The 144,179-nt window shown below is 39.1% G+C and overlaps 4 protein-coding genes across 13 annotated transcripts; 2 read left to right on the forward strand and 2 right to left on the reverse strand.

Annotated features, from left to right (window-relative positions):
• Positions 1–8,028: 8,028 nt before the first annotated feature.
• On the reverse strand, positions 8,029–30,730 carry copz2 (COPI coat complex subunit zeta 2). 5 transcript variants are annotated; one of them, XR_005706405.1, is made up of 10 exons: positions 30,635–30,730; positions 21,256–21,324; positions 19,492–19,576; positions 18,573–18,664; positions 16,394–16,449; positions 14,151–14,228; positions 13,806–13,857; positions 13,446–13,554; positions 12,847–12,885; positions 8,029–9,090 (listed from the first exon to the last, which is right to left on the reverse strand). XR_005706405.1 is itself a non-coding variant. In XM_040117647.1 (10 exons), the coding sequence occupies exons 1-10, from the start codon at positions 30,650–30,652 to the stop codon at positions 9,043–9,045; spliced, it is 570 nt and encodes a 189-aa protein (XP_039973581.1). In that variant the 5' UTR covers positions 30,653–30,730; the 3' UTR covers positions 8,029–9,042. The 5 variants fall into 5 exon arrangements, 3 of the variants coding, with proteins under 3 accessions (XP_039973581.1, XP_039973605.1, XP_039973596.1); XM_040117647.1 differs by lacking the exon at positions 13,446–13,554 and adding an exon at positions 11,676–11,708; XR_005706406.1 differs by lacking the exon at positions 8,029–9,090 and adding an exon at positions 11,676–11,708.
• Positions 30,731–37,242: 6,512 nt separating this feature from the next.
• On the forward strand, positions 37,243–72,388 carry praf2 (PRA1 domain family, member 2). 5 transcript variants are annotated; one of them, XR_005709567.1, is made up of 7 exons: positions 37,243–37,441; positions 39,779–39,996; positions 52,096–52,257; positions 58,717–58,808; positions 59,361–59,450; positions 60,607–60,681; positions 72,308–72,388. XR_005709567.1 is itself a non-coding variant. In XM_040155872.1 (4 exons), exons 1-3 carry the CDS (start codon positions 37,263–37,265, stop codon positions 52,233–52,235), a joined length of 537 nt encoding a protein of 178 aa, XP_040011806.1. In that variant the 5' UTR covers positions 37,243–37,262; the 3' UTR covers positions 52,236–52,257; positions 54,612–55,007. The 5 variants fall into 5 exon arrangements, 4 of the variants coding, with proteins under 4 accessions (XP_040011806.1, XP_040011797.1, XP_040011825.1 ...); XM_040155872.1 differs by lacking the exons at positions 58,717–58,808; positions 59,361–59,450; positions 60,607–60,681; positions 72,308–72,388 and adding an exon at positions 54,612–55,007; XM_040155863.1 differs by lacking the exons at positions 58,717–58,808; positions 59,361–59,450; positions 60,607–60,681; positions 72,308–72,388 and having other exon boundaries at positions 52,096–55,007.
• A 69-nt stretch (positions 72,389–72,457) lies between these two features.
• On the forward strand, positions 72,458–96,521 carry nfe2l1a (nuclear factor, erythroid 2-like 1a). 2 transcript variants are annotated; one of them, XM_040155839.1, is made up of 8 exons: positions 72,458–72,784; positions 74,109–74,300; positions 87,494–87,679; positions 91,232–91,300; positions 91,395–91,541; positions 91,656–91,827; positions 92,472–93,149; positions 93,311–96,521. In XM_040155839.1, exons 1-8 carry the CDS (start codon positions 72,479–72,481, stop codon positions 94,318–94,320), a joined length of 2,760 nt encoding a protein of 919 aa, XP_040011773.1. In that variant the 5' UTR covers positions 72,458–72,478; the 3' UTR covers positions 94,321–96,521. The 2 variants fall into 2 exon arrangements, with proteins under 2 accessions (XP_040011773.1, XP_040011782.1); XM_040155848.1 differs by having other exon boundaries at positions 91,250–91,300.
• A 419-nt stretch (positions 96,522–96,940) lies between these two features.
• Positions 96,941–116,083, reverse strand: cbx1a (chromobox homolog 1a (HP1 beta homolog Drosophila)). Its single transcript, XM_040116586.1, has 6 exons — positions 116,018–116,083; positions 115,628–115,832; positions 106,805–107,057; positions 106,316–106,487; positions 106,096–106,190; positions 96,941–101,406 (listed from the first exon to the last, which is right to left on the reverse strand). Exons 1-6 carry the CDS (start codon positions 116,081–116,083, stop codon positions 101,256–101,258), a joined length of 942 nt encoding a protein of 313 aa, XP_039972520.1. The 3' UTR covers positions 96,941–101,255.
• Between the last annotated feature and the right edge of the window lie 28,096 nt (positions 116,084–144,179).

Below are 144,179 nucleotides of genomic sequence, written 5' to 3' on the forward strand. Positions count from 1 at the left end.
ACAAATAAGATTGATTAGATATGTTAACTAGAAAGGGCAAATGTTCTGTAAAAAAAAAAAAAAAAAAAAACATTTTTAAAGTTGTACCTGAAGTGGCAGTAGAAATACAAATAGTGAAAGAAGCTGGAATGGCTGTTAAAATGGTGATGATGAAAGAACTCAAGCACTGAATGTAGTCAAAGTTTTGATTAAAGTGTAAATGCTGAGTGAAGTGTACGTATCAGTTTAAATGAAAGTGCTGAAAGGAGTTGAAATGTCTGTAAATGTGTAGGTGATAAACTAGGTGCAAGTGTCAGTTCAGGTGGGTCTTGAAAACAATCAGAGCTAATTTAAGTGCATAAACTGATGGATTATATCAGTTAAACTGAAAGCAGTTGAAGTAAGCCTTGTAGGAAGGGAGTTGGAAGAGCTGAATGTGTTTTTGTCGTTGTTGTTCAAAGTTGAAGCCCTGAGACCTGAAAGGGTTAGAAGTTTCACACAAAGTGTAAACACTGAAAGGAAAGCAGAAGAACAATGCAGCTGAAATATCAGTTGATGAGTAACTGGTAAAAGTACTTGGAATTGCATTAGAAGGGGCTGGACTAAAGGCAGTGCAAGTGTGCTGTCAGCAGTAGAAATGTCAGCTGAAGTGTAAGTTGTGAAAGTAGTTCAACTGTCAGTTGAAGAATACAAATAACGTGAAGTATTTCTTTACATCAACTTAAAGCAGCTAGGAGTTTCAAAAGAGAATGAAATTAAGTTTTGATGCTTGTCTAAAATATTGAATCTAACTATGGTGGAAAGTCTTAATAGTTTCTTTGTTACACTGTCTAGTGTGAGCTGCAGAGCAACAACAGCTCAACACACAAACAAAAACCAGACTCTACTGTGACGCAGTTTGGTTCCCACACACCCCGCCCAGCTGCCATCACATGTCAGTCAAAGTCTGCCATATCCAATCAGAGAGGCCTGTCACTCCCCCTTTGTCCTGGACACCCTTTGGTCATTTTAGACAAGCGGAACGGACAGCCATTCAGACCACTGTGTGTGTATGTGTGTATGTGTGTAAGTCCATGACAGTCAGTGAGAAACATTTGAAAGCCTGTGTCCCTGTGTGCGTGTGAAAATAAAAAAGTGCGTGGATGCCACTGTGACAATCGCTGAGGAGCATTGACAACAAGCCTATGCATTCGTGTGTGTGTGTGTGTGTGTGTGTGACAGAGCAGTCACCCTTTGATCAAAGCTGATCAAGGCGCCATGGTTGTCTCAACAACACATAGCAATGGTAACAACATTGCATTGATGAATTTTACCAATTTTCCTTAAACCGCTCCCCTTCCCTTAACACATTCACTTATGTACTCTCTCTCACATACACACACACACATGATGCTGTCCAAATCTTATGTATCATATTGGCTTTTACACACAAATTTCACTCTTCTTTTTATTCATTTATTCATTGCTGTACAGTGGTTATGAGGTGCATTCCTCCATGCTGAAACAACTACAACCTTGCAAATACAACAGTCCATTTTAAATAAATGTATTCTGAACATCCTGACAATGCACTGAGATTAAACTGTTTTAGTGGAAAGACTAAACAAAGAATGATCAAAGTATAAGCAGCAGAAGCTGAATTTTTTTGGCTTTTACTCCATAGTGATCTCATCAGGCTTATTCAAAAGACCCGTCCAGAGCCACGGAGGACATTATACAACTGTGTGTGTGTGTGTGTGTGTGTGTGTATGTGTGTGTGTGTGTGCATTTGTAGCAAAAGAGGCTTCAAATCACTTGCTGCTAGTTGTTAAGCTTGGTTCTTATTTATCATAATAATCATAATAATAATTTATTATTATTATTATTATTATTATTATTATTATTATTATTATTATTATTATTATTATTATTATTATTATTATTATAAACCAAAAGAGATTAAAAGGGATTTTGTAAGTAAATCATTATGAAACTATAAAAGTGTAGGGGACAAAAACAGGATTTTGAAAAGTGATAGGGACATCATTTTTGGAGGAAGATGCTAGAATTGAACATTAATCAAAGATAAAGCAGTATAACACAGGGCTCTCCGTATTAAAGATGAAAATCGGATACAGCATTGATAATCAGAAAGTATCAGGTCACTAGCAAGAAAACAAAGTGTGATTTTTACTGATTTTTATTTGCACAGCCTAACGTTTCCATTTTTTTTTCTTAAACTACAATTCTTCTGAAATTATTATTGTGAAAGCGTTCACCTTTTCAAGTAGGGGATGTATTTTAGGACCCTCTCCAAACAAACCTATGCCCTTGTGTAAAACATGATATGAACTCAGCATACAGACTTCTTTAAAGAATGTTATATTACTAGGGGCTAAATTTTAGCATTCTTAATGTGGCCTATACTACTGTGTCTATTGGCCGGTGCTATGCAGTATGCATCTATATGTTTTTGTATAGGACATATGACTTCATACAGGCCATAACAGAAACCCTGTAATACAGTGTTATTGAGACACATACACCGAGAATAGTGACTATTGTCCTTGGCTGTAAACTGGCTTTTTGTCTCGCCTAGTGGTCAAAAGGCAAAAGTGCATAAATGGCAAAAAAGACAGTTGCTACCCTATTAATAACTCATTTGTAAATACATTAAATACAATGTAACATTGTAGATCAGCAGAAATATTAAATCAACTCTTAACGTTCAAACTGTACATCAGACTACATACAGTGAACTGCTGATTTTATTTGTGATGAAGTGATTAAAATAATTGAAAAAATGAACTACAAAATATGATTTCAATTAATAAAATAAGACTTTCATTTAATAATCACCAAAAAGCAAAGAAAAATATAATTCTCAATCCCCAAGAATTGATTTCCTGACCTGAAAAGTGTTTCAAATCTGAAAATGGACTCTTTATCATTTCATAGCATTCATGACCGTAGTTTTTTGTTTATATCAATGCTAATCACAAGCCAAAACCTTTGAATTTACAGGAAAAGTTGGGTATAGTCCTCTTATTTGCTTTTGTACAGCATTGCTGTAGGTAGTGGAAGATTTAAAAAGTGACAGAGTTAATCTGAGGCACGCCCCCACCCCATCCTCCTTTCCCTCTATTTTCATTAACTTGTCTCTACATGTTTACCTTCACACTGGGATAAATGGTTTTGCTGTTGCTAATTGTAGCTGCGTGTTTTTTCTGTTGGGTGGTTTTGTGTTTCTCCAATCAGAGCTCTGAGATCCTGCATGGAACCCGTTTGTTTTTTCAAGCACAGGGGCATCATTTATAACCGTGTGTGTGTGTGTGTGTGTGTGTGTGTGTGTGTGTGTGTGTGTGTGTGCGTGTGTGTGTGTGTGTGTGTGTGTGTTCATATATGTGCGTGTGTAACCCATTTTTGCTGTCTCATGGGTATAAAATTTCCCATGAAGTACAGCAGATCAAATTATAAATTATGACTATTTTTCTACAACTCATATGTACATTTTAAAGTTCGAATTACTTTTAAATTTAGGCTTACGGTAGAGATTCCATTTTGAGGGATAAGATGATTAAACTCTTTAACCCCGATTTTACCCTAAACATTGTCATAAGCACTTTAAAGTTAGGGATGAAAATTTTACACCATAGACTTGTGTACTGTATGTATGGTGTGTAGCTGTATGAGGTTGAGGAGGGATATGTGTGTGTGCTTCATGGGAAAGTGAGATGATTCACCGATGATCTTCAGCCAGATGGTGGCATGAGGCCCCCTCAGTTTGCTCCAGCCAAGACCTGGGTTATATTTATTCAGTTTCTATTTATTTGAAAAGGAACCATGCGGCTGAGCAGTATAAAGGCCGTGTGTTGTGTTTCTCTTTTCACTGCTGAATGAGGAATGATTGAGTTTGGCGATGACGCCCAATTTTAGGCCACTTGAGCACACCGACAGAGCTTTGGGGTGTTGATAAAACCTCACCGTGGCTGTAAGGGTGAACAAACCATCTAGAATCTGGTTTAACTTTAGACGAGCCAGGGAGATCTGATCTGATACCATAAGTGAGTGTAAAACCAGCCCATCTCTAGAGGTGTCAGACAGTAGAACACAGAGATCTCTTGAATTCTGTGGAGGTCTCTTGAGATTTTCAAAGGTTTCCAGACGTGTATGGAGTTTTCTGTTTCTGCCTTTTGAACAGGTTTCTGTAGGTTGTTAGAGGTTTCTCACGGTTTCTAGATCTGTCAGACCTTTGTGAAAGTCACTGGAGCTGAAAGTTTCGTTAGATTCTGGACTTCCAAAAAAGGTCTTCCACAAGCAGTTCTGGAAATATGAAATATGGAAATATTAAAGTTTTATTAAGGTTTCCACAAGTTTCCCAAGAGTTACAGATGTTTCAAGAAGTTTCTGGAGGCCTCTGAATATTTTAAAGGTTTCTGGACAGAAGTTTCTTATCTTTATGGTGGTCATTGGAGTTCAAGAATTTGGATTTGGATTTTGAGATTCCAATAAGGTACCCAGATTTAAGTAAGTTTTAAGAAATTTCTGAATGTCTCTGAATTTTTTCAGAGCTTTAATTTAAGGAAAAGTTAGACATTTTGGGAGATACGCTTTTTCGATGTGTTGCAGAGAGTTACATGAAGATGAAGACTGATTGAAGCTGGCTATCTGCTGGATCCAGCTAAATATTTACTGTAAAGACATGAGAAGGCTGTCTATCTTCTCTTTTGATTCTCAGCAAGAAAATGAATATTTTACAAAAGCCTAACTATTCCTTTAAGGAGCATTGTAGTGGGTCCTCCTGGGGGTCTCTAGGGGTTTCAGATTTTCCTGGGATCTCTCAGTCTCTGGAGATTTCTGGAGGTTTCTGGAGGCTGTGGTGTCTGGCTGTTGTTGGCAGCAACTCTTGACTCCTTATGGTGTCAGAGGCTTGGCGTTTTGAAGGTGCTAATTAGTTTCTACAGCCAGGCTTCCAGCTGGTCCCTGCAGCAGAAAAAGAACATAATTACATTTCCACATCAGATTGAAGGTGATGGTTTGCAGGCAGAACATTTGGCCATGCAGAGACAAGCCTAATAGAAGGCTGAAACGCCACGTGAACATTTAGTCAGAGAGAGGCCAAATGGAAAGTTAAAACGTTTCCTCAGTTTATGGACAAAGTATAGCTAGTAACAGTTATGGTTTTTATCCTTTCTCTGACATTCAATCAATGTTTTAAAGTTTCTCTCTCTCACACACACACACACACACACACACACACACACACGCTCACACACATCTCCTTGCCTCTCTCTCTCTCACACACTCTCTCTCTCTCTCTCTCTCTCTTGCCCTGCCCCTCTCCTTCTCTCCCATGTTAGTGCTGGGTATAATTTTATCCCGCCCACTATATCTCTCTCGCACACACACTCTATGCCTCTCTCTCTTCCATATTCTCTCGCTCTCTCTCTCTCTCTCCCTCTGTCTCTTTTTTGCCTGTCTCTCTTCCCTTCTCTGGCCCAATCCGCATTCACTGACATCACATTTTAACTACCCAATCAGAGGCAGGCCAATTTGTCATTGTCAAAACCCTGGCCAATCGACCACTGTATGATAATTCTCTCCGGCCAGTGGCAGTGAAAGTGGCTCAGTTAGTGGGGTATATAAACCAGGCTAGCAGTGGAAAAGGCACATATACATATTAGGATAGTGAGAAGGAATTTCTGATAGCCTTATGTCCTTTGTAAATAAGAGAGAGACGACAGCAGTGGACAGAAATCCCTGCCTATGCTGTTTGATGGGTTGTCTCTGGGGGAGGCAGGGCAAGATGAAGATGAGGTAGAGGCACAAAAAGAGAGAAAGCAAAAGTATCAAATCATTTCCTTCTCTGTGCTGTGGTAATGACTCCTCAATGAAAGAACTTCACCACATGGTCCCCCCAACTCACACAAACACACGCGCATACACGCGCGCACACACACACACACGAACCCCAGTATTGACTGCCAAATCAAACAGGGTGAGTAATTTGAAACATGACACACCAGCTCTCCTATAAAAGGCAGAGTTCCCTGTACATACTACATACACCTGCTCTGCTGAAAACCAAACCATCTGAGAGAGATGATGATGATGATGGTGATGATGATGATGATGATGATGATGATGATTTCTTTCCATTGAGTCAGCACCACGTCAAAAGCCAATCATTGCTCTACAGTCCTCCCACCCCTGCTCATTTTCTCTCTGAACATACTGTATAATTTCCATCTGTCTGTATTACTGCAGGACTATGTCTTTCATCTCAGTCTTGGATTGAACAAAACCTGCTCTATAGAGCAAGACAGCACAATAAAATATAATAGCCAATAAACAAAACCACACGGAGAAACATTTGTATTTTCAGACTGCTATAAAGTGTATATAAAGGTAAGCAAGTTTTCATTTTTTATCACTTGAAAATATTGATCAGAGAGTTCATGTGGCTTCTTTGACACTGATCAACAGAAAGAGACAATGCCGTCACCACTGGCACCACTAATTAGTTTCACATAATTTGGTGACTGTAGTATAAGTGCAGCTGTATCTGTTTTGTCAATACATCTGTATCTGTGAATAAACACAGCTGTAACTGTTGTGTAAATACAGGAGAAAATACAAGGAGACTAGACACCCACACACAACCCTGTCGCAAATTCTCAAACACACAGTGAGAAGACAGCTGCACACTGGCCAGACAACAGGACAGACATCCATCAACAGAGCAGAAATGATTTGATCCTAAAATTCATAATTTAGCTCTTCCCCCGAGGCAGTAAGTAGCTTATCCTAAGTAAATTACACAATTTGAATCGATCCCAGTTATCATACAGTCATCATGCAATAATGTAGCAAACCCTACATGCCACTGCCTCTAACCAATGATGTGTTCAAAATATTCAACTGCTGTGCGTAAAATCGTTTGAAGGGCTGACTAGGATAATCAGTTTATTTATTTTTTATAATTATGACTATTTAATTATCCAAAAATTAAAAAATTAAACCACTAAAAATATTTTTGAAAACGATGACTGAAGTCACATCGGGAAGGGAGTACTTTAATTTTAAAATTATTACCTCAGTCACACTGACTAAATAATATTTTTGTTTACTCCTAAATCAAATTCATATCCTAATATTTAGTACATATTGGTCATTTGAAAGCTTTGATAAAAAAACGAACAAATCTTGCGTGCAGCCACTGGTTTCACTTCACACAGTCTAGTGGCACCTTTAACTCAAATTTATAAACAATGTTCGTGTTTAATCCGGGGCACGTTCAGTCTGAAAACGGTGTGGAACATTTTGCCACGGTTTCCGGGTTGAATGACATGTTTCTCAAAACGGTGCGCGATAGGCCTTGTGGTACGCTTTGAATCAGCCAATCAGCAACGACATATATAAACCTGTCACACACATATATATATATATATATATATATATAAATATAAAATATATATATATATATAAAATATATATATACATTTATAATATATATATATAAATATACATATATATATATTAAAAAACATATATATATATATATAAAAAAACAAACAGAAAAAGCAATGGCTGGGGGAGCGCAGCCCCGACTACACGTAGCAAATCGTTGATTTAAACAGAAACGGTGGTGCATTGAACGCCCTGTTGTGTTACGCATGCGCACTGCCGGGGTTTATATACACTGCTGCTGATTGGGTTACACGATTGAAAACGTACCTCAAAGCCCGTAGCACAGCGTTGCACAGCGTTCCGAGGAAACACGTCATTCAACCTGGAAACCGTAGCAAAACGGTGCACGCTGTTTTCTGATTGTGCGGGTCCCTGGCCTGGCTCGGCCTGACCACACCCACGGTTCTGAGGTTTCTTTTATGGAGGTCCTCGGTGTCCCTTAGGGACGTGGATTTTGAACAAACCAATACCTTTGACACTGTGACTCTGTTTGTCACATTTTTGCACAAAATTTCCCTTGTCTTGTGTAATATAGAATAAAAAACAAACAAAAAGAAAAAAGAAAAAGACAAAGACTTGAAACAAGGACAAATACCGTATACAGTTTTATTATCAGTCACACAAATAGTGGACAGACAGCATGACAGCTTGTTTCAATACTATCCAAAATAAACAAAATCATTAGTTTGTCTTTGGCTTTTTTCTTTTTTTTAAACTAAAATATTTAATATCTATTGAAACCTTTAACTCATTACATACCAATAAAATAGACATTCTTTATAATTCTGGCCACAAAATCCTGCACGCCATTTTATATTCTTTAAGGTTCCTTTGATTATAAAATCAATTATATGTACAGATATTAATTTACCTTCATGAGGGAATTCCATTTTAAGGAAAAACAAGAGTTTTAATAAAAGTCCTAACAGTGCAACAGTAACATACTGGTAATATTTGTTTAGCGTCATAAAGTATCATTACATTCATTTACAGTCTTTAAATAATCTTTACAAAACACATTAATGTTTAAGGAGATTACACACAGTCAGAACAACACAGACTTTATTCAACTGAGCAGTTTAGTGCACAAATGATGTCAGAGTGTGTGAATTGAACAGCACTCTTGTGGTGTGTTGATTCTTATTTCCCAGATTATCCTTGTGGATTTTAATGTTTAGGTTAAATACTGACTCACAAATAGTAACAGTTTACAGGATGCAGCCTTGTTCCACCAAAGCAGAAGAAATAAAAAACTGATCACTACTAAGGCCGCCCAGTATTTCCACTGATTCATTTAGCATTTGATAACTGCCCAGTTTTATACAGAAGCCCGGATGGACTCTTCAGTATTTACTTTTGAATAGAGCGCCTGGTGTTATTTGGCCTATATGAGCATAGGCTAACATCACTCGCAAACCAACTAAATTAATTACACTGACACACAATGTAACAAAATTCCAATGCACAGAGAAACAAAACCCCATTTCTGACTGGTTAATTTCTATATAAAGCAGCCTACAGGCTTCCTTTTAGTCTGTTACTATAAAAATAGCTTTGGGACTAGAAATATTCTCTAGAGCTGTTCTTGAGAATCCTAAATTTGTCTGGTCGGCGTCATTTCAGTATGGACCATTTGATCTGGTCCTTGGCCGACTGCAGAACCTGGAAACACAAAGAAAGAACAAAAATATGTACTATATGTAATATGATGCAATACAATAGTTAAATGCAAAACATTAAATTGACATAAACATAAACCCCAATAAAAATGAAATATAATACGGTAAAATATAAACTAGTGAAGCATTTCCTGAAGAAAATGTGTGTGACTGCTGTGTGTTGATGCTGATTGGCACGATTTTGTAGCTGAATTATCAGGCGAAAACTCATTGATCTTAATGTATTAGTTTAGTTGTGGATACAGTGGGACTGAATGGAGCTTTAAAACACTTCAGCATTAGGTTTTGATACATTACAGAATGCAAAGCATTAACTGTACATGTAAATGTCATTTTAATGAGCTTATTGACAGGTGACCAATACGGACTACTGTTTTTGAAATTTGAATATTTTGTACTGTATACAGGTATGATAATATATGTATAATAATAATGTGCAGTACAATGGGACTGAATGTGCCTCCAGAGACTTTAATGCAATATATGATTCATAATAACTCATTAAATGTACTTGCTTTCATAATGAACTCATGTAAAAGTAACGTATAAAAACCTGGTTCGTGGTTTTAAGCAATTTAATGCTCAGCTCAAGTGAAAGAAAAACTGCTATACCACTGTGTGTTTGTCTACTTGTTGTTTTTGTTTGCAGTATTCATGCTGAAGATAAAATACGTTTGGAGTCAGTGCAGTAATTTCTATGTAGTAAACCTTGAGGAGAAAGACACTTGTACTGCGCTGTAGTACCACTGTTCAACCACTAGAGGTCACACAACTGAGCAACCATATAGAGTTTAATGCCACCATGTTGGAGGAGCACAATGTGAACAGCTGCGTTTACCACCTGTTGTTCCATAACACACGAAGAAAATGTTTCACTTTCATTACACGATACATAAAGAAAATGCATAATGTATCAAATACCTTAAAACACGGGCCTAGACGTGCTGTAGTTCATTACTATTAAACTGCAGTCACTTTCCAGCAACAGAATACTTTCTATTATTACTGCTATACTTGAATCAATTCATTTTACTAGAGTAGAAAGTGTATTAAGGGTGAATTAATTGTCAGCAGAAGACTGTCAACATTCAGTATTTGACAAGAACTGACTATTACAGTAAATATTGGCCACATTGAAATGTTTTTGTTGTCATCCTCAGTTTATGTGATCCCAGAGTCATTTTTATGGCCTTTAACCGAATGAATCGTCCAACTTTTCATTTCTTAGACACTTTTCAGGAGTGTACGCAGTCAGTTGGCCTGTTCAGTAACACATCTATGTGTGAGGACCAACAACATGTCAAACCAAATTAATTAATTATATTTTACACAAAATTGCAGGGAGAAAGAAAATTTCTATTAGTAAGAGTGAATTTTTAAACTTTTTAAACAGCTAAATTCTGTCATCTGAATGTCTTAAATTCCCCAATAAATTTTGATGTAACTTTAGGTGGGCTGCATGATTGAGAGGTATAACAGTGAAGCAGAAGGGATCTCCCCTCCTCTCCTGTCTGTCTTTTGCACGACCAACACTACGTTTGATCAACCTAAACGAAGACTTCATTTCAGCAGGAAGGTTGTTGTTCCTCCCTCTTTCTGTCAGCAGGGGGCACTAGGAGCTCAGGCAACATTCACTGCAGGACGGAATCCTCCGAAACGCAGTCGTATCAGGCCCACACAGACTTGTACTGCTGCTTTGATCTGTTTAGTGCTTCTTACTGCGTAACAGATGTATGCAGTGCTGTAGTCTACAGCATTGCCTGCTAGTTCTGGGGGCTTTTTTGTTACAACTTAATGAGATTTGTTAGGTAATGTTTATTTTCCAGACTGTCCAGCACTTTTACTTTTGATACATTTTACTTATATTAATAATAATACTTATGTAATTTTCCTAGAGTGATATTTTCAATGCAAAACTTGTAGTAGAATATTACAATTAAATATTAAGTAAAATATATGAATACCTCCTCCACCACTGATCAAGACACAACCCTTGTAACCCATGTAACACGATAAATGCCTCCTTCAGCATCTTAGTGTGTACACTTCATTTTTGCAGTTGTGCGTGTCAGATTTGCTATGAAGGTTGTGTGGTACAGAACAACAGCGAGAAAGAGATATTTGTTCCTAAAGTTTGTCCTTAAGACAGCGCCTCTGTCAGGGCTCGAGATATTTCAGGGGTTCTGTACTGTATGATGCCTGAGAGGAGGTACTGCCTTAAAGACTAAAGTCAGGGAGCAAAATACCTACCAAAGATGACATGAAAGACTGTAACGTGAATGACTGCAGCCTTGTTCTGCGAAGTATGTATTGATACATATCTATGCCTACTTTTAGGTGGGTAATATGTAAATCATCCTGCCCAGTGGTGAGTATAGAGCAGAAACGTGCATATACACACCACTACACCTCTGAAACTGGCATTATGACATATATTATGATATGATATGACAGACTTCATCATCTCTGTCATCATCATCAACCTTTAAAAGCTTCTGACAGGCAGTGTAGTGGTCCAGTATTGACTACATACTTTTATGCTTGTGCTACGGAGACTGAGAGACTTACGTTAGAGGTCAGGGCCAGTTTTTCCGTTATATGCTGTGAGGGTTAGAGCAACAGATAAAGAGAAGCATGAGTACAAGGACACACACACACACACACACACTCACACAAACATTTTTTTCGGACCCCATGAATTTGGCAAAACAAGCCTCCCACTCCCCCCCAACACACACACACACACACACACACGCACAAACATGACCATGCACACATTCACATGTTCATTCCTGCATGCAAGTAGGGAAGACATCCAATCAAAGAAATGACTGCAAAGAGAAGCTACAAGAGCACTTCTGCTTAAGTGATGGAACAATATTCAAATAAATAAAATTGTTATGGCAGAAGAGGTCTCAGTGATCAGTGAAGCAGTTTTATATGAGTTTTATATTCACTCTTACAAATATCTGCTATATCTGTCTGGCGGACAGAGAGCTACTGTGCTTTAGAGGATAGTTAATCCAACTATCCGTTTATTAACCCAATGATCCATTCATTCGAAGTTGGGCATATTAGTGCTGTACAGTGCTTTGGAAAGGAAGCCAGGCTAGCTGCTACCCTAATATGCATGGTGAGCTAAAGCGTTAGCATGCAGTAACTGCTACTAATTATTCTGTCAGATAACAGCCAGTTTTCTGCCACTGAGCTGGTGTGTTTCTGTGACTTATTGGGATGTGTAAGAGTTATGACCATGTGACCTCCTCAGGAATGTGGAGACCTCCATAGTAGGGTGGATAAAAAGTAGTCAGCTCCACAATTAGCTAATTGTTGACTTACGCAGCTGATTCTTGATTTCCAAAACTGTAATTTTTCTAATTGGTAATGCATCATCCTCCACTGACCATCTCATTTGTGGTGTGTCACACGGCTCCGTTTAGCTCCACTGCTTTTTGCCATTTAAATGCTTCCACTTGGGGAGATCATTTGCAAATATATGTGTAATGTTAACTTCATTTTTATAGTGACGACCAATAACCACCTGTGCCAATAAGACCTGGCAATAAAAGCAGTCTTCCCATTTTTATCATCTGATGTTTGAATTGTTGGATGTCAAAGAATTCCCTGTAGCTAAATGACAAAACTCCCCAACTCCCCAAAACTCCATTTAGCTCCATTTAGAGTGTGTGCGACTCTAGTGTGACTATAAGTGTCATTCGCGTGTGTTTATGTGTGTTACCTGGGCCACGCTTTGTTCAGATAATGGGTTCTCATCTGCCTGTAAAACACAATAACATTATTAGGTGCACGAGGGAAAAATTCAAAGCCATATAAAATACTATACACACACACAAACACACACACATACACACACACACAGACACACACACACATACACACACACACACAGACACACACACACACACACACACACATGCAAGCAGTGCAGTGCAAACACCATTAGATCAGAATGAACAGCATTATGTGCTGTAAATCAGTGACATTCAAAGTGCATTGGTTAAAAACCTGGCCAATCACAACTCAGATTAGAATCTTAAAGCATGCTAGAAGTGACGATGTTTAGTGGTGTGGTGGAACTTTGTTGTTCCGTGACTTTTCCTCTAGCACCAGCAGCTGGTAAAAGATATGAAATATAGATAACCACCGCCGAGCTCCTTTTTTACACCCCTCTGTTAGTCTTCATGCTCTCTCACCATGCATTTACCTCATCTGTCTCGCCTCTCCCCCCTCAGTCCCTCCACTGTCTGCATCACACTCTCATTCATGCATTCTCTCGCTCCACTTCACTATATTTCTCTTTGACTCTCTCCCTCTCACCCTCTGTCTGTCTGTCTGTCTACAGCAGCTGGCCCTTGTCTGTCTGTCCCTCTAGGTTACCAGTGATGTAATCAAACAGGACGAAGCCATAGGCTGGTTCTGACATTAGCTGACACCAATCAGAAGACGAGACACAGGGAGAAGGAGAGAGAGAAAGGTAAAGCAAGTAAGAGGAGGCAACAAGCCAATGATAAAAGCTGAGACAAGCTACAACTTAAGTCTTAACGTAGTCATTATGAACAGGCCTAACAGCAGCTCTGACGTTTTAGAATGTAACAATTATTCTTTTCATTTGATTGATTCAAATCAATAAATAAATTGCTACGACTGATAGTTGGGAATAACTGACAGTCATCTTACCCTGTAGCTGACCTTCTGTAGGACCTGCTGGGGGTCACTCTCCAGAATCACCCTGGTAACAGGATTAAGCAATCAATCAGACTCAGAGTACAGCACAGGCGGTATTAAGAGTTATTTTCTGACATTTTATAGACTAAACAATTAATCAAAAAAAGATCAACACATTGATTGATGCTTAAAATAATTCTAAATTGCAGGATTAGCTCATATTTGGCTAGTTTGAATCTACACAGTGGATTGAGTTTTTGTAGAGTGTATGTGTTGCAGTTGGTATTATAAATATTTAAATATATTTTTCTATACCTCTAATCTGCTGTCAACCTGTCAATACTATTTTTCTCTTACCCTCCATCAATGATTTCATCCACAACCAGGAACACTCCTTCCATGTTATCCAGTAAACACCTCCGCTCCACATTTTTCCTGCAGAAAAAATGCAACAGTTGGCTACATCCAGTCCATAATAATCTGGATCCCCTTGAATATCACTACAGTTTCAAGGCCAGTTCATTATTCTTCTTAAATTGCAATTTCACATGTGTTTATGTTTACTTAAAGGAACAGTTTGACATTTTGGGCAATGCTGTTATTCACCCTTTTGCCAGTTTATTAGGCACACCTAGCTAAACCTAATGCAGCTTCATACAACAGTCCTGCAATAAGGCCTACCTTCATGAAGGTTATAATGATCAGCTTTTTACTTTCACCAAGGGGGTTATGTCTTTGCCGGTGTCTGTTTGTCAGTTATTTTGTTGGATTTTTTGTCAGCAGGGTTACGCAAAAAGTACCAAAACGATTTGCACTGAACTTGGTGGAGGGATGAGGTATGGGCCAAGGAAGAACCCTTTAAATTTTGGAACAGATCCGGATCATTCACTATGAATTAGATTTTGTTCTTTCTCTGAAGTCTGGTGTATGTTGTTTGACACTGGCCTAGTTAAGGTATGTGTTCTACTGAGGGCCGTTCTAGTGCTGAAACTGTTTTAGAGAGTCACTGATTCAACTTTATGATCATTTAGGAGGCTGGTGCTGTTGAACTGTATTCCATTATAAAGAGAGGTGCTTCTGTTATGTAGCCTACCGTCATTGATATAAATAGCGTGGACAAAATAATAAATTACTCAGCAGCAAAAGTAATGCTCATTACTTTACTTTTGTTACTCAGCTCTCAGCTCCATCAAGGGGTGCCTTTAAAGAGTTCCAAATCCTACGCGCACGCACACACACACACTCACGTTTTCTTTGGTATCCAACACATGTAGAAATAGAAAACATGACGATGCAGTTTAAAAAGCCGGCAGCTATACAATGACTGACCATCCTGCAGCGAGCTTAGCCTTAAAGACTGCACACAGCTCTCCAGAGGTTCCGACCTCAGAAGCACAGTTTCACACCCTCCAACTCTAAAAAAGTCGTGGCTGAATGGACACGTATCTGTGGCTAACATTTGCCAAATATACACAGAATTTAAACAAGACAACAACAGAATTACCTGGGGTTGCATTTCTCCTGTTTTGGCAGAGGCTACCTCACATCTCAACCATATCCCGGACCAATCTGCCCATTGAACACAGAGAGACCAAACTGATATCAACCCTCCATCAAACTCCAAGTAAGACATCGAACAAGCCAATGGAGTGTTAGTTGGATTAGTAACTGTAATGTAATTACTGAATTTCAAATTGTAACCACTTACACGACTTATTACTGAGTAGTAATGACATTAATGTAGTGCGTAATAAGTAATTTGTTACTGCGCAACACTGTCCCCAAAATGCCAAATTGTTCCGTAAATACTGCAGTCCATCCATCATGTCCTCCATGGACTAAATTCAAATTGAAATTTAGATTCAAATTCAACAGGTCTAATTTGCAGGACACAACATGATGTGTTTCCTAAGAATTTGTAAAGAATACACCATCTGGTAACCCATGGCCAAACATTACTGAACAGGCATATAGAGAACATTTACTATTGAAGTTTAAAATAAAACCAGGAGACCATTCAGCAGCTTCATGGATTTTATACTGTGACGCTTACATCTGGACAATTACATACTGCACAAGACAACTTAGAATAGTCGGTAATCGTTCATACTGTATAATAATCTCTGTCAATGTCTCAATCGCTCACACTATGCATTACCACTGCATCGGTTCCCATAGCAACCGCATCAGTCGATGTTTGGCTCTTAATGTTGCAGTCAACAGTGAGGGAGCCTGGTGTTGAATTTTACATCAGTTTCAACATGGAGACTCATTATCTCTCGGAGAGGCTCTGGTAGAGGAGTGTCAGTGTGGAGAAGTGTGTGGATTACCATTAGCACTGATGGTGCTGCACGCATGACAAAAGCTCTAATGTCACAATGACGCATGTGCACGGAGGAGCATTGTGTCATGTATGTTTTTGCTTCAATACGATACATTTAGAAGCATTCGGGAACGAACCATTATGTATTTCTGTGTTGGGTCTATCCTAAGTTTGTCCTTTTTGTATTTCTTAGATGCAAAATATCATTAATGTGTCATTTAATTCATTCAGGCTTCCACCCATGTAACTTTCTTTAAGGTCTGGTGAGCGAACATACCTGAGGATCTGACTGAGGGAGTCAAATAGGCAGTTCAGTACTGACATCAGCATCAGCTAGAGAGAGAAATAATAAAAACAGGAGACAAGAGGACAATTCTGAGATAATAACATTTGATTTTAAAGTTGCATTAATCACTTTTTTATGGCCACTTTGGGGCAAAATTCAACAAAGTAATAAAATAGTTTGCTAGCATATTGTTTGCCTTTTTAGACAACCAGCAGACACAGAGCAACATTAGCATTCATTTGGAGTCATGTTTCTTTATTTTTTGGCCATTTGGGGCTCAGCAGAACAAACTGAAAATACAACACTGACATGTTACTTACTTTGGAAAAGTTGTCTAAAACTTGCCTATGTACACATCAAGTCATGTTTGTGTCCACCTAGTGAATGTCAAATATTCCCTCTCCTTTCAATCTCTGGCTCTTTAGCCGCTAAATGCTCCACTATGTTCACCATCCAGTCGCTAACTTTGTCGGTCTGCCATGGTGCTGGGCAAGTAGTGTACAGTGGGTTATCAGAGCTTTTCTGCTAAAAACAGCTGTCTTCAAAACTTTCTTAAAGAATAAATGTGAAGCTTTTAGCCATACTGTATATAGCATCAGAGTCAGGCTACTTAAATCCACATTTTCAGCCCCCCTAATCTCATGTGGAGAGAACGCCATTTTTAGAGGATCACGGAGGTCTGGAGAAAATCTCTCAGAAAAATCCTCGGAAAATGGCACATCAAAAATCCTCAGGCTGCCTTTTGATTGCATGCAAGTCTATAAATGCCAACTGCCACTTGTAGTTGTTTTTTGGAAGGGTATTGGTTTGAACTATTCTGACCAACTTTTAAGCTTAAATATGTCCAGACAGCACAGTGTCCATTAAAATACCTTGATTATTCCTTAATGTACACCTGAAAAGACACCAAACATCGTAATCTAAATCAGGATGTTTGGTATGGTAGCTACAAGTTTCCTTAATTTGTCAATTCTTTTAAAACGCTTACACTTATACCCCTTAAAAACACCTTAATTTCATAAGCTCATGACAAAATTACATTATAGATACTGCTTAATTTGGACCTTAAAAAGGACCAACATTTTTAAAATAAGGGAAGATTTCATTTCATTGGGTCAATTTTAAGGGCTGTTTTACCCTTAAAACCTTAGTGTTCAAATTGAGACAAAAGACAGCTGCATTTAGATGAACCATAGGACAGCTTTATCATGCCATCAAGAAAATGAAGAAGGCAGACCCTGAAAATGGGGAGCAAATGGAAGGATAAGGCTGGTGAAGATCCATTTTTTTCTTCTTGCCCAAAAACTATTAATGAGACCAAGAGTCTCTAGCCATGCTAGCAACTCTGTGAGGCTGTACTTAGGCACAGGAGTGCTTTGAGCTAAATGCTAATGGCAGCATGCTAACATGCTCTGTACCAAATTTCATGTCAATCCATTCAACAATTGTTGAGGTATTCCAGTCTGGACCAGAGTGCTGGACCAGCTGACAAGACCAAGATGGCCATCCAATGAGCCACACTAAAAACACATCAGTGAGCGACACAGATGCACTGGGTTACATGGTCCTTCGTTACCATAAATCCACACAATATAGTTTACCTCGACTCAGTCCCACATACTATATGTGTATTAATTTGCCACTGAAATTGGTCCCAGGCAAATGCACTATTTTCTCCTGTTTGAGTAATGTCTACTAAAAACTACAGTGACCACGTTTTTTAGGGAAATTACTGCACCTTTTTAAAAAACTTAAATAGATATTTGGTTAAAGGATTTCATTTAAATATTACCATCCTCAGTAGGAACCAATGGGCTTGGGGCTGAGAGCCACAGGCAGGGTAGTTAGGAAGTATTGAGAGCTGGACTAACATGCTTCCATAGCTGGTTTTTGGTCTTTTATTTGTTTACAATAAAAAATATATTGAATAAGATTCGATCTTTGCATGGGATTTGTCAATTAAAAAATATGTAGAATAACACCAGACGCATCTTTTTCTCCACATTACTAAAGGTTCAGCTCTAGAGGGCACTATTCTGTAGATGAACATGACATACAACCTCCCTGCAAAACATGAGGGTTACGCAAATCGTTTTAATCTTCATTTTATTTTTTTCTGAGAACAGAAAAAACTGCATTGTTTTGTCAGAGAGAGCTTAATTCACCCTACCTCATTCTCCTGAGCACTCCCCACCACATAGAAGAAGAGATCTATATTGCCTTTATAGACAATAGTCATCCCCTCCAGGAAAGCTATTTCATCTAGAGAGAGAAGGAGAGAAGGATGGGTTAGGGATGATAGGTAAGACAGACAAACTTCTCTTTTATTGAGGAAGTAGATACAAGTGAGAAGAAAGAAAAGTGGGTATGAGATGAAATGAAAAGATGTTTTAGAATGATGAAGGAGAGAGGGAAGGAGATGAGGAAGGGTGATAGAAGCAGGGATTGAAGAAATGCATTAGGAAACAGAAGAGCAGGACAAAGGGAGGATAAGGCGGGAAGGAAGGAGAGGGGATATAGCATGACAAGTGCAGAAGAGAGAGAAAAAGGAAGAGGAGAAAAGGGGGAATGAAAGGGGAGTTTTGAACAAAAGGAAGAATACACTGGGTGAGTAATAAAGAGGCCAGAGTAGGGATTCAGATATCAGCTTTGTGAAACTTAGAATCCCACATTCCCTGAAAATGAAACTTATCCTGCAGTACCACCAAAAGCATCAGAAAGTGCTACGTCTGAACAATCAAATGAATGTTTGTTTGTTTTTTTTCGGTTTAAAAGTTACAGTATATAAAGAAAAGTTATAGAGTTATATAGAAAATCCTTAGGTCACTTTTTCTGTAGTTTTTCAGCGGTCAGACCAGCTTCCCAATCATGAATAGGACATGACCAATTATGGTTTGACTCTTTAGTGGAAAATAGGCTCTGTGAAAAGTGCTTTAGGCTGGTATCATGTACAAGTGTTCAGCTACTAGATAGTTGAATGAGTAACAGATGACACTGGAGACGAGTGTGAGCGCAAGTGTTAAGTACAATACACAGGGATGGTTGTATCCATCAGACACCAGAACAGAAACACATAAAATGGAGCTTACTGTCTGCTTTGTGTGTCTTGTTGAAAACGTTCCTCTCAAAGTTCTTCTGCTCCTTCATGGAGGGGTAAAGCTCAGGGTCATAGTACTGAAACCAAAACATATGTGACACAGTGAATTAGCTGAATTAACAAGGGTTTCATTCCCTTTGTTGCTATTCCTACTAACCATGGAAGAACTGATGGCCCTGTAGGGAAGCTTGAATAAGTATCCTCTAAATGTACTTTTTTATCCTCTAAATGTGATTTTCATAAAATCAAACCCTGTTTTGATACTATTTATGTACTGCATTTTTCCAACATTAGCTATTCAATGTATTTACATTTAGTAATTACAGCTGTACTCTATATAGTAGGTTTTATTGTTATCTGCAGTCTGCCATTCCCATGCTAGATTCAAATTGCCTTCACATGCGTGAGGGATTCACAGGACATGATGCAGCACGTAATCCAGTGTTACTCTTTGTAATTGATCTCATTGGATATGAGCCTCTCTGTTTACTGTTCACTCTCCTACAGCCGTATCAGAGCTGTGTTAAAAGAGTACGCCACCAATTCTACACATCAAAGTTTCTTTGCAGGGGTTTGGGGGTACTACTGTATAAGTGAATAACCATGTATGGAGCCTTTTGTGTCTCCAGAGGGAGCCGTGTGAATTCCGATAATTTGTTTCAAGTGATGTCACCCGAGTCGGTTGAGGCTGAAGACTATAAATTTGTGAATGAAAAAAATCTGAGGTGTGGAGTTAGAAAGAGGGGAGCTTACCGGGCCTCTAGCCCGCTCCTCAGCTCTGCATGAGGGTAGTGACTCTGAACTAAATCAGCAGCTACTAGCATAATACACCCACATCTCCAACAGAACCGCCGCTGGTTGTGTTGCACTCTGGGTAATGTACTGTAGGTGCCAAGTTTTAACAAGGAAGAAAAATGTGGGGAATAAAAAAGACAACATTTCTGGTTCCGTTGAATTGATTTTGATCCTTTTTTTAAAAACCTGCCCATCATGAGTCTGACAATGTTATAGCAGTCCAGTGCAAAATTGGCAGAGTACTCATTTAGGTTACTGCTAATACTAACCCAACATTTCATACTGCTAATGCTTCATATTAAAAGAATTCAACTGTTAAAAAAGGGGCTGGCTTTTTTTATGAAGCAGTGAAAGGAAACTCATATTTTGTTACCTCTGGCTTGCTATTTTGTTTTGTTTCCCCTGTTCATTGGGGTTTTACAATTTGAAATCCCTATGGGGAAAAAGCATTGAAGTCTGTTACCTATTGAGTACTTTGTGGTTTTAGGTATACCAACATATTTTACTCTGACAAAATAAAAAAAATAAAAAAGGAAAAATGTGTCAACTGTGATGGATTACTCAACTCAAATAAGTTTCTGGTCAGTACAGATGAATTTTCACAATGAAATGAAACTTGTGCTTTGCATATTAATAAGGGATAATACCCAACAAGTTGTACATTCCATGATTGTAATGGATGACGTGGGAGCTAAGAACCACCTGACTCAAAGTGGAGGTTGGTTTGCCTCTGTGGAGGCCATATATAATCAATCTATAATGTTGGTAATACTGGCTCATGAATTTAGAATGGCAAAGAAACCCCCACTGTATGTCATAGGTATCTGGTTACTAAAAGTTAATCCACACTTCTCAACCAATCAGAATCCAGAACTTTCAGTGGCCACAGTATAAGGTTTAGGTCATTTGCAGTTAACGGGTTAAAGCATGGAAGATCACTGGTATGGTCCTCTTACCCTACCTTTGACAGAAGTCTGTTGCCATCATTGTCAAGAATGAAAACAGCTTTCACTGTGTAGAGGGAAGGTTCCTGCAACAATAAACAGAAAGAACATCTTAAATATTTCAGCTTTGCTGAGTCACCTCAGGGAGAGATCTAGGACATAATGCCACACCTACAGTCAGACAGTCCCCCCACACCTTGCAGCTGTGTTGTATCAATCTTACTGTTTTGCATTGACTCTGGACCACACATTAAAACACACAATCTGCCCAGTTCAACCAGTTTCTACACTTGACACCGGGCTGCATTGGGTTTCTGTCATATTTGCAAGCTTTAGTTCTGTGTTTTGTTTCAGGCTTGTTTAACATTTTTCCAGATGTGGAAATGACCAAAGAGAGTTTCCATTGTCCTGCACACACTTCACTTATCCTTCAATCCATCCATCTGTCCATCCTTGCGATGAGTTTTCAGACCCGGGACAAAGTTCTGTTATGCACTGACTAGCATAGATTCACAGTCAGAGTGTATCACAGAACTTAGACCAGGAACTTACAACATCCACTGTCCAATATTAAAATATAACTGCTTTTATATTTAAATATAAAATCAGTTATATTGGCTGAGCTTGAAGGGATGATGTATTTTGGAACCGTGTTAAAGTAAGTATAAAATAATTTTTTATGATACAGACATAATTATTTTGTGATTTTTTTACCAAGTGAACATTACTACATTATGCGTCTAGAATCCATTCCATTCCATTCCTTTCTCTGCCATTATCCAGGGCAGATTCGTGGTAAAAAGAAGTTGCAAAGAATACAGTTCTCTTTTCAAAAATGGTTACCATCTTAACCATCTTAGTTTAGCATGTTAGCATACTAACATTTGCTAATTAGCACTAAACAACAAGTACAGCTGAGGCTGATGGGAATGTCATTCGTTTGAAGGTATTTTATTATAAACCAAAGTATTGGACAAACTGAAATTTTGACCTGACGATGGCATTAGGTAAGAAGTTAAGGGATCATCAGTGTCATTTCAATTCATCTGGGATGATCATCCTGGAACCATCAGGGTATATCCAGGAATCCTGAAGTTAAATTAAATACCTTTTAAGACCTTTTTAAAGACCTTTTCAAAATATTTTAAGACCTCAACGCCAGTTTGAGCTGTAACCGGTTACATTAGAAGGTTTATTAAAAGTAATAACAATAACACACTCCCTCTCTCACACACACACACACACACACACACACACACACACACACACACACACACACACACACACACACACACACACACACACACACTGGGTCATTAAAAAATGATTTGTGGTCGTTGCATGCTTTGATCACTTTCCCATTTACTTTCCTTTGCATTTGGCCTAAAAACTGAGGCCATACAACATCCTTATGAATACCTATCAAGATTAATAGAATGTGCCTAAATTCAGTTCAGGTCCAGTCCTGACCTTCCTGGTGCCCTTAGCAAATTAATTTACCCCTCCTCCTATTTATACTATGGCTTGGCTGAATATTTTATGGTTATTAATTAGAGAGATGTATAAAGTATAAATAAATGAATTCAGACAAACTTTTAGGATAAATATGCTATTCACACTGAAGAAATACAAATTTAATACCTCGTAAAGTGGCGATTAAGACGTTTTATACTTTTTAAGGGCCTTTATTTTCACTACATTGATTGATCATTTTTTAATACTTTTTAAAACCCCACGGACATCCTGACCATGAACGTCTGAAACAAATGCCCATTTGTCTAGTAGACGATAAGTTACTTCACTGGGTAATTAGACTTTCAACTGCTAATGGCACTAGTGGAAAAGTTCAATGGATCAACAAAATCATTAGGATTCATCCTCTGGAGAGCTGAATATCTGTAACAAATTTCATGGCAATCCATCAAATATTTGTCAAGATATTAGTCTGGACCAAAGTGATGAAATGACCCTAGAGCTGCACCACTTGGTGGCTAAAAAGTCTATTGTTTCTCCTAATGGGAGCAATTATTCAATGGTCGAAATCCCCTTTCAATGAAACTCAGAAATGATGTCTCTTGTTACTGACTAGCTCAACAGTTGTCTTCAGACTAGAGTGCTGCTGATATATCAACTTGTTGCCGATATATCAGCAACACGTTAATAGGGTTGGTCCCGCTGGAGTGTCGCTAACCCTATTAACGTGAATTGCATGACTGAGTGAGTGAGTTAGTGATAAAGTTACACCATTGGTCAGCTGAATGCCGCGTGACTGAGTGCTGAGTGCAGGATTTTCCCCATTGGCTGTTGCTCTTTCAAAATGAATAGGCACAAACAGTTTCTATTACATCATCAGTCGGTCATCAGCTACTTTCCATTGAAGAGATTCACCAGTATTGCCCTGCGTGAGATCAACCCCCCCACAGACACACCTCTCTATGCGTCTCATTCAACTGACCACACGGCTGCTGACATAGACGTGAATGAGCTTAATACTCTCTCTCTGAGTGTTAATTTTAAACTTAAATATAGCAAAAATCACAGCACAGCCGTTGTCTTTAACTTATGTGTCTGGTGATTTTGTCAGACGACGTCGTGGCTATAAAATCAGGATTTTAGAAGCAGAGCAGCAGCTTGGAAATGGCGTGGAAATGACTGCTGGTTAACATGTTGACTTAATGGGATGCGTTTCAGACACTATTTCATAATTGTTCCGTCGTCTGACAACAGTAACAGAGAAACATGTAAATAAGAACAGCTTTGTTGGGAATTCGGCTGCATTAAACTACTGTATATGTGAGTACAAAGAGTAGGGGAGAAGCAAACATTTAAAAGGCAGACCAGCCATATATTCAGTTTTGATCTAGTCTTGTTATTAGTCAAAGTTGTCATGTACTATAATAAATTTACAGAGCATTTTGGTTGGCATTCCTGCTAGTAGACCAGTTGTGCTCAGTGATATGCAGACCTAGATTTGACTGCACCAGTTATTTGTAAATCCATCACTGAGTTTGTGTGTCGAATCATACCTTTCTACATACACTAACTACTAGTAACTTACTAACCTGAAATATGAACATCTACAATTCCATGACAACTGGGCAAACTGTAACTGTGGATGAAGCTCACGTGATATAATTGAAATCTCCAGAAAAGCTACTAAATGAACTGTTTGGTGAGATTATTTTGTAGACTACTTGCTAGTCTTCAAATAGTCATTTACTGAATGAGGTTGCACCATTACAAGTGAGAAATGACAAATCATAGCAAGTAAAGACTATAGTGATATGTAAACATATGTAGCACCGTCCAATCAAAAGCAATTAACAATGTAAACAGAAAGTCACAGTATCATTACAAGCTGTATGATAACTCCCAAAAAAATAATAGTTTTAGCAGGTCAAGCTATATGTATTAATGCAGTTTAGAGTAAGAGGAAAAATATTAATTAAATAAGCATGCATACTTGTGAGCATGTAAAACAGGTGATGTAATACGCATTCCTTCCTTTGTTTTTGTGCTTTTCTACTGAGCCATGGTAGATAGTGGCAACACGCCAACAAAGGCATTGAAGAAGGAGTCTGCAAGCAAGCAAAAATGGATGTAAAAGTTGAACTTAAAATATTAAAAAAATTAGCTTTGCAAAAGTTTGATGGGGGGGGGGGAAATGCACCACACAAGTCTGCCAGGCCTCAGGGATGCACACAATGCATTTTGGTGAGAAACACTGAAATGAACATATAGCATTTGTTTGGCTACCTTTAGTAAGGGTACCTTTAGTAACCTTGAAGATTTAAGGTTACTATTTACATTTGTTGTCCCAGTTAGAGATGGGCCGGCATACTATAACTTTTCTTCTATAACATTTTATATGATTGAACAGAATTTCAATCAAGGGTCAGGTCAGATATTTTACTCTTCATTCTAAATGGTTTGTATATTAGCAAGCTAGTTTTACCAGTTGGTTCAGTCAGCCACGTAGCAGTACATCCGACAGTTAGTAGGGCTTAATATTTAAAAAACAAAGATTCTGTGAGAACTAGTTAGTGTGGTGCAACCTGTTTAAATTTAATGAGGCTTAAATCCCCGCTTCGTACACACTTACTGCATACTAAGAAGACTAGGTTTAAAATTGAAACAGCTGGTGCAACTGGCTGCTGATCCTTGATCCTGCCCTGTCCTCAGGATAGCAACTCTCTACATTAGATGATGGATGGTGATGAACACACCTAAAATTACTTACTTGGGAAAAACAGCTTAATTGCTAATATGTAAAAGTAACAGCATATTAGAAATGTCAAACAATTAGATAAGAGGAGATACGTCTTTCCTGTCCACTGTTTGGAGCTATGTAATATTTGCAAAATGAAATGAATATTAAGAGCTGATATAATTTATTAGCTATATGAACTTTTTAGTCAAGTGTAATGTAGACCATATGTTCATGAACAGGATCAGTCTAAATGTCAAACGTAAATGTAAAAGGAGAAAGCTTTTTTGACTCACTGTAAGTCACACTGGATCAACACGACAGCTAATTGCCTAAAATCTAACAACTCCCTGTTTGGTTTAAACATAATGATTTTCTCTAGTGTGCATGTTTATAAGTAGGTCATGGATTAATCTAAACCGGAAGATCAATATAGATGTCTGGAGACTGTTCCCCTAACTAAAGAAACAACATAAAAGATTGCAGCCTCTTGCAATTTGGACTTGGCTGTTTTTCTTAACAGCTATCTTCATTTACTTTTTAATTTCTACCACATTATGGACAGGATATTCTGCGCATTTTGCTGATGCTATAATAAAGAATTACTGACAGTGACCGCGAGTTGTTTCAGGTCCATTTCTTTAAAAATTACCTTTATGAAGCATATTACATGGTGCAAAAAAAGACTTTCAGACTAACATTTTTTGCTTCCATCAGGCTTTGCTGAAGAGAACCAGAGCCCTAACAGTTGTATTTAAAAGAGCCTATATACTAGAGAAAGCCCTTACTTTCCACAATTAGTAAGCTTTCTGATCTCTTCAAAACAAATGAAAGTCTGGTACATGCTTGGGTGCAGCAAGGAATACAACTCAAGGATTTACGTCACAGAACATGGAGAAGCATTATTCTTTCAGAGCAAATGGAGCCAGGGAAACATTTTAAAGAAGCAGTTTGACATTCTGGGAAATGCACTAATTACTGAGCTTTAAAGGCAGTGGTTGGTGGATTTTGTAACCTTTGGACAGAGCCAGGCTATCTGCTTCCCCTGTTTCCAGTCTTTCTGCTAAACTAAGCTAAGCTAAGCTAAACTAAGCTAACTGGCTGCTGGCTGTAGTCTTATATTGACAAGGCAGATATGAGAGTTGTGTCAAGCTTCTCTTCTGACTCTAAGCATGAAAGTGAATAAGTGCATTTACTAAAATGTCACATTAATGCTTTAATTTTGGGGAAACATTAACTCTGCCACTTGTTGCAAAAAGGCTACCAGAGTAGGCTATTTCAGTGGAAAACACAAGGACTATATTTGGTTCTCTACGGTGCCCCTAAAGAATAAAGCACATACAAGAGAAAAAGCACAAACATTAAGGAAAAAAAAAAAACGCTACAAATCCAGAAATGCTACAAATACAAAAACACGTACAAATGGGGATGGGATGGGTTTGATTTGGAAAAACGTCAGCGTCACACATACTTTGGCTCATACATCAGTCATGTACCTAACTTAACATTACCCTTTATTAAGTTTTGATATTTTTTCAGGTGAGAAAGTAATATAAAAAAAAGCAGTAATTTGGATTTCAAAATGTGGTCAGTTTATCCAAATAATGTATATTTGGAAATTTGCTCTGACGTTTTTCGGAGATGTGAGGACCCGCCCTCCAGGTGAGACTGGCTGGTCAATGTGCGCCGTCATCTTGGGTAGAACGCTCTTATCTTGGGAAGCTCTTTTGTAATTTACCACTGGATCTCCGTAGTGTTTTGAAATTTGTTGGAATTCCTTTTGGAAAATAACATTTTGTCTCAGAGTTGAAATATAAATGTTACTGCCAGTTTGTCTGAAGGGAAAGCTGAAGACATAATAAATACAGTAGATGTTTTATTGGACAGTTTAACAACAGTGCTGTCTCTGTAGACTTTGGGGTTTTTATATAGACAAATATATCACCACATTTCAATCATAATACATCAATAAAAAAGAAAGAGGCAGTGCAGTCTATATTAAATTTCACGTTTTTTTTATATATATATATTGTGTATTGGATAACAAGTGTATCTTTTACTACACACACAGTAAATCTGTTTTTTTCCCCCAAGAAAAAAACGGTAAAGATATTTTGTCACAGTATGTAAGGTACAGTGTTGAAGTGCAATCCCCTGAGCCCTGCCGAGCTGTTGAGACCAAACTCTCAAGGATGGGAGGACTATTAGCAAATGAAAGAGCAGCATTCTTCCTAACATCTACAGCTCGTATATGGAGCATTTTTGTGTTTGGAGTGCGTTTCCCTTAACGGTTTTGCTTTCACTCTTGTATGTGCTTTGTCTTTAGGGGCCACCGTAGTTGTCACCAGTAGATGACGATTACTTTATTGCACAGTTTCCTTAGGCTTTAGGCGATTGTCTCTGAGTTTGATCGTTTATCGTCATTACTTCGGGATACATCCTTCAGCCACAAAGTTTAAACCGGTACCTGGTTTTAACGTTGCGGCTGATCGGTCAATGTATATAATGTGATGCTATAGTGGAAAGGTTTTGTGCATGATGAAGACCTCTGAGCAATCAAACCACTGCACAGCAACAGTGAATACAAAAATTACTATGGGAGCAAAGAAACAGAGTACAGATTCAGCAAATTGTAAGTAGAAGCTATTTTTTAACCAAACACACCGATCTGCTTTCTGATCTGAAATGTATGCTTTTTTCTCAAAGTTTAACTGATTTTTGACTAGCTGTAGTTTGCACGATGACGGACTTGGTCAAGTCTGAAAAAAATAACACCCGATGATGTCATCAGGGTTATCTTGGCTTGGACTGGGCAACTACAAATTTTTATAACAGAAAGTGTCTCACACACTGGGGGGGTTGACTTCAAAGACTTGGGCATTTACCAGGCAGGTAGGGTCTAAGAAAATGTGCTACAGAGTTGCATTATGGGAAATGTATGACCCAGTGTTTTTTTTTTAGCTATACCCATGGGGACTAAGACTCAGGATATCTCAGTTTCTGCTGCTTTAAATTTTTTGACCATTCTTTTTCAAATCTGTTCCGCATGAGTCTCCCAACTTCATGTGAATACTACACTTAATTCTTGAAGAACCAGTTGTTTTACTTGTAATGGAGTGATTTTACTCTTTGGTATTGCCACTTTTTTTGTTTTTTTGTTTTACTAAGTAAAAGATCTGAATACTTGAACCACAACCACAGAATTGAGTGCAAACACAAAGGGATCAAAAACTATCACTGGTTATTTCCCATACTGACTTGAAATTATATCTGCAGAGAGAGAGAGACACAGACACACAGAAAGGGAGAGAAGGCGGGGGTGAGGGAGAGAGGACAAAGACATAGGCTACCAGAAAACTTCCACACATTTATAATACTTTAGTAAATAAAAGTACAGATGTATTAGGAGCACAATGTAATTTAAGTATCAGAAGTAAAAGTACTCATTAAGCAGACTGGCTCCCTTAAGCGTGTTAAATTATTATATATTAGGGTTTCAGCAGCCTTTTAATGTTATAGCGGGTTGGGGTGGAGCCAATTTTAACAACCTTATACTGTTGTATTGTTGCACTGTAACAACACAACACATTTTATAAGTTAATGATATGTTTCGTATGTGAGAGATAATGCAGACTAACTACAGCTGTCAGGTAAATGTAGTCAGTGCTGGAAGACTAAGTACATTTACTCAAGTATGATACTGAAGTACAATTTTAAAGTACTTTAACCTAGTATTTCATTCAATTATACTTAATACTTCCAATCTACTACATTTCGGAGGTAAATGTACTTTTCACTCAATTACATTAATTTTACAGCTATAGTTACAAATTACTTTGCAGCATAAAATTTCCATTCACAACCTACGGAAGGCCAAATTTATCAACAAGCAACAAGTAGTTAAAATTAGCTCCATTTCAACCAGCTATACATAAATGCTGGTTACGTGTTAATGCATCGTGTATTGACAACCCAACTTCTACCTTTGACAGTTTAAGTTCATTTTGCTGATAATACTTCTGTGCTTTTTAATGCAGAACAATTACTTGTAATAGAGTATTTTTACACTGTGATACTGGTACTCTTACGTGAGTAAAGGATCTGAATACTTCTTCCACCACTGAATGCAACTGAAGTCAAAAGTACAGCGTTTCCCACTGAAATGTGGTGAAGCAGAAGCGGCATCAAATTAAACCCTCAAGAACCTCAAAGACTGAAGCAGCCTACGGTATTTTAGTATATGTACTTTGCAGGTACTTTACAGCACTGACAAACTGTGAAAAAGAGAGAATGAAACAGATACATGTGAACAGTCAGTTGGCACAGAGAATATGAGAAAGGATAGATTAAAGAATCAAGTAGTGAGAGATAGGCTGAATAAATGGTGCGCAAGGCAAATGAGGGGAGCGAGAGAGAGAGAGAGAGAGAGAGAGAGAGAGAGAATGGTGGACGTGGCACGTACTCTGCTCTACACGTCAACCGATCTGTGCACATATGCTCAACACAAGCAGACATTTAAACACCCAGACAAGCCCGAAGTACCCCACACACCACCACACTCCTTGTCCTCATGTGTGATAGCCTATAGACGGCATTGTGTCTCCTCACTGGTTTCCACAAGTGATCCCTGCAGGAACCGAAGCTCTGGCTTCTGTGCTGTCCTGTTGAGCTCTGCACTGGACTGTGTGAGGATAAGTGGGTAGCAGCTGTGGCTCAGCCAGTCCATTGTAACAGAGTCAACTTAACACCCTCATAAGTTGTCGCATTGTAACCAGCACAGACAATCTGTCTATTTTTACACTCGTGGAATGAAAAAAAGTGTGGCTTTCAAGCGCGCTGGCTGCTGCATGTGAAACGCCGATCAGATCAGGCCTGGGCGTCCACAGTCAAATAACAGGACGGCTACAGTCAGGATCACACTCACATGAACGCATTTAAGCATAAATACAGGCAGTTTCGGATCTATGAACAATCTGCAGCCAAGCCCCCCTCCCTCCCCCTCCCTCCCGAAATTCTCTCCGGTATAGCCCACCACCGAAACTGCCATAATGCAACAAATGTCCCGCACGGTTATGAAAAACTGTGAAAAAAATAAATAAATTCTACATTAACTGCCGCTATAACACCGCCTCCACCCCCATACCAAAGGTGTCGCTTCCCGGGCTCGGTGAAACGGTGGAGAGGCTCACCAGAGACGCGGAGTCCATCGCTGCCGCCGTGCTCGCTCGGTGTGTTGACGTGGACAGCTCTGAGCTGTCACACCGAGATCACGGCTTCTTTTTTTCTTTTTTTTTTTTTTTTTTTTTTTTAACACCAGCCAACCGGATAGAACCACAAGACAGGGTCCACAGCCGAGCGCGCTCACGACAGTCCTCGTCCTCCTCCAGCTCTTCGGCCTTTCACAATAAAAGTCACTGTTCCTTCATAGGCTACTTGGGTTGTCAGTTTCGCAAGATGTTTGTACTGTATGCACAGTTGGGTGTGTTTATGATGTTAAAGGATAAGGCTGTGATATTCTGCATTTTTAAAAATATATTCAGCAAATCCCATAAAGAGACCAAAATCCACATTTAATTCCCTGCGTAGCCAGTTAATTTTCGTGAGCCTATTCCTGAAACACATCAGTGAGCCATCCATTGCACTGATTGACGTTTTGTTTTTTTAATGGCATCACTGAGGTTTTACTGTGGAAGTCAGAAAGTACTGACAGATGGACTATCACATTTTTGGTTGCTGTCTTCTCATGGGGTTTGTTTACACTGAGCCAGTTTTATCTTTGAAATAAAAGATATGGGCCATGGTGGGCTAAGACTCTGAGGAAGGGGGCAGGGCTTGGGTTTTTGTTTGTACAACGATCATTCACAACATTAAAACCAGTTACCAGTTTTAATGTTGTGACTGATCGGTGTATGTATATCCACCATTTGGTGGCATGAACCATACACAAGGATTGTTAATTTGACGGTACAAAAATGACTCATTCCTATTATAAATCCCTCATGTGGACTCATGTGCACAAATTAACAAAACCTTTACTCCAAATGCCAGGCTCTTTATGGCCGGAGAATTTTCGAGACTCTACCTTGCATCTAAGCTCTTATCTAGAAGTTTTCCAACCTCACAGAGTAGCCTCCCTTTGCAGTTTCCTTTAGCAGGAAACAGGTCTGCTTTATCCAGAGCTTGCAATTACAACATCCAGTGCATTCATTAGAAGGTGGATGTGCAGGTGATAAGAGAGAAAAAGTGCCATTTTATTTATTTACTATTACTATTATTAGCAGCTTTCATTACTTCTGCAGCTTGTGTGTGAATTTCTGCTCTTTGGAGTTTGCCTCCTCTGTTTATTTTGTAACTTTCATCTAACAGATTTTTTGCATCACTGTTTACAGGCCCCTCCATAGGAAACTACGCTCACCAACCACTTCATAAGGAACACCTGCTTATTCATGCAATTATCCAATCAGCCAATCATCTGGCACCAGGGCAATGCATAAAATCATGCAGGCACAGTCAGGAGCTTCAGTTAATTTTCACATCAAACATCAGAATGGGGAGAAAATGTGATCTCACTGAATTTGACCATGGCATGGTTGTTGGTGACAGACAAACTATGTGAGTATTTCTGGACCTGCTGATCTCCTGGGATTTTCACACACAACAATCTCTAGTGTTTATTCAGAATGGGGCCGACAACAAAAATTCTGCTGTTCCTCAGAAAAAAACAACTTGTTGATGAGAAAGGTCAAAGGAAGAGTGGCCAGACTGGTTGGAGCTGACAGAAAGGCTACGGCAACTCAGATCTTTACGGCTGTGGGGAGCAGTAAAGCATCTCCGAATGCACAACACGTCCAACCCTGAGGCCGATGGACGGGCTGCAACACCAGAACACCAGGTCGGGTTCCACTCCTGTCAGCCAAGAACAGAAATCTGAGGCTGCAGTGGGAAGAGGCTGCATCGAAACTGGACATCTGAAGACGGCAAAAAAACATAGCCTGGTCTGATGAGTCTGGATTTCTGCTGAGGCACCGCAGATGGGTCAGAAATTGGCGTCAACAGCATGAATGCATGGAACCAACTTACCTTCTGTCAACAGTCCAGGCGGCTGCTGCTGGTGTAATGATGTGGGGAAGGTTTTCTTGGGACACTTTGGGCCCCTTAATACCAATCAATCATGGTTTGAATGCCAAGGCCTATCTGAGTATTGTTGCCGACCATGTGAATCCCTTCATGGCCACAATTTATCCATCTTCTAATGGTGACTTCCAGCATGATAATGCACCATGACACAAAGCAAAAGTAATGAGTTCAGTGGACTTCAGTGGCCTCCCGAGTCTCCAGATCTGAATCCAATAGAACACCTCTGGGATGTGGTTGGCAGCATGAATGTGCAGCTGACAAATCTGCAGAAATGATGTGACGCAATCATGTCAACATGGACCAGAATCTCAAAGGAATGTTCCCAACATCGTGTGGAATCCATAACACAAAGAATTGAGAGGAAAGGGAGGCCCTACTCTATATTAGTATCGTGTTCTTAATAAAGTGCCAAAGTAAAGTGAGTGTATAACTGGCCATTGTCCTCTACCCCATCCAGGCTGTCGTTTTGTTCCCCCCTTTCTCCATTGAAGGTTTAAAAGCATTCATTACTCATTAAAATCCTATGTCGATTGAATCAACGATACTGGCAGAATTCAGACATAAATTGATTTTAATTAACTAGTTAATTTAAATGTTGGAATGGCTGCTGCACATTGGCCATCATCATTATGCAAGATTCACAGTATTTATTAAAAGAGATTTTTTTGCTAAACCAGTTGCTACTGTCCTTGGTACACTTTAGGCCCCTTATTGTGTTGCTATATTTATATAAGAACAATTGCTGATGACTAAAAGGTTAACTGTTTATACCATGAAACACACTGCACACAACAAACCAACACCACTGACGTTCAGTTCCAACAGATTCCTGTCGTTTTGCAGCAAGATGACTTGGCCATACCGTATTTGACTGCAGTCTCCAAAGTTGTGTCAGGGCAGGACTGACAGTCAAATTAGCCAACTTTTCACTCATGGGGAAACCACAAATAAGATTCAACAACATGTAAACACAACTGATCCATCCATCCAAAGCTGCTGTAACATGTATCCATCTTAATTATGGTTGACAGCTGCCAAGCGGAACACTCAGATCATGATAACAGGACTGATATTTATTGATCATTGATCATATAGCCTGCCAAAAGATAGACAACAACAAACCAGCCATAAACCTTAACACAGCCAGACAGAGGTGTCTTACCAGTCTTATTCTGTCTTAGTCTTAGCTCTCAGACTCGGTTCCTTCATATGTCCCAACTTGAAAACTAGTGCTGTGCTTCACAGCTTGAGTGTCCAGTTCTGCATTAGAAAAATAAGATGGTGTGCACTGAGCTAAAACTAGCTTACAAGTCAGCTGAAGTTCATTCTCTCCTCTATGCTGCCAGCGAGGGTTTTTGTGGAAAAACACCAGAGGGCTCCAGGGGCTTATGGACCGGTTCAGTTTCACAGAATAAGGTTGGCGCGACTCAAAGCACTAAGACCCAATCCAGCTGCCGACAATGGCAACTCACTAGAAGGGACAAACATGCTGCTCTTCAGTTACAGTAATGTTATGTCTCTGAAACAAAACTTCTGGTTTGTAGTAAAGCATCCTATACCTGTTGTTTACCAAGGGTCTAACAGTTTACAGGGGTCACTGTTCTAGTGGAGCTGTTACTGCTGGAGCATTAACTACTAGCCTAATGCAAACCGAACATTTCCTGTTGCTGCTCCTAAATTAAAAGCATTCCATGCTTTTAATCCAAACCCAGTGTTTTGACTATTGACTATTATTGTGAAGCAGCCATGGGAAATGCAATATTTTTGTCACTGACATTAGCGATGCCATTGTTTGGGGAAATATACTTCTGCGCACGAAGACATGGGTATTTGGGGCGGTTTTGTAGGTGTATCAGTTTTGTAGGTGTATCAGTTTTGATGATGACAGGGAGGACCTGCTGTTAAACTGTAATGATATCAGTTTTTTAAAATAAAATCAGTGTGTCACTCAAAAAAACTGTCATGTCACTGTGATATATCCTTTGGTCAATGTTCTTCATAACCACAGGTATCCTGCATGGGGGTATCTCACTGAAAGAACTGTACGATATATACTAAATAAGATATGGACATAAAGCTGCACACAGATGTCCACAAAGGGTCTGTGTTGACCCATGTCTCGGGCAGATGACGAAATTTACATCACACAGACCCTTGGTAGACATGTTTTCTCCCCCATGGTCTGTCCTAACCCTAGAAGGTACTCCATATTTCGTCACAGCCTCCAGAAAGCAGTCCATGACAGTACTACTGCGATTGCTGTTGGACGCTGACGGCAAAGTATGGGCACTGACTGCACATGCGCCAGACAAGTAAACTGGATGCTCATTTTGTGCCTCATATGTATGTACTGTTTCTTTCCCACCCTTTATCCTATTCTTAATAAGCGGTTGCACACATTTTCATGTAGTTCAGCCAAATAAAACAAACAAATGGTAAATAGACTGCACTTATATAGCGCTTTTCTAGAGTTATCAACTCCTCAAAGTGTTTTACTCTACATCCCACATTCACCCATTCGCACTCACAGTCGTTTATCGCATTCACAAACACACTCCCACATACTGATGGGAGAGCCATCATCTGCAATTTGAGGTTCAGTATCTTGCCCAAGGACACTTTGACATGCAGACTGGAGGAGCCGAGGGATTGAACCACCAACTTTCGGTGGACAACCCTCCTGAGCTTCCTCCTGAGCCAAAGCCGCTTGAAATAGTGCTTCTTCTTGCTGTCATTAGGATGCCATCATGATTTCTAGGGCACATGTTTGGAACGTGTCCGTGTACGCATGCCCTCAATTTAGTATGAAAAGGAGTGTGCCCACGTCCGTGGTCCACGTCTATCCAAGGGCAGGTGGAAACCATGAATTGGCCTTTATGCCTTGCATGGTCAGATCTGTCCATGGCTAAAATAGATCCATTCATGAAACAGTTAAAAGTACTGGCAATAAAACGTCTTCCTGGCAAATATACCTCTTTGGTTTTACCCCACATTAGCAAAACTCAGCAACAAAATGTATTTGGTCTCCCACAGCAGGCGGTGAGCTGAATGAACACAGAGTGGATGGGGGCGGCCAGTACAACAAGTTGAATGCGCTGTTAAAAAGTGTCCCCAGTGGAGCTGCAGCAGTTGAGAAATGGTTCCACACAGAAAAAAAACAAGCGACCCAAAATATGTTGCTTTGTGTGGTGGGCAGACTGTAACCAGGGGTGGCCATAGCCCCCTCTGGGCCACCCCCTAGCTCCACTATTGGAAGCAACAGAGGCCAAGATATCTTGATTGTTATTAACGACTGTACTATGGGTAAAACTGCAAAAACAGCCTACAATTTCCCATAATGCAATGTGACAGAATTCTCTGTCAATTCCTTCCCGCCTGACAACCCCAAACTTTACACCCCATTTTGTAACAAAAGATTTCTGTTAAACATTTTAAGTCTCAAGCCCAGTATAACATAACCCTGAGGACATAATCAGGTGTAGTCTTTACGACTATGGAACTTTACTGGAGGGACACCGTTCCTCGAAAAGATATTCCCTCATTTGGTGTTTTGATGATGGTGGTGGAGAGCGCTGTCTAACACGCTGGCCCAAAATCTCCAATAGGTGTTCAACTGGGTTGAGATCTGGTGACTGTGAAGGCCACAGCACATGATTCACATCATTCTCATACTCATCAAACCACTCAGTGACCCCTCGTACCCTATGGACGGGGGCACTGTCATCCTGGAAGATACCACCAGGATAGAAATGTTTCGTCATAGGATAAAGATGATCACTCAGAACAACTTTGTATTGAGCGTAAGAGAGTCACCGGTTCCCCCCACTGTAGGGGTCAAGCATTCAGACCTGTATCATTCTCTTGGTGTACGCCACACATGCACTCATCCAGTTGTCGAGAATATGGTGAAGGATGACTCATCGGACCATATCACTTATTCCCACATCTCTCTAGACCAGTTCCTGTGGTTTTTGCACCACTGAACTCTAAGATGTGCATTCATCTTTGCAATGAGGGGTTTATGCACTGCAACTCTAATATATTATCCCTCTCCCTGTAATTGCTGACACAGTCTGATCACGTCCTGCTTTGACATTCTCAGCCACCTGAGGAAAAGTTGCTCCTCTCTTTTTCCTCACATATCGCACTAATGCACCAGCATCACAGTCATCAAATGTGCGCTGTCGGCCACAATTTCCGACACTATTTCCCGATGTCTTTCCCATTGATCTAAATGCAGATGTCACTTTATTCACTGTTCCTATTGGTTGAGCCGTCTGCGTGACTGAAGCTCCTGCCATCCTTGCCCAGACAATGAAACTTCTTTCAAAGTCACTTAAATCTTTTCCTCCTGGCATCTTGATGCACAGTCAGAATCGACTGGGCCTGCCCAGCATTTTTAAACATGCCACAGAACATGACTGGATGATAAATGCTTCATTGTACCATAGGGTGCACCTGTGTGAAAGCATCTGCACTGTCTTAAAATTAAATGAATGAATGTTGTAAGTAGGCTAAGTGATAATAAGACAGTGGTGTCAATATTTCAGTAGTATCCGTTCTGGATCTGTCGGGCACGCGCATCGCCCATCGGCATCGAGCGACATGCGCACGCTCGGGTCCTCCCCCTTTTCCCCGCGGTGCATTCCGGGAAAGCAATTGTACACTCGCCTAGGAAAAATGGCAGACGTACGGCCGCCACCCCTTCGGACCCTGGATGATTTCCTCCTGAGCTCGGCAAGGTTCGCCGTGCCCGATGTTCGCGACCTGGACCGCTGGAACAACCGCATCATTAACAACCTACTATACTACCAGAGCAATTATTTCTCGTCCGTGCTGGGCTTCGTGCTCCTAGTGGGGTAAGTTTCACCCTCCTGAAGTGCCTCCCCTCTCCCCCAGCGAACGTACTGGAAATCTGTAGTAAACACTGAAGTTCTGCGAGTCCTCCCTGTTTTGCTGCAGTACTTTCGGTGACTTTGCATTTCTGACAGCAGCGAGAGACAACTGTCTCCACCATGACCCAGACTCCGGTAACCTGCACAGTTTGGCAGATGAGAGAGCACTGGAGAAGTTTAGGTATCTGATGAAGATCAGAGTGAAATCTTTTCACTCAAGCCTCTCCTGCTCCCCGTGTAAATTGAAGAAGACTGCTGGTCTCCATCATCCATTGACATGGAAGGCAAGAGGGCTGTCATTCAGTTAAAGGGAATGCCACCTTTTCAAAAACTGACATCATTCCTATCTCTGCTATGTCCTTAAACTCAGATCTGAGGTAGTGGAGCCGTAGAAGATGCTGATTAAGACGCCACACCAAATAATATATATTTCCTATCACTGAGAGATTCTAACCAGAATTTAAACTCCAGTCTTCTGGATCTGTAGAGTCAGATATCTGGGTCTGTGTTCATCAAACCTGAATATTGCACTTAAGACTACTGTAAAGAGCCAACTTAAGAGCAAAGACGTTCTTTGCTGAATATGAAAAGTAAGACACAATTTCTTTACCTCGGTAGTTTGCTGGCAGAAGCAACAGTCAACGTCTGTTGCATGTATACAGATGCATCCCTTTAAAATAAGACTGGTTTTAGTCTGTATTTTTTCTCATTGTCAGCAAATTACATAGAAAGACCAAAGCTGTAAATTAAATCACTCCCTATTTATTCTGTAGTGTACTATATTTATTGCCATTTTCAATTGAGTGTCTGAATTCTCAAATTTATGCACTTAATGCTCTCAGAAATTCCCTCAGTGCCTTGAAGAAAGTAGTGTCCATAGTATATACACTACTTTCTACCATCAATCCCACGGTGCAATGTGTCGTATTTTGTAGATGCGAAAATAATGTTGGTGCGACACAAAATCTGACAGCTATTAAGCAAAATTATGATTCTTAATAGTCCAAAAATCACAATTTACTGCACACTATAGAGTCAGAGACTGAGTGTCTGATATATGGGGAGTAGTGAATGGGGAGGATTTTGGATACAGACCAAAACCAAAAGTGTGTTAGTCTATCTCAATGCTCCTGTGGTCTGTCTGTGACACTCAGTCCCGAGCCCATTGATTACTACTGAACACATACATCTTTAAAAACACCTCTCAAATATACAGTTTCATTTTTTAAATGGCCCAGCATTTTTCTAAAAAAGCCGGTCACGGTAGTTTGAACAAACATTATTCAAACAGAAGAAAATAGTACTTTTTTTGGGGAATGAGTGGTGGATTGAAGGACATTTGGTACTGTAGTGAGTATTTAGGGCAACGGGGCAGTGTATGTGGGATTGAGTCAAAAAAAGTAGATGTGCAGTCTGTTTGTGTTCATGTTAATGAAGGAACACATCGCCCAGTGCAACAGCATGACTGACTCATATTTTTTTAATAGTTTTTGGACAACGATGAGTTCTATGGCACAGAGGAATAAGATATATCTGACTTTAATATACACACACAATACTTGTTATTAGGAGACATTCAGTATTGGCTGGAGTATTTTCATGAAATTTGTTAACAATAAGGAAAATGTAGAATAAAAAAAGCCTTGGGGTCTGTTCCAATACCCATGCTTGTGCTCTTGAGCACTTAACTGTCATTCCCAAACAATACAAATAGGGCAGAACTTCCACATGTACCAATCTATTCTTCTTAATGAGACTGATAAAATGAATATCGCATAATCTGACACATAAATATTAGATGTATCCTTTTATCACTTGAAAAATGGGCCTCCAACATTTCATCAGACAGAAACCATCAATATAATATAATGTTATGTCTCTTATGTACAGTAGACCCAGGTTTTTCAAGATAACGCCATTCAATTGCTTTATTAATTGCACTTCTCCTCTCAGCTCCAGAAAGTCCATTCTTTACTGTCATCTGAATGTAACTGTAAAACTGTACGTTTGATGTGACTTATTTCTTTGAACAGCATCTCAGCTCAGTTAAGCCATGTACATTATTTGTGTTTACGGGAGGGATGGGATGCCCCTATTGATCATGTCTGTCCCAGTGAGCGCTGATAAAACTCTACATGCCTGCGGTCTTAATGGGCACACACACATACCTGAAAATACGTCACACAAGTAGCCGGTTGACTATTTGCTAATACAGAAAATGTGAGTATTGGGGCAGACCTTTTGTCATCTAAGGTGTTTCCACCACTTCCTGTGTGTTGGTAAATGTCTCTTTGCTCTCAGGTATTTCCAGCCCTTCCAGTTGTTTGTTGGGGCATTGGTGGTCACCTTGTTGTTCCTTGGCTTTGTCTGGGCTGCCGAGAACCGAGCTCCCATTCGCCGTTTCCGTAGAAACCACCCATCAGTCTGTGTGTTGGTCATTCTTTTGGCCAGTTACCTCTTCATATTGGTGCTGGGAGGCGTGGCTGTGTTCCTGTTCGGGATAGCCTTCCCTATACTGAGTAAGACAGGAACACACACGCACACACACACGCACACACACACACACACACACACACACACACACATGCACAAATATCAGCTTGTTCCACCATAGCATGAAATCAAGCTCACAGTCTTTCCTGAAGACACAAGTTTTTGGCACCAGCCCAGTTAGTAATTAAGACTGGGCTGCAGATTGTCGTCTCTAAACATGAATTTACTTTATACTGCCTATTTGTAGCCTTTGAACAATCTACATTATATTTTTACATTTGGTAGAGAGTCAGAATTTTCTGACTTCCCTCAACTGTTATTTAGTCATGCAGCTAGTTTTGGTATTATTTGCCCATGCTTTGCAAAGTCTATCTCTGAAATTTCTGCTGGCACTTTAACACCATGGAGCTGAATGGAATTGTGCATTGTGAGCAATATTTGAAAAGTGCTGCATTGACGTGAAATAAAAAAAGTCACCAGCCTTGAATGCGTTTTATGACAAGAAAAACTCAAGGACCCTGGGACAATTCAGCCCGGGCCTTCACTGACCCAAAAGACAAATGAGAAGCCAAGAGCACCGACCAATAGGACTTTAACTGGTGGCTTCATATATGGCTGTACACTTGGCTGGGCTCAGACAACCTTTGACAGCGTACACACTGCGAAGATGCAATCCAGCCTTGGGCCACAGTTACAGTTTTGTTCTGTCTGCATCAAAACGATGAATCACTTTTCATCACATTTCTGAGTGATAAAGTGTCAAAGTTTAGGAAACTTGTCCAATCGGTTTGTCAGACTAGTGTAGTTAAAATGATATGACAATCTGAATCTGGATATGAAATGTTTTATACTCAGTGGGGTGGTACCTTTTCAAATGGGGGAAAAGTTTACTTGTGATTCCCGTATTCGTCAGAACAGTTCTCCTGCGTACATTTCAGGATTTCGCTCTATCGTGTGACCTCTCTTCACCACAATTTCCTTGTCTTGTGCGGACATTTGACTCTCCTCATAGCCCTACACGTGTCGGCTAAGTAAGCCTAGTGCTGTAGCCTAACTGATGGATTGTGCAGATGAGGGTTGACCCAAATGCACAACAGATACATTGATCGAAAATTACTCATCAGTTGATTGCTATTGTGGTTTTTTTGTTTGTTTTATCACCCAGCCCTATGAGACTATATGCAACAGAAAGAAAAAAACAAACCATCCATCTGTCACTGATATTGATCATTCACACAATGACAGATTAGTTGTTAATATACCTAAATTTCTCATTTAATGGCGAGTTTAATTTACTTTTTATATGGTATCTAAATAAACTTGAATTTAAGTTTTATCCACACTCCATCTCTCGCTCTTTCTCTCCCTCCTCCCAATAATGTTGGTGGTTCTGACACACTAATCATGACAGGTGCAATGTCCAAAAAAAAAACACTAAAAGAGGAATCAGCTTACTATTAAAGTATAATTAAAAGAATGAACCTACTTTAAAAAAAAATTGTTTTATGGATTCATTTTTTATTTTAACAATTTATATTATAGTCCCTCTCCAGTAAAAAAAAATTGGTTGCACTTTTACTTCACCCGGAGTTTTGAGCCTTAATGTGCAGAATGATGGACTGTATATGTGCAGAGTTTGTTTTCACATTCATTGTCCGAAGGGGGAAATTTTTTTAGTGCTCAACTTCAATCTCTTGTTTACACAAGTGTGAGCTGGAAATTTGAAGCCTCCAGAGCACATACTCTGAGAAGGGACTTTTCAGTGAAGTAGAAGACATCTTGTGTCCAACACATTTGCAGATTCATATATTCTTGATTTTTGAATGAGGGGGAACAATTTGGAAAACCCACGTCATGCATAAAAAGCACTCTTTGGTCAGTCTGTGTTGACTTAAAAGAATGTATTTATTCTGGATCCAAGAAACAGACTCTACAAATGAGAGACATCATAGAATCTGCTTAACTACTACTTGCCCCACCAGCCTATTTTACCAAAACTGCAATTAAGACAAGGTCAAAGTCATCTTCTTCCCTGAATAGTAAAAACAGTTAACATTAAAACTATCTCAGACACTGAGACACTACAATCTTCGTGACTGCTTTGTCTGATGTCAAAGGTTACAGTGGCCCTTATGAGTATTACAAAGGCCTGGTCAGTAGTGATTCAGCACTTATCATATACATTTCAGTAACTTCTACCACAGTTCCCCCTTTTTTGATCATAACAGCAACATCAAACAAAGCTGCCTATCCCACAGATGGCTTAACAGTGGCCATGTTCAGAGGGCATTACCAGGTGGTAAAGATTAATGACAGATGTCGTAGGTCATACAGTAGGCACACATTAGGCCAAACATTTCACTCCAGTAGCGACGAGGAAGGAGTAAAAGACCCAGTGCATCTAGCTACTATAACGCTACGTGCAAGAAGGGGAAAGCCTTAGAATGTCGCAATGAGGAAAACTCAAAGTGCATCAAATGTCTAACAAAGTCACACAAACATAAACCAATTGACTCGGATGTGTAAATACAGTGAAGAAGCATGATTACGAGATCGTTTTAGTTAGGAAACATTCCATTAATCATTGGTTAGCTGACTCTGTAGCATAAATGAAAGAAATTATAAATACCTTAAACCGTTGTGGGATAACATTCACAGTCCCATACCCAAATACAAATATCTCAGTTGATCGTAATTTTTTATTTTCTTTTGGCACAATGAACTCATGTCGTAAATACCATAACCCAAAACCAATTTAGGAAGCATGAGATGTCACTCTGGTGTCTCTAGTCTCTTGGTGTTGTTATATGTGGGCATTGTTGTGCAAAACATTTACAACTTATATTAAACATATGACTAACAAATGTAATTGCTCACCACTGGTTAAGAGAGACACAATGGCACTATATTGATTACAATAGTCATCACACAAAGGAAATGATTAAAAGGAATCTAAGATCAACAAATAAATGTGGACTCTAGGCATAAATCCAAATACTATTTTGATTACTGGTTGGGAAATAACAACTAACTACAACTCCCGTATTTCCCTTTTCCCCAAAATAAACATGTAGCTTTATTTTCTACTTGACTCCCGTGTTCTCAATATTATGTCAGTGTTCACCCCTTTGGCACAGGGGAGGATAACAAAGAACAGTTTAGGCCTGAGTTGGACTGCAAAGAACCCTCTAATCTGCCCTTAAAACATCACACCCAGGTCTAACCTATAAGTCAAGTCTTGCATCAGTTCGTCCAAATCTTGTTGCACACAGAGCCCCTACTTGACAGCAACTGAGTCCCAACACAACTGTTTTCTCACAACCATCTGTGCGGAATTGGGCACCTGCAACATTATTAAGTGAGAGAATCGGTAAAAGAACACAAGGTTAAAAAGACTAAAATTGTAGTATCATAGAGAATGGGATAAGCACGACTCCTTTAGCAGCAATGTCCGCTTGCGTGTTACATTTGGAAACAGAGTCAGTACCACCTGTGTGGGCAGCACGTTTTACAATAGCCAACTGAGAAGGCAAGAGAATGGATTTTTATGCCAGTTGATGTCATGAAACTGCGGTGTTTCCACAGTGAACCAAATTAATGGGCTACACCAAATGAATGTCTCAAATCAGTATTAATAGAGGAAGACTGGCCCTCGTCCAAACTGCAGGCACTTGTCAGGCATACAACTCAGCTTGTTAAGCATGTGTTCCAGGAGGCAGAACATGCGCCTCCATAACACGTGTTTAAGTGGTGACAGCATAACCTGAAAGATATTGTGTATTGAGTCTCATTGCTGAACCATCACAAAAGAAAGTCAAATCTGAATTTTGGAAGGGAGTTTGTTTCTTGTAAATCAGGCCTAGGTGATGCAACCAACCTGTTCTCATTCCCAGATCGTCAAATACTGACGTTTTGTCAAACCCACTGGCGTCTCATACATGCACGCAAGTTACCCTTTGGTGTATTTATACGGACGCAGAGGGTTTTCCATTGTCTCCAATGCTCACCCGTTTGTGACGTTAGACACCTAGAGCAACTCTTCCAGCTGTCTTTTGACTCCAGTGTAAACTTGCCAGCGGCAATATTTGATGCTTTCAGCTTTGACATTCCCATTGGAGAGCCAAAGCAAGATGCAGATTATCTTCCCAAATAAGATATTCAGTGGGAGGACCCACTGTCCAGAAATATTTTTTCCGCACTATAAATTTCAAGATAAAGGTTTTCTATTGATGATATCTCCAATATTCTTAGACGGAAAAACATGGGAGTCTTTTTAATAATTTAAATATCTGATAGGTTTATGTGATGGCCATCAGTTTAAATCATTGAACTTTTTTTCTAAGAAATTGTGCTTTTGCCATCAGTTTTGGATAGTGGAAATCTTTGCAAAAGTGATGTCATCAGTGTTATCAGGGCAATGAACACCAAGGCGGCTTTTTGGCTGGACCGCAATAGCGGGGCCAGCCCAATAAATGTGAATGTCCGAGACTGACTGACTGAATGACTGACTGAGTGCGTGATAAAGTTACACCATTGGTCAGCTGAATGCCACGTGAGTTAGTGCTAGTTTTATACCATTGGTTGGCCGGCTGACTATTGGAGTTTCCCCACTGGTCGTTTCTCTTTCAAAATGAATAGGCACAAACAGTTTCTATTTTGTAATTAGGGGGCATTTACAGACAGTGTTGCCAACTTAGCACCTTTGTCACTAGATTTAGTGACTTTTCACACTCCTTTAGTGACTTTTCTTCACAAAAGATGCTAGCAACAAATCTAGCAACTCTTTGGACAAACCTTAGCTACTTTCCGTAGAAGAGATTCGCCAGTATTGCCCTGTTACCATGAAGTCGATCTTTCCATCCGCAGGCACACCTTTCTATGCATCTCATTCAATTGACTGCACAGCAGCTGATATAGACGTGAATGAACTTTAACTTTCTCTAGCAATTATTTTACAAAAATATAGCAGAAATCGCAGCACAGAATTTTTCTTTAACCTATGTGTATGATGATTTTGTCAGATGACACCATGGTTATAAAATCAGGTTTTTAGCCGAGCAAAGCAGCAGCTTGGAAGTGACTTCTGGTTAACATGTAGTCTTAATGGGCTGCTTTTAGGTCACTATTTCATACTTATTCTGTTGTCTGACAACAGAATCAGAAAAACGTGTAAATGAGAACAGCTTTATTGGGAATTCAGCTGTATTAAAATACTGTAGATGTGAGCACAGAGAGTAGAGGAGAAGCAAACAGATAAAGGGTGGTTCAGCCATATACTAGGTTTTAACCTAGTTTTGTTAAAGTTAATATTCACAACTGTGCCTATTGATCTCTGATATGTAATCAGTGTATTTACGTTAGTTTACACTGACACACCTGTTTTTATCTGCGCACAGTACATTCGCCATCTACACACCTGGACCAGTGGGCAGAAGCAGCCCCTGGGATTTTCAAAGTAAACCAACAGTGAATGTGCATTTTGCTGCAGGAGGCGCTGGTATCAGTCTGCTTGAAAACTTTTATGTGCTTGTTTACTACAACATTAACAACATGAATAATTTCGACAAGTTAATGTCATGATGTTTGCATAATTTTCCCCAGTTCGCTTGCCAAACAGCAGAATTTAGCCTGCTAACGTTGGATAATGTTAGCACGGTACTGTTAATATGTTACCGTATGGCTCAATTAGAGCCAACTGACAAAATCTGCCATTTTTAACACAGAACAGTATGAAGACAAGAAGTTATGGATCAAGCACAAAAGTATGAATAAACAAATGTGTTGACATGTAATTATCACTACTCTGGTATTTCTCTTCTCAAATGTCTATAATTACTGCAGTGTAAATGTGTATGAAGAGGGCAGCCAAAATAAATCATCTAATAAATAAAAAATGTCCTATGCCTCCGTTTGTCAGATCAATGGATAGATGCATAAACGAACCCACCTTTGAAGACTACTGTGGCCTACAGAGGCTATTGCTTAGTACTGAAAGCAGCTGTACAATGCAGTCCATACATAGTCGGGCAGTCAAATTTGATATTGTTTTTGCTCTGTAATCCAGCGCTTTGGACTTCAAACTAAACAGCGCCTGAGATTACATTGCTGACTCTGACCTTTAAGGGATTTTGATTGTGTTAATAAAGCTAAAGCAGCCAAGGAGTTTTTTACGACCCAGCAGTGGACTGTTGATGAGCGGCAAAGTCAACCACCTGACCTCTGAACACAGCACATCTTGGTCTGGCATCTTACTTGCATCTTAATGTAATTCTAGGAAACATGGCTACCCTTACATGAATAGATGTTACGAAAACTACCTCATTGGGAAATCATCAATAGTAAGTTAAAATCTGAGTTCCAAAGTCACAGTACATTCATAGTGAGGTCAGATTTTGTCCACGTAAACACAGTAACTGGCATTCAAAATTCCTTGTTTCATAAATGATAAATCATAATTTAAGTATTATCATCAAAGATGTTCTGTGTCACAACTACATGGAAAATACATCAAGAAAGATTTGAAGCAGTTGGACACTGTGGTACTGTGGTACAAAGGGGGTAAGGCAGTTACTCTGAACCCAGTTCATTGAAGCAATACAACCGGTTGTGGTTCTCAACACAGGCCAGTGGGTCTTGACTGACAGGGCTGTCAAAATGTTGACACTTGTTTCCATTGAAATAAAACACCCACATGATATGAAAGTATCACATCGGACACATTACACTGTGCAAACTTGTTTCAGCGTGTGAGTTGAGAATGAGTTGAATTGATATTTCATTGATGCAAAATACAATCTAAGTACTATGTGCTCTCTCCTGGAATTTAAAATAAACTACTGTGGGTTAGGGGTATTAGTTAACATGAGCTTGTAAAGTAAAGCCACCAGTACATCTAGCACAGTTCATGAGTTTAAATTTCAATTATGTTTTTACGTTGTTACCATAATGAGCTATTCATTTAATGTGGAAATACTGTTTCAGAGATTTATATGACAAACTGGTTTAATTGTTTAAGCAAACACAGGAAACAAAAGGGCAGTTGCCTCGTGTCTCCTCCTATTAATGCCATTTAGGGTAGGAGAGGCAAACGTGGGAAAAATTGAATGACAAAATGTAAGGTTTTTGTAACTCTAGGAGCCTGCTGTATTGATTCAGGTTTTCAATTCAGTGTGTTTATACAGTGCCAAATGATAACATACATTATCTCAAGGCACTTAACAGAGTAAGGTCAAGACCTTAGAACATTAAAGAAACCAACATTTCCACCCTGAGCAAGCACTTGGCGACAGTGGAGTGGAAAAACTCCCTCTTAACAAGAAGAAACCTCCGACAGAACCGGACTCAGGGTGGGCGCCCATCTGCCTCGACCGGTTGGGTTGAGAAGAGAGAAATGGGGGAGACAGGGGAGGGTGAGGGGGGGCAAGAAAGAGAAACCAGGAAAAGGCTGTATATACTGGTGTATATCATTCATGATACATCTCATAGTTTTTCATAATTTGTGATCTATAAGTTGGTTTTGCTTTCTACAATGTAACTAAATCTCTATTCCGAAATTGCCATCAAATTTCTGTGCAATTAAATGTGGGTTTGGGATTTCTGTGGTTTAACTGGGCTGGATTATGGCTGTTTTGCAGTGTCACTTAAACTAAATACTACTACTTTGCTCAGGAAGAATTGGGAGGTGATTGTCTACATGATTGTCAATTGTCACTTCATGGCATATGCAACACTCTAGCTCTAACCCCACAATGTAAGTATGCAGTGAGCATTCACATTTAATGTCACTGCAATAATGACAGTGCTACAGAGATACACTGTCATGCATGTCTCATCCAAAAAACACTAATTTCTGAAAAGTAAACTCTGTGAGTCCTTACATTCAAACCACAGCTGTAGATATACTTGTTTTTATAACAGACTTAAAGTATCTTTAATGAGAAGGGAAGGGATATTTCCAAAAGGGAAATATTGATGATGATTATTTTGTTAGCTGTAAAACAGGGGAAGGTCATGAAGAATTAACACACTGATGAGAGCAATATGGGCTACTGTACATAAACATCAACAAACTTTTCTAACCATCCAGCAGGTTGAATAGACTTATTTCACAAAAAAAGTCACAAAAGTCAGTGAACTCTGTTTTTAAATGAAAACAGTGGGTCTGTAAATGGTTTGCACACATGTCGCTTGTCATACTTTTATAATCACAGTGACATAAAATTGAAAGTAGAGCATTTCTGGATTGCTGCATTCTTACTGGTAGCAGTACTATCACTGGCAAATAGAAATGCTTTAGAACATTTCAACATTAAACGATAAATATTCATTTTTCAGTGACATAATTGAATGTAAAGACCCAGATCAATTTGTGTAATATAGTCAGTTAAGAAATGTGTAGACAGACACAGAAAGCAGTCATGTGTGTATCTGCGACACACGGCAGCAGAGCTGAGCGCCTCTCCCCATCCGCAGTGTTCTTCTGTGGTGTCTCTCGAACTCACTCCTCTGGTGCTCTGAAAACTGCAGTAGGACAGAAGGTTTTGTATCAAACAGATGTCTGGGTGAGACGATGACCTTAGTGTGAATCTGGGTAACTGACCCTGTACTGCATACGTGTCTCTTTAGAGGCCTTTAAGTTCTGAGTGCTGGTACATGTGGCCAGGCTGAGACAGGTGAACAAGGCATAAACCGGCTGTTATGTGGTGGTCCAAGTGAGCAGACCTGGAAAACGTATCGGCAAAAGTTCTTTGCTCATGGATATGGGCATTAATCATTATTACATAAATGTAATACTGTCTTAACACCATCTCATCTCTAGAATATAGGAATTGTAGAGCTATTTAGAAATCATACTGTAATTTTAGGGGACCGGGGGTGATTTGACAAATAAAGATCAATATTAATACAGTCATGGTGTTAAATATTTAGTGTAAAATCCTTGACTGGATGAAGTCTATGACATACAGTATACTGTAGACATACGCTATCTCAGTGATGGAACCTCTCTCTGGCTTCAGGTGTGAACCATCTACTTAGCTGGACTGAGGTCAGGTGGTTGAGTTTTCTGCTCAACAACAGTCCACTGCTGGGTCATAAAAACTCCTTGTTTGCTTTAGCTGAATGTTCAGAAATGAACAATGTGCTAAAATTGAGTAACTACTGTACATAAAAAAGGGTTCCTGTTATCATAACTGTCACAACCAAAGTCCCTCAAAGTTTAGAGTCAGTCTTTGATCTGAGGCTTTGTTTAATTTCAAGTCCATTGTGCAAGATTACAGAGATAAAAAAATAATTAAAAATGTGACTGTCCAAATATGTATGGACCGCATATTATAGCTACTTAAAATGCTAAGCAGTGTCACCCAGGTGCAGTCACAGGTAGCCTTGGTAGTCCATGGTAGTCATCAGAGTGGGTTTGTTTATGCAAAGATCCATGGAGGCCCCATACCTGACAACCAGAGGCGAAGGACATTTATTATATTTATTAGATGATGTATTTAGGCTGAAATCTGAGAAGAGAAATACCAGAGTGGAGATAATTACATGTCAACACATTTGTTTATTCACACTTTAACACTTGTTCCATAACTTCTTGTCTCCATATTGTACTGTGATTAAAAACAGCGGATTTAGTCGGTTGGCTGTAACTGAGCCATACGGTAACATAGCTGCAATGTGCTAAAGTTAGCTAACAGCAGGGCAAGTTCTGCTTTTTTGCAAGCGAACTGGTGAAAATCATTCTCACAACAAGAAACAATATTTGTTTGTCATGCTAATGTTTTAGTAAACAAATGCATAAAAGTTTAACTTACTTAAAATATGTCTCCAAGGAGACTGGTAGTGGCAGCTCTTGCAGCAAAACACACATTCACGGTTCATTTATTTGAAAATCCCAGGTGCTGCCTCCAATCTGAAGCGTAGGTTTGTAGATGGCAAATGCACTGTACACGCAAAAATTGTGAAGGCTACAAATTTTTCAGTTCAGTCCCTTGAACAGGATAAGCTTTCAGTGTGGCAGCATGAAGGACAGAGACGACTGCACTATAGCTGTGAATCTGATGCTGGTAAGAAGTGGTCATACCTAAGAAAGCCCATTTCTGCCTTTGTGTGAGGAGACATTTTCCCAAATGTACCCATAGTAGGTACCCTCCAGCTGACAACATTGATTTCTGTGTTTAGCAACAATGAAAGTGGGTGTTTTCGTCAAATGGTTTATGCTGTTCAAGTTAAGTCTGAAGAGTCTAAAGCAATCATAACTATCAGCTAGTCAGAGCTACATAATGAATGTAAGCAACCCAGTGGGGATGTTAGGCTCTGTGTGTGTTTGTGACCTGATTGGACGAAGGTCGCATGTAAGACGGCTTCTGTCACGCCGCTCCTTCACCTGTAAACTGAGCCTTTTTTTTTTTGTTTTTTTTTTTTTTGGTTGGTTGGAAAAAAACAATGCAGTACATCTGGTGTGTAGCCAGTTTTAAAAATCTGTAGCTGTATTCAATTGATGGGGTGCAATTTCATATCATATCAGTGAGCTCTCCTGAGGACATGGTTTCAGTACTGCATGTGGCCCCTCTGGCAGTAAATCAGCACGGTTTAAAGGTTAGGGTTAGGGAATTTGGCTGTTGTCAATCTGAAACCACACACAGTTTATTCCTCCACAAATGAACTGTTGTGTTCGTGTTTCTGTGCTTGGGTGAGGCTGTGAGTCAGCCCAAAAATGTATGAAAGCAGAGGCTTGTTTTTCAATCTGGCCTGGATAGTTTGTCTTTATCAGCTCTATTTTGGAACTTCTAATTTGTAGGGCATTTGCAAATAGCAGGACAGTTCCAGCACTAGTCTTTGCACTTACTTTCTCAATTTTTAAGCTCAATGCTTCATCCTGGTTTTGTCTTTCTTTTTAAGACCTTTCCTCAGCAGAATGAATGCACATTATGGCTGGAGGATATATTTCAAATCTATTGCAATATTTATATGGATATTTTTCTATTAATGCAGTAAACTGTGTTTCATTGTTATGCATGGAACTAGAACCTTCTTAAACAAAATCTCCTTTTTTTTTTTTTTACATTTTGGTAGCTTTTCAATAAAAGCTTTTTGTTATAGTTTTTAATATCAGTTTCTTGAATCTGTAATTATTTAGAGAAATATGTAAAAGAATAAGGCGATATGACATCCAATATTATTCAGATGATCAAAATAAATGGAAAATCTGGTAAAATTATTATTGTTTAAATTTAATATAAATATATTACCACCAATGAAATAACACCAAAAGTGTCAACCAGATGACAAATACTATGCAAGCATAAAAAACATAAGGCACAAATGGTAAATCCATGCTAGATTGGTGAGACTATGTACAGGTTTGTGAGTGTGTGAGTGTGAGGGAGAGAAGCAGCAAGCACATATCCACAGGAGGGAATGAGAGCAAGTTGGTGAGAACGAGCAAGGCAAAGGATTATGGGCATGAAGCGGGAGACTTGGCAGATCCCAAGTCTGTCCAACTTGGCCTCTAAGCAAATCTTTCTATACTAACTTGCTACTAACAGTAAGAAGTGTGGATGTGTGCGCCACGTTAGTCAAGAAGGAACAAGAGAGAGCATGATAGATCTATCCGAGTTGAAACAAAATTTTTCAATGAGCTAATAGTCTCGGTCAAATACAAGACTAAAACAAAAAATAAGTTGAGTTAAAACCTACTGAGCATCCAGCATTAATATGCAATCATTTAGCTTCTATTAACACACAGTCTTGTAGTTTAGTGCTGTGGAAATGTACATTATGCTGAATTTATCAAGTCGGCAGGTAAACATGGAGGAATTGTTGCGTTTTTATCAAGAGCAAATTAAAACTGGAGCAAATTTTTGATCAAATATATTTTTAAACAGGAAAAGTTTGAAATAAGGTCCTGTCAGTAATATAGTTATGTTGCAAGTAAAGGCCTGGTTCACTCTGCAGCTGAGATGAATATGAAGCCCCAGAATTTATGGTAATTTGAGTTAACTGTGTAATCGCTACTGAAAATCAACTCATTTATAGTTTAAAAAGGGTCAGCTCAGTTCACCTTAACTAGCTAACTTGAGATCATTTTATCCCTTCATCCCTCTGTCTGTGCCGCTCCTTCACAGTGGTTCTGGTCCATGCGTCGGTGAGACTGCGTAGCCTGAAGAACAAGCTGGAGAATAAACTGGAAAGCATCGGTTTGAAGAGGACACCCATGGGACTCCTGTTAGAGGCCCTGGGGCAGGAACAGGAAGCTGGATCCTAGAGGGGAAGAAGAGGAGGAGAAGGTGTGCAAGAGTATAGGATAGGTTGGTTCTAATCACAGGGAAGTAAAGAGAGATACGGAGGGGAAGAAGTGGGTGGGAAATAGGAAGAGGAGAGGAAAAACATAGGAGAAGGAGAGAATTACTGCCATATGAAGAAAAAACAGAAAGAACAAAAGAGTCATGGAACAACAGGGGTGGTTTGGTTTATTAAAAAGAACCAATCATAAGTCAGCAGTGAAGGATGAGACCTATTCTGCGGTCCAATAGGAAAAGGACAGAAATCGTCATAAAAATGTTTAAATCATCCCTGATTGTTTCTTGCCAAACCTTGCACTTTAAGCATACTTCGTTTTGTTTCATTTATTTTGACATACCTTTCTGTCTTTGTACTACATTTGTGTGCAGTATTGTAGGCATGGTGTGGAACGTATTCTGCTTTCTGTTGAGCACAGTGACATTGAGGCTTGATATGATATATTACCATATGTCAACCAGTTATGACCAGTGTTTTATTTGAATAATTGTTAGCTGCCTGAGAAAGTAAAATGATCAAGTAATTCAAAAAGTCACAAGAAAGTTTGATGAATGTTCACAATTTTATGTTGCAGAAATAGGTTTTTTTCTGATTTGCTACCCTTTTGGGGTCCCATACCCCAGGTTGGGAACCACGGTGACAGATAATAAAAACTTCTGCACCTGGGTTTATAATATGTGAGAAAAAATTCCAACATTTCAAAAATAGTCATAATTTTATCCAAAAATGTAACGGTTTGAGAATAAAGTTGTTATTTTACAAGAAAAAGACGTAATATTATAAGAATAAAGCCATCAGCTTGGTTAGTATCATACCAGCAGAGAATTACACAGCACAATACAGCAGTGTTCTGGCTTAGACAGGCATGAAGTCCATTGGATCGAATCATTTTCCAATGCCAAAGGTTGTGTTTTGATCTCTGCGCTCTTTTGCTCAGCTGTCTGGAGGAAACCAAGACTCCACTGTTGTCCAGGTGATGCTTCAAAACATGTTATAAACTTGTACATCATGTAATGGGTTTCATTTCAAAATTCATGAGAATAATTTGCTTATTGGTTAAAGAAAACAATGTAAGTTGAGGCCATCCACGTGACTCAAATGACATGTTAAAGCTGACTGCCCCGTTTACCGCAACGGAGGATTAAAATCTGCTATCTGTTAAAGTTTCTTGTGAAGTTACAGCTGTATATGAAAAAATTATGACTTTTCTTTTAGTAGCATTAGAACTAATGACTTTTTTCTTGTGAAAACGCAGCTTTAGTTTTGCAATTACTCATTTTTCTTGTAAAATCATGATTATTCTAAAAATGTAACTTGATTCTCATAACATTATGACTATTTCCTCAAAATATTTGGACTTTATACTTGAAATCTCAAGAAATTTTTTCCTCACCATCCATAGAGTCTCAGTACAAACTTCATATGCACAAAAAAGGAAGACCAAAGTGTTGTAATGCTAATAGGCTTTGTCAGTCTTTTCGGTGTTTCAGTCTTTCAGCATTCTCTCTTTATAGCGTATGTAAAGAAAGAAAATATTATTCATGAGGAACAACAGAGCAACGTGCAAGTAAATATGTCTATACTCTAAATACAGAACAATACAAGACAACAGATACAACAAAAGTACCTACCAAGGTATCCAACAGGTCCATTATGGCTACAGAACACTGCTAATGTAGTGGAAATGTCGAGCACATATACTGTAAGATTTAAGCTCGTATATGTTCTAGCTATTTCCCCGCAATGTCTTAATTTGGAGAGGATCAATCTCATTTTTACCAGTGTTTAGTCTTTTCATCAAAGAACTTAATCCATCCTCTTGAATTGTTTGTCCTGTTGGTGAAGCTGTCTTCGTGATTTCCAGTTGTTGTCACTAAAACCTCCCATCATACAGCAAGAAGCATTAGAAAGAAGTGATATGATCTCACCCCACTGGAAGACTCTTCATTTGATTTGACTTGATAAGATGGACATTTTTAGCAGAGCAGATGGAGGTGATACGGTGTCGGTGAGATTGGAGTAACTAGACCTGCATTTACTGACTTCAAATGAATTCCTGTTTCATTCAGTGTTTACATTAGTTTGTGTTGGATTGAAAAGTGACTTAAATGCTTAAATAAGCTTCAGTTCAGGGAAATCAGAGGTTTTATATGAAGAGCCAGTTCAGAACAAATCTCATCAGCTCCTTCAGTCTGCGGCTCTCTGTTGAGCATCAAAGAGTTGATGCAGGATCTATGGGAGAAGAAGGAAAAATGAAGGAATCAGAGAGGAACTAGTGCAGATCTTCTGTCTTAAACCTAATCCTTTTAGTAAACACATTTCTCTGCCTGTATTTGTCCAGAGGAAAAGGCTTCACCCACAGAGCTGCATATTACCGTCCTTCTCTGCGAGTCCGTGGGAACTGCCAAGTCTTCCAGTGCTAGCAACTGGGAGAAGCTCCCGTGTATCATATGAATCATTATGAATTGACCCTTAATTCCTTTTCTAACTTCAATCCTTGTTACCACAAAATGCCACTAACCAATAAAGTTAGTTTGTTGTTGTGCCGATTAATATTCAGCAGTGTTCTCATCTAATGTTATTTTTTTCATGACAGTTGCTTGAATTACAGACACGTGTAAACTAGTCCTAAACTGACCGACACCACTTGTGTCAAGCTGGTGATGGTCTAAGAGTTATGGGAATGGTGTTCTTTAAAGCTCAGTAAAACAGAAATATTCATGTTGTTATATCATTTTTTTTAAAAATGCCATCCTTATTTAGACATGTGGACTGAACCAGATGACATACTGTTGTTACTGCTGTTATGTTGTAGAGTTGCAATTTGTAGTAATTTCCATTATTATAAATGTCAGTTTGATTTTGAATGACTTTTTCCTACTTCCAAAGAAGAGCCCTGAAATTCTGGTTTCAAAAGTAATGACATTCCTGTAGTCTCAATTTTGACTGTTTGTTGAAATGCAGAGAAATGTGGAATTGCAAACCCAAAATTACTATCATTCAAAAATATGACATAGAGCTACACTGTGATTTGTATCTAAATCGTCAGCTTGTGCCTGAGATTTAAATTCCTCCACAAACCTTAACACATCAGACTGCTTCAGACATTGTTTACAGGTTGTCCAGTATTGTAATATACAGTAAATGCTGGCTCCCCTGCTTTGAAGACCTGATTTAGGACTGCTGTTCTTTGAAGAAAGATAAATAAAAGACACTCCTGTATTGTTCTTATGAACTAAAAGAATTCTGAAAACATTAAGGTTTTTTAATGCTGATGTTAGCAGTGTTATAGCAGATAATTTTGTACTGTAAAAACTGACTGTGCTCCATGCAGTGAAGGTATTTGACAAACTGAGAGCTATTTTATTGAATGTTAGCTGCCTGTTGTGGGTTGGGATATTGTCAACTTCTGTGGGTGGTAACTAAAGCCTCTGCATCTGCATCCATTAGTGGTTTGACTTGCATTACAACACACAAGTCAGGAAAAACTCTGAGCAGAGAGACGTGTCTTGTGGTATACTCTGTAACTCATAAACATTTGCTGAAATACTAGAATGTAAACACAGAGGAAACATTTCCGCATGACTGTGCTGATTTATCTCATTCTACAGTTCAAGATTATTAATATCGAGTGTTGCCTTCCATTCAGCAAAATGTTTGACTTTTAATTCACCAACGTTGTGTCTTTGACCATTTGCCGAAAGCTGGTAATTAAATTTGTTTCAAGCATTTTTTCTAAATAAAAAAAGATTGCTGTACTTCAGTGTATATGATCTATCTGTCAATCAATCATTTATCTATCTATCTATCTATCTGTCTATCTATGTATCTGTCTGTCTGTAATGCATGAACTACACATTTACTCAAACTTGAGTCTGTTTTTACCTTGAAAATATATATAATTTCCATGAATATAGCATGTAAGATTTGCAGTAACTCTCTGTCGCATGGAGACAGCCAGCTAAACAGCTCAGCTAACGAGAGGGAGCTGTATCAAGGGAAAATAGCAGGTGAGATGACCATTGCTGGCCTTAGGTACAGCTAAAATTATATTTACTTATTCATTTTTCCTCAACTGTTATCAGTAAATGAAAAATATTCATTTTAATGAACCAACATCCAATTCATTGATTCCACATAACTGAATAAGGAGGCTGCTAAATCCAATTATGGTGGAGTGAAAATGATTATACTATCAATATATTTGAGTCACAGCAATGAGCCTCTCAGAAAAAAGTTTCCCTGTAAAAGAATAACCCGGCAATCCAGAAGATAGTTTACCAACACTTACTGCCACTTATTTCTCAATCCAAACTAAAATGGTTCCTTCCTCAATCTGAACCATTAAAAAACAATCCATTCTCAGTTATATTGGTATATATTTCTGTCAAAATAACACATTCATATTTGGCTTGGGTTTTTACAAAAGGAGCAATACTGTGTGCTTTTTCAGGCTAATATTTCTTCATATAGATGGTTAGAGGAGTTTTTGAGGATTCTGGAAACACCTTCAGAGCAACTGCAAATGTTAGGTTCACTGGGTATTTATTTTTCAGAGAGATGCTCTGTGACTCAAATGTAAAGCTACACAAGAGGCACACATTGGGGCTAGTGGAGTTCATGCATGCAATTTATTTAAATTGTAGAATCATTTATTATATAGATTACATTTCTCATAAAAATATGGGATACCGCCTCATAATTTTGATACGTGTCATAATTATCATATCATATTCATGCTATTTTCAACACTTGTTTTTAAACTGACTTTGCTTTATCGACCTTTATTTCTGTCAGGCTGATGTTGCATATGGTACATCCGCGAATGTTTCACAATAAAAGTAATGAAGGGTTTCTCTCCACTGAAACGCTAGAGGGCTTTTAATTTGAAACGGTGACAGGAAGTGTTGAGTTTGTATTAATGAAGTAACTAACAGGGCGAACAGGAGCAGATCAAAACGAGGCTACCTATTAAAATCTGACCAATTGTACTTACAGAGGGAATTGGAAATAATGGCCTGCATCAAATAAAGGCCTGGTACCTTCTGCAGTTGAGGTAATAAAGTCACTATCTGAGGAAATATGGTACTAATACTCAAATGTGGACTATCTCATAGTTTTGACTTAAAAAATTATTATTTTGACTAAGTATCTCTTAATTTGGACTTTCCTGGCAGTAACTGGCTTCCATATGTTTGTCAACCTTTCTCAGTTGAGTCAGCTGTTTTTGAACCAAAGTACTCTGCTAGGAAGAAAAATGTTCATACCTTGAGCATGTATCAGGAGTGGCTAAGATGGACATACTGATACACAGGAAAATCAAAGTATGTAATATGGGTCGTAGTTTCAGCAGTGACTGAAAGACACAACCAAGTACAGGAATACTTCAGCCATGTACAAAATGGGAGAAGCTCTTTCTACAATGGAAGATAGTGGCCACCTAATTCTGTCTTTCTGATCACTGTGATAATGTGAATCTGCTGGTGATTAAAAATGAACTTTACAAAATATATATTTTACTCATTTATGTATATTCCACTAAATCCTCTCTCTCTGTCCCCCTTTGGAAAAAAAACAATGACAGACCATTTATAGTCACCATTATCTGTCATCTATGATTATTCATTGTTACTTTCTCACTCCCGTAGTTCATTAGAAAGTAGAAAACTAGAGGGTTCAGTGGAAACATGATTTTTTACAGTCACATGTTTTAACTATTGGTGCCGCGTTCAAATTTGTACAATTTTTCTGCTTAATGAGAAACAATATATCACTCAATGTACTTTACAAGTACTTTCCAAACAACCCAGGCCAGTTCCTTCGGATAGAGGGACACTAGGTCATTGTTTGTGGAAATGTCCTGTTTTTCAAAACTTTTTGGTAGAAAATGATGTTTTGTATGTGTTTTTTGATAAGGAGTGAGAAGAAGAAGAAAAAAAAATTGCATGATAGTGAAAAAATACAAGCACAAAATGTACCTGGACACAATTGTGGTTGCAGAACCTTTGTCAAGAGTGACAGCCTCTAAATGTTTCGTGTAACCATGTAGAAGCTTTTTGCACCTGTCTGCTGGTAGTTTCTGCCAAGCTTCCATTGCTAGTAGTCCTTTTTGCAATGGAAGATTTCAGCTCTTTCCAAAGGTTTTCATGGGATTTAGGTAAGGACTCATTGCTGGCCAAACCTTTGCCTCAAACCTAGTTTTTTGACAGTGGGCAACACATTTGGCTCTAAAATGCCTTGGTAATCTTCTGATTTCATCATTCCTTTGATACATTGAATGCCTCCAGCACCAGAGGCAGCAAAGCAGCCCCACAGCACGATAGAACCCCAAAGAACTCTAGTTTGGTTTCATCTGTCCATAGAACATTATCTCAGACAGACTGTTGCCTATCTATGAAAGTTTTTGCAAACATCAGTCTTGTCTTTTTGTGTCTTTCTTTCGATAGTGGTCTCCTCTTTGGCCTTCGACCATGGAGCCCTATTTGGTTTGGTGTGCAGCATATGGTATGGGCTGAAACCATGGAACCTTGAAACCATGGTAATACAAAATTGGTTCATTTACATTTATTTTTGAAGATATTATGAGTTGTGCACTTAAAATTCAGAGGTGCCAATAATTTTGACCACAGAGGATACTTCAATTAAATAACTGTTTGTTTTAAAAGTACAGAGCAATGACTTAACAAGGCATTTACGAACTGTTTACCATTATAAGATGTGTATGTATTTATTTAGTATATGTTGTCGCTTTTACATTTTTAAATTTAATTTTACGTATGTATGTATATGTGTGTGTAACACTGAGTACTCACCAACCAGTGAATTTACAAGGAAGTTACAATATATTCTGATAATCTCCTCTACATTTTGACTCATATGACATACAGCTAATGATGCTTTGAAGAAAATGAACAGAGGTTTAATCCAAAAACACGAAAGAACAAAAAACAATTTAAACCAAATAGAATTATAACAATGAGAACTCGTCCTCTGCAACAAAGCCACTGGCCATTAGTCCCTGGTTAGTCTCTATTTAGAGACTGTTCAGTCTTCAGGTGTGGTGTGTGTGTTGTTACTTCCTGAACTCTAGATACTGGACTCTTCTGGGGGAGCCCTCGTCTTTTTGTTTGGATGTCATAATTGACCTCAGCTGGCACAGATGGTGACAGGAATCCACACGGTAAGAGTAAAAAACTCGATGTAGCGTCAACTCAGACGCTTCAGCGTCGAGTGCAGCAACAACCTATACAGGAGAGGAAGTGATATGTTTCGCTACCTTCTAGCACTACATAAGAGACACCGTCTAACACATGCATGTGGGGCATACCTTTGTTTTTGTGTATTTCTTTGCATGTGTGTCTGTGTGTGACAAAGCCATGCATGTGGTGTGTGTTTGTTTTGTGTATATCATTGTCTTCCTGATCAAAAGGTTGTGTTTTCTATGAGTATGGAAGTCAATTATAAAAATGGAAACATCCTAAGAGAGAGGTAGTAAAACAGGAGGTAAAGGGGTGATGAGGGGGATCATAAAACAAAAACACATTAAGTGGGGGGGTTGAAGCTTCCCCGGGGGGGGTTAAAGGGGAGGTAGAAGGGTGTAGGTCAGTGAAACCTCAGTGTGACCCCATTTGTGTATTATTACCCAGAATGGCAGGATGGTTAAAACCTGACCCAACATATATTATCCTTAGATCATCATTTGTTTTTAACAAATGTAATGAATGAATTTAATGAAAATACCTCACACTAAGATATTTTAGTGTGATTGATGTGTTAGACTTCCATGTACACGGTTATTCTGACAGTAACAAAGGAAAAACATGCCTTTTTAAGTTGTGTGAGATGTGTGTGTGAGTGCGTATTACAACTAAAGGAGACGTATGCTGAATTAGTGAGGGATTGTAATATATCCTTCATTCCCATAAGAATGCCTGATTATATTAAATAAATTAAATAAGAAATCCTGTTCTCTAAAAAACCAGTGCAGGAGGCAGAGGTCAGTAAATTACATTTGTTTCTTATTCTGCAGTTCTCATGGAGTCATGTGGGGTGTTAGTTTCCAAAGATCAGTGAGGTGTGAAGAGGACATTAACTGTATGTTATTGGTAAAGCGATGTACAGATGATGAGTCCGGTGACTTCCTAAACCTATGACATAGCAAAATACTGTCAAATGAGGAAAAATCAAACGTCTATTTATCTGAAGACAAATCAACTTGTCTACTTTCACTAGAAATGGCTCTTGTGTCTGGTGAGTCTCAACAATATTGTAGGTAAATTGTGGTTAAACAGCTACAGGAATTGAATAAATGTTTCCTCTTTGTTTCCACACCACAGGACTGACTTGTGAACCAGAATCCCCTGAGCAGCTGAATTCCAGCAGTGGTGGAAGAAAGAGACCCTTTTTCTTTGGTAATGTTTTTATTATATTTGCACAGTGTATTACATTATGCTATGAGTCAGTTTGTTGTTGTGTGTTTGTGATGTTTGTGTACTAACCAAATAATAAGGATTCTCAACTAGACAAAGTTAATCAGCGACCACAATGCAGAGTAACAAAGTCTCTTGTCATAAACAATGCTAAGAGACTGGCTGGTATTGCATTAAAAAGACACAAAATTGAAAAGAAGATTGTACAGCTTGGTAGGGATATGAGGGCGGTGAATAGATACGGTTGATTTAATTAATTAAGTTAAATTCATGAGCAGTGTGTATCATTAATTTGTTCTTGTCCTTATTTATTTTGTAGTGTTTAATCATGGCTCGCAAATGCGTTTGCAAATCTAATCAGACACTCTGGTTATGATGGTAATCTGATATTGAAAATGAAATAGACGGAATGGAAGGAGATGTAGAGCCAGAACATACAGTGGCCTGAAAAAGTCTGGGCACCCCTGGTCAAAATGTCTGTTACTGTGAAGAGTTAAATCAGTAAAAGATGACCTGATTTTCAAAAGGCATAAAGTTGAAGATGACAGATTTCTTTCATATTTTGACCAAGATTACTTTTTTATTTCCATCTTTTACAGTGTCAAAATAATGAATACGGAAAAGGGACCTGAAACAAAACTTGGTCAAAACTTAGGGGTACCATACCTTTTTTCTACATACGGAATCAACAGAAGCAGAAACGTGAGTCTAAATGACCCTCGGAAAATACCCCCAAGACCCACCCCAGAGCCAAGTCCACTGTATCCTGATAAATGTCCACTTGCTTGTGCCATGTAGTAGTTTGTGTTTTTATCAGCATTGTGAATGTACAGTTGCTACATGATCATACCTTGTCTTAAACCAATCTTTTTTCAGGTCCAGAGTGTAGTTTTGTTATTACTTTACCGTATGTAAAAGGAATATTCTGATTCTGATCTGACTTGAGAGATATCTCATTGTCCTCGATGTGCGATTTCGAGAGAGATATGTAATGTGGCTTGTCATAAGTTCTTGTGATCATTTGATCATTTCGCCCTGCAATATGTACGATCCTTAAAGGAGGCACATAACTGTCCCCTCCTGTTCGATAATCTATAATATCAGTGTAAACTAATTACATTAATTAGCATTAATTAACATTAATAGCAGCAGGATGTGGTGTCAGATATACAACAGGTGATATATTTTCATCATCTAATAAACTGTCCTCAGGGGTGTCAAAGGTAACTCATGGTATAAATCCCAACATTTGTTTTCCTTGAAACGTTATTTCCACGTCTCTTATTGGAAAAACAGACACTCTGTTTATGATGGTATTGTACTGAAGTTTAATGTAATTTATACAATTCTTAGATAAGGAAATTAGTTATTTCTGTTATTATCTGTGACATGGTTGTATAGAATCCGGGCGTTGCTGTTAGTCAGGCCTGCTTTTTTTTTTTTTTTTGTCAAACACAACTAATTCAGCATATTTTGGCCAAAAGTTTGTCCATGTTTTTGGATATTGTTTTCAATGAAACCCACTTCATAAGGTACTTTGAAGCGCAGGGGATTGGTTAACTGTGTTCTAAAATTAGCGATGTTGTTGTTAAGGTAAAATTCCTTCTCCATCCATGTCAGACAGTAACCTAGTAACAAAATATGCACAAGATCCCCTACTGCATCTGAAGACCAGGTTCTCAGGAATCCACGTTTAATTTTTCTGGCCAGCCCACCCATTTGACTAGCACAATTTCTTGCCCCTGGCATCTCTTTCTAGACAAGACCTTTTCTGTTTTAAAAGTTCTGTTTTTATCTATGAGGACTTTTTGCAGCTCTGGCTCATAAAATGTTCCTAGCAATGTTTCTCCAACGTAATCTTTTAGCCTCATAACATTTTGAATAATCCACTTAACTTGGAAATTCACACTGTATCACCAACTTTCAATTTCAATTTAAACAAATCTTTAACCTTTGTTTCATATGGATGATCAAAAACAATATGTCCATTGTTGCTTGATACTTGAACTGCTTTCATTCTTTCATTTCTAGTGCGGTGGTAATTTGCGTTGTAGGTACTTACTGAATCGTGCAAAACGTCTACATGATGTCCGGAATTATTGGCTACTAAATACCTTCACATTTTAGATTTAAGAGTCCTGTTGAAATGCACAATAACACTGGCATTTATTTCCCTCAATCTAGTAGAATACTTACACCAATTAGCCACAACATTAGATAATAACTGAGCCCTAACAAATTCATCTCCTCTTTGTTGAGTTATTTGCTCTAATTTTGTAGTGAGAAATGGCGTTCGAGAACATGTATCAATCCTGAGAAAACCGAATACATCCTGTTTACTTGAGTATGTGTGTACTTTTCATTGAAGCGCTTGCTTAATCTCTTTCAGGTTTTCTTCAAGATAATACAGAGGTAGTTTGTCAGCGCATGAGTGAGTGAGAGTTTCATGTAGTTCATGTAAATAAATGCAATATACACGTTTTCTTTGCTCTTTGCTGAAGATTTTTTACGGATAGTGTCCGGTTGTTACCTCAATAATGTGGTGAACAGAAGTTGATCATCAGAGCAGTCCATTTGTGACGTATTGTCTAGAGTGTTCAAACTATCTGAAGACACAGTGGCATCTCCCGCACTTGTGTGTGGCGGATTCTCTTCATAAAATATAAAAGTCAGATTTCTTCTTCCCATTTTCTCACTGGACTGATCCCCCCAGGATTTGCTGCTGTGACTATTGTTCTGGGAGTTTGCAAAATAATTAGGCATGTCGTGAGTCAGTAATGCGTCACACAATGACTGTGCACCTGTAGAAACATGATGTATATTAGAACATGTGATATGTACAACTTTTTCATTTGGCTCTAATGTTTGAAAAGTGTGTCACATCAAGACAAAAGTTTGTCTCAGGAGAACAATTTCCTTTATCATAATCAAAATTCTGCTCATTTGATGTATCATCAAAAAGTCTTTTGTGAAATTGTGGCCCTGCTTGGGGGTGTTATACCAACTGAATATGGTGTCGATGTGGGAGAATACATCTTGCGTTTTCTACTAGTCATCCCGACGTACTAAAATCATCAATATTTATACAATGTTTTGGAGTTAAAGTTCTTGCTTTCTTTTTTCCTATGACTCACTATGCAAATGCTCTGGTATAACATAGTGGACAAGAACATTGTTCCACAGGGCCTTGGCTACATTTTTCTCCTTTTGGTATGAAGTGGGTACTGCACTTGCAAACTTTGTGAAGTGATCTGTTATTATAAACATGTTCTTTGTTCCTTGACCATAAGTGTTTGTGCAGTTTTATCAGCTTTAGCCTTATGCTGGATGCATCTTTCACACTTCCTAATTTTTCTCCTCAACATCTAGACATATTCTAGGCCAATAGAAACATGCTCTCACAAGGTCAATATTCCACTCAAATCCTATATGACAAGAGGCCTGTACTATCACACACGTTCAACAAACCCAGGATATATTTTTGTTATCTGGTTTCCCTGAGCCTAACATTGGCCAACCTAGATAACCTGTATCACGATGCTGCTTATCAACTGGCTCAGTTAACTCTGGGCTTTCCTGTCCCGCTATGAGTGCGTTCATTTGAAAGAGGCAGAGTTGTTAATTATAACCAATATCATCAAACCACGACTAAAGTCCTTAATATGATATGAGAAGAAAACGGTGATACCTGCAGGTGAATTCAGTTATAGCAACTAGTGATAACTGGTCTTGAACTCTGAGCATGACTTGAACTTTCTTTTTTCCTTCTGCCTAAGACGATAAGAAAAGCCTTTACCTGGACTAATAAGGTATGGGACTCTACTAATTATAGGGTCAAATCTCTGTTCTGCAGCGTTGCCCTGCTTCAACAATCTGGAAAGGGTTGTTGCTCCAGAGAGCATATTAGCTTGAGGGAACTCAAATGAGATAGCACCAGCATCCACTGCCAAACATTCAACCATAACTGGTAACTGGTCATTTTCTTCTTTGGTTTCAAGAGGTTTATGTAGCTACTGCCTCTTGCATACACCTTTGATAGCATCTGCAGAAAATGTTGAATTGTTTTCCTTCCTTCTTGCTTAACTCTCTCATCCTTGGCAGTTGTGTTGTCATCAGTTTCTGCAGGGACATATAGGCGTCATGATAATCCATCAGTGTCCTGATTTCTGTGTCCAGCTCTGCATCGAATGTTGAAATTGTAGCCCAGGAGCATCTAGTTTGGCAGATGTCAAAACCTAAATCATAAGGATAATCTGATTTGTATCAATGACTGCCCACTTAAATGCAAATCGGGTACGTATATTCACAGCCCTCTGCAAGCGTAAGCAATAACCCTTAAATGACCATGCTCTTCCTAGTACAATGCTTCACATAGTCCATTTAAGCTGGCATCTGTGTGTTATATATTTGGTTTTCTAGGATTGGCAAACCCAAGCACAGGTGCTGATGTCAGTTGTTCTATAAGGGTTTTGACCACTTCCTCGCAAGAGAGTGTCCACTTTTCATTGAAGGGCTGCTTTAGGTCACTGTCTGACAAGGACATATGGTGTTTTGTCTCTTTTGCAGGGGCATAACCAGCTGTCAAATTGGTCAGAGGCTTTGCAATTGTACAATAGCCTTTGATGAACCTCCAGTAATAGCTTGTGAATCCTAGGAATGACATCAGTTCAAATATATTTTTTGGACTTGGTCAGCTGGTGAGTGCAGCAATTTTATCAGGGTCAGTTTCTACTCCCTTTTCTGAAACTAAATGTCCTAAAAAAAAAAAAGTGACATTTTTCTTGTGACAACTTGAGGCCGAACTCTTTCAACCTGTTCAGGACTCGCAGAATATCTTTCCTCATGTTCCTCAAGGGTGTCTGAGAACACTATAAGGTCATCAAGAAAGACTACAACTTCCTTGAGGTTCATGGAGTCCGTGAATTTCTTCAAAACTCTCCGAAAAGTGATTGGGGCATTAGTCTCTCCCTGGGGAATCCTGTTGAATTCCAAAACCCCCTATGGGTGTGACAAATGTTATTTGTGTTTATCCTCCTCTTCAACCTCTACTTGATAGTAGCCTGATTTTAAATCCATTAAGGAGGATCACTTTGACCCTGTCAGGGCGGCAAATGCCTCCTCAGTATTAGGAAGTACATAAGCATCCTTGATTGTCCGTTTTTTTAATTTCCTGTAATCCACAGATAAGTGGATTCAGCCATTTTTCTCTTTAACAATCATGATCGTGGCGTGATTGGGCCCTCAGACTCTCTTATGATGTTGCTGTCACACAGCTGTATTAAGTCAGGACGTAGCCTCACAATTGTATAGGTGAATTAGCCTTTGCCTCTGTTTGAGAGATGTTTTATCAGAGAGCTGGATTTTGTACTTCACTGCTGTTATATGGCCATGATCAATTTGTCCTCCAGCAAAAATCTCAGGAATGGAGATCAGTCTTTTGGTGATCCTGTCTTTCCACTCCTCTTACATTGGTTCCAGGGCCTTTGCAGACATTTCTTACACGTCCATTTAATGCTATTTTCCGTCCAGCTGGAATAACTATGCAGTGTTTATATGGTAGTTTGACTGTACCTCACTGTCATCATGTTTGGTTTTATTTCTCATTCATATATTCTCATCCTCATTCATGGCATGAGTGAGGCATAGGCACAGTGCTCACGAAAATGCATCTGTTCATTACAACCTTCATATAGGATTTCAAGAGCATTTGTGCCTATGAGAACCGGAATCTCTGAATTTACTCAGTGATCCAGGACAATTAGGGGTAATCTCAGTGTAGCCAGTGTATGGAAGGATCTGGCCTAACCCTAACCCTATCTCTATTTCTAGGAGATTTCCTAATGGGAGAATAAGATAAGGAGGTAAGTGGGTCTGGTGAAATGATTGGAAGATTGTTGTTACCTGTGACCCTAAATCAATGAAACAACTATGTTGTATTTCTCCAATCATAACTTCAGCAACAGATCTTGATTTAACTAATCAATTTGTAAACTGATCTTGAGTGGAATCAACATGTTGGCATTTATTTGGTAACACCTCTTTTGACTTTAGACCCTTGTCAGCATCTCTAGTATCCCCCACTACTGGAACTAGGTCTAGTTTAAACACTGACCCTGCTGCTTGGCTTTTTATTCTTCCTGTCCGGCTTTTAACTCTTAATACTTTTGATTTACAGGAGCTTTGTTTATGGGGATTTCACAGTTCCTGGCTATGTGAATATCCTCACAACACCTGAAACAAAACAGAACATTAAGCTGAGGTCTAGTTGCAACTGCTATATAGATATGGCAGGTCAGCAGGATATAGATATATACCTGTATTGCAGATATATGCCTGCAATACACTTGCACTTGGGCAAGGGTAGTGAGAAGTGTCAAAAATGGAGTGTACATTTGCAGTGGATTTTTATTTGGAAGACCCAAAGTGACGTTGCATCAAATCCAGTTTAGAAGCTCATCTGTCTTCTTCTGTTCATAACTGCAGCAAGAGCTCTGCAAAATCAGGGGTTGTTTCATTCTGAAGTTGTAGTTGTACAACCAAGTTGTGGTCCCATTAACCATGTATGAACTGCTTAAAGAGATGATGATTTGCATCTGTCTGATTCACACACTTTCTCCTTACAGCAGTGCTCAGAAGAAAAGACTTCTCGTTCTGATTTTCTGATTTTCAAGAATCTAGTAAATATTTCCTTACCATCTTCCACAAGGCCAAATGCAGAATCTGGCAGCTTTATATATTCTCTTGGATGTGCAGAGTATCCAAGTTTTTTCACAACATCTTAGATCCCCATAGAGTGTGGTAGGAGATGGACGGCCGCTGGGTTGATAGTCTTGGAGATGGGAAAAGGGCACACAAAGCGAGGAGGCAATTTGCTCCACCCTCAACGGCAAAACCCTGTTGGCCAGCCAGACCTTTTTTCCCCAGAGGGCAGGATGGAGCGGTAGAGCGCTGACAGTGGGCAATGTTTTGCATTGACATTGCCTGATGTAAGCCTGGACCAAGGGAACACTGGCCTCTTTCCTGAGCTGGGAACAAAGGAAGTTGAAAACCATGTGCACATTTGGAAGAGTGTTGAGGGCACACTCTACCCAGAGAAGCTTCTTGGACCAGGACAAGGGGGAGTGAGCTGTGGTACAATGCAATGCCATCTCAATCTCCTGGTTTTCATCTGCACGTTGCAACATGATCCCCCCAGTCTCTTTAGCAGTGGAATGAAATGAGCAAACTTGGAAAGCAGGTCAACTGCAGTAAGGATGACTGTGTTACCATCTAATGGGGGGAAGGCAAGTGACGAAGACCAGGGAGGTGTGAGACCAGGGGGTGTATGGAATCGGAAGGGTATGTAACACACCCAACGGTCATTTGTCAGGATTCTTGTTTTGGGAACAACAGCACATGCGGCCACAAACTCCTCAATATTATGCTTTATAGTCCCCCATCAGAGACACTGCATCAGTAGCCCCGATGTATGGAGTATCCCTGGATGACAAGCCAGCTGGGAGGAATGCCCCTAATGCAGAACCTGGGAGTGAAGAAGGACTTGGACAAATGACAGTTGTCTGGACATTCAGTATGACCAGGATTGTCAACTAGAGCCTGCTAAGTGGGAGGGGATACTTGTTTTTATGGTGAAGTCATTAAGGCCTGGTAATCTATGCATGGCCAGAGTGACTTGTTTTTCTTGTCCACAAAGAAAAACCCCGTGCCGGCAGGTGACGAGGATGGTCAGTGATGCCAGCAACTCATTGATATATTTCTCCATGGCCTGGGTCTCAGGAACTGAGAGAGAGTAAAGGCGCCTTTTGGGATTTGAAGTCCCTAGCTGCAGGTCAATGGCGCAGTCATAAGGCCATTCTGAGTATTTCCATTTTATGCTGCATTGTACTTTTATTCCGCTGCATTTCAGAGTGAAATATTGTACTTTTTACTGAACAACATTTGATAGCTGTAGTTACTACTTGCTTTTCAGAGTAAGATTTTACATAAAAACACATGAGAAGCTTATAAAATACAATGCATCTTTGTATTCAAAATAGTGTGTAGTGGCATCTCTTGGTCATGTTTCAGATGTCTATGACTCGTCAGCAGTTCCAGCAGAGACATTTCCGCTCCAAACTTCTTTTTTTCATTTCAGTAACTGTTCAAATTATCCAATATTTCACAAAAAAGCAAGGATTAGAGAAAATTCCAAAAACTGAAAATAGATTTGTTTATGTGAAATTTAATTTTTCTCCTTTCCTCTCCCATTAATCATCTCATTACCTCTCAGACCCCTAGGTTGGGAATCACTTGACTAAACTACCTAAGCCATTAAAATTATCCACCAGATACAGCAGTAAAATGGTTCTTACACATTCATATGTCACTATTAACAATTTAACAATATCATATAAAATAATATGTCAGTCACTGTAAACAGTGTGTATATTTGATATATACCTCCCTTTCACAGCAGCAGTAGCCGAACTTTCTGCCTCACTTTTTTTTTTCAAACACACGGACATCCCCTAACGCGCGCGCGCACACACACACACACACACACACACACACTTTTTTTTATCCCCAGGGAGGAGTTATTTTACGCCTTCACGGGATACCGCTTAAAAAAGTCCCACCCTCCAGTCCGGTTCAGCCCAGAAGAGAAACTGAAGCCGGGATAGTGTCACTGTCTCGAAGCAACTTAAACACCCTTGACACACTGCTGAACACCGAACAACCGCATCTGGTAAGACCCATTCCTCTGATGTTCTTCTAAGATTCTTCAAAACTCAGACGGGACTTGACGGCCACGCTGTGTTCCATAGCAGTTGCTCCACAGTGATTTTATAGTTCGCAATCGCCGGTGGGGTCCCAGAAATATTCCTGTAATGTTCCTATTGTCGCCTGTCTTTGTTCACCCCGCTGTTGTTTTTCTGTCGCTAGCGTACAGTGTCTCTGCCTGATACCAGTATTGTGTCAAAACGCCTCTGCCATAAACAGTCCACTATCAACGGGTGATGAAAACATTGTGTAACTTGTTGCTCCAGCTGATGTAGGTTTCCTGTATGATCACACGCAGGGAGCGAGGGAAAACAAAGGAAGCACGACAGCAATGACAGACAGTCGCCACAGAACGACATTAAATAGAGATGTTAGTTGGACTAGACAAATATATTAGTATTTACATAAACCTACGGCATGGTAGTGCATCATACAGGGCTGGACCACAGGTGCTGGAATGTGCCGAAGTACATTTACTATATAATACACACTATTAGGTGCTTTGTTATCAACTTTATGAACTTTATTATATAAAGTTGAAGTAGGCTACTCATACTTTTTACTTTCGTACAAGTTGCTGCTTAAGTACCTTGATTAGCATTTTCAAACCAAGACTTTTACTTGTAATGGAGCGTTTAAACAGTGTGGTGTTGCCGCTACTTGAAGTAAAGGTTCTGAAAACATCAGGCACCACTGCTGACCCCGTTCAGTGGCAGCCTATTGGACAAAACAGTAGGCTACTTTATCACACTGCGAGATAGTACTTTTAGCAGTACTAAAATGGTGCTAAATTTTAATAGCCCTATTAATAGAAAATACTCAAAATAGCATTAGTAGTACTAAAACAGTACTAGTAGTGCTATTTGAATTTATATTTACCTTTTCATTTACTTCTATTTTATTATTATTATTTTATTTACACAGCATGCAAGAGGATAGAATATTATTGGCTACACCTTTATATACTGTAAAGGTGTACTAAGACCCTAATTTCCTCAATACAACACAGTACAAGATAGTACTTGAATAGACTATGTACTAGATAATACAGTACACAACCCGGAACTGAAGAAATATGAGTATTAGTAGTTTCAATCTCCTTTAACATTGAGCCATTCCACTGCAGGTTCTGTTAACAGATTACCATAGCATGAAAAGTAAACCCAGTGACTGTCAGGAGGGAGGAGACAGGGAGAGGTTTTTTCCAGGCAAACACAGGCAATTACATCATGCGTCTACAGTGAGTAACCCAGGCACTTTGGGGCAGGCAGGTGGTTACCAAACCCTCTCTAGAAGTAGGTCGAAGTTTCTGAGAGTGGTGCTACAAGCCAGCTCTGCCCTGTCTGTGTGTCAGGTCTGCCTTATCTCCTCACACAAACTGTCAAACCTCTCAACTGCTGCGTATCTGCAGGTCAGGTTGCGCTGACAATAGAAGACTAAAGCTGATAACTGGAATGATGTCGTTATCAACGTGAGCACAGTGGTGGCAGTGTCATTGTACTGTAGTAGAGGTATTCGTGTTAGCAATAACTGTAGGCTAATAGCAGTAGGAAACAGCAGCAGCAATAATAGTAAAGTAGTAGTCGTTGTAGTAGTAGCAGTAGCTGAAGTACAAGCAGAAGCTGAGGTATTAGTAGAAGCAGTAATAAAAATCCTAATGACATTAGGAGTTGGGGAGCAAAGACTAAGTAAAAGTAGCAGTGCCACATTGTAAAAAACATTGTTTATTCACGTTTTTGCTGTGGGTTAGATGAGAAGACTGACACCACTCTTATAACTAACTAGTTGTAACTAGTAAATTTAGGTGTAAAATTAACATAATGGTGTAAAAAGAACAATATAATACAGTAGCATAAAATAGAAATACTATATACTTAATGGTAAGTACTTAATGGTAAAGTATAAATTGTACTACAATAAATCTACTTAGTTACTCACTTACTGGTTACTTTCTACCACTGAACATTAGTAATAGTACTGCTGTTAGAAGTGGTAGTATACTGCTCTTTGTTCGTCCATTGATAAATAAAAACCATGGCAAAATATAAAGTTAGTTAACATCAATGCTAAAGGAATGTAGAGCTGAAACAGCTGATCGAAAATTGAGCAGTCAATTGACAAAATGATCAAAATCATAATCACCGTTATGAGGTTCTCAAACGTGAAGATCTGTTGCTAATCTGTTTTTTGTGTTAGTAAACATAATATTTTTGGACTGTTGGTTGGACAAAACAAGCAATGTGAAACTTGTGATATGGAAAACTGCAAAGGTCTTTTTCACTATTGTCTGATATTTCATAGACCAAATGATTTATTGATTTATTGACCAAATAATAATCAGATTAAGGGAAAAGCATACTTAGTGCAAAACTTTAAAGCATGTTAACATTCTGAATTATACCTGCAATTACATTTGTGTAATATTTAGCCTGTGTAGTCAGTCTTCTGCTCTGAAGTAAATGGATGTATTTATTCACAGGAAGAAATGTTTGTGGGGTCTCCATGAAGATCAACACGTTTTGGAAGAGCCTGTGAGAACGGGAAACTTTCACAGACAGTCTTTGTTTCTAAGTTTTTCTGTTACTATCAGGTCCAATAAAAGAAGAGCTCCTTCAAAACCATCTTCTAATCTTGGACACTAAGCGACTCTAACAGAGCAGTTAGGTGGAACTGTATAGTGCCTTGTTCAGGGGTACATTGTTAATTTTTCCCTAACAAAGCAATTCTACATTATAATTTAATATAAAAAATAAAAATTAAGAATTTCCCAACTTTTTTGAACTATTAAGGAGATTTTTTTGTTATTGCATTAAGCCCCATGAGAGTGGGGATTTGTGTTTTTTGCTAGCCCCTCACCTTCCACAGGGAGGCCATTGTACAGAGCAGCGCCTGACGGAACTTCAAGGGACTTTACACCTTGCCCAAGAACACTACAGAAGAAGAGACACTCATTGTGGTGGTGACCGAACTGAACCCTAGACCCTTTCGGTTACAGGGTCCCACCTTCTGACTTCTTTGTATGTCTTCTGAGAAACCAAAGCCCATGATACACCTAAAGAAATACTTCACAGAGGGCCTCATCCAGGTGGCCATCCTGCTGAGTCTCTGTGGAGTGAGGGTCGATGTGGGACTGGAGCCCTATCTGCCTCCCTGCTGGCATGAGATGATCCTGGGTCCAAACTTGGCAATGACCCAGACGCAGTTCCACAACCTCTGGAACTGCCTGGAGGATGGCTATAACCTGCAACCAAAGAATGTGGACCTGGATGGATTTTTCACAGCACGAAGGCTGCTAGGCTGGGTCCGCTCTCTGGACAGAGTACAGGTACGAAAACATGTCAATCTTTATTTTTCTCAACATTCCTATACAGATGTACAGTTTTTGTCTAACAGGGGCTTCACAAGTCTTTCACAAATTTAAAAAAAAAAAAAAAAAAAGGCGTTTTCTGTCTTTCCTCTTCTAAAATCTCAGGGTTAATGGAATAGTTTGATATTTTGGGTAATACTCTTATTTGTGTTGTTTTAGAGAGATAAATGAGAAGAGTCATACCACTCTAATATCTGTGAGTTTAATATGAAGCTACAGCCAGCAAATGGTTAGCCTAGCTTAGCATTAAGATTGGATGCAGGGGGGAACTAAATCTGTCTACCATTACCTCTAAAGCTCATTAATTAACTAGTTGTATCTCATTTGTTTTAAACCTCCAATAAAACCACAAGTTTTCATTTTTACACTTGAGTTTTTGTATGAATTAAACAAACAAGATATGACATATTGTGAGCTTTAGAAGAACTGGTAGGTGGGTTTTGTTACCTTTGGACAAAGCCCAGCTAGATGTTTTCCCCTGTCTCCATTCTTTGTGCTTGGCTAAACTAACCGGCTATTGCTACCGGCTGTAGCTTCATATTTAACATACAGACATGAGTGGTATCAATCTTCTTAACTAACTTCTTGGCAGGAAACTGAATACAAATATTTCCCCAAATGTCGAACTATTCCTTTGCTCACTTTTTTTCTTTTTTCTTTTATTAGAAATAGTAGGCACTTAAGAGTAGAGTAGTTGTTCCTTCAGGCTGTTTCTGGGGAAACTGCTAGCCTGACTCTGTCCGGAGTTAACAAAAAATTTGACGGTTGCCTGGCAACCTCACAGTGATGAAAGGATTTCAGGAAGCCCTGTTGCCCGTTTTCAGTCTTTATGCTAAGGTAAGCTGTCAATGTTGTGTTTACAGCTTATGCTGGCTGCTGCTCCATATGTAGCACATAGACATGAGAGTGGTATCACTGATTTCTTCTCTCGGCAAGAAAGCAAATAAGCACATGTCCCAAAATGTTGAACCATTCCTTTAAGTAGAGAAATTTCTTTTTGCCACACTTCCATTATTCAGGTTGAGATGTTGTATGGAATAAAAGGTAGTTCTAGGAGTCCTTTCTAACTAATGATTAATGTTCTTTATGGACTCAAATGCCTCTGCTTTCCAACGTTATTAATAAAACTATACTCTCCTGATAAAAGGTTGTTATAGTTCCACATTTTGGAAATGTTTTACACTACATGCCTGTGACTGTAATGTGCCCCCCCCCCCAGCCTTTAGTTCATAAGGAGAAAAATGGGCCAAATTTTCAAATGTTTCATACATTTTCTCCGCAGGTTCCTCATGCAGAACTAGAGACATGGCTGGTCCAGAGGGATCCAGAACCTCTCCCCATGGAATGTCCAGACCAGCGCTCCCTGCTGGAGAGAGCTCCTGCTGGGGTAGAGAGAGACCGAAGTGGTCTGTCTGTGGAGCCCAGAGCTGGACTTGAAACCTTGCAAGAAGAAGTGGAGGTGGATGATAAAGAGGTACAGCCGTTTCATTCACACTGTATGGGTTAGAACATTTAGGGTTTGTGTTCTAGAATGTTCTTGTGTAAAATCAGAGTTGGCGCGCATGATCAAGGATCTTTTATCATGTTGTAGACTCTTTTAGCGAAGATTGGAATGACTAGGACTACAACTGACAGCTCTAAATTACAGCAGTGTTGAGCAGAACTTTTAAATCAGTGCTCTCAGCAGATCACTCAAATCCCACTTGTCTTTAATTTCTAGGAATTTTAAATTTGATGACCAAAACAAAAACAAAGATCTAATATGATTATTATTATCAAGATCTACCATATTGCCAGTACAGGAACCTTCAATTTATAGCCCTTTTTGACCAGAAAAAGTTCTAGGAACTATGATGCCTGAGGATCTAAACTCAGAAACTAAACTAGGAACTAAATGCTGGCAAGGTAGCATATTTTTGGTAAACAAAGCTTGAGTCTGAAAGCGAAATCTCCCACACCAAACTCTTGTTCTGTTTCTTGAGCGTCATTGTAAAATAATTGTTATATATCCAGGAAAATACTATGGGTTTTGTGGTAAAATTCCAATATAGTTTTGGTTCCCACAAGAAGAAATATATATATAAATATATATAATAATAGTTATGTAATTACTGAATGTTAACTAGTTCAGAGACTTCTTGAGAGTTCAGCTCAGGTACAAGGGTTGACATTGTTATGTTTAGTTCAGATTAGCCGTCTCTGTTGACCTTGGTCCATGCCATAACCCTGTGGGATCTAGAGCAAATAACCTTGTTCATATACAGTTTGACAGCTTTTACAACTGTAAGACTTATTGCCTTCAAGCTAATAAATTTTTTCAAGCCACTGTTGTTTGAAACAAACTGTTTTATACAACAAATTGTCCGATCACAGGCAAAACTTTTCATAGCTGTTCCGACTGGCCACACTAGAAAGGCTGCAAAGAGAGGGGGGAGTCGCATTAAAGAGACGTGATAGTTACATTGGAGGAAACTGACTTTGGGACAATCTTTACTTGTTAAGAATGAAATAATAACGTATGAGAGAGAAGTTCAAATCCTGCCTACTTTCTCACCTCCCAACATCTGGCCAATCACTGTGTGAAGTGGACATGAACATCAGATTGTTGGTTTTAGAAAGTTACGTCTTAAAGGTGTGGGGGGAGAAGGTTCCAAACTATTACTAACAATAAAAGAAACAATATATGTAAATCATATCGACACATTAAATTATTGATTCCTCATCAAATGTTATCATGCTAATGACATTTAATGGCAGGCCATCTATGGCAGCTGTTGAGAGATTTCACTGAAACCACACGTCTGTGGCAGTGCGAAAAACGTCAGGGTATCACCAAAGTCATTAGGCTGCATCATGGCACTAAAATGAGAAATAGTTGCTTCTAGAAGTTAAAATCACTGGGTTTCTACAGTCGAACAGCAGTTTGTTTGTAATACATTAGCAAGTCTGTTTGAAGACTACTGACCTACACAAAACGCCACAGAAGTAGCAGTATAAAGATGTAGGAATGAACTGAAGATTTAGCTATTAATTTATGTGTAAAATATTAAAATAAGTGGTGTGGGAAAGGGTGCTGGTTTTGACTGTCACCTAAACAAAGTGTAATGTCATGTGAGATAATGAGTCAGAGTTCAATGAGTCACCAGGATAACCTTACCTCACTGTAGAAGACTTAATCAGGAAAATGAAGCAGTACAATCAGTACAGTTGAAACTCCCTGCTCGAGAGAATACACCTTTAAATAAACACACAAACATGGGCACAATACCCTGGAAGTCCCAGACCTTTCCAAATATTCATTGTGCTTACACTTCAGTAACTTGCTTATTTGTGGTTTTCAGCAGTAACCTAATTTGTTAAACTTCATGTAAACAGGAAAGAATAAGAAATACAAGTTTCACACATAGAGGAAAAAGGAACTCTTACTGTGACATAAGTTCAAATGTAGTTAGTACAACTTATCTTTTTAGAGCTGCACTAATCAATGATTTTATATTAATAATAGTAATAATAATAGGTAGTAATAATTACTATGTGTTATGTGAAATGTTTTGTTTATATTAATAAACATCAAAGAGTAATGAACAATAATCATCAATAATCTGTAATAATATGGAAACTCTACAGTTTCAATCAGTTCTATGCAGGGTTTTAGCATCTTTCAGTGATGCTTTGGTTTCCTCTCAGCGCTTTAATAATGTAATTTTGGATGCATACGGCAGCTGTTCTCAGTGAAAACTCTCTTATAAACTCACTATACAGTACATTCCCAGCACCAAACAGCAAACAGAAACAGCTAGAGTAAAGCTGGTGAACATACAGTAGTAGAGCATTTGCAGCTAAAGAGCAAGATATTTCCCTCAGGAGTTGATAGCGATCAAAACAGAGCTAAAAAGAGAGTGAAGATCGGACTTTCTTGTCAGGTGTCCAGAAACAGAACTCCAAATTGATTCTAATGTTGTTACATGTCTGCTCAGTGTGTATCTAGGTTAGTGTTTACTAACAAAAATTTCTAAAATGATGATCAACATTCATCCATTTCACGCCATGATTGGCCAGCCGTGCAGAGGTAAGAGAGGAGCTAAGCACTGTACCTCTCTGGCTCCCTTTTTTCATTTGATACACGACTAGTTGTGGTACTTTTAATGTGAACAACCAAGTGTCGCTCTATGAATGTCTTCTTGGAAAATACTATATGAAAATATGGGCCATTATTCCCATTTTACACAATATCGTGTCTCCTCCCTGTCTATCATACGGTTTTTCACTCCACCCGCCAGTTTGGATGTTCTTAATGACTATAACCACTTTCTGACACTTTCTGAGGATATCATTATTGCTGATGTTCGTCACAGATAAACATATGTATATATAAATCTGCTTAGAAGTCATGGAAAAAAGACGTTCCTTATAAATGAGTCTCATCAGGTAATTTTTCAAAGTACGTTTGTCCACGTACTTCCACGTACTTCCATGGGTACACTGCAGAGTTGTAGCCCAGTGCACAGCTCACTGAATCCATGGCAACATTTTACTTCTTGTTTATATCTATCAAAGCATCATTGAAACTGCAGTTTCAAAACTTAGAGCATGATTATAGAAGTAAGACAAAGAATAATAGGAGTGAAAAAATCCGTTGTTAATTCCATCCAATCCATGTTAATTTTATTTATGTTGCACTATCAACATGCATTGGTGCCTGTGGGCACAGTCCATGGCACCAAATGGGATGCTAGGGCATTTACAGGCAGAGGTCAGCTGGGTTGTTCTGGCTAGACACATAATTATATATGGCTTAGGGCCGTACGAAGACCCCTGGGAAGGTGCTGGCCTGTAGATACCTGTACTTCCTTTCAGAAATTGCCCTCAAACCCTCAGGAGTGAGTTGGCTCAGTCTGGCTAGGGAGGTACTGTATTTACCAGAGTAGTTTTAATCGTGTCGGTAAAGCAGCCCATCTGCAAGGGCATAGATAGACATAGAGATAGCCATTCACTTCACCTACAAAGGGGATGTGTATATGAGATTGTGAATGAACATTTGTGTTTGTTTATGTGAGTGTGTATGTTGTACTATATTTTTAGGGTTGTGGAGTTTGTAGGCTTATAGAGCTGATGAATGGCGCCCAATGAACATTAAACAAGTCACCCTGATTTTTTTTTTTGGTTACTGCTGTTAGTCTTTCCATTATAATACATGCCCATAACAGATGAAGCCATTGGCGTACTGCGAGGTTGTGTCGATATTTCCCTTTAAGTAGTATGGTTTTCTTAGATTGTTAAGGTGATCAACGTTGGCTGATGATGGCTGTTAGGTAGTTCAATTGAGGATTGTTGTTTGATGGACTGATTTTATCTTTTAGACAGTATTGCAGGAAGGTGTTACCCCCGATATCATACTTCTGTCTTAATGTTTCATGTGATATAAATGAGATGTCTTCAAATAAATGTTCCAGATGTGTAAACCATTTTTTTTTTTTTTTTTTTTTTTTTTTAATCATGAACAGAATGTTAATGGCTTATTTTCAATTTCAAAATCTGGATTGTGCCATATTGGGGTGGCTCTGTTTGGAGTCATAGCAGCTGTCAGTCACTGCTATGAATGGGTTTTTGAGGTCAAATGTTTTTTAATTGACAGTGTAAGAAATGGGACGTCTGATATTGACAATTCCTGACCTTTGCATTGTTCTAACCCTAGTCATGGGTGTTGTGATTTTTGGTTTTCTTGTAGCTATTTTTATTTTTGTAGCCTGTTGAAGATGGGTTGCAAGGTGATCTTCAGAATCTGAACCTTAAGGCAGCCAGACCTTCAAGTCTGGTTCAAGTTTTTGTTGTATGTCTAGTTCTTTCTTCCTCCTGTGTTTTAGAATATGAGAAAATATTTCCTCTAATAACTGCTTTAGCTGATGCCCAAAGTACAGATGATAAGGTTTCTGGATAGTTGCTCAATTTCATGAAGGATGTCACTAAATTAATGAAATCTTTGTCTGTTTGATGTGTTCTTTGATCACCAACAATCACTAAAACCTTGATCTTTAATATACTGTTTTACAGTGTCAGATGAGTGCCGATTGTGTACAACACCCTGATTGAGAGCGTTATAACATTCTACTTGACTTCATGGTTTGGTCGCTTGAACTGCAGACTGAGTAATAAGCTTGCTAGAATAGTTGGCCTTGGCAGCTAAATAATTGGGAAGCCCCAGATTAAGCGGAGTGAGCTAGATACTGCCAGGACAAGAGATAAAGCTCCAAACATCCTGAGAGCTAGTTCTCATCCTTTATTTTCCCTTATCTTGTTGCCACATCTGTTTTGTCTGGTACTTGTTTTAAATGTGTCCTGTTCTCCTTCTGCTTTTATGTTTTTGTGATAATTTTCCACGCGGTTGACAGTAAAGTTGTGTTCTATTCTGTTCTGTTCTATAATATTCTATTCTAAAAGTCTACCATTATGGTGCCCACAGCGTCCGACTTTGAAAATCCCTGCTTTAAGTCAAATAACATATTGGACCATTGACCTCAAGCTTCTGCTTGCATGAACTTGCACTGTGAGCTCCATTTATTAATGGCCACACCTCAGACATGCCTGGTTAAGCTTTGGCTCATAAGACAGACTCCAGCACATACTATACATTATGTGACTGATGTTCTAGTTATAAGACAGTCAGATCTTTCACTTCAGATACTGACATGTTGAAACTGAAAATAATCTGTAGAACTCATCATGCATGGAAGGACATCTAAAATACTTTTAGCGGCCACTCTGGGCCCTGAGGCTTACAGCAGGTTTTATAATATGGAGTTAAGGGGCTAAGCAGGAATTATTAAGAAGATACATAATAAGAGTGCAGAGCTGCAAAAAATACATTTTTATTATTGTCAGGTCAATTACATTTTAGCTTGTATTGGCACTGAGAGCACCATGATCCATCATTACTAACAAAGACCAAATAAGCGAGATCCATCACCTCATGAAGAATCACACTCACTTTACATTGACAAAACCAAACTCCCAAAGACTCCATAACATACACTCAGACACAACACAGGCCTGGTGTAAGCGAACAGACTGTACCATATATAAATAACCCAGATGCTGGCCTACATGACTAGTTTGGACATGCACACACACACACAGAGTCATGTGCAGCAGTGTATCAGGCTTCCAATGTCAAGCAGAGCAACAGGCTGCATTTACTTACAAAACTGAGTTTGTGTTTGTTTATATGTGTATAAATATAAATTACATCACTTCAGTTTAGACAGACTTGGTGGGAGGTTTCGGTAAATGTCAGCAACATGATATATACATACAAAGGCACTGATAAAGCCGGTAGGGGGATATATTTATATACATATTATTTTTGGATAATTTTGTGTTTAAGTTAGTTTTTTCAGGTCTAAAAACATTAAAGCAATAATTTGACATTATGGTAAATATGCTTTTATGCTTTATGGTGGAGAGTTAGATGTTCAGATTGATACCACTCTTATGTCTGTTAAATATGAAGCTACAGCCAGCAGCTGGTTAGCGTAGCTTACCATAAAGACTGGAAAGAGGGGGCTACAGCTAGCCTCACTCTGTCCAAAGTGAACAAAATCCACTTACTAACACCTTAAAGCTCACTCATTAACATGTTATATCCTGTTATATATAAACAAGATATAATGTGTCAATTAGTATTTTTTTTTTTTTTTTACTTTTCTTCTTTTAGCGACAAGGAGTGGTAGAAGCTGGACATTTTAAGGATTTATTCATTAGTTTCAGCTTTTGATTTTGACTCCTATGATTGCTTGTTTACTACTTTTCTTAACTCTCAATTGCAGCACATGGTTTACAGGTGTTATAACTGACTCTGGTTGGTGGGAGCTGTGTCATGTGAAGTCAGTCCATCACAGTTTGGATTGGTTATTGTGGCAATAACTATACCAAAGATCAGCCCAACACCAATTTGTAATCCTATTTGTGTGCTTATTTTCCTTCTAAACACTATGGATATAATAGACAATAGACTTTTTTTTTTTAAACCAAATTATAATTGTTGTTTTTCAAAATCCGTTGAGCTACTCCAAAATCTTGCTTTATTGTACCTATTTTTTTAAAAAAAAGGCAATAAATATATTTTCTGTTGTTTAAATCAGCGTAGTTCAGTCCACATAATTAGTTTTTGCTCACTTTTATGTTTCCAGTACCTTTTGATATTAATTCTGAAAGTATTTAGTGCATTCATATGCCATGATTAGAGAAAGATTTGTATTTGTATTAGCCAGTTTTCTCAGACTCCTACACTCCCATTCACTTCCAGATAGTATTGGAGACCAATTCAGTCAATTTGAATGGGAAGCTACTAGAACTGACAGAATTAGTTAATTAATTGATTAGTTGATTGACAGAAGATTATGCTGCGTTTCTTTGTCTTCTGTTGTAGGAAACTGAATATTTTTGGGTTCTGGACTTGTTTTTCAGACAAAACAAGCAGATTGAAGATGTCAGCGTGGGCTCTTGAAAATTGTGTGGCTTTTTTCCACTATTTTTTCACATTTTAGATTATACAGCGTATTTCTAATATTTGTTTTGAAAAACAACCAAGACAAATAGAAATGGAAAATATCTCCTAATGTGCTGAAAGCAGGAAAAGCATATTCAGTGATGGAGAGCAGATAAGGAACACAGTAATGAGAGAAAAAAAAAAAACTGATCTTAAAGGCACTGAAGCATTTCAGTTTGTTATTAGGAGCTACAGCTACAACTAAAGCTCAGTGTCATTTTACCACAAACACACACACAGGACATTACAAACTTGATATAACACATAGATCTAAGTACATACCAGACTGCTACCCTCTCTTCCTGAAGTTGAACGTGAATATAACTTTGTTTTTGAATTCTCCTCGTGTATCAAATGGCACGCGTACACACAACCACACACATACACATGCACAAAACACTTTATTAGCTTCCTCCTGGCCTTGTAATCTTCTGGCTTGTTTTGAAACCTGATCACTGACCCAGTGCGTCTTGACACACATTTACATTTTTCAGTTTTGCAATCCCTCCTGTTTACTGCATCAACACACACGCTCAGATACAAAGAGGGCAGAGGCATGCATGTAAACAAATGTGCACATGCGGTGCTAACTTGTGCTTCCTTATTCAGCAGTGGTGCAGGGACAAAACATGAAATCTTGCTTGTGCCAAGAGGTATTGACTACTTACAGTGGCAAGAAAAAGTATGTGAACCCTTTGGAATTACCCGGTTTTCTGAATTAACTGGTCATAAAATGTGATCTTATCTTCATCTAAGTCACAGGTATAGAAATGTGCTTAAGCTAATAATACAAACAATTACAATCTTTAGTCTATTTATAGAACACACCCATTAAACACTCACAGTTCTGGTGGAAAAAGTAAGTGAACCCTTAGATTTAATAATTGGTTGAACCTCCTTTTGCACCAGTAACCTCAAACTAATAATTCTAGTAGCTGCAGATCAGACCTGCACAATGTTCAGGAGGAATTTTTGGACCATTCTTCCTACAGTACTTCTTTAGCTCAGCCATATTCTCAGGGTGCCTGCTGTGAATGGCTCTCTTGAGATCATTCCACAGCATCTCTGTTGGGTTAAGGTCTGGGCTCTGACTGGACCACTCCAAAAGGCAGATTTTCTTTGTCTGAAGTCATTATCTAGTAGATTTACGTCGTTGTTTAGGGTCATTGTCCTGTTGCATCACCCCACTTCTACTGGCTGGTGAACAGCCAGCCTGACATTATTCTGTAAGATACCTTGATTAAAAAATGGGATTTCATTACCTCCTCAATAATGGTGAGCTATCCCAGCCCAGATATAGCAAAGCAGCCCTGAATAATGATGCTCCCTCCATTGTAATTCTGCTGGGTAGTATATTTTCATGTTGGTATACGGTGCCCTTTTTATGCCATATATAGTGCTGTGTGTTCCTCCCGAACAATTCAATCTTAGTTTCATCAGTCCATCAGTGCACTAAAGCAATCCTCAGGCACACAGTGATGTTTTTTGGAGAGCAGTAGCTTCCTCTGGGATGGCCTGCCATGGAACCATGCTCCATGCAACCATGCACCATGATTTGTTTTTTTGGTAGACTCGTGAACAGAGATGTTAATAGGCTCCAATGATTTTTTTTTAAAGCCTTTATCTGTTACTCTGGGGTTCTTTCTTACCTCATTGAGTATTCTGTGTTATGCTTTCGGGGTCATAGCTGGGCGCCCACTTCGAGGGAGAGTAGCCACAGAACTAAATCCTCTCCATTTATAGAAAACATGTCTGTGGAGTGATGAAACTCTAATATTTGAGATTACTTTGTAAAGCTTTCCAGCTTTATGCAAATCAACAACTGATTGTAAGTCTTCTAAGATCTGTATGAGTGTTGATGTCATTAGTTGAGGGGTTGACATATTTTTTCCAACCTACACTGTGATTGTTTGAATGATGTATTCAGTAAGGACAACTGCCATACAATGATATATGTGTTATTAGTTAAAATAAATTGTTTATTATTGTAAGTTTGACCATATTTTAGGACAAACTTATACATAAATACAGGTAATTCCAAAGGGTTCACTTACTTTTCTTGCTACTGTAGATAAAAGAAATGATACAAAAGTTGAAATGTACAGTGTAAAATAATGGACTTGAACTTATGTAAAAATTTTGTTCATTACCATGTTATTGAAAAAAAACCTAGACAGACTAAGAGGAATCGGCTGCATATGTGGAACATTTATTATTTGATTGTATTATTTATTATCTATATTGTTGCAAATCTTTAATCAGTGTAGGCAGTTTTATTGTCATTCTGTTAGCTGGTTGAATACTCTTACCTGATAGGCCAGAGAATGTGCATTAAGACCATTTAATACTCATAGTTTGGTTCATATGTTGGACATAGAATGAAAATAAATGTATAATAAATAATATTCTGTCTGTATTAAACTGAGTGATAGTTAATCTGCTGCAAGTAAATTAGTGTTTGCCCTCTTTCACATGTAATTTTGGATTTTTCTTGACTCTTTTAAAGCTGTCTTATTCATACCGAAGGTCTTGGGTTCAAACCCCAGTGGAACCAGTATTTTATGGTCTTATGTGTGGAGCTCATCTCTGGTTTGAGATGGGCATCATGCTCCTGTGCTTAAGCTGTCAATACTTTGTTCATTCTTTTGCTGCCACACTGCTCACCTGGAAGCTATACTGTCATTTGCTGCTACTGCTGCTGTTCATATAGCATTTCAAAAGCCTCAGTAGGCTCTGAGCTTGTGTTCCTCTAGGGATGGAAGTTAATATCATTGTTCCCCACTCCCTGCTGTGCTGAGCCTGATGCTTTCTTGTGGGGAGTCACAAGGTCAGAGCCTAAATGCCAAATATCAAAGCTGTACATATTCTACATTCACATTAAAACCCCTAGTCTGCCACTACAATCAAATGGTATACTCCTCTCAATGTAACATAAATCCAACGCACCCTTTTAATCAGTGGTGACGTACTTGAGCCAGCAGTGCTCTGCCATGCCTCTTTTGCTGCCATGTGTGCTATCACACTGCTCACCTGAAATGTATGCTGTTACTTGCTGAAATCAGTATCGTCATTCACTGGAATGAATCACAGATATATATTATGTTCTAGTAATAAGTTGGTATTCATCATCTCATAAACAAAAATTATCAAATGACCAAGCTGTATAATCACTTAGTTTGAGTTTGGGTGGTCCTTAGTCAAACACCATTTTCAGGTGATCAGTGTGGGTATGTCAAGAGACTGGACCAGTGCTATCTTTGATTCTTCCCCCCTTTGAGACTTGAATCATACTCTTTTTGCCATAATATTGAAGTTTTATACTATGTATTTGTATAATTGGATTTCTTTTGGCTCTTTTTTTGCACTCTTGTCATTTGCTTGGCACCTATTAGTCCTGGAAGAGGGTTTCCTTTTGTGGTCTTTCTGAAGGCTTCTTCCCTTTGTACTGTTTTAGGGGGTGTTCTATGCCTGCTTGAGGGGGTGCCTTGGTTTTTATCCAACCAAGATTCAGTGATGGTATACAAGGATATGTCAGAGTCAACAAAGACTTCTCAATGACTCACCATCCATCCCTTGTCAAGTTACATAAAGTGGTGCCTGAGAGCTTGATGAGCTGTCATCTACCCTGAATATGAACAGTTAAGTTTTCACAGATGCTCTGAGGCTGTCTCTGGTTTTATCACTTTAATTTGGTGTGTAATGTTTCATATTTTACATTTAATTTTAAGTACTTCTTGGACTCTTGCAGATAACGCTAAAGTGCTACATTTAATTGTTTGTGGTGAATAAGTAGCATGAGTGGGATCATTAAGAATTATTAATGAATTTGGCACTTAGTTGCACTCTTGTAGCGAAGTGAGGAATATGTGGACAGGGATAGAGACTTAGCCTTCATCACGGTGTTGTTCTGGATGAGAGAGGAGAGGAAGAGGAGGACGAAGAGGAAGAAATTGCCAGGTTGCATAGGCATTACAGGAGGACAGATAACGCTAAAGTGCTACATTTAATTGTTTGTGGTGAATAAGTAGCATGAGTGGGATCATTAAGAATTATTAATGAATTTGGCACTTAGTTGCACTCTTGTAGTGAGGTGAGGAATATGTGGACAGGGATAGAGACTTAGCCTTAACCTATAGATTGAATGTTCAAAGCTACATACATGTCCATACTGGCCAGCTGCTGCGGGTCTCTGAGTTTGCCTGTAAGCCCCCAGCCAGGTCAGGAGAAGGTTAAAGCTATTCTGAGCCTGGCTGTCTGTCTCTGGGTAGAACGGGAGCCTTTACATTCTGTACATACACACTGGTAGTATAGAAGACAGTACTACAGCAGTATACTACTCTAGTGGTTAGCATGGTGATGTGTTACCGCTTCAAAATTTTTTATCTTAAATCTCTGTCATTCCTATGGTTTCCTTCAAGGCTGAATGGAGACACAGTAGGACTGAAAGGAGAAGGTCCTGGGTTCAAAACCCATTAGAACCACTGCTAAATTTATGCTGGGTACAGATCTTCTTCCAGCAATCTACTATTTTGACTTTTTGGGAGGGTATGCTTATTCGTTTTCTTGACAAGAGTTAGATAAAAAGATTGATACCAATGTGTCTGTATGTTAAAGACTGTGGCTTCAGAAAATATTCAGAACCTTAATTTTTTCACTTTTTACACACTTTATTGTGTTGGAGATTTAATTTTAACTGGATAAAATTACCATTTTTGCCCACCAATCTACACTCAATAACCTATAATGACAAATTGAAGACATGATTTAAGATATTTTTGCAAATTTATTAAAAATATAACTGAAATCTCTCATTTACAAAATTATTTAGACCCTTTGCTATAGTACTCCACTGTAGTCAGGTGAATCATCTTTGCTTTAATTATTTTTGAAATGAGTCTAGAACCTGGCTGGAGTCCATCTGTGGCAAACTACATTGACTGGACATTATATACACCTATGTCTGTAAGGTCCCACAATTCACACTGCACGTCAGCACAAAAACCAAACCATGAAGTCCAAGGAACTGTCTGTAGACCTCTGAGATAAAATTGTGACGAGGCATTCTTCAGAGCAAGGCTATAAAACAATTTCTAAAGCTTTGAGTGTTCGCAGGAGCCCGGTGACCTCAATAATTGTGAAATGGAAGAAGTTTGGAACCAACAAGGCTCCTAGAGTTGGCCATCCAGCCAGATTGAGTAACTAGGCGAGAAGGGCATTGGTAAGGGAGGTGACCAAGAACCCAACTGTCACTCTTAGAGTGAGCTTCAGAAGTCCTCTGCTGAGATGGGAGAACCTGCAGAAAGAGCGACCATTTCATCAGCACTCCATCAATCAGGCCTTTATGGTAGAGTGGCTAGGCGGAAGTTATTTGAGTAAAAGGAATATGACAGCCCATTTGGAGTTTGCCAAACAGTATTTAAAGGACTCAGAGCATGAGTAAAAAGATTCTCTGGTCTGAAGAGACAAAAATTTAACTCTTTGGGCAGAACTACAGGCACTATGTCTGGCGAACACCAGGCACTGCTCATCACCTGGCTTATACCATCCCTATGGTGTAGCATGGAGGTGGAAGCATCATGCTATTAGGGGGGCTCTCCAGCGGCAGGGACAGGGAGGCTGGTCAAAATTGAGGGAAGGATGAATGCAGCCAAATACAGAGTCCTTGAAGTGGCTTGAGAGGCTCCAGGACAAATCTCCGACTGTCCTTGAGAGGCCCAGACCTGAAGATGGCATTTCACAGACACTTACTGTCTAATCCGAAGGAGCTTGAGAGGATCTGCTAGGAGGAATGGGATAAACTGCCCAAATCAAGGTGTGCAAAGCTTGTAGAGACTTGGCCAAGAAAAATCGAAGCTGTAATTGGTTGTGTGGCAGATTATTTCTTGGCAAAGACTTGTAGCCAGGCAACCAATGGAGACTTCAGGAAGACTTCAGTCACTTCTGCTTTACATGCAGAAGGTGCTGGGTTTTGGACCCAGTGGAACCAATGCTTACGGACAGCAAGCTGGCCTATCTCTAGAGCCTATACTGTAGTGAACATAATATGTTAAACCATTGTTAAGAGATCTTGTGGCATTTTGGCTTCTATGATTAAATTGGGTCATTTTTGTCTCTGCAACCAGGAAGAAACACATCAAATACTTCATCACGATGTTGTTCTGGATGAGAGAGGAGAGGAAGAGGAGGACGAAGAGGAAGAAATTGCCAGGTTGCATAGGTATTACAGAAGGACAGAGAGAAGAGGAACACCAAGAGGTTCCTACAGCCATGCTAACAGCAGAGAGTTGACTCAGAATGAAGTAAACCAGGTAAGACGTAAGATTAAGAATTCTTTTCATGACATAGTGATAGTAAAATGCCTCTCAAATTTATTTGTTGTCTACTTTGAAGATAATAAAAATCTGGAAGACACACTGAATACTTGAAATTTGAGTCATACAATTTGGGTAGTAGACATCTATGTGCTAAATATTCAGATAGAGCTAGCAACTGGTTAGCTTGGGTTGAAAACTGGAAACAGGTGGAAACAGAACTGGCTGAAAGTAAAAAAAAATCCACGTACCAGCATCTCTCAAACTTACCAAATAAAATGTTATTTCTCGTTTGTTTAATCTCTATAAAAACAAAAGTGTAAAAACGACAATTTGCCATTCTATGGGGAATTATGTGCCCTTTATGATCAGGGACCAGTTGCCAAGTACCATCAGAGATTCCAAGAAGTTACTGGAATAGTTCACCTTTTCCCAAAATGTCAAACTACTCCTTTAAACGATCACTAATTTTACATTTTGGGTTAAAGGCCTCAGTATGCTTGAAATGGAAGAGGTCATCATTTCCCCCCTCTGGCTGCATTTCAACTCTTTCTCAGTCTCTGTCTAAAAGTATTTTAGTGTCTTGAGTGCATCTCTGTAGTGTCAATACAATGCCTGTGAGGAATAAAAAAGAGAGCTTGGGAGTTCAAGCCGTGACTACTTCTACATCTTTGCACACCTGACCTACTGCAACGTGAAGTTGTGCGATTGTGAGATATTCTGTTCCGGAAAGTTACAAAAATTGTGACACAGCCGTGAAAAAAACCTGGCATTGGAAAGGGGGTTTCAGATACTCTTAGACTATCTGACAAGCACTTTGGTTAGACATACTAAGGCTTTAAATGTTGTAGACTTAAGGGCAATTGGACCACCATTATTGGGACCACCCAATGAAATGGCAACAGGAAGAAGTTAGTGAACATCAATGCTGTCACTTTAAATGAATGGGCAAATCATCCTGAACAGCTTTAATCTGTTTTAGACCAATACCACTGCAAAGTCTGAGAGAGTCTGTATATTTGGATTCAGCTCAGCAGTTAATAGTGACTGACTGCAGCTTTACCCAAAATTCCTCACAACCAGTATCTGCCTTAAAAAGTCTGTATCAGATCCTGCCTGATTACACTCACAGAGCACTTTATTATTACACCATACTAATATTAGGTAGGGACCCCCTCCCAGCCTAAATTTTTCTGGTATGGATTCCACAAGATAATGGAAACATTGCTTTGGAATCTGGTCCATGTTGACATGATTGCATCACATAATCTCTGCAGATTTGTCATCTGAACATGCATGCTGCAAGTCTCCTCCTCATCTGGTCTATTGGATTCAGCTCTGGTAACTGGGGCGACTGAAGTTCACTGAACTTCCGCTCACCACAGTTATAGAGTGGTTATCTGAGTTACGGTAGCCTTTCTATCAGCTCTAACCAGTCTGACCAATCTCCTTTGACCTCTCTCATCACCAAGGCATTTCTGTCTGCAGAACAGCAGAATTTGTGTTGTGGGCTCTATTCTGAGTAAACTCTAGAGATTGTGTGTGAAAATCCCAGGAGATCAGCAGTTTAAGAAATACTCAAATTGTTTGTCTGGCACCAACAATCATGCCATGGTCAAAGTCACATATCACATTTTTTCTCCATTCTGATGTTTGTTGTGAATATTGCTCAAAGCTCCTTTCCTGTATCTGCATGATTTTTTTATGCATTGCACTGCTGCCACTTCATTGGCTGATTGGATCATTGCATGAATAATCAAGTGTACAGGTCTTCCTAATAAAGTGCTTGGTGAGTGTGTAATTGCTTATACAGTATATGTAAACTAATGAGTGTTAGGTCAGGTGATCAGAGTGTCTTTCATGCTTGAAATCAGAGCCAGATGCTTCATCTTTAAATGCTGGACCACTGCTAGATCAGCAGAATAGGAAATCATGGATGACATATTTTAGAAGCTGAACCTCAGGATGCCTGTTAAACCCAGCTTTCTAACACATTACATGCACACTGATCAGCCCGTAACTAGTTGTGTGTGTGTGTGTGTGTGTACACACACACACACACACACATACATATATATTCAGCCACAACATTAAAACCGGTACACTGGCTGATTTAGTTTAATAGCTGATAGTTTAATACTGTAAGTGCAGACTGAAATATCAAATATGGGTCATGTAATTCGTAGCACTGCCCCCCTTTTTTTTTTTTAGGGCAGATCTGCTACCCAGAATCCAACTTTCCCACATAGCACTCCTGGTCAGAGGTGAAAGGTGATTTATGACAGGATCAGGTGAAGATGGAAAGACTAGACAGATATTTCTTAGAATGAAACTGAAGAAGGACCATGGGTGAGAGAGAGAGAGAGAACCTGACCTGGTTAATTTTGACAAATGAAAACTATGTATGATTTCTTACACATCATCCCTATCATGCTGCCAATTGTGGGACAGACTGAAGCTGCTTCTTGGTAAAGGGACATTTCATAGAGGTGGTTTCTGGATAACACAGCCAAAGACTGACCATTAATGTTCAAAGCTGGTCTTAATCTGAATGCAATGATCAACTTTTTTGTCATCATTAAATGTTAAAGAATAAAACAGACAATAGAATTACTTCTAGAGACAGCCACCATTTATATCAGCATTTCTTTTTTATGCTCTCTGGAAAAAGAAATAGACTGGGTTTTAAAGTAGCCCCGTTTCCATCCGGCTGTGATTAACAGCGTGACTCGAGAGATGGCAATGTCAGTTAGCTGGTTGTATGGGCCATCATTTTGGACCAGACTAAAATATCTTTTCAACTATTGGATGGATTGCAATGAAAGCTGATACATATACCAAACAGTCACAACAAACGAGTAACCAGTTTTAATGTTGTAGGTGATCGGTGTATATTCAAGATCCCATGAGGATGAATCCTTATGACTGTGGTTATTGCCTAACTTTCCCTGTAGCCCCACCATCAGATTGACATTTGTTGTTTTAAATGAAATGCCTCCATTACTATTGTGTGGATTGCCATGAATTTGATACAGAATTCATGTTCCCCACATGATGAATAGGAACAAGGCTAACAGTCTGCAGGATGGCTGTAGGTGGCACTTGAGGAAAAGTTAGGGGATCACCAAAATCATTAGGATTCATCCTCTCAGCATTAATATCTGTACTAAATTTTATGGTGATTAATTTATTAGTTTATTAAAAATGGCAACCTGTTGGTGGCTCTAGAGAAATAGTCAGGGGATTACCAAGTTCAGTAGGATTCATCCTCTGTGTACCATACATTTCTGTACAAAATTCCATGGCAGTCTATCCATAGCTGTTGAGATATTTTAGTCTGGAGTGATGGAACAACCAACTGGCAGACAGACCAACAGTACAGTCGCTTGAGCCATGCCTCTAGTATGGCTAATAAAAACACTTGGATATTATTGGGTAAGTCAACTAGTTGGTCAAACTGGCATTAAGTCAAACTCAACTCAATGTATTTGTCCCCTTTTCTCTGTAAACCTCCCTGCCTGTTTCTTTCTCATCTATCCCTATTTTCAGACTTCTTTCTCCCTCCAGGAGTGTTTGAGGCTGTTGGAGGAAACCTCTCTGTTTACAGAGGAACAACAGGTATTACCACAGCCTCTTCTCTTCAGATCATTCGTCTATGTCCTTCTTTGATCTTGAAAAGTACTTAGCATTTTCCTGTTTTCTTGTCCCTCAGTTAAGGGATGTTGGTGGTACAAGGGGAGACCTGGAAAGTCCCCCACTAGGCAGGGAGCCCCTGCTGTCCCCCATCATCCCCACTGTTAACCCTTCCTTGGACCTGGAGCTTCACTGGCAAGACCTGTTCGCTATCATGGAACCTGAGGTAACTGGGAAAATGAAAAGAAGATTAAATTCCATTTAGCAAAAAATAATAAAATGATGCGATGTATAAGCCAAAATACAATAAATCTACATCAGTTTTGCATCCTCTCTCCAGAACACAGATATTGACATGATGACATCATTTGACCACGCCTTAGACTCAAGACCATCTGGGATCCTCTGGGGGGTTGGGTCTGAAACTCTGCACCAAAACTGTAACAACCCTGACAACGGCATTACAGATGTTGATCAGGAGGTCCGGCAAATGGACACTTCCCTGCAGCATGGTAAATCAATTCAAAAGCTGAAGTTTGTTGTAAGAATTCACAGCTAGTATCCCTGCACTTAAATAACTCAACAATTGAGCTTAAAGAATGATTCTTGACCTTGGAGACAGCAACTCAACAATAAAATTCTCAACAGAAGGTCCGACTGACTTGTTTCTGAAGCTCTCAACCACATCTCATAGCCTTCCTCAATGGATGGAGTTGCTCTTTTGTCATGCAGATGGTTTAGTTGTCATCACCTTGCCGAAATTCAATACATAGGCATGTGATACCATCTAAACCATCTTCATGACAGCTGAGAGACTCCATCTACTGAGCAACTGCCAGATGTGGTTGAAAGCTTCAGATAAAAACTAAAGAGGAAAGGGGTCAACATAAATATTCAACACTTGGCATCATTTTTGAAAATGTTGACAAAACAATCTCAACACAAGTTCTAACTTACACCAATCAGCCAAAAAAATCAAAACAAGTAACTGGTTTTAATGACTAATAAATCCTTTAAAACTATCAAATGAGGTCCAAATATTGTCATAAGTATGGAAAATAGCCAATAAACAATCTTATTTTTCTTATTTCATCAGTGTTCCATGAATGATCTTACAAAAAGTGCTGATGCATATCCTACCACCCTTTCTCTCTAGGTTTGTTGTGGTCTCTAAGCCAGTCGGAACTAGAGCCATCCCTGCTTCCACTCACCCCCAGTGGAGAGTTGGATGACCACAGTTCAGTCTTTAACACAATGGACAATGAGTCTGCCTTGCACAGTCCTCCAGATCACATGGATCTCTTGGGAGAGGATCCTTCAGACGATTTCTGCATGGGACAAAATGCAGAAGATAACTCGAGTACCTTGAACATAAACCTGCTAGCAAAAGATTGTGTGGATAACATGGAAGGCAGTCCATGTTCACAGTATGCCCTCTGCCCTGAGGAACTCGCTAGCTTTGATGTTAACTTTCATTTATGTGATTTAAAGCCTTCCTATTCTCCCACATCTCTGGAGGGGATTGATATAACCCAAGACCTTCTGACATCTCCTTCTGGTGTTTTTCTGGTCGATGAGGAAGATGTTGGGGATGAAGATGGTCTCCCTAGCCCACTTAGTGATCTCCTAGAGGATGCTGCCATCTTGGATGAGATGAGATTGTTGGATCTGGCTCTGGAGGAAGGATTCAGTCCAGAGATGGCAGCCAGGCTAGAAGAGGAGGGCTACCTGGACTATAACATAGCCAAACAGGACACTGGCAGAGATAATGACCACTCAGTTTCTAATATGGCAGTCATAGAAGATCAGAGTGAACCAGGAAGACATCAGCAAGGTAATTAAATGAGGAGGCGATAGATCTCTTTCTGCATTAACTATTTTAGACAAAAAGTAAAACTGTGTATCCTTCTTTTAGGAGCACACTAATGCTAAATTCAAGTCTTTACAATAAAATTGTAGAACTTCCCTTGACCTTTCCTTGTTTCCTCCTCCTAGACGGTGAGGATGAGGCAGACTCCGACTCTGGTCTTTCCTTGGACTTCAGCCACAGCCCTGCTTCTCCATCTGCTTCAGAGGCTTCCTATTATTCCTCTTCCTCCTCCTCTTCATTAACCTCCTCTTCATCTTGTGTGTCAGCTGTGAAAAGTCCCTTGTACGAAGACAAGGACGAAGATGCTGAGGAAGGGTTAGTTGGTTCAGACATGGAAGTGGAGCTGACCGTAAAGCAGGAGGAGCTGGAAGAGGAGGAGATGGGGGCAGTAGGAGGAGGGTATCCTGAAGATGTTAAGAAAATCTTCCCTACCAACTATGGGGATCACAAGCTGTTAAATGGTTTTCCTTGGCTGGAGCATATTGACCATGATCACACATACAACCAGCCATGGCCCTCTGCCTCCTCTCCACCCCCGGGCAAGGTGCCCACCAAACACAAAAAATCTTCCCTGCGACATCACAACCCCAGGCATTACCAGCGCTCTTCTTCCCGATTTATCTCTCAGACCAAGATGTGGAGCCGAGATGAACGGCGTGCACGAGCCCTGAAGATCCCTTTCTCCAATGAGCTGATTGTTAATCTGCCAGTGGAGGGGTTTAATGACTTACTGAAAAATTATAAACTCAATGAGGAGCAGCTTACTCTCGTCAGGGACATACGACGCCGTGGTAAGAACAAGGTAGCTGCCCAGAACTGCAGAAAAAGGAAACTGGATGTACTGCTGGGACTGGACGATGATATATCTGGTTTGAGGCGCCATCGTTTGAGGCTGCTCCGAGAGAAACAAGATAACCTGAGGAATCTGCAGGAAATGAAACGCCGATTGGGTATCTTGTACCAGCAAGTCTTTTCCAGGCTAAGGGATGAAGACGGAAGGCCGCTTGACACAACAGAGTACCTGCTTCATTTTGGGCCCAATGATAGTTTCATGGTGGCTTCACGCCAACAAGGGACATGTCTGCCACTAATAGGAGAAAAAACAAGCAAAAAACAGAGGAACAAAAAGAAGTGAGGAGGTGGAAAAGCCAAGAATATTCTCAGAGTTTTGGACATTAGAAAATGTGAGTATAGAGATTCCTTAAGAGGAATGGTGTGGTGGTGAATGAAAGAACACAGGGATTTTTTTTTATCTCTTGTCAAAGGAAGATGCTGAAAGACGCTATTAAATCCTCCAAGCAGAAATCCCTGACAGTGATTTTTTTTAAAAAGAATTGGTGGATGGCTGGATAGCAAATCAAGACAGAAGAAAGAGGAGTACGGAGTAGACAGAGGGTGTGATTATACTGAAGATGTTGATAAGACAACCTTTACTTAAACATTTTATACACTGGAAAAGGGCTTGAATCCAACTCTTGTTGAGTTTAAGCAACACCGAGGTAAATCAAGGCTGCTAGTACGTATTGGAATTAAAACACGAGATGATAGATGACCTGGGACCAGCATTTAAAGTAAAAGTTCTATGCCTAGGCAAATCATACTTTCTCTTACATCAGCTGCCTAAGAGACTTAAGAATATTAAGTTGAACAAACCAGCAGGCTGATAGCAGGCTGGACCCTGGCTGTCAGCCAATTCAGCCAATGGTAGACCGAACTCTGAGCCACCAAAGAAAGGTTGCTGGTACCACTTAACTGACAGACAGCTGAAAAAAGTTAAACACTTTCTCTATATAAGCTATATAAAAATGTGGCAGCACTTGTAAGTAGAATGTAAAATTGGTCTCTTTAGAGTATTTGTTAGTTATACTAATAAAAAGATAAAAAAAATAATACCAGTGATATAAGTCATGGTGGATATATGGTCTTTGAAATAGGGGCTGATGATATTTCATCGTGCATCATGTGATTCAGCCGTGAACATGGAAAGTGATGGGAATAAGAGTGTGAAGAACTTGTTGGACAGGGCACTTGGAGCATTATCCTTTTTCACACCTGTGCAAACCTGGCCACTCACTGCAGAAAGTGGGCATAGCATGGTACTGTCAACTGTACCAATATTTAACGTTTTGTGGAGTTGGTAATGGCAGACTGAGCTGACAGGAAAAAAAAAACATTAGTTTGGTATACACTGATTAAATGACTAAGTAATGACTCCTTTTACCCATAAGTGGTGCTTGCACCCCCCCCCCCCGTAAACTGGAAGCATGATACAGTGGGTTTTTAACCTGTGCCTTATAATGTTTTTATGTTTTTATATATTTATAACACAGCCAAGTCTGTGAAGCTGTGGAAATCATTTCGTCTTTTTCAAACAAGATGGTGGGAATCTGTGTTCCAAATGTAGCTAAAGGGTAGCCCTGCCATCAGCTAAATTCAAAAGAGGACTGAAACCTGCTGTCACTCTTGGCAGGTCTGTAATACATGGGATACATATAGTCAACAACTGAGTTCAGTTGTTTGGCTAATAATGTTCTAAGATTGATGGGTATGGAAATGTATGTCACATCACGAACATACATATGAATGCATCTTTCATTGAAGAAAGGACAATATAAATGACAGATTTGGCCAGACAGGTAACTCCACATTCTAAAATTTCTCCAAAATCACAGCTAGTTTGTGAAATGCTTTAAGTTAGCATGTCACCCTCTAGTGGTTGTGCACAAAGCTGAGTAAGACAGAACTCCATAGAGATTCTGATTAAATTACTAGTACAAGATATTGGGAGCATTTTCACCTATTGATGCTAACATTTTTTACCCAAATGTACAGTATTCTAAATTGTAGTTGAGAAATTCTTCTATTCAAAAAGTAGTAGGTGAGGTGACGTTATGTTTCTAATAATAAGTAAATTTATAATTTCTCAGGAATGAGCACAGCCAGAAGAACATGCTAGTATGTATTCAGAACATATTTTGAATTTGTAATACAATAATTCAATTTGGTTTTTTTTGCTGGATTCTTTTTAGGCAAAAAACTGTCAGGTGTAGGTGTAGGTATATGCAAACTTCTGTATGCATACACCTATGCCCCTTGTATCAGAAAGACGTACAATGGAATGAAATGAATTTACACCACAATCCCGTCTTTCAAATTTATGAAGACAGTGTGTGAACTTTTTAACCTGCATGCATGCCTATCACTACCACTGATGTAACAAGCTTTTATTTGTTTTTGTTGTGGTTGTTTTTAAGAGTTTACTTTTTGTGAATGCCCAATGTACTTGCTGGTATTCAAGGACTTTGGACCTCATCTTTTGTACTATTAAAAACTTCTCTGGAGTCAGTGGAATTCCCTCTCTGGTTCTTACACAAGAGTAGCAGAAATCAGGGCTACCAGATGTAGCCATTTGCAGCTGTTCATTTTAACTGGGTCTGTTTGTTTAGCTGACCCTTAGCGGGGAATTGTGGGTATTGTACTGACAGTTGGCACAGTCAAATGTTGGCTGTAATCAGAAAAATAGAATACACTGTCAGCATTGGATGCTCACTGGGTTGTACTCATTCATGTTACATTCAAGACTTATACGATGTTATCAATATGGAGTTTTTAATAACGTGATATTTGTTTTGAAAACACATTGGTTTCAGCCATCACACAACTTCCCAAATGCTCTCATAGCTGTGGTGGTTATATCTCTCCCATTGTGTGCCATTCAAACAAAAAAAAAACTTGAGACACCACAGTAAAAATAGTTATTAAAACGAAAAACCTTTATTGTCCAAAACAGACAATCAAAGGAAGATCAGCCATGACAGTGACATTCCAAGGGAAACCCATATACAAGCAACAAGACAACACAAGCTAATCTGCTAAATACAGAGAAAAGTTTCAGAGACAAGATAGAAATGCTAACTAGCAGACCCAGGTACAGCTAATTCAATCCCTTCCTGTCAATGGAGAAGTAACAGAGGGCACTCAAGAGTGCAGAACATTTTAGTCATAATACTGATGTACACAATTACACAGGCCAGAATAGCAAAAAATTTTTTTTTACTGAATAATATATTAACTTGGGTGAAAAAACAGACAAATAGAAAGGGTAAGATTAGACACGGCATAGTTATACTAAACAACAGCATTAGCAATTAGCACTTCTACCTTAGAGTCTGAAGTTTGACTTCAAATACTACAAACTAAGTACAGCTGAGCCAACTTATGCCAGAAAGGAAAAATTATTTTCACATATTACCTGTAGTTAGGTCTGAGAGGAAGACAAATATAGGTCAAAAGATATCACACAGATGGTGCCGGTCAAGTTTATCACGAGTATCTTTTCTAGTCATCGTCTGGCCTCTCTGTGTAAAGTACAGTGATCATTTTGATTTGCTTAAACAATCTGTGGTCGCTTGTTATGTAGCTTACTGCTATAACTTAGTACATGTCCTCCATAAGATGTCATTGAGGGTTAGGGCTCACTAAAACACTCAAATTCTGGGAAAAAAAAAAAAAAAAAAAAAAGTACATATTAAAAAATAGCTGCTGTGTCAAGGGTTGTTACATGAGGCAGTGCGAGGTGAAGAAGAAAGACAATGTCCACTGGAAATAGAAAAATATAATTAAGAAAAATATTTTCAGAATTAAATTCTCTCTTCAAGATCGGTTCTCAGAGCAGCAAAAGGCCACCTGGAGCAAACAGTTCAGAGAAAGGGGATTTGAACTAGCTAACCCAGATCCGCTAACAGAGGAAGCTACAATATTAGCTTTAATACAGTATACCTGGAAATAAGCACAGCCGGGCTACATTCAACACATAAAACACTGGGAAACGTTAGATAGCAGAGAAAACACCAGAGAAAGACATCTCATATGAAGTGATTATGTTAATCATGCTGAATTCAAAAGTTTTATTCTATTTTTGCAAATATGAAAATGTGTGTTGAACATAGGACGGTCTGCAAGCAAGAGGAACCACTCAAAATGTGCTGAATCATCATGTCTTGAGTGCTGCCCGGCCAGTGCAAGCTAAAATAATACAGGCTAGAAAACACACGTGCCAAAGTGCGTGTCAAGGTTAAAAACAAGGGTGTGGAAATGAAGATTATTTAACATACTTTCAATCATCTCCACTAGCAGTAAACCCAGTTGTGTTTGTTATGGAGCACACATCTACTGAGTGGTAGAGCCCAAGTCTCATCAGGAAACCTCCACCTATCAGACAAAGTGACAGGAGAATTAACAAACCCCTTTTGCCTTTTCATCAGCCAAACAATCTTGTTGGCTGGTCTTATGCCAAAGTGTCTGGCAGAGTAGCTGAATGTATGAACTACAGCCAACAATTTACTAGCATATGGCCGGTCAGTTCTCACACTGAGTTTGACACAGCTGCCCTCTTGTTATGTAATAGCAGAAGTCTCACAGTCCGGGCCCACACTGTTAATTCAGGTACGGGAGGTGTTAAACACATCTGATGGTCACCTGTTAGAAAAGCTCGTTACAGCACCTCAACGATAGCTTCTCCATTTTATATACACGGTAGAACTAACTCCAGTTGTTCAAAGCATCCCAGCATTCTGATTATAGCCCGACCGAAACAGGATTTGTGAGGCTAATAATGATATTGACATTTGAGAGTTTTAAAAAAATCCAATGACGACTGATACTCATTTTCTTTACACAACCCATAACATAAATAAACATTTATGATAAGATTCCCTTAAATTTGTTTTTTTGTTTTTTTTAATAACTGCGACCAAGAAATGTACTGAGGACCACAGAGTCCTATGCCATATCCTATACCGTACAGTTAAAAAAAATAAGCTTGTCACTACTCTGGTGGACAAAGAGAATGACGACACTGTTTCAAAACATATCTTTGGCATTTCTGTACTTCAATTTACTGTCATTTATAAGGTTACACATATGCCAATTATGATTTATTTGCAATACGCTAATATTGACCTGGCTGATTTATCAATTTAGATCTTTTTGCTTGCTTTTGAAAAATGCTACCTAAATGATGACCCCCCTGTATCAGATTTTCCAGAGAAAATCCATTAAAAAAGAAAACAAAAGAAAACAAAAACAAAAAACTTTAGAAGAACAGTGGTGCTCTTGGTCTGCAGACTCTCAGCCTAGCAGTGTCCATTCTAGCTGTATGATGTGTTTCTGTCTGAATGATCATCAATCGGTTTTTGATTCCTCTCCCCTCTAGTCTATAGGTCAAAGGGCATCTCAGCTTCTTCAGGCAAGTCCTTGGTTTGACATAAGCCTTGGAATGCCATTCCTAACTGTCTGAACCAGTGTAACAATAGCCGTTATACGAGAATCTGCTATATGTAACTCTTTACATGAAGTCAAACAGTGTGCTCATCACAGAGTGGAAATTACAAATCAGCCAGATGCTGATCTTGCTATAGCTGTTAAGTGTGTACAGTGTACCCGCCATTTTGACAGGTAACCAACCAGCCTCAGATCCATTGAAAGAAATAACTCAAAAAAATTGCTGAACTAGCTTGAAAAGTTTGGGAATCAAACCAGCCACAGCTACCAGGAATTGAACTGAAATCTGTGTACTCACATAAGGCTCACGTCTTCTGTATCCATTGTTCTTCTAGCCCTGTTTTCAGGTGACTATTTGGCTTGCTATAAAACAAATACTCTGGGCTCGTGAAGTAGTGAAAATGGCCGGTGAATAAATAATACTTACCATGTGTCTGACTACTGTCCTCACGTGTTTAAGAAGATACCAAGACTGACTCAGACCCATTAAGAGCATAACTTCCCATTTTACACCTTAACATCAAGAAAGCATATGACCGTCATACGAAATATGCCATATTGACAGTTTTACATTCACAGCAAACACTCAAGTTTGCTCCTGAGCCTCCACCAAATGAGCACAAAAACCTTAACTCATAGCTTGATAAAATACAGACTTGTTCAACAGTTCTAATTAAAAAAAATGATAAAATAAAACCGGCAACAAACAGCAAGCTGCAGCACCATCCACGGCTGGAATGAAGGAAAACTTTGTCAGCTATTTTAAAAACTGTTCTAGCACACAACTGCCGGACATCTGAACACTGGCTGGTTGGTTGCCATATTGGCTGGTAGGACAGAGGCTAAAGTCAAGGACTGCTGGTCTTTTCATGTAGACTCCTCATCTTTTTGTAAATGTCAGAGTGAAATGTACAGTCGTCATTTGGTGTTTGAGAGTTTCACATGAAGAACGGATTACGTCAGCAATAATGAAAACCCAGGTGGCACAAACAGAACAGATACTGAAAGAGACAAATGGTTTCTGTCCGTTCTTTCACTCCTCCATAATACCTCACTTCTTTCCTTTTCAAAAGAAGTTCCCTCCAGTGTATCCTGACTAAACAGGAAGGGAAGTTTGTCCTCTCCAAACCGCTGCAATTCACCGGCCACTTTCACCATTTTAATAGCTAATACATTTTAAAAACAGGACTTCTAAATAAGGACCACTGATTGGGAGGAGAGACAAACTTTCCAGCCACAGCTAAACACTTAGTTTGCTTCTCAGATGAATGCATATATTAAGGAGGTAGCTTGACAGCTTGCGTTCTATTCCTATATTTACGACACCAAGCACTTGTCACTAAATGTAGGAAGACACTTTATAATCATTTCACTGTATTCAGTTCAATATTCTGCTTGTGACACCAAGGAGGAACAAAGGCACCAACTCCCATCAAGTGACACGTTCTTGGTGAGGGAAAAAATGCAAATGGGACAGGCCAAATGTCAACATACCTCCTTAAAAAATTTTTTTTTAAATTACATTTTCATTCGAGACACAAGTGGGAGCATCTTTTGAGGAAAGTATGCCTGTCTCCTTCCAGGGCAGGAAAACAAACTTCTTTTTTCCTCTGACAGCTACATTGGCAGCTCAATCCCAATGATTTGGGATGATTTTTTTTTTTTTTTTTTTAAATCACTTTCTCTGCCAAAGTGGCTGCTAGAGTCAACTAACTTAGACAACAGTTCACCAGCATATAGTTGATTTCCCAACCTACACCTCCACAATCCGCCGCCTCCTCTACTCATCTAGTCTTTTTTCTCCTCCTCTTTCTTCTCCTCCTCCTCTGTGGGGTAAGAGTGCCAGGTGAGGCGCTCCTCATAGAAAGAGATGACCACCTGGGGACATTTGACGTTAGCCTCTTTGGCAGGGACGAGGTCGGCCTCATCAGAGTTCTTCCTGTTCATTTTAATTCAAGAGGAAAGGTATAAAGGCAGGAGAAAGAGACACAAGATGGCAGACACAGACAGATGACAGAAAGAGAAGAGACGGGGGAAAGAAGGAGAAAAAGGCAAAGAATATAGACAAAAGAGAAACAAGTAAGGCAGAGGGAGGTAAAGGGAAGAGCAAAATAGTGAGCACAGTGTTAGAAAATTGACTCTGCTATCTATTCAACTCAAACAAAAAAACTTCCCAATGAAACGCAGTGAATTTCTAAAACAATGCTTTATTTTGAAATACTGTTTTCTACTCCTAGGGAGTAGGGATGCTACAACCTACAATTTCCCAATGCAAGTGACCTTCACCTTGAACACTGTTTGACTGTAAAGGACTTGCCAGAGTCTCTGCCGCTTGTAGCAGAGACTGAGGAAAAGCTTGCTGCTCCACAACTGGCTGAACACAAGTTTGAGAATACATTCAGTGGCCACTTAATTACGTACATCAATTCAGTCTAATGCAATCCAATATAACATTTTCTTCCATACAATCTATTTTTATGTCCACAATTTATGTTACAGTTACATACATAAGTATTTGGTCAGTAACAACTTCCATAATTTTGCCACAATGGATTTCAGACGACGCCATGAAGATGTGACTTTCAGCTTTAATTCAGGGGGTTCAACAAAAATATTGCATTAACCGTTTAGGAATTACAGCCATTTTTATACATATTCACTCATTTTCAGAGGCTCATGTTGGACAAAACCAACATAATCATAAATATAAGGATTATTTTTAATTCTTGGATGAAAATCATTTGCAGTCAATGACTGCCTGAAGTCTGGAACTAATGGACATCACCAAATGCAGAGTTTCCTCCCTTGAGACACTTTGTCAGGCCTTTACTGCGGCCGCCTTCAGTTGCTGCTTGTTTGTGGGCCTTTCTGCCCTCAGTTTTGTTTTCAGTGAGTAGAACCTGCTCAGTTGGTTTGAGCTCAGTTGACTGACTTGGCCAATGAAGGATATTCCATTTCTCTGCCTTGAGAAGGTCTCGGGTTGCTTTCGCAGTATGTTTTGGGTCATTATCCATCTGTGCTGTGAAGCACCATCCTATCAGTTTTGCAGCATTTGGCTGAATCTGAGCAGACAGTTAAGCCCTGTACAATTCAGAATTAATCTTCCTCCTTCTATCAGCAGTCACATCAGCAGTGATCCAGTTCCATTGGCAGCCATACACACTCATGCTATAACACTGCCTCCACCATGTTTGACAGTTGATGTGGTGGCTTTCCCATCATTCTGGTACAAGTTCATCTGGGTTTCCTCTGTCCAAAGAATCCTCTTCAAGAACTGGGCAGGCTTTTTAGATGTTTTCTGAAAGAGTTTAATCTGGCCTTTCTGTTCTTGAGTGTTACCAGTGGTTTACACCTTGTGGTAAACTCTCTGTATTTACATTCATGAAGGCGTCTCTTGATCATAGCGTTTGACAATGATACGCCTACCTCGTCAAGTGTTCGTGACCTGGCTGGATGTTGTGAAGGGTTTTTCTTCACCAAGGAAAGAATTCTGCGATCATCCACTTTAGTTGTGCTCTGTGATCTTCCAGGCCTTTTGCTGTTGCTGAGCTCGGTAGTCCATTCCTTCTGTTTAAGAATTAACCAAATTGTTGAATTGGCCACTCCCAAAGTTTCTGCCCTCTCCAAAATGGGTTTTGTTTTGTTTTTTCAGCTTAATGAGGCCTCCTTCATTTGCATCAACACATCTTTGGACTGAATATTGAGAGTTACCATGAACAGCTACCAAATGCAAATTTAATGCTTGGAATTAACTCCTGACTTTTTATCTGCTCAATCTGTGACGAAATAATGCGGGAACAGGCCACGTCTGGCCATGAAACTGATTGTCAATCAAAATACCAATTACTTGTAAGCCTCTGAGAAAGAGTGAATATGTATAAAAATGGCTGTAATTCCTTAACAGTTAATGCAATATTTTTGTTAAAGTCCTTGAATTAAAGCTGAAAAGTCTACACCTCAATCACATCTTGATGGCTTTGTTAAAAAATCCATTTTGGTGCTGTACAGGGGCAAAAGTATGAATATTGTGTCATTCTCCGAAATCTTATGTACCTAACCATATTAGATTATGCTTTACTGACATTGGACGCAAAAAGAAAAACACTTTATACAATGAAATACTGGGTTGAAACTTAGCTTGAAATCAACTTCTCTTTTGCCATTTTCAGCATAGCAGCTGTTTTATTGCTTGATCTTAGAAGCTTAAATAAACCTGCTGCAATGCTTTCAATGTGTTTTAAAGTGGTACTGCACACTTAAACATGTTTTTGAGCTGTAAACTAGATGATATGACGGTACTCTGATGAAACACATCAGTGCTGGTGCTGACATTGACATTTCTTACTAAAGTTATAAAAAATGGCATTTCATGGGTTGGAAATGGCTCAACACGCCATCTACTATTTTAAATCATCCTGAACCTTGCAAGGCCAATCAGAGGTGGGCTGTCCTCCTCCCTCAGCACCCGTCCGTGAGTGGGAATCTGTAAAACCACACTTATTTTCAAATATATATCGATCGAGACTCATCATTCACAGGAGTTTGAGCTATTTTGGGCTAACTCTCTATTTAGTACTTTTCAGTTTTGGCACAGTGGTTCAGACTTGTGCTTTTGATGGCTGTAGAAGCACCACAGGACTGCATTCTTTCCCTTCAGACCCTCATATGGCTGGGCAGTGGATGCAGATGGAAGCAGGTCCCTCGATAGCAACACATGGCTATGTACATTTGCAATCGGCATTTTTCATAAGAGTGCTATTCTAACTACGTGCTCGGCTCCAAGAGCTCCAGCTTCGGGCGTTACTGGGGTTAGAGCAAAGGGCTTGAATTGATACAGCTTGGGACCACCATGGTCATCTGCTACACTAATGTCCGCCTCAGGGGATTCTGGATTCTGCCTTACACATCAACGCCCATGAAAAAGGACGGCAACAGCAAGGCTTGGTCAGAAAAAAAACACAAAATGACATCTGGACCCATTTCAAATATAATGCTGCTGAAAGAAAAAGTAAGTCTGTAGTATTATTGGGAGAGAAGCGGCTATATAATTGCTTGGAGGAATACCACAAACATGAAGAGCCAATTCAAGGCACACCATACAGAAACTGATGGTAACCTAACATTAAGATCTTAAATAACATGACGTTATTTTTATAGCCATAGTAAGCGAACTACTAAAGGCAGCGGCATAATGTTATGTATAAGCATCTCACAAGGACATTCACAGAGTTGTCCCCAAGCCTGCTGCCACAGAGGTAATAAATTCACGACGAGTGGAAAAGAGTTCTTTACGTCTCCCGACACCTTTAATGCAGAAATAAACAATGGAAAAAATCTTTCAAACAGCCATGTCACGAGTGAACTCCAAAAGAAAAATGGGGAATGAGCGTGAGAAAGGAATCGACTCGCTGGAGTAACTCAGTCAGCTGACTAGTGGCCACTGGGAAGGTTAACTGCCTACAAACACCCTACAAAACTAAACAAATTCTTAAGCGGCCAAATGCTGTTACATTGTCAGGTGACTATTGGAGGATGAGAAGAATCCATTCATTAAAGTCTTGTTTCACCAGTGTTTTTTGTATGGTGCACAGTGCCATCTCTCAAAAAATTTGAAGAATTATTTCACTCACTTCATCAGTGAGCATAATTTGTTTAGCTTTTTTTTCTTTTTTTTTTCTAATGTCTGAGTATACTTTGAAAAACAAAACTTGTGTTTTGTTTTTATAAATATCGTAATGATGATGGTCCAGAATTATGTGAAAATGCATATTTTCACAATGCACTGTCCACCTTACTTCTTGGCTACCAGTCCAGTCCAGATCTCAAATCAAAAGCAAACATTTTCATCACTGACAAACTGCATACATGCAGCCAAGTTATCATTCAGGGAAATTGTGATTTGTGGTGAGCAGCATGCCAGTGTGGCTCCAGTGCTGACTATTAGTTAAGTGTTAATCTTCTGTATAGAATAGAATTTTGTATTAATTATGAAGTGTTGAGGCTATCTGGGGAGTGGGCCAAGTATAGTTTTGATGTAAATTTATACATCACCACACCCAGAAACATGGTTGTAACAGACCCTGAGACTAGACCAGCTATGAAGCACTGCTCTACGAGCTCTTAAAGTTATTGATTTGACTTCACTGAAAAAAACCCTGTACATTTAAATTAAAGACTCATTCTATATTGAGAAAACAAGACTTTGTTCTTTGGAGGTTTTTGAGTTTTAGATGACCTGCATTTGATTTGTTCTGTCCTAAACACAACATGATCAGCTTCAGTATTCCCTGGCTGATTCTTTTTCTGGGGAAGCCACATATAACCCAATTGTAAGCCATGTATGGATGGTAGTGTGCAGTACACAGAGCTTTGCACTCGAGTTTTTCTCGATTACAGTATGGCTAAACTGAGGCTTAGCAAGACATCTTCACTGGCCTTCTCATTTCCTAGTAACTGAGACGAGATGGGGGTCCAAATTATAAATTTATATTCTATTTTATATATTAGCATTTATCCATTTTGCGTTGTTTGGTACTGTAGAACTCTGAAATCACCCAAAAGCACAAAAGAACAATTCCATCCCAAAGCAATCTGTCTGGATCTTTATAAACTGACAGTGAAGACCCACCACTTCATGAGGAACATCAGCTCTCCACTTGAGTCTGTCGCTCCAATAATCCTCTCTGGCTGCAGACCTCTACCAAAACCTCTGGCCTTCTCACCCTGGAGACAGGAAATATAGGAACAAGAGAATGTATGACCAAAGAAAGAAAAACAGACTGGTAGGAGATCATGCTCCTACATTCTTGCCTGAACTCAGTCTGAAGCAACCCCTCTCCTTCATTCACCTCCTCTTTCTTCCTCTTGCTCCCTCGGTCTTCTGAGTCTCCAGAGGCCTCACTTGCAGCTTTCCTCTTGCTCTCCTTCTTTTTCTCCTCTTTCTCTTTGTGTTTCTGCATGTACTCTGCAATAAGGTCCGGACAGTCCAGGTTCTCCTCTGGCTCCCATGTATTATCCTCACTGGAAAAAGGGGGTGCAGACAGGTACACAGAAATGGTATAGGTTTTAGTTAAATCTAGGTCAGTCTTTGTGCCATTTTGTAATGTTATTTACTGGGCTGTAACTTATTGTCAAAATTCTTAATGTTAAACTTTAAGAGCATGAGTTATTGTTGATACCTTATGCTCAATAATATTAGCAATTTTGAATTAAAATTAATTAAACCCTTAATTAACAAGAGAAAATACGTCCGGGGGCCAAAAACACCAACCAGATTTGGGTTCATGCCCTAATTAATAAAAGTTAAAGCTATCTTAGAGGCGACTGATTATACTCACTCTGAGAACCCCTTCCATTTCAACAGAAACTCCACTTTGCCCTTCACCACTCGGCGGTCCAAAACCTTCTCCACCACATATTCCTCCTCTTCCTCCTCCTCCGCTGCTGCTGCTGCTGCTGTTGCTGTTGCTGTTGCTGCTGCCGCTGCCGCTGGGGCTGCTGCTGCAGGTGCTGCAGGCTGCTCCTCCTCCTCAGCCTTCTTGCCTTTCTTTCCTGCTACGGTCGCCAGCTTGACGTCTGCTGAGGGCGCCTCTGGTGAACACAAGAGGAAATATACAGAGAATGATAAATGGTTATAATAAATAAGTGTGTTAAGTGAACTATATTTTAGCGTGTTTTTAATATTCAAATGTTCTATTTAACTGGAGAAAATGGAAGAACTGATGGATGACAAGGTGGCCAATACTGAGAACTTCTGAAGAATCTCCTGGACTAAAGTCACTAACTTGTGTTCTGAACAGCAGCAGCCAATTCTGGAGCTAAAGCAAGATGTACAATAACATGCAGGAGCGTTTTGTCTTAAACTATAGTGATCTGGCTTCACTCTCAATGAGAGCGACTAACAAGGATACAGCTAAAAGCACTTGCCAAATAAATATTCTGTGTCATTCCATTAAAATCCCCCAAAAGCTGCAAAATAAGTCAAATACAGGCAAGTTTGTTAATTGTCAAACGCTATTAAACACAACCACCTGCCCTTTATCTACAACGAACAAATCCTTTAAGAGCATGTGTTTGTAGCTGAAGTGTACTAACAAACAGCTGACTGTCAATTGAATTTGCCCAAACCTAAAAGGGACACGTTACAAAGGCATTCAACCTGATATGGACCCTTGTGCTATAGTAAAAGTTGAACTAGGATCAACGTTTCTGATGCATTTTTTTGCCACAACATTTGCAGTTGCAAATGTTTGTGGCAAAAAAACATGTGCATATAAGCGGTCCCATTGAAATTAGTGGGGAATTCGAACCTTTTGACACTGTGCTATTGTACCAGCCTACATAGGAGTGGTATTTCTGTACAGCAACGTTGCCCGCAGAAAACACAAAAACAGATGATAAACAGAATGAATATTTGAGTGCAGACTCCTCTTTGACATACAGATTACGATGAAAAGCCAAGGGACAGCCATGTTAAGCAGGATTTATACCTCTGTGTTAAGGCCTGAATAATAGGCTACATCGCCACGGTGTAGCCTACAGTGGCCATGGTGTAGGCCCCAATGTCACAATGTAAGCTACAGCAAAGCTGACGTGTGCCTCCTAAAAAATTTAACTATAAGTTGGGGCTACAGAGTTGATTGAGATACTAGATATGTGAAGACAGCTAGAACTGTGATTGGCTGCTTGTGTTTTTCCTTACATGTTTCTGATGCCAGAATAGTTTGTTAAGCATTAAGACAACATTAAAGACATTACATAAAGACTCAGTTGTCTTCTGCTTTTCAGTAAAAAACATTTAACAAGCTATTACACTGCAAACAAGCTCACCATGATTGCTGCTCTGTATGAGTGAAGGAATGTAAACGTACCAACTGTCCAGTGGTAGTGGTAGTGTCCTATTCAGTAACAAGACATAGTGAAATAACGTTATAAGTCACCTGGATATAACTCCAGTTCTGTAAATCTGTGTGTAGCTCACTATCGCTCTTTATTAAAAAGTAAAAAAATGTAAACATGGTAACCATTGGGGAATATAAAGCATGATATTGTCTGATATTAAACAACATTAGGAGGTGATATCAATGTGTGAAATCCGATGCTTACCTATAAATTAAAACCTACACTGTAGCTATCTATGGTGGGACTTCCATTAACCCCTAGTGTTGAGTATAAGTCTAGCTTTATAATAATAATAATAATAATAATAATAATAATAATAATAATAATAATATTATTATAAATAAATAACAACAACAATATAAAAACTGTATACAAATAAATAAAATAACGTAAAAACTCAAATAAAAATCAGGATAGGCTCTCCAATAAAAGTTTGTTATAAGAAGGGATTTAAAAGAGGTCACTGATTCGGCCAGCCTGATGTCCTCAGGCAAGTCATTCCAGACCCTCAGGACCCTGACTGCAACAGGAACAGGTCATGAACGTAGCCCTACAGTCTGGAGTCGATCAATGGAATTCTGGCTAATAAAAGTAAAAAGGCTGTTGCAATAATCAATGTGAGAAGAAATAAAAGCATGTAAAATGGTCTCTGTGTCTTAAGAGTAGGGAAAGATCGTATTTTCTAAATATTTCTACAATGATAAAAACATGATTGGACCACCTTGATGCTCAAAACTTAAATTACTACCAAATAAAACAATATCTTTTGCAACAGGCTCAACCTGTTCCAGCAGAGAACCAGCAGATGGCAGAAATAGGTCATGTACTGTGCTGGGTGCCAATGACAAGGTTTACTGGCATTAAGCTGGGAAAAAACATTTTTGACAACTGATTCTTTGACATCACATAGGCAGTTTCGCAGGGACTTTGTTTCACTAAGAAAGCTGACGACAGTGCTAGTTGTTCCGTCTATAAAAGCTAATTTCAAGTAAGGGTGGAAACACCAGCAACATTGTGAAATATCTTTCTATGCAACATGGGTCTAAATTCCAGGAATGCCATGTATTTCACATTCTACGCTCGATTGCCTCTGCTTCCAAACTGAGCAACACACCTGTTACAGGTGGTAAATATCCTAGGTTATAATAACATTAGCACCACGCAGGCAGCCTTAGCAGATTCTCTCTTTGAGTAAGAAAACCTAAATGAAAACAGCAGTAAAATAGTGAAGCTTTTGCACACCTGAGTCACATGCACGCCTATTTTCTACTCTGTTTCTACATTTTTTTTTTTTTTTTTACATTTTTCAGAGATAATAAAACAGCTGCACTGATGTAGTGTTGATCTACTTTTTTGCACAGAAAGTTGATGAGGATTTAAGTGAATCTGACCAATAAATAGAATGGCTAATGGCACTGGTATCCATAAAATCTTATCAATTCCCATCCTGTGGCAGAGGCATCCACCCAATACCTCAGTCTGGCCGTGTTCATACCTGGCATTATCATCCGTCTCAGGTGAACTGATCACAAGCGGACAGCTCTCAGTAAAGGCATGACTGCACCCAAGACGCATAAAGGATGCATTGAGATCCGATCACTCAGACAACATTTGGAGGTAGTCTGGGCCACATATGGCCACATTCCTTTAAAAGTGTGACGCAAATGTTTCCTGGGCCACACTGTAGGACTGCCTCCTAAACATTCTCGTCCGGCCAAAGTTTTCATAATGAACTGAAAGTATTATTACACTTCCCACAGTGTTTCCCATACATTGATTTATTTGTGGCGGCCCGCTTCAATATCAACATTGGCTACCACGTATTGATTCTGTTTTTTTACAATTTCAAATGGGTAACATCTTATTTCATTGTAGAGCTGTGCCAAGTGCATTATTTGCTCAGCCCGTCTTTGCTCCGTTCTCTGTTTTGCTTTTTCTTTCTCACACACAAACATATTGACAATGGACCATCTGTCATAGTCGGACTGGCTAAAAAAAACAACGCTTTTGATCTCTGCAAACTGAAAAAACATACGTGTTTATTTGCATATAGAGCGGGGAGGTGAGATCTGATTACACGTGGTCACTCCAGGCACATGTGGAGACGCATTGTAATTCCAGGTGTGTGAAGTGATTTACTAAGAGCTGTCCACTTGTGATCAGATCACGTAAGAGACACATGGTAGTGCCAGGTCTGAACAGGGCCTCTGTCTATTAAACTACTGTTGTCATTTATGTGGATGGCTGCACGTAGGTCCAGCAGTAGCAGAATGGAGCACATGCCTGCATCAGAAGCCATAGAGAGATCAACCGTAACCTTCAGAGGAGCAGTTTCTGTGCTGTGGTTTTTATAAAAGCAAGACTGAAACCTTTCAAAAGTGGAATCATTTTCCACAGCAGAAAGAAGTTACACACATTTTATTCTAAAATGTTTGCAATAAAATGCAGCTTGGAGATAGGGCTATGATTCTCCAAGAGTGTGGGATTCAGCCCAGGTTTTTTTTTTTTTAAAAGGGGTTGCAAACAAGTGGTCTTAAAAGTAATCAGGAACCCAACCACACAACAATGAAAGAAAGTATGCAGGGGCCCATAGATTCCATAACATTGAATGAAAACTTAGCTGGCATTACATCCAAAGGGCTTGAGTAGACTTTCGTATGCGATACGGTTTCTAAGACTTCAGGCAGGGTAATAGAAAAGTCTTTCAGACTGTCTTGATGTGGTTGATGGACATTAGAAACAGGTGGCACTTGGGGAAAAATAGACTCTTATTGACTTCACCTTGTCAAAAAATAAGATAAAACCTTTCTCAATCAGCATCTCTTTCAACTGGGGCAGTAAAAGGGGCTGGGATCACCAGTAAATTAGTATAGATTAAAAATTTTAGCTTGCGTTGGTGAGCAGAAATACGTTCTGAAAAATAAAAACCGATGGCATATTTAGCCATGTTATTACAGGCTACTGGACTAATAACTCGTTTTTATCCTCATAGTGGACCCTGATAGTAGGGACTGGATGTCTTACATCTCTGCTCTGCTTTCCTAGATTCCTTTTTACAGCTACAAACATTATCACTTATCCAAGGCTGCTTTCTGTCTCTAGGCTTAGATCTGATCGAGGCGCTACATGAAAGAACAAGGTCCAGAGTGTGACCACAATTATGTGTTTGTCCACACATGTTCAAAATTAAAAGATGTATTGATGTTTAAGAAATCAGTAGCAAAGACATTTGAGAAGTCATTTATGTGGGTTATCCTAGGTTGTTTAAAGGAACCGTAGAATGGGGGACAGCTCAACAAGGTGGCCATGATCATTTGTGTGCAACTAAACGTTAGTTAAAAACATAAAATCTAAGTTAGTAGATAAAATAAAATCATGGACTGTTAGAGAGAGATCAGACTGCAAAGAGCCATTTTAAACAGAAAGAAAAATAATCCCTTATTGTCCAAGTATGTTTTACACACACAGGAAATTTGACCTCTGCATTTAACCCATCCGTAAGTAGTGAACACACACACAAACTAGGAGCAGTGAGCACACACACCCAAAGCATTGGGCAGGTGCGCTGCAGCGCCTGAGGAGCAGTTGGGTAGGTTAGGTGGCTTGCTCAAGGGTACTTCAGCCATGGATGTTAAGGGAAGGGAGAGCGATGTTTAATTGGTCTCCGATAATTGCTGGGGGCATGGTCGAAACAAAAAATAAAGGCCTGCCCCAAAATACATGCTGGGGAATAAACAAGGGTGGATGAAATCCTGTTGCCTGTGATATAATGTACACGCCAGTTAAGCATAATAAATATATTTCTACCACTTTAATAAATTCAAGAATATAATCAGGTTTTTTTCAACACTTTTTGTATTATTGTCCTATTTCGGTCACTGAGGGTGTACATGTGTTAATGTCTCAGCCAACAGTGGTTTGTAGTAACGTACAATGTACAATGTCCCACAATAAAACCCCTGTCAAGAAATTAGTGCGTTTCTGTCCACTGAAACACAAAAGTACATATAATATGCACTCCCAGGGCCAATGGGAGCAGATCACAACAAGGCTTCACACTAAAATATGACCAAATTATTCTGATCAAAGAGAGGGATTTACAAAAAAATGCCTGCTTCAAATAAAGGCCTGTCACCTTCTGCAGTAGAGGTAAAGGCCCCGGTCACTATTTGTGGTAATACGGAATTAGTATTGTTTTATGGGATATGCGCATTTTGTTTGGCAAACCTATGAGTTGTGATTACAGAATTATTAGAACTAAATGAAACAGCACAAGAAAGACAAACTCAACCCATGTCAGTCTCTTTTACAAGACTCCAATATGAGCTGCATATTCAACCCTATCTGGGTGAAATCCATCACCTCTGAAGAAAAGCAATCAACAATCAATACAATCTTTTTGTTTCAAAAAGGTGCACAGTTGTCTACATATGGAATTCCCAGTGAGCAGCAGTAGCCCTTCAGCCAGATGTGAAGATGGCAAGCGCAGCTAAACTTCACATCGACAAAGTGAGATGAGGTCATTGAACAAATAAAATAAAGTGCTTATAAGAATACTGAAAATAAGTTGATACGAGTTATTTACTAGTGTCTTGAAATCAGACTTTATGTCGATGGCAGCCATCGAAATAAAGCGAGCCATTCAGAACTTTGGAGGTGGAGGTCGTTGCCTCTGATGTGGACCGTGGACAATGAAAGCTTCAGCTGATGGATACTCCTGAAGAAGATTAGGAATCTTAGTGTCAGTATTAGAGACTAAAGCTCCTGAGTAGCAGCAAGTCATGGCTTGAGGGAGAGTAATGTGTTGGACCACTGATGATCCCACAATCAGTACCCTTGGGTTAGACACAGCCGGAGAATGTAGCCTGGGGCGCGTAGTTGTCTGTTGTCCAAGGCCTATGCAACCACTTCCCTGCCGGTGCAGTACACACCGGCCAGCAACAATAGGTAGTGTGCTCACTGCTGGTGTATGAAGCCATCACACCAGTGCAACACGAAAATGCTGGAAGTCCATTCCTGGCTGATTTTAAAAAGGGCATTTCACAAAAGGACAATACGAATAGTTTTGTATGTTTTCACCCATTATTCACAAACTAAACTTTGCACAACTGCAAACCACTTTCCAAATACTTAATTTCTTTTTCATTTGCTACTTTTGAGTCATTGGTTTCAGTACACTTTGAAAACAAACCTGTAGGGACTTTATACTTGCTTTAGATACACAATCAATACCAGGGTGAAATTTTTTTTGCCCTTATTTTTTCTCCAAATCAGGTTGTTGTCATATAGTAATAAAGATATCAAGCACCCTATTAAAAAGACTATTGGTGCATTTGAGAAAGCCCTCACATGTAAAATTAGCTGATGAATCAGTTGATAAAAAAGCATGACGCTTTTGAGATGTGATGTTAGATAATCAAAGAAAAGACAATCACTATGCAAACAGCAGACTCTCAAATCTGGCTTTTCAGAGTTACCTTTTAACGTAATGCACATCACAAGTTACCAAAAGCAAAAGCGTTGAGACTGCTTATTTTGTCTCGTCAATAAAGTTACACTTTTCACGTTACAAAATTCTCTACCATGAATGTGCTCTTAAGATACTTTAACCAACAATGAATGTATCCTACCAACAAGTATTGTGTCTGTATCCAAAGCCTAATATCTCATTCCTCTGTGCCATTGAGCTAAACATTTACTAAAAACTACACTGACCAGGTGTTTTAGAAAATTAATGAGCCTTTTTAAAAATGAAACTTATCTTTGTTGTCTTCAGTTGAACTAGTGGACTTGGGGATGAGAACCAAAGACAAGTTAGGGAAGTCAAATGTACAGTTTTAATGCAATTTTTCGGAAAATAAAAAGAATATAAAATATGAACAGCCTTTAAACCAAATGTTCCAATGCTTTTATTAAATATACATAATTTTGAATTAATGGGCTAAACAATGCACAGAACCAATGTTATAGTTGTGTTTTAGTGCAACAGAAATGACAGGAACTCATTCAGAAAGCCAAATTATCTAAATATTGCTGCCAGAAAGAAGAAACGCAAAACCAGCTTACTGAAAAGTCAAAATAAAATATCTTTAAACATTCAGTCTCTTGTAGACTTGTCTAAATTTAATGGTGTCCCACTTTTGTTAAACATCTTGTACTTAGCGCAATCTAGTTGTGTGCGCACATTAATGAGGTGACTGTACCTACTACAACGGCAACTACTGAAGTGCTTAATAGAAATGCACTTCCACCTGGGTCCCACAGCAGAGGACTGTGGTTGCCGCTGGGCACCTGTCACATGTAGGAAACCAACCTTTGTATGCATTTTGAGTCCAATTTTAGCATCCCTGAAAAGACCGGCTACGCGTGGTTGAACTATAACAAGTTAACCCCGAGGTCCTGTGGCATCTAGGGTGCACTTTACTGACTACAAGCAGCAGCAAGCTTACCCTACTAACAAAAGGGAGTCTAACTTATGAACACCAGTCACTTTAAAAACCCAGAGTGGTGCTGTTGATGTGATGACCTAATGAGACCACTTTTCTCATACGTGGACCCCTGCTAGGTGCGGGAAAAGAAATGAATGGCTAGGTAGCTAAACTTTATCCAGCTCCTTACCTAACACCAAGCCACCGACCGAGCTGAAGCGGTAAAACGCCGCTGGCTAAACATATCTAAACTGTTGAATTAATAACATGCCAACAGTTTTTCCTTGTTCACTCTTAAACACTGACAACAATTCACTGTAGAAATCTCAATCTGCCGGCCTACATGTACTCGGTTGATATCTGTGTGTCATTTAAATAACTCATGTTGGTAAAACGCCCCCCTCCATGTCTCCCGATTCAGAAAGCCTAACAGACAGCAACCCCCTGTAAAAAAGGCACACCGCGGCAGCCGCAATTTTGCACACATGTGCACAAAATAAATCACAACTCCTGAATTAAAGGGTTGTTACGGCTACACCGTAACAGCAAACAATGGCTATCTGTCCTCTCCAATGTTTCGTATGAGAAAGCCAGCGTGGTGCACATCGTTTTTTCACATCATGCCCGCGCACGTTGTACCCTCGCGCGCTGCAACAACATTCGACAAATGCCAAAATAAATTCGGATATATTCATTTTACTGATTTGGCTTCAAGATATTGCAATTCACCACAACCTGAGCCAGGAGACAAGTCAGGCGGCCTGCCCCTGCAACCGGAGGGCAACATGGCTGGCATGTTTTCTCTCAACAGCTTGCTAATGTGAGCCTTACCTTTACAGAGAATGCTTCGGATCGCTTGTATGGGCTTGCAGCAGGCCCGAGTGAAAAAAACTGATTTGATCCTCTGTTGTAGGTGAGTGACAGGCCAGAGACTCGCCAGCTGCAACACAGAACTACCCAAGGGCCTAGTGGCGTTATTTGAACGACTTTTCCTCAATGTGCTTTGCTGCTGAATCACACAATAGCCTCGGCGTCGCTAACAACCAGCACCAATCCCGTTCTCCCCGCCAACAGCACCAACGGACGTTACGTCGTCGAACAGTATTGGGACGGCATTGTGGGAGGTGAAGTTTCTCTTTCCAACAGCAAATACCAAGCATTGGACCACATTAGAAAAAACACCGGGTCTGTTCCCTGGATGTATTAAGGAGAACTGGATACCATGTTACAAGATGGCGCGTCTTTCACTTGCTTGGAAGTTTTAACGAAAGTGGAGCTATTTCCCATTCTCCCAAATTTTGGAAAGATGTCAGTCTGTTTATTACTCAACATACTAAATAAGCATTTCCCCTCTCTTTTGTGCATGTACTGTTTGGTTTTACTAATTATTCTTTTGTTGAAGCAAATTAATTCTATATTAGTAATTTAACTGTTGGTGAAAAAAAAAACATTCATAAATGTAAATTCTTCAATCCCAGACCACCTTTCTTAGTATTTTAAAATAGATAACAAGTGGTACAGCCAAACATCGCGCTACTCTTAAAACAAGACAGCTTGTAAAACGGTATTTGCAAGCTTTGACGTAAATAAATAAGATAAAAGATGTTTGTTTCATACCTTGGCTCTGTTTGCTGTTATTTGTTCAATAAAAGTTCATTTTGAAAAGGCCAATTCATGAGCGTATTTAGGCATAAATTTTAAAATAAAAAAAATTCAAGCACAACTGTTACATTGGATTTATCATTAATTGTGTTCATGTTCATTCAAGCAAAATATTGTATAGTGTTAAAGTACAGTCAGGTAGGATGCTGAAATTAGCTTCCTATTCACAGGTTCTGATTTGGCATTTAAGGGGGACCTGTGCAGGTATAGAGTATAAATTCTAAAGATAATGGGGTAATGACGGGCATGTCTGCAGGCTGGGTTGGAGATCAGGTGATTTGAAAAGGCAGCAACACAGCAGGAGAAGAATAGCAGCGTCTGCAAATGATTGCAGATGTTAGTGGAGACTTCTATAATAAACTTAAACCTAAAATGAGTGTTGTGGCATACACCTTCTTAATGAACTACAGTGAGGGACCAGGGTGAGACAAAACTGAGGCTGTGTTGAAAAACTGCTTTAATGTGGCAAAAGCAGAGTCTGCCTGAGGAGTCCAAGAGAAAGGGGTGGTTGTGGAGTTGAGTTGTGTGAAGGGGGATGCCACTCTACTGTAATCTCTAATGAACCGTCTTCAGAAATTAGGGAACCCTAGGAACAGTTGCAACTGCTCCCGCGTGGTAGGTTTGGGCCACTCCACCACCGCCTGGACCTTAGCTGGATCGTCTTCACCTGCCCTTGCTCTATGATGAAGCCAAGGAAACTCACAGAGCTTACATGAAATTCACATTTCTCAGCTTTAACAAGCAGCTTGTTTTCCAGAAGATGGTGTAGCACTAACCTGACGTGTTGGATGTGTTACTCCATGTTCCAGGAGAAGATGAGGTATACCCTTCAGATATACAAAAATGAAGTGGTTCAGCATGTCACGGAGGACATCATTGACCGGAGCTTGGAAAATGGCTGGAGCATTGGTAAGGCCAAAAGGCTTGACCAATTATTCAAAATGGCCTAGGGGAGTGCTAAAAGCCATGTTCCATTCACCTCCTTCTCTGATTTGGATGAGATGTTAAGCATTTTGTAAAAAACTGTTGCTTTGTGGAGGAGCTCAAAAGAGGAGTCAATTTGGGGGAGCAGTTGCTTGGTTTTATAGTAATGTCATTAAGGCCATGAAAATCGATACTGGGGCATTAATCCAGCAGAGAGGGATTTTTGAATTTTTTTCTCACACACACATGCACACCAAAATAGACAGGGGAGGAGATACAAGGGAAACTGGGAGAACACAGAGGAAAAACCTGGAGGCCTGACAATATATATATATATATATAGATACATACTTATGTATGTAAAATTATTGAATTATTGAATCCTCCCCCTAACCACACTGACAAAAGAATAACTGTTGTATCTGAATTTTGTATGGCTTCTATGCAAGTAAAACAAATTGTAACAAACATTGGAAAATCCTAGAATCCTCAGTTTTATATATAAGGAACCTACACAAACTAATTGGCTTTCTCGAGAATAGTATGGAAATTATAGATGTGGAAAATGTGCACACTGTTCAAATACATTTCATACTATGACATTTAATCACTGTCATTCGGCATTGAAAGAGTGTGACCAACTTAACCAGCTCAAGAAGGGAGGCATTTTGGATTTATGAATTGAACACAATTGAACCTTATCAACTTAATGAAACACAGGATTTGGGTTCCTTTCTGTGATGTGAAAACATTAACTTATATCTCTCTCCACATGTAATTTAGGCCCTTAGGGAGAGATGAGCCAGTAGGTGCCCTGGCACTCACCCTTTCCATTTAGTGGTGTAGAGGGACAGTTGTAGGACCTTTTTTAGCTCTTCCTATTCAGTCAGTTGTATATGGTAGTTAGTTTTCACATTATATTAAAATTGTGTAAAATGGCAAAATTCTTGCAAAGTTGTGTTACATTAAAAATGCCATGTTTTTGGATAAAAATGCAATTTTGTATAATATTATTGTCATTTTCTTCGAAAAATGTTTACCTTTTAAAAAATGTTGAAACACTACAAAATGGAAAAATGAAGACTGTGATAAGCCCCAAATGGAAAATGTGTCAGTCAGTGATAATATATAAAAGTTGATTAGGCAGGAGAAGATGAAAGCTTTTGTCACTGTAAGAGCGTGCGCATATAGCTATTTCCTGGAGGCATTAGGTACCATACCTTCATTAGCTATATTTTGTGAGGATTGCAGGGGAGTTGGAGCCAATCTAAGATTACATTGGACGAGAGGAGGGGTACACCCTGGACAGGTTGCCAGTCTAACGCACGGGGAGAACATTCAAACTTCAAATATTCAACCATTCAAAGGCCCTGGCCAAACTGTGCTAACCACTGCACCACCGTGCTGGCCGAGGACCTACCAGTGTATTCTTGTTGAACTTGCAAAAAAAGAAAATATTTGTTTATTCATTTTGGGCCACTGCTACTTTGCACGGCAGTAGCACACCCATTAATATACTGCCAACAGTGCTACCCTGGTCCTATATATCTCTTTAATTCTACAGCTGTAGGAGCTTGGACAACATACATTGATGGGAAACGAAAATGACGGAAACAGCAGGGTTTGGTCGGAAAAACCTGTATGACATTTGGACCCACCTCAGATGTAATGCAACACATAGAAAAAGTGTGTGTGTGTTTTTTTCAGGAGAGAAGCCCTGCGACTACTAAATCCCCAGGAACAATACCACAAAATTGAAGAGACACCTCAAGGTGCACCACAAAGAAATCAAGGTAACCTAACGGTGAGATGTTAAATAACGTTACTTTACTTTTATAGCAATATTAAGCAAACTACTAACGGCAGTGTAGTAAAATTGTCTATTAGCATCTCACAACAATGAGACATTATTACATAGCTAGCAGTTGGGGATTTAGCCTCACTGTAAAATCAGTAGCCCAGCCAGCTAAGTTGGCAGATAACTTTGTTTACTTTGTGCTTTCGGTGATCCATAAGATCAACTGGTTAAAAAAAAGCATAGCATATTATGTAGAGGATTGGTTTATGGCTTGAATGGAAATTTATTTACATGGTAGTGAACAAACTAATATAAACACTTACTGTATGAGTATAACACAGTCTAGTACAACACTACCACTAAGAGCTGCAAAATTACAAAACTGCGTTCTTTATCATACAACTTGCCATTTTGTGGCCTACTTTCATGATCATTATATTCATTCTTGGTCTTAACTAATACTAGACTGAATTGAATACAGCATTTTCATCAACTAATCTTCCGATGATTCAAGTGTTTTTGTCAACTAAAACTAAATATGTTTATGTTTCTCTTTGACTAAAACAAGACTAAAATATCCAGAGTTTTAGTCAACTACAAATTGAGTCAGAATGAAAGGGGTGAGGTTGACTGAATATGACTAACTAACAGGGACTTTTGAACTCAGGACAAAGACTAAGACTAGATTTAACAATAGCCGACAAAATTAACACCACATCATCCCTGAGTTCTCAGTTATGTAAAAATGGAAGCAACTGAAAATATACAATATGGTACACTGTTGAAGGAGGCAAAATGAAAAGAATGTGAACTTTCAGCATCCTCCACCATCCCAACCATTCGCTAATGCTACTTATTGATTTTAGATTTTATGTGGATTTCTAACTTTAGAGTCAAGATGCTTTAATTTTGTCTGCACTTTTACTATGTTTTCCTTTTTCCATATTCTTTTTTTATTGTTTTTCAGGTTACTCAAGTTCTACTATGTTTTTCATATACTAAGTTTGACAGTTTGTGCTCGAGTTGACTTTTCAAGTTGTGCTCGAGTATGGTGTACAATGAGTATGATGAGTGGTATGATGAGTGCATCAATTTGAGTATGTTTTACAATTTTCATATTTTACATTACCTGTATTTTAAATTTATTCTTTAGATTTTGTGCGGAGGGCTTTTCTGTAGCTCCTCAGCTGTACAATAATCTGGGGAGCCTCGGAGGGCTCTCTATACAGAAATGTATTTTGCTTAGGGACTTTCCAGCTAGATGATGTTGCATAAGAAGGGACTTTCCACTAGTTGCCATTGCAGCTTGTTACCAGGGTGAAAATTACAATAGTTGTGCATACTATGCTCCTTCCTTATAGTTTAAGCTGTAGCCTTTTACCATATACTTACATATTTGTGCATACTGTTCTCTTTCCTTATAGCAGAAGCTGTAGTTTTTTACCATATAAGTGTATAATTGTGAATAACAGGATGCGTTGCTGACGCAGATGGGAGGGGTTAAGTTTCTCTATATTCTCTATTTAAGTCAGACAGAATCTTAGACGTGGGCTGCCCTCTTTTTGTATTTCATGAAGACTGTGTGCCATTTATTTTTTTTATTTTTTTATAATAGTTGTTAGTAACTGTACCACACAGAGACAGCTTTCTGATAACTTTGAATAAAGGAATTCAACTCTTTTTGAGAAAAACTAATTCTTTCAAGGTTCTTTACTATCCACCGGCCCAGCTTGGTCCTCCCAACCTCTTTAAGGTAAGTCCCGCTCTTCATGATAGCTAGATGTTAACTCCAATTAAGTCTAGAATAGACGCTAGGAACCCAAGGCATTCTTTAGGGTCAGTTGGGAACAGGCTGGGGTACGCAAGGAACTGTTAGAGTTATTTATACAAGGGTGACTAAGTATTGGGCTGTCCCTGACAGTGAGATCTCTCCCTGGCATATCTAGAAAAAGGGTAAAAGAGGGAAGTCTCAATCACTAGGTTAAGTGCCCACCTGAGATTTAGGCGAGGGAGGAAAGGCAACTCCATAGTAAGTTTAGCTCCAGCACTGCTTACACTTAGAAGGGATCGTTCACCTTTTGGATCGGGCCCGCTGCATTGTTAAGGCTCAACACTCCTGGTGTGGAAAGACACCCTGATTGCTCTGCAACCTAAAAGAGTCTCAATTAGGATATTGAAAGTCCTTCTCAAAAAGGAGGTATGCAATGCTATTTGACCACTCTAGTTGCCTCAATCAAGTATATAAAATGGCAGAGTTCCCATGTCATGCCATGCCTCACCACATAGCCTTGCTCCGAAAAACCGAATCACCTATTTAAACTACTGGCTAATGGAGGCAAAAGCCACAGGCCTCGATGTATCAGACCCCAGTTCCCTAAATTGCTCCAATTCTACCTTAGGATTGCTCAATTGGACATGCAACCTTAACTTCTCTTTAGCAGAACAATATCAATAACCACATGTAAACCCATACCCATTTCCAAATGTTTAATTCGACAACCAAGACAAATACCATCCTGTATTCATGGTGGGAAAAGAATGCTACTCAAAAGGTATGCTGTTACAAATTTGTAGCCAGAAACAGGAAGGTTGACTTGTGGTCGAGGGACAGTTATTCCTGGTCTTACTGGAAAGTTTATAAGAACTGTACTTTTAGTTGGAAGACCCAATATATAAGTTCCCCATAGCCAGTCTTTTAGCAGAAAATGGCCAAAGCCAACCTGCCCTATACAGGACCTGGCAGCCTTGGCGTCCATGCTTTGACTGTCTTGTTGAGATGGTTTGCGACCAAATTCTTACAAGTAAGTTAAACACCACAGCTCCTACTAGTCTCAGGCGGTGATCAAGACGTTCTAATGACCAGGACAATATGGACAAAACAGGAATTGAAATGGGTTGAGGGAAATTCTAGGCTGTTTGGCCTACTCGGAAAAATCCTTCTGGGAATGGATACTAGCCAAAAATAAGGAAACAGTTCAACCTTACCCACCATACTTACCCTGGCTAAAAAAATAGAACCTACCTCCCGGAGAGATAGCCTACTTTATGGAAATACTAAACCTAATTGATGAAGACTTAGTAGCAAATAGCACAAAGGAGGTAGGTAACAAAGAACTAAGCAGATTGTATTCATTCTTTGCTCGAGTTCAGATTGACAGTTATCCTAATCAAAATAGAAATTAAAAATTAGTTATAATGTGCAAATGGGAACATGTTCAGTCTTGTAACGGACTTTGTAGGCAAATGTTGAGGAGATGGTATGCCACATGGAAAGACAATGAATACCATTGGAGTCAATATACCGGTTTAAGTTTTGCGACATTGGCACTACAAAATGCCATCCATTGTTGGCATAACAAAGGGAGATGACCACAGATGAAATTATGTTTACAGGATATCATTTACAGGGAGGGAAGTCAGATGGATCACCAGTGTATACTACCATGGATCTACCCAAGATGCAGGAAGAGTTAACCACGGGTTAAGGGGATATTCCAGAGATACTCAGACTGCAACTGCCAAGTATTTTGGCTAGAAATACCTCAGGAGGAGACAGAGAAGAGTATACCTTAAAATTAGGATTAAAACCAACCATAGGGACACACGGAAGCTATTATGGGCATTACAAAACTGCAAATGAAGAAACTATATACTATGGCTAACAAATGTGACCATATTGGGCCGAAACAGATTATTCAAGGTGTCGCACCCATGATCATATTCCCCAAAAGGGTTCCCAACATGCTCATGCCGCTCTAAGAGATTTATACCAGTTTAGAAGGATAATAAGGGTTACTAAGAATGGATACCACATCTTTGGAGGCTTAATCCTGAATGAAAAGAATGATATATTAGCTTGCCACAATCCAAACATGTCCAAATATTACCCACACAGGTCAGAACCCAGACCTCGATATTCTTGGATAGCGCAATTTTGGAGGGATTATCCAACTGCTAAGGACACAAACTTCAATAGGAAGAAATGGAGAGGGGAATTAGGTAAAGAAGGAGAAATTGGAACTTATTGGGGGGGTGTCAACAAAGGGGAACCATTGGGGAGATAAATTAACTTGGAACCACATGATTTATAACCTTCCCAATGAGTACCTCTTAGCAAGATGGTTGTTTATGAATACTATAGGGTGTGGAAAACAAGGACGATCCAGCTCAGGGGACATAGTTTTGAGCTATATAAACCACATTATGACCAACTAGATAGCCGCCACTTTGTAGACTATATGTCCCTTATGTGCACAGCAAACTTTAGTATGGAGATCAATTTGGCACAAGGAAATTGTACGAGGATAGGAAGTATTATAAACTATGGAAAATGGACCCGGAGAGCTTCTATAAGGTCCTGTGGTGGGGTCAGTGGGTGCAGGAGTAAAAGAGGTGACAGGTAAAGTAAAAGAGGGTATAGACCAGGTAATTACAGGAATTTATGATTAGCTTCTACCCTTCCTTAAGTACATAGTCCCAGTAGTGATATTAGCAATAATATTGATTATACTATGAGTCCTGACGCGCCTAGGGTTATTATATTTGGTAGGGAAATGCTGCACAAAGTGTGGTAAATGTTGTACCAGACTTAATTGCCTCTGTTGCAAACAGAGAAAATATCTAACTGTTCATGCTATGGCAAAATTTGGAGGGCAATGCAAAAATGGATCAGACTATATGTCCCATGCAGAAGTTCAGATGATGGAGCAAGGAGAACTCCTGAGAGAGGCAGGTACGGAGTACCTTTAGTATGGACATATGAACAGAGATAAATAAACTTGGACTATACAAAAAAATTGTAATACTTTCTGAGAAACAGTCAAATCTTTGAACATCTAACATTTTGCTAAGACATTAGAATATAGGAACTCAGAAGCTTAGTAAAAACAGGAACTGGTGACTGCAATGAAGTCCGAGTGGCTAGTGCTGAATTGAACAGGAAGCAGTGAGAGGAGAGAAACTGGGTTAAAAGGAGAACAGTCAGGAAGAATTCACTCTTCTTTTGAAGAACCCAGCTGACGGACCTCGCTCAGATATCACAGAAGGTTATCCCTTCAACTCTTAAAACTTTAACTGTCTATTGACAATGGCCAGCAACTATGTGGAGTAAATGCAGCAGGATCTTGAGTGGAAAGATGGCAAGCAATGGTGAGCCAGAGCTTAATGACAATTTAAATGTTGGCATGGATAGGGAAAACAAGAGTTGGAGACAATTGGCCATTAATACCAGGAGTAATTGTGTATTGTGGAAAAAACTTGCTTAGAAGATGGCAAGGGAACTACTACAACTTCTAATACAGTTCCTCATACTAATCTTCTTAGCTACTAGTGACATACTTGTCACTGGTTAATCATTTTTTCTAGTCTCACTATGTTCAATAACTATGTTCGATTCTAGAACCTTAAAAATAGGGATCTCATGGAATGGAGGAACTATGTCATTAATTTACATAACAACAGGATTAGGATGCACAGTATTATTGCTGAAAATGTTCTCGCTGGACTGGGACTCAGTCTAGGATTTCATGCAACTGGGCCACAAATCTTAATAGTACTGGGCTTTATGTCCTTCACTGCGGCACATTTTGATAAATGTTTCAGGGGATACATTTCACCCACTGAGCAAAAGACCTAAAAATGACAGACCTGATTAAAACTGGAGTTGTGGACAATAAAATTATCCATTGAGTGAGGGACAAATTACAGGACTTACCTGTCTAACTGGTTTGACTGGCAACTGGTTACTACAGGTATTTGAAAGTGACGACAAGGGAGAGTTGGCAAGAACCTGTGCTTATGATCGTGAAGACAACTGCAAATGTGTTAAGGTTAGGGCCTTTGCACCAGTACCAATGAACCTAAGTGGAAACTAGCCAAACCGTTTTCCAAAAGACATTCTTGCTTAATTAGAGAGTCCAGACCCTTTGAGTGGTGACATTCTTTTGACACCATGAACTGACTAACTGAATTGGTAACTATTAAAGTTTGGGGATGACTACATACTGATAGAATGTGTGATGCCAGCAAAGGATGCAGAATATGAGTGGGTAAATAGTGTGTTTTTCTACATGAAAAGTGATCCAAAGACTCATATAGACCTAAAGGTAAAGACCCAAGGGGCTGAGGAAAGAAAGACTGATGGTATGAATGACTATTACAGTCTTCAAAGTCTGCCAAGAGAAAGGAGTGATGCAAATGCCACAATGCCGAGAAAGCCTGCAGCTCCTCAACCCCTGAGGTGCTCTAAGCATCAGGAGGACAAAATGCGCCGGGAACAGGACAATATGTTCTACCCCGACCGCTCTTAAGCAACGAAGAGAGGGCTCTCCTTGACTGCCTCGATAACTTTGAGGATCAAGAACTCCAACTGCATGCGGAACCAATAAAACAATTAGATGTTATGATGGAAAATATGGGACTTACTTAGACCAAAGATCTGTTGTAAGGGCAGCCTATAACAACAACTATGAAGCCTGGGCTGCCAAGCACAGAGAAGACTCTGACTACTTAAGTCATTCAGAATCTTAGATATGTCTCCTTTTTTCTTTTTCGTGAAGACTGTGTGCCATTTATTTCTGTATTTTTTCATAATAGTTGTTAGTAACTCTGTACCACTCAAAGACAGTTTTTATTAACTTTGAATAAAGGAATTAAATGCTTTTTGAGAAAAACTAATTCTTTGAGGTTTTTTTACTATCCGCAAGCCCAGTTTGGTCCTCCCAACCCCTTTAAGGTAAGTCCCGCACTTCATGATGGCTAGAGGTTAACTCCAATTAGGTCTAGAATAGACAATAGGAACCCAAGGCATTCTTTAGGGTCAGTTGGAAACAGGCTGGGGTACGCAAGGAACTGTTAGAGTTATTTATATTATAGTTGACTAACTATTGGGCTGTCCCTGACAATGAGGCCTGTCCCTGGCATAACTAGAAAAGGAGTAAAAGAGGGAAGTATCAATCGTTTGGTTAAGTGCCAACCTGAGGTTCAGGCAAGGGAGGGAAGGCAAACTCATAGTAAGTTTAGCTCCAGCTCTGCTTACACTTAGAAGGGATCGTTCACCTTTTGGGTCAGGCCCGCTATGTCTTCAAGACCTGACACTCCTGGCTGGAAAGTCACCCTAAGTGCTCTGCCACCGAAAAGAGTCTCAATTAGCATATTGAAAGTACTCCTCAAAAAGGGGGCACCTCTCTCAGTGACACCTCCGTGTTCTCATCAACACAAAATTGCACGTAATTACTAAGGAACAAGTAAGGAATGATTCAGGAATTACCTGATAGTTGATGAGTTGTTAATAAGTAGTTCCCTAATGACTCCAGAACGCCAGAACTATGAAGTAGATAATGATAAGGTACTAGAGAACAGAAAGGGAGATACTATATTAATGAATCATGAGGTAATAAGTAGTTCCTAAATATCTGTGAAATTGCATACTGACCACTTTCTTCATGAGTTGTTCCTCATTAACTCACCACTGAGCGGCATAAAACAGTAACTACTCATTAAGTACTGATCACTGAACCATTACTCTTCTTGTGCACTTTAAAGTAAAGCGATACATCCTACCTGAGTAGTTACCAAGTAGTCCCTCATTATTTAATTACCTCACCATTACCCACCATTTTTGTGCAACCTCAAATATACAGAGAACTTGCCTAGTAGTCCTTCGTTATTTCATGATCATCACATCAATACCTAACATTTTTGTGCAACCCAAAGTAAAGTGATACATCATACGGAGTAGTTACTGAGTAGTCCTGCATTACTTCAACATTATCTTATAATTACCTGACCTTTTTATGCACCTAAGTGATATATCATATGGAGATGCTACTGAGTAGTCCCACATTACTTCATCATTATATCACAATGAGTTTCTTAACGCCAAATCAGACACAGCAGGTTTCCAAACAGCAATTTTCATCATAATAATCAGGCCACATATACATGAATATACCCATTGATACATTAGTGATGAAGACAACTTAAAAATAAATGTGATAAACAGAATATCATTTGAACTAAGCTTAAAGATTTAACATTGGATCTATGTGGAAAGGCAATTAAACCAAACTGCTTTTACAAAGCTTATTGAGTATTCACATATTTACAAAATGCTCCAACATCTAGCAAAGTAAGTAAGTAAGTATGGTTGAGCAAGTACTCAGAAAGAAACATTATACTGGCGATATATTTTTCACAGTGAAATTTACCTTGACCGATCCAATAACGTATTTCTCCTGATAGATTTGTCATGTGGGACGACGGGGCTTGGCTTTGTCTGTGTAATGAGTCTGCTGTAACGTGTCCAGACAAAAACTGGTCTGACCTTCAGTAAGCTAACACTGCCACATTACACGGGAGCCATTCATTTAGTATTTTGTGCAAAGTTTCATGTATTAGTCACACTTACTTAATATAACAGTGAATTAATAAATAATGTATTTGACTGTCCTTGGTGCACCTTCTTATAGACTTAAATATATTACAGTATACCATCATATGCTTACAAGTTACCTTAGCATGTAGTGTAAGTGCATAAGTAAGTCCATGTGGATGTGAATGTTAATACTATATATGTAATGTTTTAAAAATGTTTTTTATGAGAATATTACTCCTAGTACTTGCCAGTTTATGCTTCACTTAACTTTGGCTGATGTGTAGTCTCTTGTTCTTTTTTTTTATTTATGAGTAAAAACAAAATCTATGCAAAGAGTAGGACTTAGAAGCATTTTTTAAATAAAGAAGTTAAAACTACCTTTTGGTAAACTGTAAATGTGATTCTTCAGTGCTGACTGAAGTGACTCCTCAGTGTTGTCAGACTACAGTCATGTCTACCCACAATGCCCCCCCCCAAGCACTCAATCAGCCAAAAGCAGGCCTCCAAAGATGTCGTGTCAGAGTTGCATCACATCGAAAATCAAAGCTTCATGCACATCTTGTCATGATTAAGGCTTCAATACATTGAAGCATACAAGAAGAAAGTTCATAGAGATATTTTCCCATGATGAATAATTATGTTGAAAATATTAGACATGCTCTTGGGGATATTTTTCTTACTCATTTTTGATTAGTTCATCTAAAATATTTGTTTGCCTCTTGACTTGAATGTGTGTCTCCTGCCTCTGTTTATGTAACACTGCCATCTGCTGGTGACTTATAACTGGCTTAGGAAATCTTAAAAAGCCTTTTAAATAGGGTCATCTGGAAGCTGAGATCAAGTTCTAACACTTAGGAATTTTTATGCACACCACTACATCATTCTTAAATATCTGTTACATTTGATACCACAATTTTAATTTGCAGAGCAAAAGTTTGGTCTTAAAGTGGTCTAAGAATGATCTAATTTTGCTCTTATCCCTGGAAATAAAAAGTGCAAAGCATTACATTTCTAAGCGTTAATATTTGATCTCAACTCCCAGATGATTTCAGACAGCTGCAGATGTCTTTTCAGTTAGGTGGGAGTGAGCAGCAGACGTAGCAGCTACAAACATTATTTTGGATGATGATGAGTTGATAAGAGATATAAGATTTGTCCCAATACACTCACTACCTTTACAGCATGAAAAAGTTGATGATGACATGATGGATTTAATTTGATAGTGTGAATTTTCCTATTGTTCACACCATGTCTATATCAGTTATAAAAAGTGCAATGATTATTTAATCTAGCAGAGCTAGATAGAGCTATTATAGCATAGCTATAATAATTTCTGTGATACAGACTTGACGTGTCCCTATTGGCTGATTCAGTGCTTGTGGGAGGGCATTGTGGGTAGACATACAGTAAGTGTCTTTATTTTAAAAACACTTGACACTTAACTTATACCTTTATACAAAGCCTCTAAGGGCAACTTACTTACTAAGAATTTCTTGACTCAAATGTCAAAGTTTAGGGCAATTTCATAGTTTTTATACACACTGACCCAGATTTTGTTAATGTATCAGTTTGCTAGTATTTAGAGCAGATATTTATCTTATATTAAAGAAAGATCTGCCCCAGTCTCATTTAATAGATACAACAGTTTTATTGTTATTAACAAACTGCAGCACCAATGCCTTGAGTAACTGCCCTACAAGTACTTGTAGTAACAGCAGTTATAAATTATAAAGTACTAGTGGTAACACCAGTAGCTGTAGCAGCAGTAGCATTTACTTAGTGGAAGTAGCTGCAGTACTAATACTACTACTTCTAACAGTAGAGTAATTTCATAGAGAAATGAATTGCCATTAAAGAGGCACTGATTTTGATATATGTTTAATAACAGTTAATAATGTTAGCTGTTGCGCTGGAAGAACTTTCTGAATTCTGAGAGAATAACCCTGGTGATGCAGGGTTAAAATCTGATAATGCCATCTGGGTTATCTGGCCTTGATCTTGAGATTCAGGAAGAATTAAAGGTGCTATACAATTGCATCCAGTTGCTTTATGGGAAATGTAGGATCCAGTGTTTTTGGATCTTGACACACTAAGGGATAAAAGTCAGGATTGAGAAGCTGTGTGTTTTGATTTTGACTTTTCTATGATTAATCTGTCTTTTGTGAGTCCTTTATGGAAATTCGATACTAAACCAATGGTGCTCTTAAGCTGAATTGACTGGACATAGTTTAGAAAGTCACATGCCTATGTATATAAGGTCTCACACTTCCCGCTGCATGTCAAGATCATGTCAAATCAAGCCATGAAGTCCAAGGAGCTCCCTGTAGACCTTTGTGATAAAATTGTGACTTGGCATAGATCGGGGCAAGGGTATAAAACCATATCTGAAGCTTTGAGTGTTCCCACTGTGAAATGAAAGAAGTTTGGAATCACCAGGACTCTTCTTAGAGTTGGACATTCAGCCAAACCGAGTAACTGGGCAAGAAGGGCCTTGGTCATGGAGGTGACCAAGAACCCAACAGTGACGCTAACAGAGTTTCAGAAGTCCTCTGCTGGCTGAATGCAGCCAAATACAGAGAGGTCCTTAAAGAAAACCCACTCCAGAGAGGAAGCAACCTGAGGCTGCTTTTCACAGTTCACCTTTCAGCACCACAATGACACGAAGCACATAACAAAGGCACCTCTGGAGTGGCTTCAAGGCAAATTTCTGACTGTCCTTGAGTGGCCCAGCCAAAGCCCAGACTTAAACCCCCTAGAACATCTTTGGAGAGACCTGAAGATGACAGTTCACAGACACTCCCCATCCAATCTGATGAAGCTTGAGAGGATCTGCCAGGAACAACGGGATAAACTGCCCAAATCCAGGTTTGCAAAGCTTGCAGAGACTTACCTGAGAAGACATAGCTGTAATTGATGCCAAAGAGGCTTCTATAAAGTACTGAATTAAGGGTCTGAATACTTTTTAAAGTAAAGGTTTCAGTGTATGATTTTTTAATAAATTTACAAATAAATTCTAAAAACCTTTTTTCACTTTGTGGGTCATTGAGTGTAGATTGATTGAGCAATAGCAATTGTATTAATTCAACACAATAAAGTATGCCAAAGGTGAAGGGGTCTGAATAGTTTCTGAAGTCACTATAAAAATAAAACATTTCAGTAGTATATATAACCTATTGGCATGTCCAGGTCACAAACATATTGCTTTGAATCAGTGGAACTATACTGCTGTAACCTTAGGCCCAGGTTGATTTTTACCGGTACATTGATAACAGCTCTTTACTTTTCCTCTTCCTCTTCTTCTTCCTCTCACCTCACTTTATTTTAACCATCTGGTGTCGCAGTGCTTATGTCAACCACCAGATGGGGCTTTGGAGCCAGTTTAGCCCTCATCCTTGGGTTCTCAACCCTGTAACATCCCAAGCACTATTCACATGTGAAGTGAATACTCCCGGACACCGCCACTGTCACCACTGGCCCCTGCAATAACTCTTACCACTGTCACCAGTGCTATAGACCTGTGCCCGAGCGACGCCATCAGTGGGATGTATACACAAACATGAGGTAGAAAACGACCCAAAATGGATGAGAGCTTGTGAAGAGTTGTTTTTCTGCCTAAAACTGCACAAATAAAGTAATGATTCATGGTAATAACTCATTATCTCAAGGAGGAAACCTGCCCGTTAACTCCAGCAGTCTGGTCATAGCTCTGGATTTTATGAAGGCTGTGGATGGTGTGAACACCGACACGCAGGAGCCAACGCCAGCTTAGGAGATGACAGCTAACACCGTCGCTGCGTGTAAGGCTGATTGATGAATATTGCTGATGTTTGTCAGACAGCTGTCATTTTTTGTTCGAGCGCTGAATACTAGGTAACGTGTCTTAGAGGCATGCGGATCGGAAAAGTTCAAGTGTGAGGGAAGCTCTGCTCTGCAGCAAAGAGTCAATGAGAATACTGAACACTAAATAACCGCTCGAAGCCTTGAACATCACACACTGCTGGTAGGTAACAGTACCAGAGAACAAGCAGGGGATTTCAACACTATAAAAGAACCTGAATCTCGTGTCAGTGCTAAAATGCATGCATTTCATTTGGTTTAAGGGACACAATATGAGAACTTTGAAAAATGCCATGCATATTTGACCCCAGAACTGTGTGGATTTGTTATCATCGTGATCCTCCACGGAAAATCAAATTACCCTCAACTGACATAAAAGACAGTTAAAGCACAGTCTGCAGGGGACGTGATGTACTGTGTATGGCACCTGCTAAACACTGCTCTGTCATTGTAGTCATTGGCTGGATTTTTTAGGAAGTTCTTTAGGATATGTTTGACAAACAATAAAAGAAATCCCGCAACTATTCTAGTTTAAAAGATGTCCTTTTGTATTAAATTTAAATGAATTATGAAATTGTTAGTATTTTTATTTCACGCTGTTACAATATACTACATTTGTGTTGAATGTAGGAAAAAAAGAATTTTTTTTTCTTCAAATGATCTATAAAATATTGTAACGGAACACAGTATATATATATATTTTTAATAAACATTTAATTTTTTTTATTCATTTTACGAGATACAATTTTACAGAATAGTAATTTTAAACTTTAATTTGATGTTTCTTTCAGGTATTAACAAAGAAATAAAACAAAACATGCATACGTTTATATTATGTAACATATTCTATATAACTAAACCTTTTGTTTTGTTTTAGTTTGCCAAAGTAAAATAATTAACCAAATTAAAACATAGTGTTGTTGAATTAATTTAGAATTTACAATCTATCATTATTTATTATACTACAAAAATATCATATAATAACATTCATTTTTATTTTTCTACACACACACACACACACACACACACACACACACACACACACACACACACACACACACATATATATAGACGTACATGGACTGTATTTTTATGTATGTACATAAAGGTAGATGTATGAATGTACATGTATAAATATGCGTGTATATACATATACTGTACATAACTTATATGTATGAATACTAATAGGCATCTTACAATGGATACAGAGGATAAAAGACAAAGCACATAACCACATATAGATAAGAGTCACAAATGAGCAAAAACAGATTACACAAGTTGAAACAATTTGAAAATAAGTTACATTATTAATAAAAATATTAAATCATAGAATAATTCAAAGCAATTAGTCTCTAAATGTGTGGATGTGCTTAGGTTAACTTTTTCTGCACATGCACCTCATGTAAAAATATACATACAGTACACATACAAAGTTACATAATCAACACAAGGATGGCAGCATTAAGTTTGCATCTGCCTTTTGACTATTCAGTATATTTTAGATTTATTCAATATTCTCTGGTTTCATTCAGGTTCCAACATTTTTCCTCATATATATCAACACCATGACAAAAAAAAAAAAAAAAAAAGTGAATCCAGTTGTCAGTCACAGCAGGTTGGTGTAATGTCACTTTCTGGCAGCAGATGGTGCAGTGCTGCAGAGCTCCAGCCCTTTTCTCTGTTTGCCCACAAACACTCCCCAAGATACTCCCCATGGAAAATAAATTTCACAGTGATGCCATAAGAGCCTTTAAGTCAAAGTAGCAACACTTTGCAATCATGGAAAAATACTACATTACAAGTAAAAGTCATCCATTGAAAGTTATACTGAAGTAAAAGTACAGAAGTATTATCAAGTATCATGTAAGTAAAGCATAAAAAGCAAAAAATACAAATTATGCAAAACAAACTTCTTTTCAGAATATTACAGTATTATATTATTATTTAATTTTTCAATTTTTATTACTGAATGAAAAGGTTCAAATGTCTTAGAATAACCATTGTTTACATGTGAAAGTTGTATGGAAGTGACAGTGGCGCTTAGAGCATTTAAAGTGGGGAAGTGCAAGTGCACGACAGCGCTCACTTGATCAGGTTTCCCCGCAGCACACAACAATGTATTCATCTACGAAGGTCTGGAAAAAGTATGAAAAAAAACTAAAAATCAGATCTGAAAGCTAACTCCCTGAAAACTAAATCTGAATAAATGAGTGAAGGTCCCACGTTTAAAGTTTGAATTAGTTATGAAAATATATGAATGAGCATGAAGGGTCTGAGGAGGAGGGCATTTTGATTACAACTTAAGTTGAAACAAAGTTCTGTATGTTTATGTTTTGAAAACTATAAAGTGGTATCAAAAAGTTGAATGCATCCAATATATGAATGAAAGATGCTGAACATTTTTAAGTTTGAATGATGGTTTGAGCTTAAAGTATGAATGAGAAGAAAGGGTTTGAAAAAGGGAGAAAAAGCAAGTGTGAAATTTTGAACCTTCAATCAATTTATTTGAAAGGGAAAAATGCTGAAAAATGTCTTAATGGAAACACACCATTGCTAAAGAAGCTGAACATCTGTCAATCCAAATTCAATGCAAAGTCATCTTCAGTGTTCACAGACAAACACACACACACACACACACACACACACACACACACACACACACACACACACACACACACACACACACACACACACATACACACACACACACACACCCCATCATAATCATTCTCTGTTGAACGTATGTGGCCTCCAACAGTGTGATCAATATTAATGAGCTATTTAACCATCATAACATCGTCTGCACATACAAACACTTTTACTCTGTGTGTGTGTGTGTGTGTGTGTGTGTGTGTGTGTGTGTGTGTGTGTGAGACAGAGCGGTGCTATGAATATTGACACGTGTAATGGTGTTTGTTAGTTGTAGGGAGTCTCTATAACCAACACACACAGTGGTATTGTGGAATTCTTGACTTGAACCTTGACTCCGCTGCTGTAAGCAGAGAATTATGGGGGACTTGCATGAATTACATTTCCTCTTAAGTAACTCTGTTGCTTTAACAGAGTTGTTTTTTGAGTAATTTTTTATTTTTATTTTACTACATGCATACCTCCAACCTATATTCTTTGGCATAAATAACATTATAACATTTACAAGTCATTAGGTCTTATCCACTTAAATAAGTAGTCTTTATTGTCCAAGAAGGAGATTTGTTTTCAAAGCCAGTACATATTCCACACCACAAAAAACTGATATTAAATAAACATTAAATAAACACTTGGTCATATTTACACATATGATGACGACCCTAAAAATGACATTATGATTTTAATGTGATTTAATTCATTCTTTTATCATTCATTGTAGCATTATAAAATACTGTTGATTATTTTTTTTGAGACGCCCCCACACCTGAAATGTTGTTTTGTCTGGGGGAACACTCCTCACCCCATGGTTTGAATGCTGGTTAGATTATCTGCGGTTACGGTTAGAATTCTCTAGAAATCTTTCTTTTTTCTTTTTTTTAATGAAAAATGTTAATATGATGGAGGCCTTTGTGTGTCTTTGTGTACATGATGTGTCTCAGAGGAGTTACATGGTCTTCTCTCTGATCAAAATGAAAACAGTGCAAACCATGATGCAGTCATGTCCTGCAGTTTAATTGTGTAAGGCACTTTAGCCACAGGAGGTACTTTTGAGGTACTTGTACTTTACTTGAGTATCCCTTTATGCTAATTTATACTTCCACTGCACTACATTTTATAGGGAAATATTTTACTTTCTATTCCACAACATTTATTTGAAACTTTAGTTATTAGTTATTTTTAAGATGAAGATTTTAAACATTGGATAATATAACAAGCTTTTAAAGTACAACACATTATTAAAGATCAAACGAATGATTTCCAACCTTTTTGGCTTCTGACGTCTTACAAAAAGCAGCGTGTAGTCGGGGTCACATTTCAGATGTCTATGAGTTGTTAACAGCTCCACCAAATAGTGATTTTTCCCTCTAAACTTCTCACATGGTTTCATTTAAATAGATGTTCAAATGATCCAATAACTCACCATAAATCAAAGATCAGAGAAAAGTCTAAAAAGTGAAAACAGATCAGTGAATCAGAACTTTGTTTTTTCTTCTTTCCCGTTTATCATCTGACGACCCCTCAAATTTATCTGGTGTCCCTGTTTATAAAACTGTATATAAAGTAGCTCCAACTAGCTCCACCTCCAGCAGCTACAACAGTAACAGGCTGCTACACACTGATGCTTCTGTATTAATTATCCAATGATGTCATACATAATAATATATCGGTCAGAGGGACCAAACCAGTACTTCACTTTTATACTGTAACCACATTTTGCTGCTAGTACTTTTGTCCTTTTCTTAAGAAGGATTTTTCATGCAGGACTTTTACTTGTAATGGAGTATTTTTATATTGCTGTACTGGTACTTTTACTTAAAGGTCCCATATCGTGAAAATGGGTTTCGATTTCTTTTTGTGTTTTTCATAAAGTCTGAGGTGTAAAATAAAAGCTGTGAAAATATGAAGTCACTTACTACTGCCATTCCTCTAGCTCTCCCACAAAAAGATGGCACCACAGCTTTACAAGCCAGTATGAATATGATCCGGTTTCTACATCAAAGCTGGATAATCAATAGATGGCTGGCAGCTGAGTTGTCTGTGGGAGGGTAAGACAGTGTAAACAAACTCGTGTCGGTAACTGTAAGCTAAGGACAGAACGTTTTGTTATCAGTCGTGTCAGAGAGCAAGGACATTTGGGCGCGCTTGACAGTTTTAGTTACCACTAGTGTTATAGCTGCAGTGTGCAGGCTAATGGCTAACAGTAAACTAGCGGGGTGAGTGAGTGGGCGAGCGAGAGTGAGGGAGCTGTGGTGTGGGGCTGGTGTCGGGGTGGACAGAGGTGTGGAGATTGGCGCAGAGCTGGGTGAGCAATATAAACTGTGAATGCAAAACCAACACATAAACGGTACAGATATAACTATAAGTATTAAAATATGGGACATTTAAGTAAACGATTTGAATACTTCTTCCACCACTTTATTCATTCTGTATTCAATCATTATCAGTGGATTTTCAAAAACTATGATGAATCGCTATTGTCACCGCCTAAATCAATAGTATTTAGCAATAAAGGTCCTCACTGGCGACTGAGAGCCCCATTGTCATATCAGCTATGATTCACAATATGTTACTTCCTCTTTAAAAGCACATTAAAAGACCACAAAAGCCAAAGAAACAGTCATAACCTGATAACTCTGTTGTAAATAATAGGCTAATTAGCTCTTAGCTATTAGCCTAATAAGCAGTGCTTGCATAGGTTACTTTTGTATAGAACTGAATGAGGATCTTGGACAGACTGAACTTACTACCAAACTGAAGACAGTGAGAGTCAGAGCTGGACATGGGCCATATGAACCGGGAGGCGTTCACTCACTGTTGTATGTACTGAATTTGACTGCTTAGTTTAGGAAAAAAAAGTGGACAAGTTACGTTGTCAGTAGTTGTCACTATGAAACTATGAACTGAACTGCACAACGTGATTCAGGACAACAAAAAAACTCACTCTTCAGCTGAGAACGTCCACACCAACTCCATTGCATAGCAACGTGTGTAAACACTGTGCAGGCTCCTTTGGACTGTCTATGGGCTGAAGCCACTGTGAAGTTTATACTGTTCTTACTGTACATCTTATCCTGTTTTTTGCCTTAGTGACGGTTTATTTTGCTTTTAATTTTATAAGAGCACAGTAAAACTTAATGCAGTGAACTCCCCCCCTCTCTATGATGGCTGGCTTTTCACTCCGACCTCCAGTGTGGCTGTTTGAGACAGCTAAACACATTTGCGGCATGACGTGGTCGGACAACACTGTCATGGCCTTGGCTGTGACTCTGGTTTTTCCGTGTGTTTCCTATGTTTCCCCGTTCCCCTGTGTTTTCTCTCTTATTTCCCTTGTATGTTCTGTGTGTGTATGTGTGTCTGTCTGGGGTACTCCTCCGCCTCCCTCTCTCCCTTTCTCTCAGCCACGTGCCACCAATCGGCCAACTCACCAGCCTTCCATCTTCTCATCAAAGCTGTAGCATATATTCCCTGGTCCTACAGCCACTCTTTGCCAGAGCGTTGTTCCCATCAGCCTGGACCACGCTGTGCCTTCCTGTTTGTTTTTGTCCTGCTGAGTGCCTTGCTCCAGTTCTCTGCCAGCTTCATCATTCTCTACATCGCCACCTCCCATCTGCCTGCGAGCCTTTCCATCTAATCTTCCACCACACCGGACGGCGACTCTCCCAGGTTCTCCTTACAGCGTCCTACGCCATCTGCAGCTTGCTACCCTCAAGCCTTCCCCCGACTCTGGCCACCCCCTCCACCTGCAATCCTTGACCCACATTTCCCCAAGACTTCGGCATCTAACTGGCACCTCCACCCTCTCCCTGGCCATCCTGAGCCCCCCACCTCACCTGCTCCTCATGTTGCAGCTGTCCTGCCTACAGCCACCTTCTCTCAACTCCCTAGCCTCAAAGCCCCGCTCTCCATCCGCTTATCTGAATAAACTCCCTGTTTCTGTTGAGACTCTTCATGTTCAGCGTCTTGCATTTGCGTTCCTCTGTTTCTCATGAAAAACACTAGAAACTAGTTATTTTCAAGCATAGCCATGCGAAGCCATGATATGAAATTACTCAGCTGTAACGTATCTGATACACTGCAGAGTTCTAGTTCAGAGCATTTTATACCTGCATTTTTCTATGCCAGTGTAAATTCTACATACATGTAAATTTCAATGAAAATCTTGACTGCAACTACTCACATCAAAGGCTTCATTTTCAAATACTCCTGGCTCTCTTTTTTTTTTGTTGTTGTAAGGAGAAAGGGAGAGCTACAAGAATGAGAAATATACTGTATGAAGAGGAGATCAGAGGGGAGGAGAGAGGAAACATGGGAAATGCACTGAAATGAGGACAGAGAGAGCGAGTGATGGAAGGTTGAGGGAGAGAGAGAGAGATTTTCATCAGTGGCAGAGAGGCACCTCATTTTTCCTCCCGACCTCACAATGACCTGCCAGTGGATGAAGAGAGAGACATAATGGAAGAGGATGGATAGCTAGAGAGGGATAGACAGTGTAGACAGTGAAGGGAAAGTGATATCAAGAATGAACACACACGCACACACAAAAACACACATAGTTAGTTATTGTCTGTCATTTTTCTCCCCAGTTTCCAATCTAATGAAGGCACTCATTGGGTCGAGAATGTTGAAGAAAGAGGGTGAGAGAGAGAGAGAGAGAGAGAGCTCGGGAGTGTGACAGTCTTTCATGAGTTGCCATGACAACACACATATATGTCATGTGTTTAGCCTTGGGGAGAGGGTAACTGTGTGCTTGTGTGTCCATAGGTGTCAATTGATTTACACTGCCTAACTGAACTTTGAAGGCATGCAAATATGTATGTGTAATTTTCTTCATTTTCTCAGTGAAATTTAAATGTATTGTCACTGTTATTTTTCCTCTGTCATTCTCACTCTGCTCCCTTCTTTTCCTGACTTTTTTAAATTCTTTTTTATTCTTTCTTCTCTTTATTCTGTGCCTTGCTTCAATTTTGCCTAGTTTTCTCCTTTTCCTTTCTTCTTACCTGCTTTCTATAAAAAGACAGTAATAATACTAAAAGAATAATAAAAGCTCCCTCTGTCTCTCTACAGAGGGAGTGTGTGTGTGTGTGTGTGTGTGTGTGTGTGTGTGTGTGTGTGTATACATATATATATATATATATATATATATATATATACGCACATATACATACAATACACTTTATTGTGCTGCAGATTTCATTTTAAATGGATAAAATTACCCATTTTCCAATCAATGTACACTCAATAGCCCATAATGACAAAGTGAAAACATGTTTTTGCAAATTTATTACAAATCAATAATCCATAATAAACTTTAATTTATAAAAGTATTCAGACCCTTTGCTGTGGAACTACAAATTGTGGTCATGTGTATCATATTTGCTTTAATTTTCCCTAAGATTTCCACCGGTGGCAAATTTAATTGATTGGACACAGTTTAGAAAGGCACAGACCTGTGGTCCTGCAATTCACCCTGCATGTCAGGCCAAAAACCAACCCATGAAGTCCAAGGAACTCACTGTAGACCTCTGGGATAAAATTGTGGGAGGCACAGATCAGGGAAAGGGTATAAAACCATTCTAAAGCTTTGAGTGCTCCCGCAAGCACAGTGGCCACAATAATTGCGAAATGGAAAAAGCGTGGAACCACCAGGACTCTTCCTAGAGTTGGCCGTCACTGGGCAAAAAGGGCCTTGGTCAGGGAGGTGACCAAGAACCCGACAATTACTCATAAAGAGCTTCAGAAGTCCTCTGCAGACATGGGAGAACCTGCTGGAAGGACGAAGGTCTCATCAGCACTCCGTCAGTCAGGTCTTTACGGTAGAGTGGCTAGACGGAAGCCACTTTGAGTAAAAGGAATATGACAGCCCTCCTGGAGTTTGTCAAATTGCATTTAAAGGACTCTGAGAGTCACCAACATCAAACAGGTAACTGGTTTTAATATTGTGGCTGATTGGTGTGTATACATTTTATACAGTATACATAGCTTAGAATATCAGCTCTTTTATTCTTTATTACTTATTTTCATAACTTCTTATTCTATCAGTTTTATTTAAATATTCCTTAATCTGTGCAGCCTTTCTCTTGTGTTGCATATGAATTTCGCCTTGGGAATCAATAAAGTCTTATGTTATCCTCTCTCATCTTATCCTCAAATTTAATTTTGGTGTGTGAATTTTTCTGGCTCCATCTGCTGTCTTGCCTCATACTCCTCCCTTCTCCTCTCCTCTCCTCTCTTGTGTTTCCCTCTTTTCCTTTTTGTGGCCTATGGTTTTTACCCTCTTTTTTTCCTCCTCCTCTTGTTTTTTCTCTCTTCCTCTTTTTTCTTCCCATTGCTTTATATGAACTAAGCTGATGTGAAAGAACTGGATGTGTTATAACACTCTGTAATGTTAAGTGCAGGGAATAGTCTACATGGATGCTTTATTATTTTTACATGTGGTGTGTACAGTTTTTGTAAATTTCTACAGATTTACATATTTTATCATCTTCTGCCTTCTACTTGTTTTTTCTCTTTCTCTGCGCCCTTCTTTTTCTTTTGTTTTACATCTCTCCCTCCAATGTTGGTTTTTTCTTTGAGCCAGAGCAACCAGAAGGTGTACATTTGGTGTGACGGCACACAAACATTCTCACACGCCTTAATGCATGGCAGCATGCTATGCTGCGTGCCCCCAGGGTGTGTGTTTGTCTGTCTATCATAGGCTACTTTTGGGGACAAATTTCAGACTAACGATCAGTTAATTTGTGACGGCTTGTCCAATTGGGGACAAAAGCTGTGTCCCCAATTGAGGAAAAAGCAGATTTTTGGGTCAGTCATTAAGGTTAGGGTAAGAGTTAGGGTTAGGCAAATAGTAGTTTTGGTTAGGGGTAGGGTAAGTCTCCAGGAAATGAATGCAAACCTACGTAATGTCCCCAAAAGTGACCAAGGTCAACGTGTGTGTGTGTGTGTGTGTGTGTGTGTGTGTGTGTGTGTGTGTGTGTGTGTGTGTGTGTGAGAGATGGCATATAGGAAGAGAGTCATTGCCCTGCTGTTGAACCCTCCACATTTCTGTCTTCCTCTTCCATCTCTCTCTCATGTATGATGTTGGTAGCACGGTGATCGCAGCCCCAAAACCTTTCCTGCACATCTTCATTTTCTTCAAAACATACAAACGACATATAAAAATTTACGGAATAAACATAAAGATAAGCCCTGTGGGTGTGTGTGTTTGCCTTGTGCTTTCTTTCTTTCTTTCTCTTCATAATAATGTGAAGCTGTCCTTATATGTTTGAAAATATTACTATATAGCTACTTATGTGGAAGAGTATCATAAAACACACAAACAAGCACATTTACTGCTGTTGGAGCCTCTCTCCTTAAAATCTGCTCCTGAGAAATGGTGATCAACTTGTTCTTTTGCCCCTGTTCTGCTTGACACTACTAGTGAAGTCTGTTCAAAGCAGGGACATGGTAATCATGTTTGCATCTTCAGCCATAACCCAGTATGTGAATGGATGTTCTTAGTCATTCAGGTGATGATTGTTTTAATTCTTCTGTTTTCAGTAATTGCTGAAGTACTGTACATACAGTAAATAGTCTTAGGCTTTAGAGGGGCACACATATAACAAGAAGCTATTGGCTCTGTGAGGCTGTACTAGACACAGCGGTACTTTGAGCTAAATGCTAACATCAGCATGCTAACATGCTCCCAGTGACAATACTAATATGACTTGGTCTAGCACAGCGATTCTCTTTTTTTCTGGCATGCCCCCTTTCAGAAGATGGAAAAAAAAGTCAGTAGGAGTCATCCACTGCTCAACATGGATGTTGGATTACCATGAAATAAAATTTCATGGTCATCCATCCAGTAGTTGAGATCTGTCTAGACCAAAGTGGTGGACCACTGACTGCCTTCAACAGAGCGACATGGCTAGCATGGCTAGAAATCAGTAGATTAGTAGATTCAACAACCTTTACCTTGCATTTATAAGGTCCTTTTCAATAGTTTTAATGCTCTATTACTTGGTCCCCGGGGACAACAAAAACAAGCTGTAAACACAACATTAAAGTATTGTCACTTTATGAACTTGATATGGCTAATGCATTAGCAAGCAGTTGTCTATTTAGACATCCAGCAGATATGGAGCAACATTTGAATTCATTTGAAATTGTGTTTTAGGGGACTTGGGATAGGTACACTGTAAAAAAAAATACCTGTGAAATACACAGTAACCAAATATGTACCATAGAAAATAACAGTAACTGATAATGTCCTATAGAAAATCACACTACCCAGTTATGGGTAAATCAGTTTACCGCTTAAGAAGTAACGTACAGGTGGCAGAGATGTTTTAAATTTACTGTTATCCCCTTTTATATTGGTCGCTTATGTAGAACATAGGTTGCATTCCCAGTAACTTAGTCCTTCCTTCATTCCAAATTACATGACAATAAACTAACTGAGAAGACTGTCACACACACAGACACACTTACCACGCAGGATAATGGACGTGAAAGTATCCATATATCCATTCGGGAAATGATGAAAATCATTTGTAAACGGTTATCAAATCCTCTCTTCTTTGTCAAGTTTGGACAGTTTTTCATATAAAAAGTAATCCAGGCGAGTGTCATGCTTCAGCCAACTCTGTTTGACAACTCTGTCCACTGATCACAGTTAATAGCACACTAGGGGGAGAAGTGGTGGAGGAAGGTCAGCGTAAGGATATCAGCTGTCTCATGGTGACAGCATGACCTCTTGTCATCAAAGATAAGAAGTAAAAGCATCATGGGTATGTGAGTCCTTATTTCTCATAATGGAAGAAAACAAGCACTTATGAATAAAAGAGAGTAGCGCTGTAACTAACAATTATTTTCAATATCGATTATCTGTCGATTATTTGCTTCGTTATTTGATTAGTTGTTTGGTCCATAAAATGTCAGAAAATTGTGAAAAATGACAATGACTGTTTCCCAATGCCCGAGGTGATGTTCTTGAATGTTTGTTGTTCACAACCCAAAGATATTCAGTGTACTTTCATAGAGGACTAAAGAAAATAGAAAATAATACACATTTGAGTAGCGGGAATCAGAGAATTTGGAGTTTTTTCTTAAAATATTACTCAAAGCGATCAATTGATTATCAAAGTAGTTAGCTATTACTTTAATAGTTGGCAATTAATCGATTATTCGTCTAATCATTGCAGCTCTAAAGAGAGGAAAAAAACCCAAACATTATCTGGCATGGCTAGCTGGGACAAGTATTTCTGATCATATTAGCCTATAAATAGAAGGGATTAAAAACAAGCAACATTGGCCTAGGGCACTATGTTAAAAAAACTTGAACCCTTCCATCGAACTGATGGCTAGCTAGCTTTACACATGCATCTGGTCTATGAGTTTATTACAGTTTAACTGAGTGCTTTTGTTTTTTCATTTGTAGGTTTTGATCTTCAGAGATAGAAACCTAGCTATGCATTGGAAGTGGAAGTACTGCTTGTTTTCGTCCGAAAGAGAGCTCAACTATTCAATCAATACCGCTTAAGACCAGGAATCTACACCAGAACTACTCCAATTCCATGCCTCCACACAGATTCTCTGTGTGCATTCGATGAATGTAATGCCCTCAAAGTGCATTTAACAAGATATCACTCCCACAAAATACTTGATAGGCAGATGAGTGCAGGTGATGAAATCCCTGTGATATTCCATTGAAGAACCCTCCACAGAACTGATTTCTTTTCTCCCATTTGCGCCAACATCTTAAAAAACAGGAAACGGTGACCGTATAAAAACTGCACTTTTGAGAGCAATGTCTGCTCAACATTTAACATTTAATGCCCATGAATGAACATAGGCTTCTCAGTCAGAAGCAGTTGAAAGCTGACATTGCCTTGCACAGTGCCCCTCATGGTTCAGATCCAGATGTGTCACAAGATGTACAAGAAGATGAGGCTTTTTACAATGATCATACAGATTTTTGGCGGAAAATGAGAAAGTAAGTCAAATTGAAAATCTGGATCATTTACGGCATCAATTGGAGCATAATTTAGCCTTGTTCTTTCTTAAACTGCAGGCAATTCAACAACTGAATCAGATTGTTCTTCTCTCAGAGCTCCTTTTGCATAATGCGATGCAGCAAATTCTCAATGAACATGGTGTCAGTA

This window comes from Xiphias gladius, chromosome 3 (assembly GCF_016859285.1).
Source record: "Xiphias gladius isolate SHS-SW01 ecotype Sanya breed wild chromosome 3, ASM1685928v1, whole genome shotgun sequence".
Classification (NCBI taxonomy): domain Eukaryota; kingdom Metazoa; phylum Chordata; class Actinopteri; order Istiophoriformes; family Xiphiidae; genus Xiphias; species Xiphias gladius.

Coding starts and splice junctions, on each gene's coding strand:
- copz2 (XM_040117647.1), bottom strand. Junction 19,577..21,255: donor GCAACAGACTTCTGTCAAAG/GTAGGGTAAGAG, acceptor TTTTGGTTTCAG/TACTATGACCCTGAGCTTTA. Junction 16,450..18,572: donor GGAGTGCTCAGGAGAATGAG/GTAGGGTGAATT, acceptor TTCTCTCTCTAG/CTGATGCTGATGTCAGTACT.
- praf2 (XM_040155863.1), top strand. CDS start 37,263: ATGGCAGACGTACGGCCGCCACCCCTTCGGACCCTGGATGATTTCCTC. Junction 37,442..39,778: donor GGCTTCGTGCTCCTAGTGGG/GTAAGTTTCACC, acceptor CTTTGCTCTCAG/GTATTTCCAGCCCTTCCAGT. Junction 39,997..52,095: donor GATAGCCTTCCCTATACTGA/GTAAGACAGGAA, acceptor GCTCCTTCACAG/TGGTTCTGGTCCATGCGTCG.
- nfe2l1a (XM_040155839.1), top strand. CDS start 72,479: ATGTCTTCTGAGAAACCAAAGCCCATGATACACCTAAAGAAATACTTC. Junction 72,785..74,108: donor GCTCTCTGGACAGAGTACAG/GTACGAAAACAT, acceptor TTTTCTCCGCAG/GTTCCTCATGCAGAACTAGA. Junction 93,150..93,310: donor ACCAGGAAGACATCAGCAAG/GTAATTAAATGA, acceptor TCCTCCTCCTAG/ACGGTGAGGATGAGGCAGAC.
- cbx1a (XM_040116586.1), bottom strand. CDS start 116,083: ATGGGAAATAGCTCCACTTTCGTTAAAACTTCCAAGCAAGTGAAAGAC. Junction 106,191..106,315: donor GCAAGAGGAAGAAAGAGGAG/GTGAATGAAGGA, acceptor TCCTGTCTCCAG/GGTGAGAAGGCCAGAGGTTT. Junction 101,407..106,095: donor CTGATGTTCCTCATGAAGTG/GTGGGTCTTCAC, acceptor TAAAATGAACAG/GAAGAACTCTGATGAGGCCG.